We start from the raw sequence: 138,455 nt of genomic DNA, 5'->3' as shown, positions 1-138,455 counted from the left end.
CCGAGAGCCATCCCATTCCACCGGCTCCGGCCGCCTTGCTCGTCGGAGTTTGCTCGAACGCGATGCGAGAGAAATCAATTTAATTCTCTGTCGCCGTTCACCACCGCCTGCGCTTCACTTGGCTCCACTTTAGCCTCTTCTTTTTCCGTTCAGTTCATTTTTTTTCTCCCCTCTGCGATGTTTCAAATAACTCCCTGGCATCGCTCCCTAACTCGTTCTTTCCTTCGAAGCGAGCGAGGGAATGAGTGCACTTGCACTTAGACGACGCGAAAGGAGACACGCGTTTCAGGAAATATGGAGTCGGTCCCGTGATCACCTATGGAACGATTGAGCTCATCGGCGACGGTAATGACGGGGCTTACGCCGGCTTGCGGGACATACAAAACCTGATGACCTAGGGATGAAGCCGGGATGTAGAGAAAAGGAAACGACGGGTGGGGCTCACGAGTTTCTGAGTGATTGCATGGCCATGCGTCACAGAAGATTCCATTCTAGGGAGTACGAGCGTGAACATGTCTGTGCCCTTTCACTGTTACTCTTAATCCCACTCTTAAAGGGCAACTCCGGCGATTTTTCAGCCATTTTAAGTAAATGGCTGTTTTGTGTTCCTAAGATCCTCCTGTAACGTGCACGATACAAGGTTTTCAAAAGCAACTCTAAAATAATTTTTAAACAGCAAAAAACGCAAAACTCGAAACGAAACCGCAAAACCGAAACCGGAGAGGTGCCTTCGTGCGGTATTGACTGTGACGTCACTAGCGGGTTCGCCGCACTGCGAAGTTCGGAGCCGTGCTGTCGACATGGCTGAAGCGCGGAGAACAGCTTTTCCTAAACCAGCGAGTCTTTAGAAGACGACTCATTCGATGATTTCGGACTGGACGAGTCGCCTTTTAGGTATGATCCACCGCCGCGCGAGCTAGCCGAGTCACAACACAGGCCGCGTCACCTGCAGCACGGAGACGGTCTGAACTGAATACTTACTCGGAGAAGTAAGTATTTGAGTTATTTCTTGTGCATGCATTTGTGACACAGTCGTCAGAACAAAAGTTAATGTGATGCTCCCGCTGATAGCTGTTCGTGTGGCGAGTGCTGGCCGACCCAGCCTGATGAAAGAATCTGCTGCCGGAACGTTGCCGCGGTGCACAACGTCCTTACAGGGGAATGCATAACCAAAAGTCCTCGGTTTGCGAAGCTTTGTCTCGACGGCGAGCTTTTGGGAGTGAATTCACGCCAGCTACAGTTCTCAATCCAACATACTTTAAGCGCGCTCTCCGTGGTCCGCTTCCTCCTGACGGCCGCGCTTCGTTCAGCTGGCCACTGCGATGGGCGGTTGTACTCGAATAACATTGGCACAGAATCTGCCTTCAAGCCCGGGTTGAACGAAGCCTTAGCGAGTCCAAAGCTCCCTCTGAGGTACACGCTGTCTTCATAGCAATCTGGCGCGAAATGTTCCGAGCACAAGCGGGAATGCTTCCTCGGAGACCAGTTGACACGCCGGACAGCTCTCACCCAACTGTCGAGAAGGTTCTTATCGCTAGGAAACCTATGGTAGATCACGCCAGTTGTCACAGATGAATTTGTGCAGCCCACAGCACATAAGAAGTTGCCATGACCCATCACTCTGACGTACACATCACATCAGGCACGTTGAGATGGCTCGAAATTGCACAGGTGCTAGAAATAATTCTGGAGACCTGCACTACAGCACCTCTTTCTTCCTTTCTTCTTTCACTCCTCCCTTACGTCCCAGTTCGGGTGTCCTTTACTGCGTCGTTTACTTTCCTCAAAATCAATTTTCAGTTTTCCCCTGCACTGCCAACGCCAGCGCGCGCCCGACCAGCTTGACACGCCGCCCCGCCAGTGACGTCACAGTACAGGGTGGCCTGTAGAAGTTGCTCGATCAATGGGTGCCGCTCGCGTCGAGGAGCGCTGGTCTTGAAAATTCGCTTGCGAAAAAACTACGCCGCTTTCAGGTGCGAAATTTTACATGAGATATCAGACTACCATAAAGAACACAGTCTTAAAATTTCATTTCGATCGATGAACATCGAAAAATCGCCGGAGTTGCCCTTTAAAAGACTCAATGTTAGGTCCTTGTAGCCTTTATTAGTTCCACTAAGGTTCGGATAAAATTTCTCCTTCTCATATTTTGCCTCGAACGACACTAGTTTAGAGAAGAGTGAACTTGTTTTAGCTGGAACACGGACTTATGACGCGTACTTTTCGGCACGTTCAGTTAAACTTAGGCAGCATGCTTTAGCGCTAAGGGGAGCTACCGCCTCTTTGTTTTCTCTTGGTTCCACATGACACTGTCATTGTAACGCAGTTTCAGTTAATTGTTAGAAGCGCCCTAGAGTCCCACATTAAGGTATGCCTGCGCAAATTTCGTGTAGTGTATCTTACTCTACCTCCACGGCTGTGCGTTCAGAGCCTTTGATTACGAGGTCTTTTCGTAAGGTTTCTGAGTACGTCTATAATGCATAAACAGTTGGCGAAGCATGCGTGCGCTCGCGGGAATACTGACCTGAAAACTTGATAACTTATTGTGCCTCAGACTTCCTTGTGGTAACGTCGAGGAGTAAAATTTTGTGTTAAACTGAGCAAATTCGCCACAGGGACGTTAAACTTCCTTCGGCAGATAAGAGGCAATGAGTAGTATGCAATGTTACCACCGCTTATGGATACATTTTCTCTCAGTGGGTAGCCAATAACTTACGCTGTCTTTCGTTTCTTTTTTATCCACAAAAAAAAATTCTAGATAAATTGCCCATACTTGTTTAGTCCAATAATCTGACTGGCCAGCATTGATCGATGACCGACAATAACTCGGCTGGCAGTAACATCCGCACTGATAAAAACAGGCACTGGCATTGAAGGAATCTTGCAACACTTTGTGCAACACTTTGTGAACATAGTGTATGGACATACTCACTCGCTTGAATGTTCTGTCATGAGCATCTTAGTCGGATAATACAGTAGCACACGCTGCTAGAGTCCACAATCTCACTTGAATGTTGGTGAGCCCTTTTCGGCGACTTTCTTTCAAGTTAGAGGGCTCCTTCGTGTAACCCCACTGTGCATGTCAGTTAAGAGATGTCTCTTTGTTATTTTATTTCAGACATCACGCAGCCAGTAAGCAGCGTCAGGCCATTTGTCTAGAAGCTTCGTTCCCAGGGAATAGCCGCTCGCGTCGGCAGCCTGGTGGTGGGCAGAACGAATGGGGCCGGAGGACGAGGAGGAGGAGGAAAATTCGTTTAATATCCAAAAAAGGCGTTGACTGAGCTGTTGCTTGGAATCCTCAGTCCTGGACCCCAAAGGCCTTGGCCTACGAGCGCACCAGTTGGATGAGCTCTCGTTGGCTCTGCAAGGCGTCGCTGGTCAGTTGGGCCAACCACTGCTCGGGTGACGTGTACGGTGTCTGTAAATGTTGCGATTTAGCCTGGCACCCGCCAAGATATATGAAAGAGCTGCACCAACGGCAGGCGTTTTGGGATTGAGGGGAATATATTTCGTGGAATACTGAATTATTTTGAAAACTACTCGTTAGAATTCGACGCCAGGCCGAGGCTTCCTCTGAGGAGAGGCGCATGCGTGGTGGTGAATAACTGCGGAGGTCGAGCCGCTGGGTCCCAACGCGTTCTGAATACGTGTGCGGTAGGGAGACAAGTTTGGGTATAGGCACCTCCACTAGTTTAGTAAGATCCCGAGCTAAAGCGTCCACCCTCTCCTTCCCCTCGAGCCCCTCGTGGCCGTTAGTCCCCGTAATGCGATGACGACGTTCGGTGAGGAGGAGCCCAAAATGATCGCCACTCGAGTGGGTGTTCGGTCTGTCGTGTATTCGCGGCAGGCTTGATGAGAGTCAGTGACGATGTGGGAATGGGCGGAGGAGCGAAAACCTTCGAGCATGCAAAATGCGAAGAGGCGAGCCGGAAAGGAGCGAAGAAGATGAAATTCAAGTTTTGGTTTGCAAATTACTGAGCTTCTACGAAATGGCTTGCCGCGACTTCATTGAATAGTATTGCAAGAACCCTTTGAAAACGTCAGTGCTCCTAACCTACATAATATATTATTATTCCAATTTGTCTTCTTATACACTAAAAAAAAGCGTTTCATGGACGCGGAAAAATAACGTGCGGCTTTCAGGTCTGCCGGGATGCAATTTCAAAGAAGAGTGACGTAAAACTCTCTTATAGCAATCTTCGACCGTAAACATTTCTGGCACCCGATAAATTAAAGCATTTGTTAGTTACAGGCCTTGCACAGCGCGCTGGTAACCTAAACGAACTCAGTGACACAGGATCATCAAGTTTTGTGTTTGTATATATAATTAGGACGTTCTTGCGGGCTAGTTGGTTCATGATCGAGGAAGGTTAGGAACTGCGCAAAAGCACGAAGACAGGAGGCAAAGAAACGAACGTGGCACCACGGGTTCAGTATATATCTCAGTATATATCAGCTACGCTTATTGCATCCAGAGCCTAGCGCAAGTACACGAATCAGTGTACTCGGAATGAACTAGGGTTCCACTGTCTTATTATAATTCAGCCTCTTCATCTTAAATTAGGCCAGAATGTCGTGAACTACAGTTTTGTTCTTCGGTACGAAATCTCGAGATTATCCTTTTATTCTTCTGTCCATGCGCGTTGTGCTGTCTTCCATCTACATTCTTGAATGGCTTTCACACGGCTTGGCCTTCATTTCATTACACTTTCGAAGTCTCTAATCTGCCACTTATCACATCCTTGAAAACGGGGTACTATGCGACATTCATCTGACCCCATAACAAGCAAGAAAAAGCAGCAATGGCTGCATGGATGACGACTTCGGACAGCAGAACCTTGTCGGATGACCTTACATTGGGCACTGGGTTGGAGGCTAGGAAAGTTTGCCGGGCGTTTGGGCCGTTACTTTAGCTCGTAAGCAGCTCGTAGCCCGACTTCAAAGACCACTATTGCCAGGAATTCGGGACAGCTCCCAGTCATTGCACCTAAGCCTAGCGGCCTATAGCACTTCAGTGGCAGCCACTCGGAAGTTCTCTTTCATTATTACGCCGCGGTTGATGTCAACGCACTGTTTTTGAATGTTCAAACTGTAGTGTGCCAACTGTGACAGGTTCCGCTACCGCCATGCGCCGACACTGCGCTGCGCCTGACGACGACGAAGTTATGCGCCGACACTACGCTGCGCCTGACGACGACGAAGTTGCCCCGCTCTCTTGGTGCTGGCTACGCCCGTCTACGCTGCAGATCCTGCACGGCGGTTCGGTCTCTTGAGGACGCCTAATAAACGCACCCCTACAGTTGGTGGAGGTGCGGGGTACGTCCCCTACCAACCTGGAACTCCGGAGCCGTACGCTGCCGCCTGTGTCAACCATGCCAGATGAGACTGAATAAGCCACACGGTGGCAGATAAAGGTACTAGAAGCGCTTGTCGAGGCTTCCTTGTAATGGAGTAACTTGAGCCCAACAAGAGTGATGTGAGAAGCCGACGATAGGGCTCCGGCGCTAACAGCGAATTGCGGCGTCCGTCTAGCATGGGCGAAGGTTCAGTCAGATTAGTTTTGACAAATGTGTTCTCAAATCCCAACCATACCCTATTGCTTGAAAATCCGATCGTTTGCGGCCAGTGAACAGTTTGATCCCGAGTGCCGTCGGGTACACATGGGCTTGCAATTGGTGAGAGCTTTCCTGTGGCCTGGTACTCGGCAGTTACGGGGTAAAAAAAAAAAAATAGGACTTGGACCCAACACTATGTACAAAAAAACACCTTGTGTCATGGCGCTCCTTGAATAAATTACCCTTGTGCCGTTAAAATCCCTCCTCATCATAGTCATAATCAAAATCCCGTCTGACCTGACACACGTACGTTCAGAAAAAAATGATCTTGTAAACACGGTGCTAAAACGCGTTAACTCGGCATCCACTGGTATATTCTCTCGGAAGCAGGCCAAGAAATCGTGTTCATTTTATTACTGCACCCATTTCTTTTTAACACTTGCCGCGGCTGGCACCTCCAAAAAAGTAACTGTCTCTCAGCTGCATCGCAGTCCCAAGGTCAGAGCAGCTCCTTGCACACTGCCAAAAAACGACCTTGAAAATTCTCCGCCCAACAGAATACCCTGCTGCACTGATCTCACGCAAATTCGCATAAGTTCACGCTTTCGGGCGCTAGTCCTTCACTTTCAGTTGGTGGCTTTTGGGCGACAGCTACCCTGACAGCGCATAGTCTTTGCAAGCCTCCGATGCCGCGACGTAACCAAACGACTGCTTCGGCTACAATGTGGAGAACTCTGGTCACTGTCCAGTCAGATTTCGTTCTTGCTCATGGCGAACCGGGGGTGGTCCCCGCCTCGGCAATGTAGCTGAAGTGGCGTCTTAGGTACAGTCTGCGACTAATTCCAGATGACCTGGGAGCGGAAGTAGGAAGGGAACTGGAAGTGTAGGCAGTGCCTGGCCTCTTGTTCCATATAAGTTCATTTCCGTGTGAGCGCTTTTCTAGCTTTGTTGTTGTTGTTGTTGTTGTTGTCGTTGTCGTTGTCGTTATTGTTGTTGTTGTTGTTGTCGTCGTTTTCGTTGTCGTCGTCGTCGTTGTTGTTGTTGTTGTTGTTGTTGTTGTTGTTGTTGTTGTTGTTGTTGTTGTTGTTGTTGTTGTTGTTGTTGTTGTTGTTGTTGTTGTTGTTGTTGTTGTTGTTGTTGTTGTTGTTGTTGTTGTTGTTGTTGTTGTTGTTGTTGTTGTTGTTGTTGTTGTTGCTGTTGTTGTTGTTGTTGTTGTTGTTGTTGTCGTCGTCGTCGTCGTCGTTGTTGTTGTTGTTGCTGCTGCTGCTGCTGTTGTGAGACAACGCTAACAGTTGTTCTCTGAATGTAAAATCATTCAATGCCATCACCTAATGGCTGATTTTTACTTGTGTCTTGGTGCTTTAAACCCAAGACGAGAATGGAAAATAGATATGGTGGCGGAAATTGAAATAAATTCTACAAATAACTGGGAGTAGTTTCCGTTTGCAAGACAGCATCAGGAATGACTTCCAAATAAATCAGAACATCAGAATCCGTAAAAAAATGTCCGCGTTATGATGGTTACACGAGAGTCCTGAGTCCTAAGGTCTCTTCATTTACAAGCTGTTGGGCTCTAAACGAGCGGCGGATGATACCGCGCAGTTGTTTATCGCGTCGTAACAGCAATCTTGAACACTGGTCATAAACCTTAAGAGGGGCAGAAAGATGGAGTCATAACTAGGCGCAGAGGCTGGTCTTCAATCACCTTTTCTTAAAGAGCCTCGATTATTCGTTGACCATTCGATGACTTACTAATTACCGTCCTTAATCCCGATGCAAAGTCTGAAGGCAGCGTTAAGGCGTTGCAGATAGCGCATCCTTTCTCATGACATCGAGGAGGTCAACTTGTGCCAGATATTTCCATGGGTGTATCAAACAATAATTATGCAGGTTAGCTGTAGACGAAATTTAGTCTTTAATCGAAGAAGTTTCAAGACAAACCAATCAGAGGAAAACAATAAGCGGACACTTTTGACGATGGGCCGCACTTCCTACCATGACATTTGAGCCCAAACTTCCCAAGCTACCACTGCTCTTCCAGCAGCAGACGGTCGATCACACGCTTATTGCGCCGGATTCTTGACCTTCCAGCGGCTACTTTGCACTCGGCGAGCTTCAGCAACTCGGGCGAAGGGTCCTGCTTGGACTGGCGGAGAATCGCGACCAGTTCCTTGGCACTATGACTATCAGTGGGCGCAAGGAAAGTGTATGTTCTTCCGGTTCCGTCGGCGCGAAAAGCTAGCTTGACCCGGCGGATATAGTCCTCTGCGTAAAGGGGGTAATCGTAGTTAACCACGTAGCGCACGCCGCCCACTTCTATACGCCGCGCCACCTCATCGATCGCCACCAGGACGGGCACTTTATGGAATCGGAAAGCATTGAGTGCCCATATCTGCTCCTCTTGAGTCTTCCTGCCGTGGATACCAACGGCAGAAAAGCCTTCGTTCTTCATTCGAACCACAAGTTTGTCCACTGTTTGCCTCATTGCAACAAACACGATGGCCTTTTCACCTTCGTCCTGCAGTATCTCCTGGAAAAGGTCGATTACTGCCTTCTCTCTCTCGTCCTTTTCGCAGACCGACACGACCTGCTGGACTCGCTGGCTCTGGCAAGCTTGCGACGTTCCGATGCTTACCGTCACGTGGTCCGTGAGCATCTGTTCGGCCAAGTCCTCCACGTCCGCCAACCGGGACGCGGTCCACATGAGAGTCTGGCGGTCGGGCCGGATATTGTCAGCAATGGTGCGGAGTTGCTTACCGAAGCCCATAGCCAACATGCGGTCCACAGCGTCCATCACCAGGTAGGTGCAACGGCGAATGTTTACCTTACAGTCCTCCATTAATGACACAAGGCGGCCAGGTGACGCGACCCATATCTCTGCGCATTCCTCTAGCTGCTTCAGCTGTGGTCCTTTCGGGACGCCCGAAGTGAGACACATGACTCGAACCTTTGTGTACTTCTCCAGGTCACGGACCACCTTCTCAACCTCTCGCGCGCTCTCGCGGGAATCGATGAGCACAAGCACTATGGGTCCATCGCAGGGCTGGACAGGTTCCTGGTGCCGAATGTGCACAATGGCCGGAAGCAGGTAGCCGAGCATCTTTCCCTCAGCTTCGCCCTCGGCAACGGCGAGAAGGTCCCTGCCACTGAGCGCCACTGGCCAGCACTGGGCTTGGAGTCTGCTGAGCGAGTCACACCTTAGCACTTGGAGAGCTTCTATCAGGTCTCCAGGGAAGCCGGCCTCTTCAATATTGAGGAGAGGTTTGGGCACACAATGCCCTCGTACCGTTACCTTGTTGACCTCACGGTAGGCGTCCACTTCGGCAGGAGACCGCTGGGTCGTCGACAAATGTTCCCTGTAGAAGCACTTCTCGAACGCCGGCAAATGCACTGCGTTCCATTTGGGCGGACGTAAGTTCCGGCCTACCATGCTGTGTCGAGGCCCCCTTGGCGCCGTCTCTTGCCTGAACAGCGTAGAGGAGGAGTAATGTGTGTCGCCGAGCACTTGCGGATGAGCCCTTGCAGCATTCAGATTTTGAAACTCGTTGAAAATTTGATCCCACATTTCCAAAGCGTTCCACATCGCAGCGTTCAGGCCAGCAGGTTGCTGAAAAACTGGAAGTGAATCTAAGCCTATAGGAAGGTTCCTGCTCGAATGGAATTTCTGCCGCTTTGATTCTGTTGTTTGCATCGGCAGGCCCCGTACACAAGTTCCTGTCACCCTCTTCTTCGCCTGCATCGCATGCACACCTGCACGTGGCTGTGAACAATGCATTGGGCTTAACTAGCTTGAAATTGTGGGTTGTTACTATAACGGCGACAAAAAAATAGCCCGTGAAATGGCAATAAAATTATTCTTAGAGGGAAGCCTAGAACAATCAAGTAGTGCGAAAAATTCGGGGGGTGTTTAGGTAGAGTGGCGAAAACGAACAATCTGTGGGGATAATGCGCTCGTAAATGCGCAGGTGCCAAGAAAAGCATAAACGCTTCATCTTTGGGAAGGCTGCCTTCTTCCTTTATTAACTGTTTCCTCTTTTTCTTGTTCCCTTTTGAGGTCTGTACATTCAATGTCGTCGCCACTTTCGTTAAAGGCACCTTATTATTATTGATTTTGTGCAAAAAACAGAAAACGACAAGGTTATCTAACGAGTAGTTGAAGAAGAAGTCAGGCACCGGTGGAGCTTTTGCGACCCAGGTTGCTCTTGCCAGCAACCTCTTGCGACCAATCGTTAATTTATTTATTTATTTATTTATTTATTTATTTATTTATTTATTTATTTATTTATTTATTTATTTATTTATTTATTTATTTATTTATTTATTTATTTATTTATTTATTTATTTATTTATTTATTTAATACTGCGGAGTCACTTGACTCTAAGCAAGAGTGAGCACAGATACAAATAAAAAAAGATATGCACGCGCGTCATGCAAGAGCAAACAGATGATGCGAAAAAAGAAGCCAAAAAGACAAGGGTTTCACATACAAAAGGCTCTCAAATTATCAACAAACGTTTCTACATTCGTGCTGTTCACTACACACTTCGGCAATTCATTCCACTCTGTAATCGATTTGACAAAAAATTAGCGTTTAACTGTAATAGAGTATGCACGAAGTTCTTGCAGCATTTTTCCATGGTTATAACGCGTACTTGCTCGTGAAACAGGTGTAATATAATCATGGGTGTTTATTATAATCAGATTATTATATATTAGGTACAAAAATTTCAACCTTGCTTCAGTGCGCTGCCACGGTGCGCAATCTTTCTCACAGTCCGGTGGGCAGATTGCGATGATGCCACAAGGTTCTTGGCCTAGGTGACCCACCTGACCCCTATGTTGCTGCACTAGAGATTTTTCGTAGATTTTTCGCTCGCGGTCAACCACGCCGACGACATCCACGGTGGCGCCCTATTTTCTGCGACACGACCTTCTTAACACTGTCGCGTTAAAATGCAAAATTTCTAAATTGGGGGATGTTTTCACTTTACCCACTTTAACTTACTGTCCGCGGCAACAGATAGGAATGTACGGCACGAGCCGCAAAAGCATACGAACCCAAATTTATGGTAAATCGGCTATGAATACGCCACCCTTACAAAAAAAGTTTTAGACAGTCTATAGAGTGTCTATAGACTTCTGTCTATAGAGTCTATAGAGTGTCTATAGACTTCTGTCTGTAGAGTCTATAGACTGTCTATAGACACAAGTCTATAGGCAATACAAATGCCATAGACAGTCTACAGATAATCTATAGATTTATGGCCATACATTTGTAGTATATTTTGTCTTTAGACGGTCTATAGACTATGGATAGACAAAAAACAATATCCATAGGAAGTCAATAGAGTCAATAAGAAGTCTATAGACTGTCTATAGACCATTTTTATATGTACAGAATCCATCTAATGAGTTACATAAGGCGGAAAGCTGGTGGATTTTGCATTTACTAAACCCTCCAGCTTCAGCAGTTTCGGACGCCCCGTTGCGCGAGTAATAGGCCTGTCTTGAAGCTCGTGTCAGTCGGAGATTTCCCCTACGCAGCGCACTTATGCGGGCGCCGTCAGGACCACCGCATGCGCACTCTGCATACCGCACTCTATTGAGAAAGGAAGCTGTCATGTACCGGCAGTTATATACAGACCAAAAACCTTTCCGACTCCCAATAACCTATTTGCCAGTCAGCCCTCCTCCCCCAACCCTCTCCCACATGGTATGAGAATAGGCGAGACCCCCTCAACCTCCCATCCCCAACTAACAAGAGCCTCGTAGGAGCACTGGCTCTCACTAGCAGGTAAGAGCTTGCCAAACATATTTTATTAATTCAACTGTTCGACATCGCCTTTGTAACTCGCGTTATATATATCAAGCCCCTATAGTTCGAAAAACAGATATAGGAGCTAAAAGACATGGATAATCGTTTTTTCTGCAAAAGTTCTACTCTGCAGTCAGAGTATAACTTTTTGCCTGACGAAAAGACCACATTGCAGTGGAGATGTCTCCCAATGTGCGTTTTATCTTTTCTTGTGTGTCTAAGTAGCTCTTCGCCAATGAACGAGAGCCGAAATGAAGGCACTCAGAAAAAACTTTTTTAAAAATGCTTCGAGTGTGTATTTGAGATCGCGCTCTGTAGTTAAATATTCCTTCCGACATTGTAACGAACTGCTTTCTATCGGCAGAAATGGGCACTTATTCTCCATTCTAAAAGTGAAGACTTTTTCTCTGGGCAACGTCAGACAACCACATAGTCCTAAGCTGGGAGAATAGCGCGTTGAAAAATGCCGCATAAATTGAGATCACGCGATCGTGCCCAGCTTACTTTTGAAATGTACAAGTCCAGGGTTGTTGGATATCAATTTTAATTGTGGGAAAACGGTGAGATATTTTCAAGTACGGTTATGAAAATATGTAATGTGATGCTACATTCTTTTAAAGTTGTTCATCGCTGGCATCGAGTAGTTAGCTAAAAAATTGAATCTTGCCGAGGAGAGGTCGGCAGGTATATTCATTGTTAAAGGGAACTCTTACGATATATGAAAAAATTGTGTTAAAAAATTCTTTCTCCTTGAAAAAGTCTCTTGTCTGGAATTTCGGGGTATACTAGCAGTAGGGCAGGCAGCAGTACCGATTACTCAGGTCGAATAGAGGCAACATACTTCCGGGTAACAAAAAGCCAGCAGTAATTGCCAAGTAAAATTTATCAGCTACAATAACTCAATCAATCGTTTAATAATTCAATCAATGAAATTTGTAACGAGGATATGATACATCAAGAATACTCGTCGGGTTTAGGCTGCTACCAGTTCCTCAAAGAACTGTTGGTTCCCTGGGGCATTCGGTGGACAGTTCTAGCGCTGCTTACATAAGATTGATTGATTGATTGATTGATTGATTGATTGATTGATTGATTGATTGATTGATTGATTGGTTGATTGATTGATTGATTGATTGATTGATTGATTGATTGATTGATTGATTGATTGATTGATTGATTGATTGATTGATTGATTGATTGATTGATTGATTGATTGATTGATTGATTGATTGATTGATTGATTGATTGATTGATTGATTGATTGATTGATTGATTGATTGATTGATTGATTGATTGATTGATTGATTGATTGATTGATTGATTCTACAGGGCATGCAAGTAAATTCTACATCTCATTTAGTTCTATTGCTCCCAGTTCGTCTATTGGTTCCCCTCTTAAAGACCAGTGAATAGTAGGAAACGCATGATCCCACTTTGCATACCTGGAATGCACGCGAATTATCCGGTCCTTTTCATTTATATACAAATTGGGTCCTTTAATCGATGAATTTCTACTGAAGAAATTATCAACTTGAAAAAATAAAGAAGCATGTTATCAACTTCCTAATCTTTTCGTATTCTTTATGGCTGTTCATAAGTAGCTGGCAAGGCTTTTAGTATCTTTTTCTTTGCAGTAGCTGGACCGGGGTCTGTAGAGTCTATAGACTGAGGGAACCCTGGGAACCCTGAATGTACGCTTCGTTGTGGTGCACGGACGCACAGCAATGCAGGAATAGTGTTTCTTTTCGTTTCTTATTTCCCATTTAAAGTATAACGCTTTCCTTGTTTAAGGTACCAAATATGTCTTTTTTTCGGTACGCCGGGACCTGCGCAAGAACTGGGAAGCAGTTACAGCATCGACAACACATATCGCCAGAGAGGCGCCCATCTCTAATGAAGAAGGCGCTCCTTCACCCTGAAGGACAAGAGATGTCGCGCCCGCACGAAACGGGCAACAACGGCGCGACCGCAGACAGATATGTTTTCCTATCTCGCAAAGGAGACGGAGGAGACCCTTGAGCAACGCCCGTCCTTCATCTCCGCCGTGCGAGGACATCCGTCCCACTGCAGTAGACCGAAAAGCAGTGACATATGCTAGAAAAGAGAACGAAACTCTGTGCGGAGTAGCGTCAAGAACAGAAATTACCACGCGAAGCTGGATTTTTTGGATGGAGGAAGGCTTCTGAGATCGATAATTCTTGGCGTATTCGGCTTAATAATTCCAGTAATTGGATTTAAACGTCCTTACTGTCTCTTTAAAAGCTCGCAGCGTTATTGTTTTCCTTTTCCTTAAAAATTAAGCTGACAAAGCATTCCTACCTTTTACGTTTTCTTTTTTTTTTTTATGAGCTGAAATTACCACCGGTGTTGAAACATAGCATAAACAGGTCCTCCTTAGTGGGGCCGGAACGTCGTTTTTATAAAGAATGGTCGGCGCTTGAAGAATTTCCGCCAGTATACAATTCGTATCGAGTTGGCATGCATCCGTCTTCTTACCAGTGTACCAACGTATTGGTGCCTTCCGTCACTGGACGCAACTGGAAACTCTACCTTTATTTCGTCAATTACTCACATTTATTATTCACTTGTTGTTTAGTTGCCTGATGTGAATATATTCAAGTCGTCATCTGTTCAAACTAACCCATTTGTACATTCCCCTTTTGTTGAATTAAGCATCATAAGGTCAAGAACTGTTCTGCAAAAAATCTCCTGCGGCACCTGGCCGCTGCGGAATCTTGTCTGTTGACACTCGTGAACTTATAAAAAAGTGAAGTATAAAAAATGCCGTGCATTTTTTATACTTAGCCAGCTTTGTGCACTACATTTTTTTTTTTTTCATGATCCGGACACCTAAAGTTTTGTTTGCCTTTCGTTTCTGCCTATTGGGCAGCTGCGTTTTCTGCGTTTTCTGCAAATTCACTGCCTGTATTTTAAACATTCTGCGTATTCCACTGTATGCCTTGTAAGGGGCACGGACCTCGTCAAGCCACCTTTGGCTTTTTGTCCGTGCCCCTAAGCATCTCAGGGTGTTTGAATAAATTTGATTTGATTTGATTTGATTTGATTGAACTTAGCGCATTGGTGCACGCAAGCCGTCACATGCGGGCGGCTTTGCACAACGCATACCTCTCAAATCGAAGGCCCAAATAATCCCCCCCCCCCCCCCCTTTATTGTCTTCACTTGCTGTTCTAAGGCCACGCTAGCAGTTATTGCTGTGACAAAAGGATGCAGTAATCTCGCATGCCTTTAAATACGCAGAATATGCCTCTCCTCAATTCGATAAGTTCTCTGAAAGGGCCCCACGAAACAATCAGTCATCAACCGCCCACGTGGTGAAGTTGTTCGATTGTGTTGTCAGCTGACTGCTTCTTGCTCTATCTCGCTTCCACAATAGTCCATTCAGTGCAAAATGGGATATGAATCCAAAGTTGGCTACAGCTTGCCTCATAGTCCAAAGTGCTGTTTTCGCATGCAAATATCCATTCGCCATTAATCATTGACAGTACCTTTTCTTAGCATTTTGAAACAGAGCTGCAGTTTTCCTCGCGCAAAATGACCGGTCAGCACCTATATTCCAAAGATGTCAGATATGTTTAGGACCAAAGGCATGCGTGTTCTTGTGTGGATATATTCGTCATTGTAAACGTACCTTCACGCAAACATCATGCATGCGTTTCGGAAAGCGCAGCTAGGGCAACGTTTTTCCTTATCAAAATGCAATGCTTTTACAAGCACACAAAATGAAAGTTATTGCACTTATGCTTGCAACCACGCACTAAGAGTTGCTTTGTAACTTAAATGTTTAAGAACTCTAAGAATATCTCCAATGGCATCTAGCGTCCTTACGGCCCAAAGTTGCGGCAAAGACCTCAACATAGAAATTGCGAGCGCTTCTTTGTGTATGTCTTGGTAGATATCAAGTGCACCTTTATTAAAACGGTAATACTGCATTACACGAAGATCAAAATTATTTATGTAGGAAAAAGAAATGGTAATAGGCCAAGGCAACACATCTTTATTGTCTAGGAGTGCTTAATTCACAAGAATGCTGAATTACACTCTTTCTGAATTTCGCCATTTCTCTTATCTTTCTCTGCAGGATGGAAATGGTGTGCTTATCTAACCAAGGTCCCTTGTCCTAGACAGACGTTCATAATGAAACACCAGGATTGTTCTCCGTGCAAATAACTGGGCATATGTTACTCCATGAAGACAGCAGGTCGTAACAAAGGGTATCGAAGTAAAATCGAAGGGTGGTAAGGGAATAGTAAAAATAAAGAAAAGGCGACCGATGCATCAGCAGCGTTGGTCGTGTCCAGTACACGCCGAATCTGTGTAAACCAAGAGAAATGGCCTTTGATATTGTCAAGAAAAAAATGGCGGTTTAGCTTCGCTAAGCAGGAAATATTGTGCGAACCACAGTTTTTTTTTTTTTTTTTTTGCAGGTGGACAGAACCCCGCCATGTACCTGAAAGCGCGATTGAAGTGTCCACTGAGCCAGGGAGGCAGTTGCGCGTGTCTTGAACTTTTTCATCGCATTTCCAATTTACCTAATGTACGCCGGCGACCTATGATCCAGTGTCGCGTTTCTGCACCTATGTTTTCATCGGCAACTTGTATTGCTGTGGCGCCGTGCTTCTGCCACAACGTTGTCCACGCCAACGCGTGCAGCGAACATCTCTCAGTCGCTGCTGCCACAGAGCTCAAAGAGCGAATGTTAGTTTGACAGTGGTATTAATTGATGATGAAGATCATGTGCTGTGCACAGCGCTAGAATGCGTTAACATTTAGCACAAGGCGTGTTCGGCTGCGGCGATGTGCTCAGAATTGAATCTTTTCTTGTGCTTCGTTGCTTATGTGTGTTAATGTGCTACTGTCTTCTTAATATTGGTAGATAGCTCATGTACATAAAACATCACATCATTGTAATAAATGTCATGCTAGAAAAAAAAAGCGGCGATAGCCCTGTACTCCGCGCAGTGGCCAGCGAAGCTAATCTGTTCGTGCAGGCACGGGTTCGGATCCCAGTCAAGAATTTTTAATTGATTTCTTTTCATTGATTTATTTCACTTCTCGCGAACCTACAAACATCGCAATTTCTTGCTCGGGATTTACCCATCGCAATAATGCTTTCGCACCAATAGATGCCGAATATCGCGACACCACGCCAGGACGAGAAAGAACACACACGATCTCCTAACTAGAGGCAGTGGCCTGGTTGGAGAAATCTGGTTTAGTCCTACTCTGCGTATTGTGCGATGCGTCATCAGGCTACGTAAATGGTGTGTCGTTCTCCTATTACATCCTTGACATTCCAACAGCACACACACTTCTTGCTCCACAAAGATTCATTTATCGCGGCTTCAATGAGGTCTTGCAGTTTGTTGGAGATTCGCAGAGCAACGACCAACGCAGCTTGAACAATGGCTTTTGTGCAAGCTCCAAGTATCCGGTTCAGAAGAATTTTATCGATGTTGTATCGAAGAACGGCAAGCGTGTCCTTCCCTTTATCTTCTCTCTCGTCTGCATGCATGTTTTGCCAACAACTGAAGTCAAGGCCTGAAACCCCTCTCTACTCTGATTTCAGCCTCGCGCTTCTAAAATCTCCTAACCTCTGTGGAATGTGATCATGACTTGGGGATCTTGGCTTCACCTTCCATCGGCCCGGAGGATCACCAAAACACCGCTTCAGTGGTTGATCTGAGAGGTTTGAGTAGCTGTCTACATATATGTCCGACTTCAGCTTATTTGACCGTTTCACTGGACGCCCGTAAAGCCACTGTGCCTGTAGTTGCACCCTCTCCAAGTGTAAGGTAGACAATTGGGCGTTGTATCCGATTAATTTTCACGCCTTACATGTCTTTTATACACACATCTCTCCATCTTTAGTAATGCGACAAATCGTACACGCGAGGTGTGCAGCATGAATGGAGACGAGCTTTATAAACGCAGAGACACCTCGTTCGAGTATACAACTTACTCGCTTATGTCGGCAGGTAGTTAATTTACCTAGGTTGAAGAATTAAATATGCTACTAGTGGAGGTACGGAGAAGGTATCAATCAGCAAGCTGCATTGCGTCGTAGAACACTTCCGCTGCTGTAGTTTTTTTTTTTGTTTTTTTCAGAGGCTGCTCTTATATACGAATATCCATGCGCGTCGTTTGTAAAAAGAGCGCCAAATAAAATTACAGCGGCGAGACTATAAGTTCGGCGAGTCCTGCTACTAGCAGAAGACACCGGTACAATAAAAGCAGCTCATTTACTTTTCCTTCTCCTCTGCGTCACCAAGTGGCATATATTTGCAATGGGTTCAGGGTTCCTGGTATCAGCAGTGCTCGGTTGCCCTCAACCTCTACTGTGCACACTCGCTGCGGATGTTTCACCAGGTGCGCCCTTTTCATGTTGACATCTTGTTTCAAAAGCCCCTTGGAAAGTTTCCGTACGTTCTTGCGGTTGTCAGTGGCAGCAAAGTACGCTCGTGAGTTGTATGGGGACCTCGACTGAATTGGAAAAAAAAAAGTGTCTTTTCTCCCCCAAGCAGCAAAGTGCCGCATCTCCTTGCAGGTTCCCAGAATTCCGCGCTTTAAGCATTGTTTCATTATTTACGTATTTATATATTTACGTATTACGTAATACGTAATAACCGGCTTCTTGAAGTAGATTTTCGCTGGTATTTTGAATGCAGACAATACAAGGCGTTTCTCTGTTCCCAACTTACCTCTTCGCGAGTGCCTCTATCGAAGCAAGCCAGCTCGTATAATACTGCTTCTGTGCCACCTACAAGCACCTGTGTGGTAGATATGAAGGGTAAAACCATGTTATGTTTAACGTTTGAAGCACGGTTCCATAAAATTGTTTGTTGTCAGTGTCCCTGCAGTAGATAACCAGCCGTGCAAAAGGGCAGCACTTCTCGCGTTTTGCAAAATCTTACAGCTCTTCCAAACGACGTGCAGGGATCTTTAGGTCGAACGGCAAATAGCTGTTCAGGAAAGCACCGATCACTAAGGCACTTAAGCTAGCCGCGACTAAGAAATGCCAGCCTCTAACGCAAAGCTGTGGTTTTCGTGACAGAACAGACCTACTTTTTCGGGAGTTTTGTTCAATGCTGGAGAACATCTAAATTTTCAGAAATATCATTAGATAACGAGCCTTCAAACCAGGATAACGAGCCTTCAGAGGTATAGGAATGAAGTCAGCGGATGTTTTGCGACAAACATGCCACTTGAATTCATCGTGACGTGGAAAAAAAGAAGAAAAGGAAGGGCTACAAACACCTACACTTGGGGCTAAGTGTGCAGTGTTGACTAAGAGGTCAGCTGTCCGAGCTGTAGCAGTGCTCGATAGATAACGCACCGGAAGAGAAAAAAAAAAGAAGGAATGCCGGCGTACAAAACAGTACAGGCAGGCCCAAGTTCTGTTTGCGCTGATAGGACACGAGTCACCGACTGTCAGGATGTTTTCCCAATGCCTGTGCATTCATAACCATGAATGTTAAAGTACGTACCGAATCTGGTGAGCGCTGAAATCTACTCTGCCGCAAGCCTTCCATTGCGTAACGCTAATCAATGCAGTCGTTGTGTAATTCACAATACGACCGAAAAAAAAAACGATAAAGGGATTAGTCTTGTATTTCTGCAATCAAATAGAAGCACACTGCTCACTACTACCTTTTTAAATGATAAATTCGTTGGTTCTGCGAACATTAGCACCTGCAGCGCGTGGTTTCTTGGCTATTAAACGGCGGGCTAACAATGTAGTATTGAGCTCAGTGTACTACGGTTCATGTACGGAAGAAGCCAACAATCAGTTTCGATGGCTGCTGGCTTCGTCCGTATGTGTGTCGTAATGAGCCCCCTTATTTCCCTACCTTTGTCCAGAGCACAACAACACCATGAACAAAAAAATAGGCTTTATTTACGCCATTATGGATGCTGATGTAACATGAACTGCTTGTGAAATGTGAGATACTTGCTGGTTTGGTGGTTTGTGAGGGACACAATGAACACCGCAATCCAGTATACGTTGTAGGGCTGTATGAAAAGCGTATATCGCAGGCTTCCGGAAGACGCATATGTGAACTACATTGCATCACAAGATACTGAAGCTGCATCGAGTCAACATCCTCTAATAAATAACATACAGCGCAAATTAGCGCTGGCTGCATAAGTGCTTCGGCATGTCAGACTAAATAGAGCCTTACTCCTGAACACTCGAGGGTAGAGTAGTAACCAAACGCTGCTGTCAACTATTTACAATATTTTTTATGTCATAGCACACTGCAGTTCGCGTTAAGAGCATCACTCTCAACGCGAAATAAGGAGAGTAGGCAGGCTTATTAGCCGGTGAATTATCTGTACTGTCTTTCTAAGAGTGAGCCCCGTTGTTTCTAGCTCTGCTGGATGCAAGCAAGGACTTCTCTTCTTTTAGCGGATGTTACAAAAATTGAAATGTTTCAAATATATTTATCGTGTTATCTTTGCGGTGACATCACTACGTTTCTTAATCACTATACTATGCTACGACTTAGCCATGAAGCTGCCTTAGATCTTCTGCCTTCTAGACGGCGACGAATACCATTGTTAACATTGAGCCTGACGCTACTCATACAATTATGAGAGTACGCTCTGCAGAATCGTACTGTCCCTTGTAGTCGTCAAATAATTGTTGCAAGGCAGCCATGTATTTTTCGTGCAGAAGGTCCACTTCTTCTTCCGTGGGGTTTTCGTTCTTGTCGACGTGAATGGGTTTGCCCACTGCAAAAAAAAAAAAAATGAGACCTGGATTTTCATTTGGACCTGGTATACCACAAAAACCAAAGGAACGAAACCAGGACACGCCACGGAGCTGCTAGACAAGACTACCTTGGCCGATGCGCTACACTCACTTAACCCCTTAACCGGGTCAAGAAATGTGTGAGGACGCGGTTTTAAAGTGATCTTGTGAGCGTAAAACAAATATGTGAACAGGCTGTAGTGATTCACTTTCAGAAAAGCAGTTCCGATTCCAAGTATTGCGAATACAAGAGAACAGTAGCAGATAAGCCAAGGCAATTTAAGGGGAAAGGTTCATTTCGCAAAGGCAAATTGAAGAGAGCCTCTAGACCAGAAATTATAGAATAAATTTAAAGATAACAACATTGATAAGAGAGAAGGAACGTAGCCATACATGGACTGCGGTTCCGATTGTTCATTCATTACATATTATCCTTAACACGCGAAATCACTAATCGCCAACGAGTATAGCGCTTGTTAACCTCTCATGGCATTCCTATATATGCTGAGCACTAGTTCATGGGTACAGTTCCCATCCACAGTAGTCGCATTGCAGTGGAGGCGAAGTGAAAAAGCGTGCTTTTGCTGAGGACCAGTCAGTTATCTTATATGAGTGAAATTATAAACGCTGTACATGTAATTTCTAGTATGTACACAGTGCTGAATTGTCAAGTAGTGACTGAAAGATATTAAGGGCTGAAATGATGAATTTATTGCGAGGTAAACAAGAAAAGAAGCGTAAGCAGCCGAAATCAATCCTTACCCTTCGCAGTGGAATGCCTCTTAACTGTGGTTGGCGTTGTATGGCAAATAAACGGGACCTCTAATTACGGATGTTATTTATACTTCTTTGAGCTTCTGGCCCACAAAAAAAAAAGCACATGCAGAAAAGTCCTTTCATTTTCTCTTCTAAACCTACTGTAATTGTTCTGTAACAATTTCTGTGTTGGGAGATGGGAACAAGGTGGAAGGAAAGTGTGTTTAGGAAGGGGAGGAGTTCCGTTATCAGTTATAAAAAGGCTAGGCACCAGAGCACACGTAGGCACAAGAATGTACTACGCTGACGCACCAATGGTGACAATTTTCTCCCTGAACGGCATGTATCCCCAGGTGTACTGGAGAACTCCGCGCCCGTAGAAGATGGCCGGCGCGACGCCCGTGAAGCTCTTGAGCTTCTCTTGCAGCCAGCGCAGCCGCGAGCCCCGCGGGTTCTTAATCTGGCGGAAGATGTTGTTCTCTCCGAACGAGAAAACAGGAACCAAATCAGCGCTGGAAAAGCAACGAAAAAGAAAAGGACCAGCGATTGGTCAATGATCGACTGATTGAGGCCATCAAATGCACGCCTCAGTACCAGCAGCATTAATATAGTATACCGGCAGAAATATACATTCGTGTGCACCTTTGGCCCCTCTGCAGCTGCATAAAATGGGATATAAATGAGATGTTCTACTTCAATTTTCGTCATTTATGCGAGCCTTTCAGCAGTATCTAACCATATACACCACCAATGACTACAGCATCATGGCTCATCAAGCTTTCCTTGAGGATTTAACAAAGTAAAGGTTTATGCACACGTATATCTCTATACTCGTACATGGTGTTTCACCTAAGGTTTCAGCAATTTTTAAAAACAGACTCTGAGTTAGAGGAGCGCTTGTTTCGGCACACCATTGCCAACGGTCTAATACATCAGAATACATCTAAGATGTGCTAACTAGTAGGCTGGTTAACTAATATTGAATAGTTAATTTTTTAACCACAACTGTTAGGCTTCTTAATTATTAAGAGGCATGTAGCCCACCGTAAGTAATATCCATATCAGCTAATCAGCCTTTTAACTAGCACGTCTTAGTTCTACTTTGATGCATTACACCGCTGCCAACATTATGCCTAAAAAAGCTCTCTTTTAATTCAAAATCAAAAGCCCTAACTTTAAAAACTGCAGAAAGTTTTAAGGTAAACACCCTATATATCTCACACCTAGCTGCATCCCATATATGCGTGTATATATATATATATATATATACACGCATATGCCCATGCTCGCTCGAATGAGCGCCCATCCTCCTCTTCAGAGTGAATTTTCCTAAAAAAACGAGCAAGCGCCCATGCGATTACGTCCCGCACATGGAACACGCTCAAAAACACGGCAACGGCACATGAAGTGCTGTTTGTTCAGAGTCTCTGCGACGCTTATCGCGGAGATAGGGGAGCGATGTGAACGCGGCAATGAGATCATTCAGATAAGGCTCCGAAGCTCAAGGTCAAGCACTTTCCAACGAATACCAACAAAGGGATCCGACGGAAGCCGTCGCGGCAAGATGTCCTGAACTTTGTGTCCAGAGCGTGAGGAACAGTATCGGAAGGTGTGGTACGGGAATCATTCAAAAGCCGCGGCATTACCTCTTGCTTGGATGGCAGCGAGGACGGAGTGCTCCATCAATGCTTAGCGGAAATGGGATCGCCATCCGTGCCCGAGGGTGGCGGCGCCCTTACCGACGAGTGCTTGGAACTGATGTTTTGTTCGGAGTCGGAAGAGGTGTTGAATTCAGCGACGAAGATTAGCCGTGTTTTAATTGTCCGGTTTGTAATATCTCCTAATAAAATGTGCAAATTTTTTCTCTCAAATTTGCTGTGTACACGCAATACCAAGCCCCACTCCTCCCCTCCCCCCCCCCCCCCCCCCTCCACCGGTGGCCGCCATATCTTGAATTTAATCATCGGTCGTCGGACCAAGTAAGGGCCCATTCCACCATGTCCCCGTTCTGGATTTTCACGCCCGGACCTTGCAAACGTCCATCCCCTAATATTTCGCGATTTTCTTCAAATTTTCGGTGAGCGCTCGCTTGGTATTATGCTCGGTATTTTGCTCAGTATATATACATATCTATACATAGCTTCAGCCAAAAATGGTGTCATTTCGCTCACCCACTCTTGAGCGCGCATCGCACGAAACCCTTGCGGTTCTTGAGGGTAATTATGTAGGTGTCCTTGTGTGCGTCCAGCGACTCCTGGGCGCCTCCCACCGCGATCAGAGCTGCGTTTCCGGTGCCCCGCTTGGTAAGGATCCACTGGAGGCTCTCCCTGTCCACAGAGCACAGCCCTACGTAGAGGTGCAAAAAGTGTGTGCCACCGCGTCCAGCCATGAATTTCCAAACATCGTGCCTGCAGAGGGTGCGTCAGCCCTTTCAGGCGCTATGGGCATGATTATGCGAGGATAACTGCAAGATTAAAGGATAAGTGAATTTGCATACAGCTGTTGAATATATTTCCCGGGCATTTTCCATCCGCAGGTAAGCAGGACAGAAAAAAAGGGGAAAAAACGACGTTAACTCATAGTTACGGAGTGCTCATCGGCTTAATGAGCGTAATGTGCTTCCTTTCACAGTGGGGCTACTTGTACGTAGCGAACCCGTAGCTTTTTCTTGCAGTGTGCTACATATAGGGGTGATTTCTTTAAGTTCCGCATCCTTCATATCGCAAATAGGATGCCTTTTCACTCATTTTGGCAGAAAGTGCAACTATCTGCTAATAAAGGGCACTGGCACTTGTACAAATGTTAGTCAAATATGCAGCATCACTGCTGACAGCTATTAACCATGAATAACAGAGGGAGTTTAATGTAACAAGAGCATACATTGCCAAAGTCACCCCTAGCCAGACACTGATGGGCTACCTAAGGCATCAACAAAACTTCAACAATCCTAATAAAATGAGGACGACCGCTCTCCTGACCCTCCACTTATATGGAGCTTCACAGGTGCTGCAAGTGTCCTGCAGCAGGACCCGACAGGTAAACCCTACGTTCTGGAGACCTTCGTCACAGCACTTCACGCCCCCATAGAAAACGCACGTTCACGAGCTTACCGTGAGCTAGCAGCAGTTCCCTGTGAATGGGGAACATGAAGTTGACGTTGAGGGTGAGAATGCAGATTCGTATGCCCGGGAACAGTTCGGCGAAGTCGGTGCCCTCGGTGCCGAAGTTGCACATGGCACCCATACATATGATGCCATGCGGGTGGTATCCCATGATGTAGTTCCTGGACGGATCCAGTTCGGCCGTCTTGACCAGCTTCGCCGGGTAGTAGTCTCGGACGTACTTGTAGACGGGCAAGTTGCGAATCCAGTGGCATTGCCGGCCACCACGCTTGGGAGTGTCACGGTCGTACATATACCTGGGTACAATCGTTGGCCGACAGTCAATGCCGTGACTGTGCTGAAAGTCGTTGAAGTACAACTTACAATGCTTTTGCGAATTGAACGCGTCGTTTCAAAACACACAAAGTTATTCGACTCCATAGGTTTCCTTGTGGAAGCGTGTACGAAGCAATGGGTTGATTTAGATTGTCCGTGGCAATCCATACGATCCACAGGAAGTTATCTGACCATCGCTTCCGGTTCCATTGGCTCGAGATCAAAGCTAAAAAACGAACAAGCGCCAGCATTTCTTGCTCGCCTATTCCCTTTCCCGAACTTAGGCTTCAAGCGTGTTTCGATAGGGTTCGGCTAAATATCGTCAATTTTGAACAAATGGTATTAAACAACACGTACTGTCAAAACCTGCATAGTTTCCCAAGCATAATTTCAATCATCTAACAGTTACTGCAGATTATCTCTTACAAACGAATCTTTCAACCTTTCTTTTTTCGGCTCAATTATTTGTACATTAAGGAATTTGTAATTCTTGTTCGTTCTCAGGTTGACCTTTCGTGCGCCACAGTCCCCTGCCTCGTAGCTGAGTGTATCGCTATAATGACTCGAAGCAGTGACGTAAAGTAGAAGAAGAACCAAACGAAACCATCTGATGAGACGAACAGGCAAGTAAATCTGTGCACTTTGTATGGATGCGGGGCTGGTACATACCACACGAAAACCAATACAAAAACCCACAACCCCTAAAAGCATGAGGCCGTACCAGGCGGCGTAGATAAGGAGTATCCAGTAGAAATCACTGTAGAAGATGTAGACTGTCAGGGTGCTCCACAAGAAGCCTCCGCAGAAGAAGGACGCAGTGAGGTAGAACACGGCTGCCGTCTGCAAGCGACGCTTCAGTGGCACGTTGAGGGGAGCGAACTCCACACCCAGCACCTTCATGGCGCACCACCGTGACCTGCCCCGCTCTGTCTCTGCATAGAGCAGGCAGTGGAAAGCGTAGCTTTAACAACGGGATTCACGTACTATTTTTCTTGAGCTCCTGACAAATAGACGGGCGCTTCCTGGACCCAAGGCACAGAAAAGCTGGTCCGCAGCACGGCGGGTATGACGTTTCTTATCATGCAAAACACATTCCATGTTACACAACAGTGGATCGTAGAAAAAGCCGGCGCGATAAACATGGTTTACATTTCATTCAAACACTACTCTCTAACACAAAATATGCAAAGCAGAAGGAGGGCTCAGACCGCAAAGCTTACGGAGGACCTCCTGTCAGTGAACTCACAAGGAAGGATATACATTATCAGCATCGTCACCGTAAGGGAAAAATTAACTAAATGAAACAGTTACTTATCCATCCGATATGGTACACTGCGCTGCGCTCCAAAAGTTTAAGGCATCTCTTTTAGAGCCCTTCACGTCCCCTTCGTCAACATGTTTAACATGTCAACGGCATGTACTAGTGCGGCATTGTCTTTCCTGACGTAAGTCGAAAACAAGTTATTTTTTAATGAACCGACCGACCGACCGACCGACCGACCGACCGACCGACCGACCGACCGACTGACTGACGTGATACGCTTATGCATATCTCTTCTGGTCTATAGGCCTCCTTTGATCAAAGCATTTATTTTGAACGCTCAGATAGTTTCAGAGTCCAAGAGCATTACTGGAATTGCTTTCTTGTTTTTCCTTCTTTGTTTACCGAAGAGTTCTTGCATGTGATACATTGTTAAAGGTCGCCGTTATGTAACGCGGTCTTGGTACTTGTCAAATCCAAAATATGTAGCATCGGAAGCAATGCGGTGATTCATCGAATGCATAGCACTTGCTTATTGGGAATATAGGTGGGCAAGATGTAGCAATTTTTGAGATTTTGAGCACTGCCTGCTGGAGATCTTTACGCACAATGGCCGTGATATGTTAATTAGTTATTACAAATTATGAAAGGCAAAGTAATCCGCACATACTATCCTGGCACCCGGGATGTAGCAGGACGTTGTTTCGGCTTCGAGATTTTACACTTCTACAGACCAAGGTTTAGTAAAGTTTTCCCCTCTTCTGCAAGGCATTGCTGTAGTCGAATACAACTCAAGAACGAAGCAGTGAATGCCGCTCGAAGGAGGCCCTCCAGTAAATGGCGCAGACCGGTTATTGTGACTTTGTTGTTAATCCACTTAACTGTGATTAATCCCCTTGCACCTCTAAGAACCCGGGCTGTCACACTATAGAGGGTGCAAGGGGATTAAGCACGATGTCACGGCAACCGGTGGACGCAACTGGCTGGAGAGCTTCCTTTGCGCAACGTTCACCGCTTCGTTCTTGAGCCGTATCCGGCTACATACAGGATGATTTCTTTTAACCTTTGCAGATTTTTATTTAAAAGCTATAAGAGATATGTCGATGGGGTCTGCTAAGCTGGTTTGAACAGAAGGGTGGTCATTATGTACCAGATATGGATCAATAATTAAACGATAAATGAGCTTAAGTTGTGCAATAAACTTCTATTTTTTTATTTTTGTGGGCAAGGTTAAACTGCGAAATTGATGGCCGTCAACATCGAAGGTGAGCTGTGTTTACAAATTTTGTTAATCAGCAATGTGCGTTGAGATATCAAATGTCAAAAATACGCATTTGAAAGCTCGCTGAGCTGGCTTTCCTGCGCTTCATATTTATATATAATGGTGTCTCTCGCACTTTTTATGCATCAAATACAGGTGCAGTTGGTGTATTTGATGCTGTAGAAGAACTTAACGATTTCGGCGACGATACCACGCGCAGCTAAGTCAGTTTATAATTAGGTTATACGGAAAAGTAAACTTAGCAAGCTTGCAAATGCGTATTCTTGTAGCTCAATATTTCGAACCACATTGCCGATTAAAAAAATTAAAAACAAGGCTAACCTTTGATGTTGGTGGCCATCAATTTTGCAATATAACCTCGCCCCTAAAATCAAAGTTTAAAGTTTTATAAGCTAATTTTAATTATTTAAGGGTCTAATAATTGATCCATATGAGGCACATAATGTCCGCCTTGCTTTGCAATCCAGCTGAACAGACCGCACCGACATATCTCTCCGTTTTTAAAAAAAAAATGGCTGAGGCTTAACTTGGTTAAGCCTGGAGAATGCGAAGCATCATCGTGTCGCGTAATTTGGAGGCGCACAACCACAGCGACGGCGCGAGGTGGGCCCCCGTTTCTCCACTGCCGTGACGTCATCGTGTCACGTGGTGTGGCATCATCGTGTCACGTGATTTGGAGGCGCACAACCACAGCGACGGCGCGAGGTGGGCCCCCGTTTCTCCACTGTCGTGACGTCATCGTGTCACGTGGTGTGACGTCATGTATCACTTGATTTGGAGGCGCACAACCACAGCGACGGCGCGAGGTGGGCCCCCGTTTCTCTACTGTCGTGACGTCATCGTGTCACGTGGTGTGACGTCATGTATCACGTGATTTGGAGGCGCATAACCACGGTGAAGGGCTGAAGTGGTAGCTAAAGTAGTATGCCTCGCATAAAATTCTTGCGGTTTAGCATTGCGAAGCATGATACGTGCGAAAGCAGGGTGGACATCACCGCCACGAGCTCAAAGCGCGATTGAGGTGTACTCTGACCCATGGAGCCATTTATGCGCATTTCCTTTCTTTTCGTGACTTTTGCGCGCATATGGAAGTTATTGAAGACGACGTGTAATGCATGGCGTAATTGCATGGCAGTTTAATACACGGCGTGATCAGCTGCGGCAATCGCATAGTGCTCTTGTGCAGTGGCCAGCAAAGCAGATCTGTTCGCGCCCCCGGAGGGTTCGAAACCCAGCCGCGCCGATATTTATTTTATTTCGGCAGGAATCTGAAAGTCTTCGACACACCTCGCCTTTTTCAGGATTCCTGCTGAAATAGTGCTTTCGTACTAATAAAACTCTGTAAATTTTTCAAAAAAATCACCCTGTATAGCGTGCTTAGTTAGCTACGCAGTATCAAGTGCGCGGATGACGATTAGTACACACGCATGGTGCAACGGTCCCGGTTCAAGGTCGATTGTACGCCGCCATGATACGCCTTCTGTGCACTGTTTCTGAACTATGAACTCGGAAACGGGTTCCCCTCTCCACCCGCAAAGGGGAGCCAGCCAACGGTTTCCCTTTGCGCAACAAATACCGCAGCAACACCGCTGTTTTAGAATGGCGAGGATTTGAAAAACAAAACAGGAAAGTGGCGGCCAGCGATAATTTGCTGCTTTCTTTACCCTGTTTGTCTGGGTTCTGTGAAAACACGACTCGGCGAAACGTTCGCAGAAACACTACACTGGCTCTTCTACAAGTGGAAAGTGTGCACGCAACGCCGTTCACTGCGCGGAGGCAGCGTGATTTCAAGGAAAAGCTGATAAGCGCACCTCAGTCCCATAGAGGTCTCTGAACGATAAGCGTTTTCGCCTCAAACCTCGAAAGATACATAGCAGCTGCACAGCTGCGGGAGCTATGCAACTTTGCAAGATAAAGACTCGCGGAAAACAATGGTCATGGAGTCTTTTTGCCTACTTGAGAGGAAAACGCATTAAGCGCTACAGCACCGAGGGTCGTCATATACGGTGCATGCACTATGCTCGTATATTTTCTGCACAATGTGCTATTCACACCTATCTTGTGTATGTTGTATGGGTGTTGCTATAGCAATTGATATTGATATGTGTATTGATTGTGCATTCACAACTGTGCGATGTCAGTGCACGTTAAAGAACCCCAGGTGGTAAAAATTTCCGGAGCCCTTCACTACGGCGTCTCTCATAGCCTGAGTTGCTTTGGGACGTTAAACCCCAATAACCAATAAACCAAACACGGCTAATCAAAGTCAAGTTAATGGTAATTCTACACACGAGAAACTGGAAGAGCTATATAGTGGATGCCTTCCTAGTAGAATCAATAAACGAAAAAAGGGCCGCAAAAATTTTGCTCAACTCTAAATTCGACGTATTCAGCAGATGACGCTCCCCTCTAAGTCAATTCTTCTTCAAACCTCTCATTTACAGTCGCGCGCCGACCGTTGGCGCGGGCGCACAAATGTAACCCTGTCTGTGAGCAAACCATTACCTCCGTCGGCGACTACATGGGAGCAGCCGTCTTCAACGGCACTTCAAGGCTGCGTCGTCTACGTTTAAATTTTCAGTGAAGTGTTAAGTGTGGCGCGAGATACTGCAGCCGTATAAAGAAATAAGAAAAGAGACAAGCGGACGAAAAATATCACCCTTATCACATCCAGACTGCAGGCCGCACTCAAAGCACAATGAGCGCAGCTTATCGGCAAAATCCCGATTTGAGCCCTCTGTTCCGACTGTTTCGAGTGGTCACAAGCGAAGCCGCGCCTGCATTCGCTTTGTGTAACATACGTAGTTCTGAATCTGCATTTCATAGCGGTGTTGCGGGTTAGCATAGCTGAAATGCCCACCCATATAGTTCTAGTTAGATTGTACTGTTGTACACACCCACGCTGAAAATGACCCAGCTATACCAGCTGGTTTTGCATGCTGGTGAATGCTGCGTGCCAGTTCTGAGCTCACTTCCTTCAGAAAGGTAAATTGACGAAATTAGAGACAGAAAATCTATCTCTGCCTTAAGAACTGTGTCTGACTCTCGGGAAAACTTTATAATACAAGCTAATTTTATTGTGAAACATTTAAAACGAGCATAACAACTACGCCAAGACTAAAAGCTAGGGGAAATGACATAAAGAGATTTTCTTTTAGCGCTACAGTATGCAGTACAAAGCGAATGGACAGGACAGCCTTGTGTCCTAGAACAAATACCTGGGACATGGGGTCTCTCATAACGCCTCTAATAAATAACTTTTGTTATTGCTAACGACGCTGTTGACGTATGTCGCAAGAAAACTTTCTTCCTCTTGTTGCTCTTCTTCAATGCCAAGAGGCGAGTGTGCGCACTCTGGCTTGTGTATGCCTTTGTGTTCGTCAGTTAGTCTCTCCCTAGAGTCTTCTCCTTCCACAGCTGCAAATTTCTCACTGAATGCGGAGACATGCATGATAGCGGTTTTTTGAATCTGCATTTCGAGTATTGGAGTGTCTTGGAAGCTCTCTTCTGGCTGGCTGCATTAAAGCAGCACGTGGACACAACACGATCACCGTTTTTAATTTTCTCACAGCACTAAATCCATTTGCAGGAATACATTGTTATCAGCAAAATTACATCGAAAAAGGGCATATGCCGAAAAGTAGACTATTGGGCAAGTCCGCGTGGGATCATAATGAAAAAAAAAAGAACAACGTACAAGAAAAAATACAAAGGACCGCACACAGGACAACGATGTGCTCACGGCTAAAACAAAAACTTGTGCTTCGCCGTGCTGTAAATTCGCTCACTTCGTGCCTCCGTTTTAACAGGAAGAACAACAACAACGTGAACAGGATTTTTTTTCCAGCAGGAAGCTTATCTCCGCTGACTTCACTTCGGCGTATCTGCATAGATAACCTCGAGTGCGAGCTCGTTAGAAAGTGTGGACGCCAATTTGCGCTTGGAACGCAGCTGTACAAAATATGTATAAAGAATAGAGGCATTACTTTCGTTACACTAATTCCGGTGGCAGCACGCATCATACAAACTTGTGCAAGCGATAGTAAACACAGTCAACAATTTGTACAGATATACGCGCGAAATGTATTTTTACATAGGTGTGCGAATGCCATGGTCAATTTGAGTAAAGCCAGCACAGAGCAACCATAAAAAATCACTGGAACTAGCATCGCGATCTGAACCGGCCTGCGCAAAAGCTATGGCGACACACCACGAGTACAAAACAAAAAAAGCCACTATATCCTCGATGCGTTAACACGGCAGTCGGTGCGACCGTGATTCATTGCTTTTTACACAGTTGCTTGACGTCCAACAAGGGGCGAGGCAGTTTATTCACATTGAGCTGTTATTTACGCATGTGTGACACCACATAGTATAATGTGCAAAACGTCAAAATTTATCCCGCGAGGTTTAAAAGTCCGAAGCGAAACATGGGCTATGGAGGATGAAGTATATAGTGGAGGGCTCCTGGTTACCTAGACCACCTGAGGTTCTTTAACGTGCCCTGACAACACATAGCACACGAGTGTCTTTGTATTTTGCCTCCATAGAAATGCGCCCACCGCGGCCAGAATTTTATCCCACGACCTTGGAATCAGCAACCGAAGCCATTGGGACAGCGGTGCGCAATGCATCAAGAGTTCCGTGGTTGACTGCAAACAGCATAGCCGGGCGCTCACGAAGACATGAGGCGATAGTGAGACTCAGGTCGACCCTTTATTGGACAACGGGAGACATGTGTATTACTTACCTGAAGTTCCGGCAAACGGAAAAAGGTGCCCCTGCGTGACATATGTTTGCACTCTGAATGCTAACTGTCAAAAAAGCGTCCAGCGTGTTTTTGTTGTTTTTTTTTATCTTTCTCTAATGCTCCTATTTGGTGTTCTGTGTGTTTTCACAAGCACGGGTGTGCAGTTCGACGAGGCCCAGTTTGGAGGGCAAAAAAATAAATTTTGACAGCTTGTTCAGCTTTTAAACCTTTCAGTCAACTGCCTCATAATACTTCTTGAAGCAATTTTCGATTCCAAAGCAAGTTGTCTTGTACGTCCGAAATACTGAAGTGTGGATACATACCACAGTTGGCGCATATGGTTGGCCTCTTTTTTACGAGACATTGGTAGAACTATGTACCCCATTTTACTACAAAACAGCGGTCGAAACGGCTTGAAAAGTGTAGTCACTCAACTTGTAGAGTCATTCTGGGTGCTATTATACTATCTGTATGCATGTCAGACATGCATACAGCTCGCGTTTTCATCATCGTGGTCAACCTCACTACGCCCACCGCATGACAAAGGTCTCTCCTATATCTCTCGATTTAACCCTGTCCCGTGCCAGCCGCGGCTACCTAATTCTTAATCCAAAATTCTTAATTTCATCCACCCCACCTAACTTTCTGCCGCCCCCTACCACGCTTGCCATCTCTTGGAATTCAGTCCGTTCGGTTGTCTTGCATTCGCATTACAAGCCTTGCCCGTACCCATTTCTTGATCTTTCTTTCGAAAGGGCTAATGCACATTGACACGTGCAGACACACACGCACAAAACCATAAGAAATCGGAAGTTTTAACGTGGCGTTAATGACACTGCATTCTCGACATTTTCTCTCTCTCTCTCTTTTCACGTACAATATACATGCGCGCTTCGCTTTGCCTGGGCCACTGAAAGCCTGACGCAGTCAAGTGTTCTCTCGTGTAGAGCAGATTTAGTGGCCGGGGCTTTTGTGGTGAAGGCTGTGCACAGCCGTCAGCACACTGGCCCCAGCCGTGTGCAACGCCCCGTGTAATGCCACAGAATTGTGCGGGAACATTTACGGCAGTCGTGAAACTCTTTGCGATAGTCAGATAATGCGTGTCTTAAGTGTTGTCCGACTAAACAGGGCCCGAAAATTCTGCCCAAAATACGCTGCCCCTAGATCTTATTAAATCAAAACATGAAATGTATAACTCTTAAAATCATGATTTTTTTTTCTCCTACTTGTCGCCGCAATTTGTCATTATACGTTATCTGTTTCGCGCACCGTTTTCACGCAGAACCCTCGATTTCGTAGCTATCTCCGACATTTCATGGTCCAAGCTTTGAAAGAGGACGTGCCAGCAATTTGTGATTGAATATCATTTATGTGATAGAGTTCTTCTTTACAAAATTTCCAGCCCATTAGGTTTTAGCAGTTCCCACCGTTCACTTGACGTGCTTGAACAAGAGATCTTTCAGAAATGTTAACTGAATGTAAAAAAAAAAGTCTCAATTTCTGCTGCGGTGCTCCTCTCAGGATAGCCAATAGGAACATTTTGAAGAGTATTAGGTGTCCTTTCATCGGCACAATTATATAGGGTAACTTCTTTTTAACTTTTAGAGATCTTTATTTTCAAAATTTTGAGATACGTCGGTGCAGTCTGTTGAGCTGGATGGTAGAGCAAGGCGGATATTATGTGCCTCATATAGATCGATAATTCGACGATTAATAACTTAAGTTAACTAACAAGGTGTTTTATTTTTTATTTGAAGGGGCTATATTGTGAAATTGATCACCGTCAACAGCAAAGATGAGCCCTGTTTTTAAATTTTCTTAGTCGGCAATGTGGTTTGAAATATCGAACATCAAAAATACGCATTCGCAAGCTAGTTTAGTTTTTTTTCCAGATTACCTAATTATAAGATGGCGTCGCTGCGCGCGACATCGTCGCCGAAATCAAGTTGACTTCTGACATCGTTAAACACCCCATGCAACTGCTCCTGTAATTGATGCATAAGTAGTGCAACAGACGCCATTTTATCAACATGAAATGCACTTTCAATGCTGCCGTCCATCAATTTCGCAATGTAACCTTGCTCCGTAAAATCAAAAGCAAAAAATTATTAGTTAATTTAAGTTAATTAATAGTCTAATTATTGACTCGTATGAGATGCATAATGTCCGCCTTGCTGTACAGTCCCGTTCAACAGACCGCGCCGACGTATCTATCACAGTTTTTTTTTAAATCAGTAAAAGTAAAAAAAATCACCCTGTATACGTCTACATCGGTGTTTTTTGATCGTGCGCTTGATAGAAGATTTGGGTTGTTTATTGATTTTTATTACTCTTAAGCTGGTACGTCGTCATCGGCTCTGTTCGGTAGAAACACCGGAGGACTTCAAAGCCTCCTTTTGTTTTCTTCTGGAAGCTTTATTGTTAAATTTCTTATATTTCGGGCTTCATGTGATTTTTTATTAGACAGTGAATTATGAAGTACACTCCTGCCGACGGCGCAAATTTTACTGGCAAAAATGCCATGTTTCTGTTTTGACGCACAATTGACGTTTTAAATGACCCTAGAGAGTCTTTATGCCCACGGCAGAATTAGGAATTATGTGATTTTCAAAAACACATGCACAACATTTCGTACTGGTTATATATATGAAAGAAATAGCAATTACAACGGCGATTTCTTTAGACAAATGTGAAAAAACGTATTTGCTCGCGAATGTATCTCGAATAATGCAAAAAGCCTCTGTGCCATCGGCGCGCAAAAATAATTATACAATGCAAAAAAAAAATACTATTTCAGAATTAGTCGCCGGTCTTAGCATATACTAATTAAGCCGCGCGCTAAAGTTTCTGAATGAGCAGAGGCTGGGATGAAAGACTCACCGCCTTATGCGTGGAACTCAAAAAGACTCAAGGCATACAGCCCGGACGCACACAAGCCAGGCGTCGCGCTCGTTTGCGACTCATCTGGAGAGCTATGAAATGTGCGCCTCTGGCGACAGCAGAAGCAACAAATGCACAAAAAAGATGGAAAACTATATGTAATCCCAGTATTCGGACACGTACACGATAGTGGATATGCGTTGCCACTTTCGGCTACAGCGATAAAGGCTGCTTTGCAACCAGGATGTCCTTATCAGCCGCGCCACTTGAAGCGCCCAACCAACCCCTGCGATGCCTTCGAGGGACTGAGGGAGTCCAGTTGTGAGGGGCGTCTTTGTACCTAAATATTTTGTTCGTTCTTTGACTTGAATCTCGCTTGAATCTTGCAATAATATGTGTTATTCCATACATTTCGAAACGACGCTTGAGTAGTGTGAAATATTTTTTTTTATTGATACGCTTCCTTTACAGTGTAGCGAAAATGTAAATGAGTATCGAGAAAAGCCTCGAATATCGATTTCTGCACTGAAAAAAAAAGTAAAAACGTGCGGAATATGGCTTTTCTTAATTTCATGACTAAATTTACGCGCCGTGATACCTCAACATGCTCCAATCTTTATATTTGTCTTCTTCATGAAAGAATAGTCACGAATTAGGCGGCTTTTGCACTTTGAACAATGCACTTACTTTGTTATTCATTAATGAAATTATTTAGTTGCCTAAGAAAACGAAACTACATATTTGTTGCAATTGGTTAGCGAAAAAACAAGTAAGGCTGGCATCAATGATGGCGATGGTTGCTCAGAAAATCCAATCGCAGTAGACATCACGTATGTTGTTTTCGTCGTTGAGCAAGACCGTCGGCTGAACGGTAAAGTTGGATTTTTTGTTAAATGGGGCTTGCCCTGTTGATTATTTGTGGGCTGCGGACTTAGCTTAACAAATTACTATTGTGAGATGCCATCAATAACGCTACATAAGCCATTAGTTGCATTGTTTGCCAGTGTGAACGGCAGCGTCCAAGCTCGTGCGCTCATCTGCGTGTTGTCCTGAGTAAGCCACAGTCCTTACATTTGTTTTGGTGATTTTCTTGATTTTATAAGATGACCACCGCGGCAAGACCAACATTTGAGCCAGCTCGTGGTGGCGGTGGCCGAAACGAAAAGGACCTTGGGGCCTTGTCAAAACAGTACTCCAGCAGAGACCTTCCGGGACACACGAAGCTAAAATACAGGTGGGTATAAGCTATGACGTATGTCTACCTCCGTGCGAGTTACTGAACTTGTGCGCTCCTTTAACAGGCAAGCTGGCCAGGGCACCAGCGAGGAACTGAAGTCCAAGGACTTCCGCCGCGAGTTGGAAGAGCGTGAGCGTGCCGCGCTGTACGAGAGGGAAGGCAAGAAGCTGATTAGAGGTGAGCAGGCGAGGCCGACAGGCTTCCCAGCTGTGTTACTCTTGATGCGGCGTCCCTGTACCTACCCTATCACAGCTTAGAAAGCCTGCCTCTATCGTTTGTGGTTGGTGAGAAGGCTGCGATATCTCCACGAGGTGTAGTCATGTCCGAAAAGCTGAGTGCAGAGATATGCGGCGTTACTAAGTTATGAAGAAAGACTTTGCATACGGGACTGTAGGTTCTCACTGAACGCAAAAATTGTGCATTGAACTAGTGAAAGCAAAGACTTGTAAAACATGATAATAACATGGTAATAACTGAACTGCTTGCGCGGAGGTGGTTGTGCTAACTCTAACTTACACCGCCAAAAAAAAAATGACTGTGGTTTCACCAATGGCCATCCCGAGTAGAATTGCGGAAGGAACGGCGCGGCAATCGCGTTGTCAACGCCAACGCCAATAACATAATGAACGCCGACGGCCTATTGCTTCTGCGCCGCGTTTCTGAAGGCAAACAACGTTAATGCCTGCAGCCCACATCTCTCTCTCGCCGCCGCGGTGGCTCAGCGGTTATGGTGCTCGGCTGCTGACCCAAAAGACGCGGGTTCGATCCCGGCCGCGGCGGCTAGAATTTCTTTGGAGGAGAAATTCTAGAGGCCCGTGTACTGTGCGATGTCAGTGCACGTTAAAGAACCCCAGGTGGTCGAAATTTCCGGAGCCCTCCACTACGGCGTCTCTCATAGCCTTAGTCGCTTTGGGACGTTAAACCCCATAAAACCAAACCAAACATCTCTCTCTCATCGCCCCACGTACATATAAACGCGATTAGGTGGCTACTGGCCCAAAGCAAAGGAAAGGTGCACACGGGAATCGTGCCTTAAGTATGTGGTAGTGGTAGTGACACATGTGCTGCTTGTGTTGTATAGGCGGTTGGCGTTCATTGTGTTCATTGGCTTTTTGGCGTTGGCGTTGACAACGTTTTACACTCGGATCATTTTAAGGAAAGGAAGTGCGCATAATGGCACCCTGGGTCAGTGGACGCCTGAATCCTGCTTATAGGTATGTGGGGTGATGAGAGAGAGATGTAGTCTGCACTGCTCTCCAGATGTGCCCCATGTGACGAGTCTCGCGCATGCGCAGTTGGGGCTCTCCGGGGCTCCGCGAAATCGCTCACACCTAGGGTAGTGTTGCTTCTGCAACAAAAGTAATGTGGTCCAAATACACAGTTACTTGTAAAAAGTGGAAAAGTGGCCAAAGTGTGCAATTTGAATGAATTGTGCATACTACTTTTGGAAAAAGTAAAACTTGAAAGGAAGAACAATGTCATGGGAAGAGGTTGCCTGTGTGCCAGTAGAAACGGAGTCGCTAAGCCTATTGCAATCTCTTACATGTTTCCGTTACTTGAAAAATACAATACTGGTATATGGAAGTGTCAAAAAGATTTCTCTTTTAGTAAAACTGTGCAGTGCTGTTAAGTTCAGGTGGGCTTATGTGCGTACAGGTGGACTTGTAACGCCATCGTTTTAGCACGCACAAGGAAGAGGAAGCGGTGAGCACGCGCTAAAGAGAATGCTTGGACCTCAGCCGGACGCTGCCGCCGGCACTCTGCCACGATCTCCTCTCTGGCAGCCCTCAAATGAACGTGGCCGCGGTCGCCTCCTGGACAACCTCCACATCGACCTCTACATTGTCAGAGGTCTACATCATCATCATCGGCAGAGCGGCGGTGGCAGCGTCCGGCCGAGGCCGAGGTCCAAGCGTTCTCTCTAGCCCGTGCTCACCGCTTCCTCTTCCTTGCATGTGCTGGAACAGTGGCGCTACAGAGGCCCCCACCCAGCGCAAACGACGGGTTTGTGCGAAAAGTACAGAAAACACAAAAGGAGAGTGTTTAACCGAGAAGAAAAGTATAAACTGGTAAAGAAAGACCGGTAAGTTCAGGTCGCTAGTCCAGGAAGGCCGTTTGGCAGGAGAACCAAGCTCAGGCGGTCAAGCCTGGCTGCTTCGCATCAGCCGAGAGATGCAGAAAGGTGACGGTGAGGACAGAGGCAGAAGGCATGAAAAGTCAGCCAGGAAGTGTCGACGAGATGGTTGTGAACCAGTATTGAGGCCTACTGGTTGGGCTGACAGTGCACTCGAGGATGGCCTGAAGATAGAACAGCGTCCAGATTTGTGAGCATGTGAAGTGCGTCGCTCCAGCAGGTGTGATAGAAGGGGCGACCTGTGGCAGCAGCAGCGGTAGAAGTGGAGGCGATGGCACAGGCGCTCGAAGCGGCGAAGCACCGGCAAGGCAAATACAGGCGGAGCGAGCAATGGGCGGCTGCCATCTGATGGCAAAGCCGTGGTGGCCGCTTCGGTACTGGCAGCGGTGGTTGGAGAAGCAGGGCGCAAGTCCGGTACGTTAGCGTCAGAAGGAACAGGATTCACTCGTGCTCCGACCACAGGCGGTGCTGGATGGGGCCCACCCAAACACGTCCATGTCGCAAGCAATGCCCCACCTTCGGCGACTGTCTCATCTGTCATGGAGGGAAAGTCAGTTGTTGCGGGAATGGGCATGAGGTGGTGGCCGAGCTAGTGTTGTCAGGTTTCTTTGAAGATGCTAACACTGGTGGGGAGCAAGAAGGGCCCACAGCAGTGGCCTGGGTTGGCTTGGCAACAGGCACTAGCACCGGCTCAGGGTCATTTTCAGCCAATGTAGGGCGGGGGACAATCGCCATGCGTGGTAATGCTGGGACTGGTGTGGCCTTCTGATCCTGCTGTGTGGAACTTTCAGGATGGTGCCGACACTTGGAAGGGCTGGTGTTGTGGCCAGCAGGCTTGGTCTTGGCCGAGAGCCCTTGAGCAGGCCGCAGCGTTGACATTGCTGCAGAGGCCTGTGGAGCTGTTGGCTGCAGTGGGGAGGTAGATGGAGATGCCGGAAGCTGCAACATGGCTGCTGCCGCAGAGTCTTCCTTGGCTGCAGGAGGCTCTGGCGACAATGTCAGTGAAGCGCAAGGAGGCAGGACCAAAGACGCGGGTAGGACAGCAGTAGGAGCAGGACGTGAGGCAAAGCGCGTACTGATCCCACCTGGTGTATTGTCGAGAAGGATGGCCGGGCCGGAGACGCTGTTTAGGAGGGGCGGGGAGGCGGTCAGAGGCTACCGAGGCGGGCAGGATTTGCATGAAGGCGGCATGGGCGCAAGCGAGGCCGATGCAAGGCCAGAGGCTGGTGGCGGCAGAAGCGGGTCTGCTGCATTGTAGAGCAGCAGCAGGACATAGTAGGCGCCGAAGTCCACCAGGATGGCCGCACACTGCTCATCATAGGGCCGGCAGCCCAAGGCAGAGCAGGTGAGTCGACGCAGAAGGGTGGGCGGGAAAATATTGCTGAGGACTGCGTGTTTGAACGGCTGCTTAGTGACACCGTTCATGTACAGCGCAGTCTCGAACCACCCGCAAAACGCCCTGGGACCAAAACGCTGGAAGCGGTGGGTCGAAGCCTGGGTCCTGCCAGTACGCCATCCTGCAACACCGCTGGTGAAGAACGGGCAGTTCATCGGGTCACCACGATGTAGTGGTCGATGTGGATGTTGCCCAGGAGGCAACCGCGACCACGTTTATTTGAGGGCTGCCAGAGAGGAGATCGCAGCAGAGTCTGGCCGAGGCCGAGGTCCAAGCGTTCTCTCTAGCACATGCTCACCGTTTCCTCTTCCTTACGCGTGCTGGAATGGTGGCGCTACAGACTAATAGAATTCGGTGCCTCTTGACTGTTCATGGAAGAGCCTTATGACAGTTCTTGAAAGTGTCCGCCTTCAGATGGGGGCAAGCAGTGTGGCAATCTCGTTCCACTTCTTAAGGCCACAATACTGAGCCAGAATAACAGTAGGAGTCATGCTTTAGGTTGCTGTGCAAGCACAATACCCACTTTGTACAGTGTATGTATTTTCAGTAATTTGCCTTGCAAGGGACAGCATGTCTTGGGAATCAAGTTTTTCATTGTTCTTAGCCCTTGAAAGCTGTCATGCATCTCGATTCACCAAAGATGGTGGTATCAAACAAGACTAGTGCAGCTCACTGCAATTTCCGTCCCTGAGTTTTGAGGTACTATTATAGAATTCATGCCTGCTTCATGACATGTAGCAACATGTAGTAGCTCTCTCAGACTTTCATTCTGTTTTAACAGAATTGAGCTGGCAGTAGATTAGAGGGCCTTGCTGGCAAGTTTTCTAGTAGTTCCCTTTGGGCTTCAAACATACTAAATGCTGTCTCATTCTTGCTTCGACCTTTCTCTTTTGTTTGATCTCAGAGCCATCAAAAAGGCCAAGGCTGGAACAAGCTCCTGCATCAAACCTCGATGCTGATGATTCCATAGACGAGGTGAGCTATGTCGTTCTGTGTCATTTCCTGAATGGTCGAGTGAAAGAGCATGTATTTATATGTGTCTTTCGATCTGTAGTTGAGGTGAAGATCACTGTGTTGATATTGTTTATTTAAGCCATAAAAAAACAGCTACAGTCTTAGCCGAGGAGATGATGTGAAAGTTGTGAAGGGTTGACTTACACGACCACGTGGTGGATATGAAAATGAAAGGGAAAGGAGGAAAAAGTTCGCTGTTGCTGATGATGGCCATGCCCATTAACAGGTCACTGCTGCATGTACGACGCAGCAGAACCAGAAATTAAAGGTGGTTCCTAATAAAAACAAACCAAATGAACACACAAACTTTGTATAACTGTTGCTAGCATTGGGTCCTGAGCCAGCGGGCTTGCCTGCTGATGCAGTAGTCTTATGGCAGGGAAGAAAAGAAATGAACATGGCACTCATGGCCAGTCAGTCTTATGTGCATGAATCGTTTCCCCTTCCAGTCTAGAAGCCTGGCGTTGTTTTCAGCCATGAAGGGCTTTCAGTTCCCATTCTCAGCAAATTAAGGCAAAGGAACCGCAGTGAACCTGAAGCCAAGCTGGTCCGTAGTATTCATAAACTTTCCATCCACATCATATTTAGAGAAAAAAAAAAAGGCTCCAGTCTGGATTTTAACCAACGGTGGTGCAAACAAAGCAGCTATTGTTTGCCTTAGACCACTCGGTCATCACCGCAGCTTCTCGTGCTGTGTGTTGTAACTGATAGTTTCTCCTCCATTGTGGTCGATATTGTCGCCTTCATCGTCTTTCAGTTTTTTTACCCTGCGCTGGGAAAGTTTGCAGCAAGCACTGAAGCGCAGGCAAGTGCTACGGCACTTCAAGCTACAAAAGGTGTATGTGACTGCAACAAGAAGCATAGAGCACGCTGCCTAATAACGCCCACAAAAGAGGTAGCTAAGTACGCCAATTTTATTGGCCTCATTGATGTAAACGCTACTCAAGTTGATTGTAGTAGGTAGATGTATGCTTGGCTCTCATCAATCATGCGTGCGTGCTCCTTTTGTTGATTGCAATCAGTTTTGAATATGCTCATTTAACATTAGCGCTTAAGGCAGGCAACGCTGACAGACAAGGCGCACTCCTCACCAGCACCATTCATTTTCGTTTCGTTTCGTTTTATTACTTTAATAACACCTTTGAAAATACTGCTCTAAATCCAGTGTCATTCATTTCATATTAACATTTTGTAGTATTGCATTGTATATCCCCTCATGGAATACCCGTATTAGGGGCATTTGAGTTGTACAATAAATAAATAAATAAATGTCCAAAGATTCTGAAATAATCCAGTTGTATGCATGTAGCCTCCAAAACAACTGACTGTCAACAAATCCAGACACTTTAGTGGCGGTAACTTTGCATCTCTTACTTGAGCTCCATCAGACTTACCAAAAAAAAAAAGAAAAAAAATGCCTTTTCTATTTAGGCAGCTCATTCTAAAGCTTTTTAATTCGTCGCTGGCTAATAACACCTCTCACTTTATCTTGCTTTTGGTAGGTGATGGCTGGTTGTTAGTTGTACAGCCTTTGTCAAAAGTTTAGAGCCGAGGGGGTTTGGTTCTAAGCACTATTGTGGCGCTCCTGCAGCACTTGTGGAAGTCCTACGCATCGGAGGGAGCAGGACCAAAAATCTTCTTACTTTCAGCAGACTTGGGACGCTGAGGTCGCATTACGAGCAAACCAATGCAGCCCAGAAGCAAACCCCCTGGGTTCTAAACTTTTGACAAAGGCTGTACATGGCACATCTCTTTGGTCTTTCATTTCCTCTTTAATGAGTAGGGTACCCTAAACAGTGCTATTCTTTGCACGCATAGTATCTGAATTCTTTTACAGATGCAATTATAGCAGCATTCCATGAATAACCTGTGACTGGCTTAGTGACTCAAACCTTTTCATTGTGACTTGGTGCTGAGTACTGACATAAGCCCGTGTGTGCAGGATGAAGATAGTGATGACAGTGATGAGGATGACACTGCGGAACTGATGGCAGAGCTGAACAGGATCAAGAAGGAGCGTGCACAGGAAGAAGCTAAGAGGGTATGTTTCTACTGATAGAATTGAATTTTGCCTCTGGTAATTCTTTTCCTTGTAATTTCATAATTTTGTTAAAGTAAGCATTCATCACTTGTGCATATATACAGAAATTTACATGCTTTACCTTTGTGCTACAATAAAGCCTCATTAAGGCATACCTCGTCCAAAAACAAATGAACTACCGTATTTACTAGCATAATAGGCGCACCCCTAGTTTGGTCGCGAAAAATCAGATTTTTTTTATTTCCGCGCATAATAGGCGCACCCCGAACTTGGCACTGTGATCAATACTGTATTTACACGATTGCAAGCCGACGCCTCGCCGCCCCCAATCTTTATTTTAACAAAGTTTTTGCTGAACTGACTGCTAGTCCTCACTAGTGCTGCTGCCGTCGCAGCTGCTGCGGACCCACAGCACGTACAATGACATCGCGTAGAACAGCCACACACAGTTTCCAGGGATGCTCACTTTAAACGTCTGTTTGGAAAGCTTCATCTCCAGCCGGAAACGTCCCCGACTTAGGCCCGCGAAAACCTCGGCGCTTGGAGTCGCGTACGAAAATTTAGGCACGCCGCAGTCGCAATTGCCGCACTTCTCGGCCACGTCGAATTTCCGACCTGCCGCACGCTTGCCGTGTTCAAGAGCAAACTCCCAGCCATGTAGCTATTAAGGTGCTTGCCCGTCGAGCTAAAACAGCAACGCTCGGCGGCAAAGCCACAAACCACGATAAACTAACGTGCTACCGCAGATCCCAGCAACAAAAAAAAACTGGAGCTGGTGATGCTGATGGCGATATGGATAGCGAAAGCTCGCGGCAGAGGAAAACGTTGATGATGATGATGAGCTTGGTCTCGGGCGCCCTCCGTGGGTGGTGTCTGGAAGCTCCTGTGCGCGTCTGTGGCCTCCACAATCAAGCACTGTTGTGCGCAGCCGGAGCTGATCGCGGAGGCCTCGGCGCGTGCATTTCGAAGGCTATTCCCGCGTGGGTCGTGGAAAGTTTCGGTGCTGCCCTTACACTGTTTTTTTTATATTTTCTTTGGGAAAACGGGATGCGGCCCGTACACGAGTGCGTTTATGCAGTATGTTCAACTTTGCGAGTCTAAAAATTTCCGGAAATTTTACCCCGCGTAATAGGCGCAACCCGAACTTTGAGCCGGATTTTCTGGAAAAAAAGTGCGCCTATTATGCGAGTAAATACGGTATATGCGTTTAGCTGATAAAGTTTGATACTTGAGGTATTAAAAAGGGCACAGGGACATTGTTATTTTTGTAGGACCCCACAATGTTATTTTTGTTTGCTGCTGAACTGGCCTCACAGCTACTAGTGTGACCTCAAGGGCACTTAAACCACATTAGGCTCGTTTCTAGGGTTAACAGGCACAGCACGTCTAGCGTGCACATTGTTTCTCCACTGTTAGAGCTCATACAGTCTTCAGTTTTCTTTGCCAACATTGTCAGCATCACTTGTTGGCTCCCCCTGCGGCAAGAGGGGAGCATGCATTCTGCAAAATTGCTCTATTACCCTCTCTCCACTCATGTCCGCAGCTGCAAGCATGCTCAATGCACCACGCTGCACCATGTCACTGTTGACATATCACCGCATCCTGTGTGTTAGCAACAGCAATGAAGTTTCTGTGTCGTATGCGTCATTGTTTGTGGCTGCTTTACAGGGTGCCCCTTTCCAGCTTTGTACGCAATTATAGGCCTGCACTAACCAAGACGGTGGCAATAAGTGACTATGCTGAAGCAGGCACCAAATGCGTAAGGTTTAATGGAAGCCAAGTAAAGTATTTCTTACGACTACTTACTTCCTAAGTGGAACTACTCCTTGGGCGAGTGCATATTGAATGGCAACTTCGTAAAATTTTTCAACATATTGAGTTGACCGTTACGTTATTTCTTGGATATCCCTCTCTAATTAGCAGTTAAAAGGTTCTCAAAATAATGAAAAAAATATTGATAAAATGCCAAAACACCCAAAGCCAAAACTGACAAAACCAAAATTAAGTTTCAACCAACACGTGACATCACAAGAGACAAAAGGATGGCATCAGAGATACTGTGGTGAAAATCGCTTATATCCGCGTCAAACAGCTGAACTGATGACTGCAAATCATGACATCAGTCATTATTTGTCTGAAAGTACTAATAACAACCTCAAATTTTTTTTCTTCTAGCAAACACAAAGAGAATATCGACGATTGCGCAACTCGTGACGTCGCACATGCAAAGTTGCCTGTTCATATCGCTCCTATCGAGGTCAAGAAAGGAAATTTTAAAATTCATTTTCTGTGATGCAAAATGCTTCTGAGCTGTGAAATTTGACCGAAGGGATAAGAAGCCTGAGGACAACCTTCAGTAAAAGTTTCGTTAAAATGCGTCCTTCTTGAAAAATCCTTGGATTTGCTCTTTAACCAGCTTACACATTAAAATGATAAACATATATATAGAACTGAGTATTATTTTTCCTTAGTTATTGAGTTGTTATATAGCTTAAAGGAATATTTACTCATACTCGTGGCATCTCCACCGAGAACTACTCCGTGATATGAATGGATATGAATGGTGGGTATATACCTGCTCACAAAACAAAAAATGATGGACAATTTAGCATGGTAAGGCCAGACGCGAATTAGGGGCAGTAGCACTTCGGTTTTGACTCTGGTTTCGGTTCGACTCGATTTTTAAGATTCTGTGCTTTACATTCATGGATTGCTGGAAGTCCTCGTACCACTCGTGGTGCTGTAACGCAGCGGCTAAGCGATGAGCCACTTCCCTGCGATGGCAGGTGCTGCCATGACAACAGGGTCTTGTGAGACCCAGGTTGATCTTCCCAAGCAACCTTTCGTGACCAATCATGCAGTCACATGGCTTTTTGTATCAGCATAGATCAGTTTTGAAAGTTGGGCTGTTTTTGTGACGTCAGTTCTACCAGTTTCTACAGGTAGGCACTACCTGAGCATTGACATCTACATTCTGGTTGCTCAGCAAAAGTTGTCGGGTTTGTTATCATTCATTTCAGACATTTCATGAATGGGATACAGTAAAAGCTCGTTAATTCGACACTGACGGGACCACAAAAAATTGTCGAATTATCCGAATGTCAAAATATCGAATGAACAACAAAAAACAATGTTTGCCGCAACAGGACATACTTTTATTTGGCAAAGAAATCTGTTATCGTCGTATGCTTTTTCGAGCGAATTTGATTGACTACGATAGCTCTAACAGCTGCCAGGTGCTCCGCGGCACACGCACTGTCAGGGATTTATTCACAGAAGTCCTCCCGCACAAACAAGGCTTCTGCGGCTTCTTTCACCGTGCGCTTTGGCATTTGGGGCAACTGCTCACAATCGTCACCTTCAGATGAATCATCGTTGGCAGCGCCTGTCACTTCTTCAATTATTTCATCCTCGGTCAGCTGACAGGACACAAAGGCGAGGCGCGCAGGCACTGCGCGCTACCCACTCGAAATCAGCGCAGTAAACACGCTGGCAAAGCGCGCAATAGGCGCCGCCTTGCGGTTAAATAACCGCGATCATAGCGGCAAGAACATGTGGAAACGATGACACACGCCAAAACAAGACTTGCTGTCAATAAGGTTAAGCGGACGACACCAACACGACTGCTATGAGACAGCATAGCACAAAGAAAGATGCCGGCCACTTCGGCCGCCGCTATCCTCACTTCCCTCGCCCTCTCTCACGCTGCTGATGACGATGACCATATGGATGGCCTATCAGCCGTACAGTAGTGCCGCTCGTGGCAGTGTTTTTTTTTTTTTTTCTTTTTGCTCTCTGTGCACTGGCTTGGCAGGCTGCGGAGTAAAGTCGAATTAACCGATGCACGGCAAAATTTGTTCGAATTAACGAGAGTTTCGCCCCATAGGCTCCTATGTGTAATTGTAGGGACCTCGCGTGCGCGTCGAATTATCCGATTTTCCAAATTAACGGGGGTTGAATTAACGAGCTTTCACTGTATTACTTGCAGTCACTGGTTGAGCTGTTCAGTGCACATATAAGAGTTTTGGGACATTACCCCTGTGTCACATAAGCACCACCATCAGCAGTGCAGCCAAGTTTTGGTTCGCTGTTCTTGCCATTTGAAAGTAGCTTTACTCAATATTTCGAAAAATTGTATGGTAACATAGAGAACGGACTCTGTGGAGCATAATAGTGACCATCAATTCATGTTGTTCAAGAAACCGGTTAAATAGTCACCTCTCACATTTGCAAAGAATGTGCAGGCAGTCATACGATGTTATGCTACAAAGTTGAGTTAGCAGTATTGGTTGTACACCTCTTAAGAGCGGATCGGAGCTGGGAACGTGCTCCGATCTGATCCAATCACTAGCAGACCGCAGCTTTTTTTTCTGACACAGGACTCCACAGTGTTAATTAAGTAAAACATACTGAGCCCATGCTGATGTCTCATTGCTTCTGTTTTGTACTTCAGGAGGCTGAACGCAAGATTCAGGAAGAAAGAATTCGAATGGAAAACATCCTGAGTGGCAACCCACTGTTGAATTCCAGCAAGGCAGAGTTCAAAGTCAAGCGCAGATGGGACGACGATGTTGTGTTCAAGAACTGCGCAAAGGGGGACCTCGAGAGCAGCAAGGAGCGGCACTTCATCAACGACACTCTGCGGTCAGAGTTCCACAAGAAGTTCATGGAGAAATACATTAAGTAACCTCGCCACATGCTTGCTTTTCGCAGAGCTCCAACGGCACTACATTTTCTATTGCTTTTAGGCCCTTGACAAAACACTGTTTTTTATGGCACTTGCATTGGATAAGTGGAAACTTACGTGCATGGCACAAAATAATATTTGTCATCACATTAGGCTCAAAGCACTTTGTTGAAAAGGTTATTTTCTGCAGCTCCCCCTGTTCATCCTCTAGGTGTAGCTGTGCACTGCAATTCATCAATTTTCTACGTAAAACATTTATTTTTGTGTGTATGCTGAGCCAGTCAAATAACAGTTAAAAGTTGCACGAAAATTTATTGAGGCAAATAGAGGAAAGGTACTGGATGTGAATAAATTGTACGATTAACTGTTTCTTCCTCCATTTCATGTTTATAATAAAAACATTTTGCCATGCAATCAGTTGCCTTTGCAGGTAAGGCAGCTGTGTGGCAATTTTAGTGAGACTTTCGTTTGAGCTAGCTGGTTGCAGCGTGACATAATTTGGGCAAAAGTGTTCTGGCGTGAAAATACGGACACAAACAAACCCAGGACCACTGCGCCAGTCCTGTCTTGTGTGTTTGTCTCCTTCTATTCGCTCCAGTACGCTTTTGCTCAAATTACGTCAATTTTAGTACTTCTTAGACGATGACAAATACAAGTGAGTGACTACCAAATACGGAGTAATAGTTAAAAATGACCTTTGTTTTTAAAACCTGGCAGTGTGTTGCAAGAACAAGGCATACCTAATCGCATGCCTCATGCATACTTACTCACAATTCATCACTGCTCATATGAACACATTAAATTATATTCTTCTGGCAATGTTGGGATGCACATTACTCTGGTGTGTTCAACTGAACCACATTTTCATAGCAACAGCAGTTGATGGCTCAAACCAGAAGGTCTCGTATTCTATCTCACAAGTTGTCTGCAGCACTGTAAAGGCTGCGGTGATCTGAACCAGTCGGAACGTTGTGCGCTGCAAAGCGTGTTCCTCCATGCCTCTTATCCCACGACTGGTGGCTGCATCCCTGGGAAGGAAAGGGCACCAGTGTTCAGCTGCTGCGCGCAGAAAACTCGACCGACTCGACGGACGCTATGTCTACGAATGGCGGTGCGCCACTTCGCAGCAAGCCTTTGCAGTGCTGTGTTCGTGCAGACTTTCTCTGCTGATTTAACCACTGAATGAAACGCTTGGTATACTTTCAACACACCATCCCGAACTACCTTTTCAGTTACTGCTATAAAAGTTTGAAAAATAGTCACAGCGCTGCTCAAATATTAGAAAGGACTATTTGTTGTCTTCCATAGCCCAGAGTGTGGGAGCAAGCTCTGCCTTTCACAGTGCTGCAAACTACTCATGGGTTGAAGTATAGTTGGGGCAGTGTCAGCATCATGCACTGTTGCAAGAGGAGGTACGCATGTGATACAGCCTGCACGTGCCTGCCTTTCACAGAGGGATATATGCAGGCCTGTGTCTGTTGGACTTTCCAATTACTATAGAGTACAGTAATTGTTACACTGTAGAGTCTAGTTTCTGAATGAAAGGGAAGTGTTTAGCTGTCCAAGGAAAAGGTTGTCTTGACAACTCTGGCACTGCTGCGGGTGTGGGTTTCGTGGACCCAGTCAAGCCTTACAAGCAGCTTTTGTCCAGGAAGCCATCTATTTCTTGAAATGTTTTTGAAATACTTACCGTAAAATACAGTGAAGTACACATAGTGTACGAATGATGTAATGATAATGAACTAATATAATACTACAGAAGCCAACAGCGACAGAAACCAAGGGGCACAGGGGATTTTTTTTTATTTATTTATTTATTTTGTGGTCTTGATCAAGTTAGAATATTACTGAATGTGTTATCGCTTAAAGCTAATTGATTAGAAAGCAGAAGAAAAAACAACCATATGCCGCCGGTGGGATCCGAACCCACGACCTTTGAATTACACGTCCGGTGCTCTACCTCTGAGCTACGGCGAAGGCTGTCAAATCTTCTGCTTTCGGGGGTATTTATGTTTACAAGTAACCTAACCTTTGAGAGTGTTCATCAGCGCCACCCACGTTCATAAGCAGCGGACGTAGAACGTCCTGAGTTACCGCAGGTGTGACGTAGAACGTCATCGAACGGAGAGGGTGGAAGCTGCGTGAGAACCCTCTTATGCTTCCTATGGCGTCAAGGCTGCCAGAACCGAGACCCTCGCTAAGCAATTAAGCAAACAAGGGAAGGGGATTGAGGGGCTCGTTATTGTTGTGCTAGATTGTTGTGGGTTCTTGCTGATGAAATGTGTACAAAATAGGTGCCTTGCTACATTTGCAAATATATATTGAAAGGCGCAATACTTTATTTGTGCCTCGGCAGAGGTTGTGCTTGCTCGTTTTATTATTGTGTAGTGCTCAGCAAGGAGGGACGTCATGTAACTGTAATTGCTTGCTTGCAAAATGCACAGCCACCTTCCCGTGTAATGCTAATGCGCAGAACAAGTCTACATGTGTGGCAATGAACCATGCAGGTTTGGCAAGCAAGCGCAATGAACTGGGAATAGTGTGGCAATGTATGACTCAGCAATGTAAAACATTACGTTCTGTAACCGAATGTTACAGAAAGTACATTTACATTACATTCTGTATCAAAGCCACCGCGGTGGCTCAGTGGTTATGGCGCTCGGCAGCTGGCCCGAAAGACGCGGGTTCTATCCCAGCCGCGGCGGTCAAATTTCGATGGAGGCGAAATTCTAGAGGCCCGTGTACTGTGCGATGTCAGTGCACGTTAACGAACCCCAGGCGGTCGAAATTTCCGGAGCCCTTCCTCTACGCCGTCCCTCATAGCCTGAGTCGCTTTGGACGTTAAACCCCATAAACCGTACCAAACATTTTGTAACAATGTAAAGTTCAACATTCTTAACACTGTTTCTGCCGTTGACTCTTCAGCCTCGGAATCTATGCTGAATGGGCTGTATCATGAACAGGACCCAAGCTTGCTATGCCAAAATGTTTAACAGCACTACTGCACTGTTGATTTTGTGTGCTGTTTGCTGGTGGAAGAACTGATAGTACCTGCCATTTTTAAGCTAAGCCTCTGCCCTCTGAAAACTTTTGTGCTGTGGTCATAGTGGTGTAAAATTTCCGGAAATTTTGAATGTCAAAAAAAAAAATTGACTTATTGGCTTTGTCCAGAAATATTACAAACCCTAAAAAGCACTTGAAACAAGAATACATTGACAATTTATTGCTAGGTATGCCCAGAGCTTGACAATGAAGATCTTTTTTTCACGAATTCCTCATCACGTATGCTGTAGAATCCCTATGTAGTAGAGGTGTCCAAATCGGCAGAAACCTTTATTATATCGATGGCTGTACTCTATCACTCGTTGGTGAAGTCATGACTTTAAGGATGCTTTAAGGTTTGTCCCCTACCAGGGTCATGTGCAAGCATTACAAAGTGGAAGTGGAGCATCATGTTACGCCTGGTCTGCGGGCGAACAGTCCACCATGTGATTTGGCCTTTAGGGGTATGCAAATTTTGAGAGGAAGTACGGTGTATGTCTGTAGAGATGTCAAAGGTTATTGGAGAGTTCAGCACTGAAAAATTAGCTTTGGTTCAACCGGCTGAACCTAGCAAGACGAGTTAAAGCTCTGTTAAGCATGGTTATCCAATCTGACGCCTTTCCATATCGTAAAGATCATCACATTCTGCTTGACAGTGGCGATACATCGTTGAAGCACTAGTTCCAGCATGTTGCTCATCCATGTCTCTGTGTGAAGGTAAGCACACGCCACATGCCTTTATACAGCGAACGGTGCGTCACGCGATTTCCAGCGGTTGCAAGAGTGCCGTCGGCTCCGCATACGCAGCTTTGGAGAGGCACAGCAAGTCACGTGATTCAATAGTTGCCAGGCGAGCAAGCGCCGTTGGCTCAACACGTGCAGCTGTGGCGAGACGTGGCGAGTCATGTGGCGTGACGTCAGAGCCAAGCCTTCGTTCCTCTTGGTTTGAAGGTCAAATTCCATAGCCACATGACATTTAGCTTTGTACAGGATCAGTTAAGCTTTCACTCTAAAAATGTTTGTATAACATGAGCAACTTGAAATCTGCCTTTCGGCGATCATAAACAGCATTTTCCCAGTCACTACGCTGGGTTGGTGTGGCCACAGGCTTACCTATTTTCTGTTGCAAGATGGTTAAAGCTAATGGTGCTGTGCTTTTATTCAGTCAGAATGTGTGATCTAGTGTATAAAGAACTCTGCTCACTTGGCATTGCTAGAGAGTGACGTGATGGATTTGCACATCTTTTTTTTTTTCTGTAACATGCTTGGTGGCTAAGAATTATTCCAGAAATGAAAAACAAGAATGCAGTAATGTTTCCAATGCCAGACAGGCCTCTTTTTATAAAAGCAATCTTTTATGCACAGATAAGCGCTAGTGAAGAAATCGCAGCTAATTTAAGAACCCAGTAACTGTTACCACATTTAGCCTTGCTCTCAAATGAAAAACAGAACCACACTACAGTTCTGGTAGCGTCTTGACCCCTGTTTGGTTCAATTGAAAAGCAGGAGGCGCAACGCAAGAATACAGCAAAGCGGTAATTAGCACATCGGTCATTTAGGCCTTTATGATCCGATGAGTAGAGATGATGTCATGGCTAAACCTCATTATTCTGAAACATAGTACTAAATAAGATGCCACCTTCGCATTTCTTTTTCTTTTTATGCAGACATCCATCGCAATTTCAGTGTTCAGAAGAATGATTGTTATTTTTGTTCAGAACCACCAGACCAGGCACGGGTTTTCCCCACCTTGTATGCCTCGCGAAGAAAAAGACAGGAAAGAAAAAGATTTTTTCTTTTCCAAAGATTTTTTTTTTTCTGAGCTCTCCCATCTCTAGCTGCAGAACCCCAAATTAAATCTCTTCCTTGCACAGCGCATTCTGGCCACACAGTGCTGCTACACTTGGCAAACTCCACAAGGCACCTCTGTAGCTTTGACCTAGCTGTGTAACAGGCATTACAGCTTTGTTCTTGTTCTGTATTGTTGCGCTCTCAAGGAAATGGCAGCCACCAGGCGAGAGTAAGAGGGCAGTAAGGATCAAGCCTTTACTGCTCGGTGCACTCTATGGTGAATGACCACGTACTATATCCATTCTGTACATAACATTCATGATATTGAACACCACATCACTTGAGGTAGATGCTCGCTGTTCATCTAATACACTGATGTTCCAATAGGGACATCACTGTATGGCGTTGTAGAAATGTGCATGGTCCTTTTAACAGGTGAATGTGCCACCACGTCACTATAAACATTTTCATTTATGCCATAATGAGTACATAGCATTCATCCTTTTGTGTAAGTGTTATCTTTTTCCGTTGTCTCTTTGTTGTGCGATGAATGGCAGTGGTGTTATCTGTGTCCACTGGTTGCCATTTATCAGGAAAGGGACAAGAAATTGTAATGAGAAATGAGAAAAGGTGGAAATGGTACACATTTACATACAACGGTGTACACTGCAGTCATAGGTAGTTGCTCAGCCTCAATTTTGAAGCTAGCCTGGCAACCATCTGTATCACTGATGCAATTCCCACACCTCTGTTGCCTCATCTTAAGAAGAAAAGGAGCGACTCATGCCTACTTGGAGATAAGCATGCTCTCTCTCTGCATGTAAACTGGATGTGAAAGTGTCTGCATGCGTAAGTGCATGTGTGGATTGCAGGTGGCTATTATGAACTGCTGACAAGTGAACTGTTGTACAGCATAGGATAAGAAAAGGAGACATAACATGCAGTCATGAAGTAGGTGGCTATTATAAACTGCTGACAAGTAAACTGTTGTACAGCATAGGGTAAGAAAAGGAGACATAACATGTAGTCATGAAAAAAATGGGCATTTTGAAAATCGGCATGGCTGCACCTGATTTGCCGTACTTGCAGATATGCAAGACAACTTCTATGTGCAGTGTAGATTACTTATTGCATCACTCAGCAGTTTTTCGTAACTTTTGTATATGTGCGACAGGTGCGATGTAAAGTGGTGAATTGGAATGGAATTCCCCGTTGAATGCACATTGGATGGAATGTCACTTCTGTTCCAGCCCTGTCCACCCCGCCGCGGTGGCTCAGTGGTTACGGCGCTCGGCTGCTGACCCAAAAGACGCGGGTTCGATACCAGCCGCGGCGGCTCAATTTCGATGAAGGCAAAATTCTAGAGGCCCGTGTGCTGTGCGATGTCAGTGCATGTTAAAGAACCCCAGGTGGTCGAAATTTCCGGAGCCCTTCACTACGGCATCTCTCATAGCCTGAGTTGCTTTGGGACGTTAAACTCCATAAATGAAACCAAACCTGTTCCAGCCCTGTCCAAGAAGTGGCTGCTACAAGACGGTTCCCAGACACAAAGCATGAATGTTGGGGCATACTCCTATTTCGAGTGGTAGCGCTCTTAAATTTCATGATGGCGACCTTCTATGACCTGTGTTGCGCTGTGGTAGTACACGTTTTAATTCTGCGCCTTCAAAATGAGTTGTGTTCTTTGAGTTTAGCATAGCGGGAACGTGCCAGAGTGGACATACACAGAAGCAGTTTGATGCCTGCTGTGCATGTGCAGTGGTAAATGAGCGTCCCTACCTAGCCACCCAACTGGCCCGGTGTGGTATACCCACCGTTGTGGCTCAGTAGTTAGGGTGCTCGGCTACTGAGCCGGAGTACACAAGTTCAATCCCTGCACGGTGGCCTTGTTTCAATGGAGGCGGAACACTGAAGGCGGCCGCCGTGTGCTGTGTGATGCTGGTTCGACGCATGTTCGATCCGCGCCGCGGCAGTCGCATTTCAATAGAGGTGAAATGCTAGAGGCCCGTGTACTATGCGATGTCAGTGCACGTTAAATCGAGATTTCTGGAGTCCTTCATTACGGCATCCATCATAGCCTGGGTTGCTTAGCGACATTAAGCCCTGACAACTTGAAACATGATGAAAAATGTTTTGAGAACTTCTAACCTTGCTAGGTACACGAGCCAGTGTGGACGACAGAGGTTAGCGAACCAGAAGCAGCATTTTACTGTACTGTGTAGACCAATCAAGAGCAATCGAGAATGGCTGTTTCTGCATATATCTCCCTCAGACGACCTTTGTTAGAGTCTATTGTGTTATAACTTATCTAGATCCACTTTCCCTAAGCAACTGGCTCTGCTGGTGGATCGGTTTCTTTTTTTCTTTTTTCTTTTTTGTCGAGGCGGCAGATTTGAAACATTTTCCTGCTCTCAGTTTTGTAAGCACGGATGTGTGCGCTCTCCGCCTTTGTCAAACGTGCATATGGCTCAAACGAAGGCTCTTCCCGGAGGGCTGGCATAGCCGCGCTTAGATCTGCCTTGTCCTTCCTCACAGCCTGTCTCCCGTGGTCTGTTCGTCACCGGGCATGGGCTCCGAGCGTTCCTTCTGCTCATGTCCGACCTTGTCGGTCTTGTTCTGCGGCGGCACCGCGGCGTCGTTTGTCGGATCCTTGGGCGACGGCGAGACGTCCTTCTCCGTGTCGTCGCCGCCGTTCCAGGGCACGGCCTGGCTGGGTTCCGCCGCGTTCGTCGGTGGCGTGGCGGAGGTCATCTCGTCGGGCAAGAGCCCCTGCGACGAACGCAGGGTTCCTTCCTCGAGCTCGAGGCGGAGGTTCTCGGCCGTCGGCCGCGGCTCGTCGAACGCGTGGCGCTCGGGGCTGTACTCGGCGGGACTGCGAGCGTTCATGCGCCGGCGCACGTTGAGGATAGTGTTCTCGCGCACCGGATCGACATGGCGAGCGTTGCGCGCCGATGCCACGTTGCGGGTGGCAGGACGTATCGAAGGGTAGACGTCCACCTCTTCCATGTCGCGGTCCGCCTGCGCGCCCAGCAGCTTGGATGGCGGCCGCGACATGCGCTCGCCCGACGAGCTGCCGCCGGGGAACTTGCCCTGGCGCCGGTTCTTGGTCACCAGCATGCTCTTGTCGGTGCCCTTGGGCAGGGGCGAGCTTTGCGGCGTGGACGAACCGTTGATGCCCGTCGGCGGCCTCGGCAACGAGGACTGTGCTTCAAAGGGCGCGTTGTCCAGGCTGAGGCTCCTCATGGTCTTGCCTTGGTCGGGGCCCGGGGGGGCGCCCGGGTTGTTTGGCGCAGGACCCGTCGGCGGTGCCGGCACGGACGACAGTGTTGTTCGCAGTTCGCGGGCGATCATGGCGACTTCGTTGCTCCAGCTGTTGATGTCGTCCATTAGCAGGCGGAAGCTGCCCCGAAGCTTTTCTTCTATTTCGTTTACTTCGGCGCTGTACGACGCGAGGAACTCTGTAGCCTTGTCGTGGCAGTTGAGCACGCTGCGGGTCATCGTCACCTTGTCCTGCGTGGTGCATGGCGAGCGGTATCAGTGCAGTGAATGCGCTGTGTAAGCTTCTTTGCGAAACGCAGATTTAACTACGATTTTTGGCGCGGCCGGTGAGGTGTTTTCAGTGTACGTCTGCCACTAAGTTCTGTACAATATGGAGCCTCGACTACTGCCGGACAGGGAGCTCGATCAGCTGACAGGCAACCGGCCCACTTCTCCAGCTACGCCTACTAGTAGGCGTAGCTGGAGAAGTGGGCCGGTTGCCTGTGGCCGTTTCGAAGCTGTACATGAACTCGTTTGTTTTTAATCAACCCGGAGCACTGTTCACCGAGGTCAGGCGCTGCATTTCGGGACCAGTATTCACAGACAAGTCCCGGCGCATAGCAGCCTCTAAAAAATTGAACTTGTTCCTTATCTCACGCAAAGTTTTTGCATGCCATTTTACTCATCCATATTATATGTGACACAATTATGCCCACTTGCATGTTTGTATACATTGAAGGAGACAAAGGAAAATATGAGAAATCGTCTGTTCCGGCTGCATAAGTCCAGGACAAAAGCTCTCGAACACGGAAGACTCGTTCGACAAGAACTTGGCTGGTTAACATCGTGATGTAGTCCTGGCAAAAGTCGGTATGTTAAACATATATCATGGGAAGTAGCGGGGCCAGTTGGTTCATTTTTCTACTTAGAACAGTGCGCAGGACAGGACACAGTGCTGTGTCTGTGTGTTTCTCGACTGTGTCCTGTTCCTGCGCACTGTTTTAAGTAGTTAAACATATACTAGCATGCGTTTTAATTCGTGGTACTAGTACAACGGTACGCTGCAGCGAGAGCTCTGGCGTTGATGCTAAGAAGCGCGGCAGTAACATTGGGTAGCGTTTCCGTTAACGGTGGTTACTATGGTAACAAGGGATAAATCGCCCTTTGACTGCTTTTCCAGTCACGTGTGCGGTATGAACGACATTGTGGAGGAGGTATAACTTTTGTTTGTCTCACAAAGTAGCGAATAATAAATGTTCTAGGAAAGCTTTGAATAGGGGTTCAGACGCGTGAGAACGCCCTCATTTACGATCCATACCTGACAAGCTACGGGCATTTTATAAAACTAAATAGGGGCCGTAGAAGACAGTGATTAACGCAAGGATAGCTACAGGTACAGTCTTTGTCAAAAGTAACCAGGCTGCACGTTTTTCTTCTCAGTCGTATATTAAAGCTGTTGTACCAGCCCTCAAGCTCTAAATCTATGCATGGTAAGAAGTACCCCTGTCCTCACCCTAAAAGAACTTTTCTACCTTTAGAGAAGCCGTGATGGCTCTGTTATGCAAATGAGAAGCAAACCATGGAGCCTGGTTACTTTTGACAAAGACTGTACTTCAGGAAAGCATGCAGCGCCGCGGGCGTACACTTGCGAAGATTCCCATGCCGGCATCGTGAACGTTGTACGGGTTGAGACCCGTTTGGCCTGCGGCCAGGGCGTCGGCCATCTCGTCCAGGTAGAGGCGCAGCTGGCGGTACCCTATCCACATGATGGCCGCGCAGAACAGCGTGATAGAGACGTTGCGCCAGCTGAGCAGGATGTGGTCGTGCGCGCCGCCGCTGCTGCGCCTCCAGCCTGTGCGGGCTTCGTGTGTCTCGGGGGCCACGAAGAGCACGGCCACGGTCCACAGGGCCAGCGACGAGTAGAAGGCGGTCGTCTGCCATGACGACAGCATGGTGGAGCGGCGGACATCATTCCGCGCTCAGCCGCGCTCTCATTGTCACCGTGGCGCACAGCCGGCGGCCCGCCACCATTTCTCTTAGCCCCGTTTCACCTGGTGGCCCATTGGCTGCGCGCCACGAGCTTCCGTGTTTCGATGATGATGATCCGTGGTGAAGCGATTTCGAGGCATGTTGATGGGTATGTATACAGTGCAGTGGAAATGTAGCCATAGGGAAGTGGTAGGGCTCTTGCTTTTATAGCACAGTGTATTCACTTTCATGTCTTTGTTGGGTTGTCATAGATTAAAGTAAGCAAGGGGAATTAGTGATTGTCTGCCAAATTTAATGGCACACTAGCTTGACCGTCTGCCAGTTGCCGGCACCACGAGGCTCGGTGTTTAGAACCCAGACGAGGATGAACGCTGGCCGCCGCAGTGGCTCACTGGTTATGGCACTTGGCTGTTGACCCGAAAGACGCGGGTTCGATCCCGGCCGTGACAGACGAATTTCGATGGAGGCGAAATTATGGAGGCCCGTGTACTGTGCGATGTCAATGCACGTTAAGGAAAGGTGGTCGATGTTTCCGGAGCCCTTCACTACGGCGTCCCTCATAGCCTGGGTCGCTTTAGGACGTTAAATCCCATAAACCATAAGCATTCGCGCTCTCCCTCGCTTTCTCTTCAAGGAGTATAGACATCTAATTTTAGTGGCATTTTTATGCGTAGCATATTGCAATCACTCAGTTCAGCCCTTGGGGTCGGCCGGGCAGCCACCAAACCACGTGACGTGACGTCACGACAGCCGGAGGAAAAACCGTAGGTAAAGATGATGGCGATTCTTGGTGAGAATTGCAAACACAATATATATAAAAATAAAAAACAAGACAAAAAGAATAACAAAAAAAAGAAAAAACAAAAAAAGGGCTGAGCATGGTGGCGGTTGCCACCGCCCCGTTTCAAAGGGGGCGCTCCAATCCATCCATCCATACGTCACGGAGCATAGAGTTAATATAACCATCTGTCACGGAGGAAAAGCTGCTGAGAAAATCGAGTGCCGCCAAGCAATACCTCGCGCAAAAAGACCGTGCATTATGCAATGCATTCTTGGCTTAACCAAGCTAAGCCTGGGCATCTTTTTTTTCTTCTCCACAATGACACGGCAGGCATTACTATCTGCGAATCGCTATGTGGTACTCGCCTGCGACCACTAAATAATTTATAATCGAATGTTTCGGTCACGCTGTTTCGGGTTTAACAGCCGAACGATGGCTGTGACGTCGAAGTGTGTATATATCTTATACGTCACGTGAGGCATAAAAAGAGAGTGGTGTAATCGCTACTTCATCGTTTTAATTTACCAGAGTGCTGAAGCCGGCCTTCCTCAAGAGCCGAAATGACAATGTAGAAGCGGCGATTATACTGCAGTTTTGCTTGGCTCACGTGACCTATAACTACACTTTGACGTCACAGTCATCGTTCTGCTGTTGAAACGGAAACAGCACGAGAAAGAAATTCGATTATAAATTATTTAGCTGTCATAGAAGAATGCCACGTGTTATTACATGTATAATAATGCCTTGCGCACCATTACAAAGAAGAAAACGCACACCTCAGCCTTCTCGAGGCTCGTTGGGTGGCTGTGCGCGCCATCTATGGCAGGCGCAATCTTAAAGATCTTTACTGTATGAACAGTGGGAAAAGTTCTTAGACTGCTTGAAATATATTTGTAATGTTGTTTTACAGATATGATTGAAACAATATAACATTTTGACCACACTTTTTGTAATAGAATAATCTTATAATCTTTAACCCGGCCGCGGCGGTCCAATTTCGATGGTGGCGAAATTCTAGAGGCCCGTGTACAGTGCGACGTCAGTGCTCATTAAATAACCCCAAGTGGTCGAAATTTCCGGAGCTCTTCAGAATAATCTCCAGAACAATCTTTAATTTGATAAAGTATTGTTTACAACACAGCATATCACACTTTTTGGTATTTTTTAGCATTGTAATAAATTTAGGGCACAGCATTAGCACAATGTTTAGTTTGAATTTTAAACTATGTTTATGATGCAACATACAACGTTATTTGTTAATATTTAACCATAAAATAACGTTCCAACGCAACATGTAGCGTTACTGCAAATTATAGAACAATTTTATAACTTTATTTAATGATCGGTGGTATCAGGGATAGGATGATATGGGATGGACAATGTTTGAAGCGCATGAAGTAAAAAGTAAGGATCAGTATGAACGTTTGAGGCAAATGGAGGAGAATTAAGCGATGGGTGGCGAAAGTTTCCAGGTGCTTACACCGCTGGAATATCGATACTACATGGAGGAGAAGAACTCGATGTGTTGCTGATACAAACGCCGAGGTAAAGAGAGATGGTAAGATAACCTTGAAACAGAAAGTACGAAGCTAAAAAAATACAACAGAGAATACCGGACAAGCCGATGCTGGAAACTTATGGCATGACATTTGTTGCTGCATGCAACCCACGGGAACGGTAAACATATTCTTATCCAGTCTAACGCTCTCCAGTCCTCAGTGCGCGAGGCCACCACAGGGATCCGAGATGCAATGCGGTTCAGGAACAACCAGGCCGTGCTCAGCGTTCATAAAGCAGAAGCAACTAAAAGGCGATTAAAGGATCGCTGCAGTAGGGCAAGAATGCTTAGATAACAGAAGAAAAGCAAAATTTAATCCGAAGAAATATAGCACGCTCTAAAATCAATGACTAGGTGATAATTACCACCACCCCGATATAAAGGGGATGCTACTAATTATCTATCTATCTAGCTCCCTCCGTTAGAGCCAAGCTTTATTGATGAAAAGGGCGGAAAAGTCGGGAGGAGGAACGCGCCTGTGGCTAGCGAATAATGAATGCTCCCTTTTCCCCTGCCCCGTTGCAATTCAGTCCCTCATTATTCATCTCCCTCTATCCCGACGGGGTGGGCATGAGCTGGCCAACCTTGATGCAGCTGGCCGTGGTGACTCCGGCGTACGCTATCCTCTACTCCAGAGTGTCTGCAGTAGAAGAGAGGGTTATGATACACGAAAAGGAAGAGAATAAAAGATAAAAAGTGACTCCTGCAATACATGCGTAGTCCAAACAGCGGTACAGCACTGATTTTGTGCTGCACTTCACACGCACGAAAAAGCTCGCGACTGCGTTGCACACATGTTGCAGTAATGCAGCTCGCACGGGAGTCCAGGATATTTCTGCTCAGGAGCGTCTTTGCTGCGCGCCAGGCTTGCCCGAAATCGACCCAAATATATGAAAACCAGGCGCTGCGGCTGGGCCTGTGAATTGCAACTTAGCAAAAGATTAAAATGAACTTAAAATAGCAGGTTGGATTCTTTATTCGCGAACTTTTATTTCGGCTTCTTTTTTCGCCATTCCTGTTAGACCTCCTTTTAGCGGCATGTCCGGTGGTTGCACCGAAGGCTAACGGGCACTCTTCGTTATTCCCTTTTACTGCTCAAAAATATATACGACGTGGTAAAGTTTACGAGGGGTTATGTGTGGTTGCTAACTTCAAAGGAGGACCGCTTGGGCTTTGGACTCCCTGCAATGGTCCGTACTCGCGTTTACACATGCGTCCGGCCACATGTATAAGGCCGTATGTTATCTACTCCGTCGTGTTCTCATTGCGCACAGGGGCACAATACGCGCAACGCGGACTCTGTTCGTCCGAAGGTAGAGTGCTTAACACCGGCCGGCCGGATAACGCCATAAGACAGAAAGGGCACTTGCGAAACACACTCTCTGTCCGACATTTCTTGGTGAGGCGGAAGCCCGAAACGACAGCCTCTGAAGAGAAATGCTCTGATTTTTTCTCTGCTTCCCTGAGCTTGTTTTTTTTTCTCTTGGGTAAAACAAATTTCATAAGCCGGCGAAAAAAATTGCACCTGGTCCCTTAGTCGCTACTAATGCTAAGCTTCAAATGTACAGAAATAATAGTGGTGATCGAAATCCATTGTTGTAGGAGCCAAGCTACTGCGGTCGAGGCTCCGTTGGTTTGGTCATTTGATGAGGAATGAAGAATATATCGGTAGAATGGCGTTAGAGACGGACATCGAAGGGAAGAGGGACGACCAAAGAGGAGGTGGAGAGCTTGTGTATATACATCTTTGGGGAGATGATGATGGTGATGTCCTCAGGCTTAATGACACTTACTCACAGCGGAAGATTGGCCAGGGTGCGTATAGAGGATACAAACGCACTTATGTACAAGGAGTGGAGTATTTGGATAAGAGTGTAGTTCTCAGTTCCTCCACTTCTTCCTTTGGAGGACATTCATAAGATGATGTTAATGAAAACATTTTTTAATTGGACCTAAAATTGGTGGTCGGTTTCCATATTCCGGGAGTCCATTTGACCTTGCAGCCGCTCTTGTCCTTTCGCTCAGCTCCTGCTGAACTTTTGGGTCTAAGCTGGACCGCATTTCCTCCCAGCGCCCAATCGTCAGTTCTATCCTTGTCTTGGCAGGTCAATACCATATGACGTAGGTCCTCCCCTGTGCCACAGAATGCGCACTGTGGCTCACTGTCATCTGGGGAAATCTTTTCGGGCTTGAGTACGTGTTTGTTTGTATTCTTTTCAGTGTTATTTCTTGTTTCTTGTCTAGTTCTTCACACGGTGTCGCGTATTCCCTTCTGCTTAGCCTAGAGTGTTGTAGGATTTCTGAGCACGTGATTAGCACGTTTGAGTAGTTACCATCGTCAGTGCGTTCTTATGCCCGGTGTAGGAGTGCTCGGGAGCGGCATGTACACGCTGACGTCCTTATGAGCTTTTCTTGCCTTTCGGCTTCCTCGGTGTCTCAGGGGCTTAATGGCTGCCTGCCCTATTGGCTGCCTGCCCTATCCTGCCTATATGGTATAGTTCCTGCACGATTCTTGCGAATCCATTATTATATTCGTGCTTTCGTTTGGTTATCGTAATGACAGCCTCGTCCGTTTGGGCTGGGTCTGTGCACCTGATTGATGCGCTGTTGCTGAGGCTGCCATCCGAGTATGCGACACTTATTACAAACAGCGAAGCCGCATAAACAAGTAGGGTATGCTGGAAGACAACCAAAGACGAGGATCGACATCCACTGTGCATGCATTTCTTCATCCATCAAAGGCATACCGCCGGGAACAAGATTTTGCGGGCTGCGGGTGGTATACGTTCCCTTAGTTCCCCATCGAGATCCATGATTTGAGGTGAGTTCGGCCTGCATTTCACGTTGACACTTCCTAGAATTTTTCTGCTGTCTGCAGTTTTGGAGAGTCGTGTTATCTATTCTGTCAACTGCGCCTCAATGAGTTCTTCCGCGGTATTTATTACGCCTAGACCCATGAGCCTAGCTGTTGGGGTGTTGGATGGTAGTCTCAAAGCCGTTTTGTATGCCCTGCGTATTAGAGCGTCTATCCTATTTCTTTCCTTTTGCGTGAGTCTGAGATATGGGAGTGCGTAGCACATGCGGCTGAGCACAACGGTCCCAAAAAACATGCGTTCCTCTCACACCATCAGCAGAAGGAAAGCCCGCGCGGCAAATATGCACAATAAACATAAGACGACAGGTCAGCGCTGTATGTCGACGCTGCCGAGTACAGGCACAAAGGGACATATGTCATGGCTATAGCTGACCACAAAGGAGAATGCATAGCAGCTGCGACCATACCAGCGAAAAGTCCGGAAGAAGCAGAAGAAGCAGCAATGTACATAGAAGTTTCGCAGGAAAAGACCATAATAAGCGACTCAAAAACTGCGATAAATAACTTCATAAAAGGCAGAGTACATCCCCCGGCCGCAAAACTAATTAAAAAATACCGCCCAGAAACTCGAATCAAAATAATATGGACCCCCGCACACTCAGGCCTCCCAGGAAACGAAAGGTCAACTACATATCCCGAGAACTAACTCTCCGGGCAGGACCACACGCGTTCCCAAACCACGGGGCCAGCTCAGCGAGGGACCATCTACTCACTTTTAGTGAAATTACGACTTTCTATAAAAGAAGCAGATTGGAATACCCCCGCCCAATCCCACGCTCACGCAAGAGCAAGCAACCACCACTCTCAGGCAGCTCCAAACTCACACATTCCCATGCCCCGCCATACTAGCCAAAATTCATCCAGGGTGTCCCAGCTAACTTGGACCAAGATTTAAAAAAGAACTCAAGCGTTCTTCAGAACTTAAATCGTTTGGATGTTGTTAGGGTTTATCTCAAGTTACAGTACCATTTTTTTCGCTCGTCCTATTTCAATAATTAGTCCAGATAAATAAATTAACTTTTTAAATATCGCTTCAAACGTTCAGGCGTCAATAGGAAAGTTGTGCAGCTCCACAAATATTGTCCAACCCATGCACTTCCAACGAGATAGACTTAGCGTGGCCGTTTTTATTCGGGAAAAACGATAACCCACGGAGTTTAAAAAATGCCACGTGACAGCACTCTCAGTGCGCCCGAATGCGCCGCGATTACAGCGCTCTCATCCGTGCTTTGTAAAAATATCAGTCGCTTCGCGTCTTTCGTGCTGCCCAAGACAGAGATCAAGGCCACCAAGCGACAGTAGCCCGCCTGCGCCAGAAGAGAGCCTTCCTCTTCAAAGACTCTATAAATAAAGTTTATTCTCTCTCTCTCTCTTGCGGACTGCGGTTGCAAAGATTTCTGTGCGAACAGGTAAAACAGTTTTATATATAAAGAAATACCCATAACATGAGGGAACATACATGCCCCATCCGCTGTTACGAATTCCAGCTGAGTGGGTGGCGAACAATGCACCAACAATAATTTTTAGAGCGTAAGCTCTACTACGCCTATCTCCCAAGGTTATTCATCTCCGTCGCCGTGACCTTGAGCTCGCTCAGAGCGCAAAGTCTGGCAGGTGTGAGTGACGCCATGCCGCGATATCACGTGACTTGCTCTAAGCAGGATACCAGCTGCTTCGCGGCGCTCGCTCCTCAGTCTCGCCATGGATGGTGCGCCGGATGGGCCGTCTGTGCGTTCGTTTCAGCGCAAGCGCTGAATCTACATCCGTCCAACGGATGTAGCTCCGCGGCAAGCCACTCTCGCTAAAGGCAGAGAACGCAGCCATGCCAGACCGGCTGCCGAGACCCCCGAACAACGAGAAGCCAGACTAACCTGTAGCCGATAAGCTTACCAAGCGAGGAAGCGTGCCAAGACCGAAGCGGTAGCAGCGACCGCGGCTGCGAGTCACTTGTAAAACCAGCCATAACCGCGCTTACGGTCATGAAACTTGGTTGAAACTCTACATTATTATTTTTTCTTAATTGTGCAGTGGTATTCCGCAAAATGGTGCCCTCGACTGCGAGCAGCGTATGCAGGCACCGATGTGCGCCTGTCTCAGTTGGCATAGAGTTTAGATTCCCGGTTCGATCAGGGTTACGGGATACCTATAAGCCTTCTTGCGGGGTAGCATGGTGCCCAACAGTTTTCACGTGAGACTCGGCGAGTGCTAGGCTGAAAACGGGTTCGTGCACCAAGTGGAATTCCACACTTTTACGGCAATTATTCGGTTCAGAAGTTTGTTTTATCACGTTGGCGTTACGGGTCCCGTGTCTCAGAAAAGCCGGTGCTGTCATCGTCGGCCGTGAGCAAAAAATCCCGATGAAACAAGAAACTAATACAATTGAGCTGAAAAGAAAATTTTGTTAAATTGGGTTTGGATGGGAACCAAACCCATTATCTTCGTATTAGGCACCCATAGACCACGAAGGCTCATTACAGAGGGCACTTAGGTGCTGCGAATGCGAACGCAAGCGTGCACGCGGGTGTTCGGCTGCGGCGATGGCGTACTGGTCTAACGCAGTGGCTAGCTAAGCCATTGCGCCGCTTTCAAAGCCTACAGCGCAACACACGCGGAGGAGATTGCCATTGCTCTGGCTCTCACTACTCCCAAGTCGAAACACATCATCACCGACTCGCGAGGGGCCTGTCGGAACTATGAGTTGGGCTGGGCTCCCCCGCTTGCCTGGCGCATACAAGAATATAGCTGCCGATGCGAAGATCCAACTCCACGTAACCTGATTTGGGCCCCCGGTCACCAGGGACTCCAAGGAAACGATCAGGCCGATCAGGCCGCCCGCGCACTCTCTCCCCGGGCTATCTCCCTGTCCTTGGAAGCCTACTCCCAATCAGACAATCTGGCCCTTACATTCAAACACATCACCGATTACTACAAGGAGGAGCACCGGCGCTACCCGGCCCCTTGTAAGGGACTGGATCGCACTGACGAGCGCCTCCTCATCAAAATTCTTACTAACAGTGTACTGTGCCCGGCGGTACTTAAACATTTCAACACATCCTTTGATGACATGTGCCAGTTCTGTGGGGAGGTGGCTGACACCTTCCACATGGTTTGGGCGTGTCAATCAAACCCATCTATCCCCCCCAACCCCACCAGAGAAGACTGGGAGGCGGCCCTGCTCGGCTGTCAGGACCTAAAGACCCAAAAGGCCTTGGTTCACCGGACGCGGGCGGCGTTGCTTGCCAATGGGGCCCCGGAATAGGGGCTCCACCTAGTATTGTTAGGAGAAAGGGCCAATAGGGCCTACCCGAATCACCTCTCTGTAAAAATTTATTGCACGATAAATGTTTTTCGCCACCACCACCCGAATGGAAGTTGATGAAGACGACGATACCCAAACCCAGTGCGAGAGACTGGCTGTTTAGCGCGCGAGGTCTTGTGCTGCAGCGCGGGCGCAGTGGTGTATTGAAGCGGCCAGCGAAGCTGATCTGTACGCGTCGGCCTAGGTTCGAAATCCACTTCGGGAGAAATTTTATTTCCTTCCTTTCCTCATGACGTAGGCACTGCTGATGACGTCACGTGGGTTTTCGGACCGTCTGGCGTGGGCAAAGCCGGATTATCTGCCTTATGAACTACATAATGCTTTCGCAGTAAAATAGCGAATGCGTCATAGTCTTTGACTCTTATATAGAGACATGTACCGATGCGCACCTGAGTAATTATGATTGGTTTGGTTTATTGGGGTTTAACGTCCCAAAGAAACTCAGGCTATGAGGGACGCCATAGTGAAGGGCTCCGGAAATTTCGACCACCTGGGGTTCTTTAACGTGCACTGACATCGCACAGCATACGAGCCTGTAGAATTTCGCCTTCATCGAAATTCAAACGCCGCGGCCGGGATCGAACCCGCGTCCTTCGGGCCAGCAGCCGAGCGCCGTAACCACTGAGCCACCGCGGCAGGGCTGAGTAATTATGAGTATGCTAACTGAGTAATTGAGTAGACGATGTGGACGGGACCCGGTAATTCGACATAGTGGCTAGCGCACAAGGGAGACGCACACGGAAGGAATACAGACAGGACAAACGCTAGACACCTACTCAGAGCAATCAAGTTGACATGAGGTGTAAAGGTTGTGACACACAGAAGAGGGGATAAAAGCGCCAAATGGGCAAGAAATGGTAACTGCCAATGCTATCACTTTCTGCTCTTAAAGGCGAAGGTTAAGCGTCCCCACTTTTCTCGTTATTGTCAGATGTAGCAAACAGACAGATGTACAACCAGATGACAGCACAGTATACACATTAAGTGCTGCCTAAATGACAAATGGTAAGAGCTATGATCATGAATATGTGCATAGTGAAACTAGTAGACAGTGTTTAAGGCCACACTTGTGGCGATGAGTGCAATGTGTGCTTACAGCCGCCGATGCTATGCAGGCTTACTTAGCATTTATTTCTGCTACATTGTCCGCGCTTCGTGGTCATGATTGAAGCAATTTTTTTATTCATTTATTTAGCACAATGAAGCCTTTTTACAACGATTGCAAGCACATTTCACAGCACCACACAATAACAACAACAACAAGGCGGTTTTAATAACAAGGCGGTTTTGAGGCAATCGTGCTGCCCAAGCACTACTCGGCATGGGCACAACAGACCACATTTCACGTCCGCGATCTCAAATCGCGACAAGTGCGATCGAGTGTCTCATCTAGAGAAACTCTGACCCATACCGATATAGCTTCAAGGAAAACACGTATACTCCATTCGACTCCATTCGCGCACAACAGTTTTGCGCCGACTGAAGAAAGCAGTGGCGTAAGCAACTTGATCTCCACTTCAACGCTCTTGTGTGGCTCCACTCAGAACATTCCAAAGCAGTCGTTTTCTTCGTTGGCCTGCTTCTCAAAGAACATGAAGTCCTGCAACGAAAGAACCCCAATGTCATGACATCACCCTATCCCGAACAACCGGCCAAATGAATAAAATACGCATGGAGAGGAACCCTTCTCAGAGTAATCGATGCATACTAGTTGTACGACATTACAGCCTTATAATAATAGCACGCAGCAGGGACCACAACAAGGCATTATCGATAACAGTCGAAACGCTGGAAGCACATAAAATAACGTGACAAAATTTTTCTTATAGCTTAGTATGACGCATGTGAACGCGGCACTACATTGCATACTCGAACTAGTTCATATTTCTGTGAGCTGCCGAAGCACTAATAGATGAGAGTTAACAGAATGGCCAGAATCTGGTTAAAAGTTTTGGTGAAGTAGCCTTCGCCCCTGTTGAGGAAAAGAATAAGCAGGGAAAAGGTGAGGTGCGAAAATAACATTATTTGCATCCCGTTCTGTTTTTTTTTTCTTAAACTGCCAGCACTGTTTTATGGACTCAAAGCCCAAAGTGTAGTTTTTGTTCTTTTCTTTACTCTCTACGCGTTTCTTTTGTGCATTTCCGTCCCTTCCAGCGGTGATTGGCAACCTGCTCTAGCCCGTTTTCTTCCTTTCCGTTTTTCGTTTGTGATCGCAAACCATCTATTACAGGGGAAGCTCGTTAATTCGAACTCGCTAAATTCGAGGTTCCGGTTTATTCGAACTGGTGCGTTTCCTTCCCTTTCGAATCACGTATTAGTTCAATGACAGAACACGCCTCTCAAGTTGCAGGCATCTTCATATGCAATCGTTATTTCGAACAGGCCACGAAGGCAAGTTGCCGACTTGTGCCGGCCGGCAAAGCACGACTACGCAGCGGTGTACTTCTCCGGACCAGCTGAGAGCGGCTGCACGCCAGCAGCCATGGCAACCGATCACGTGACTGCCTTGAATGCAGCACAATTACCGCGGCTTGCTATCATCGCCCATCGCCATCTGCCGTCAGCGCCCGCTGCCTATCGCCAGCTGTGTTCTGCCTGTCCAGTGTGCCCTACACGCGTTTCCCAGACAGTATAACAACATAAAAAGAATATAAAAGTGCAAGAAAAAAAAGAGAGGGAGGAGGGGAAGGAACACGTACAATGAGAAAGGCAGCCCCGATGAGCACTCCCTTGATGCTCGTGTCCATGTCCATGGGGAACGAGATGCCGAAATTCTCCGCGTCCGTGAAGGCCTCTTTCAAGAGACCGGACCACTGTTTGGAAATGCGGCCAACCTGCGTCTGGCCGTCTTTGGAAAGGACCTGCGAATCAGAGCATGTTTTTCTCACATTAGTATGACGACCATGGTGACAATAATAATCTGCGACCTAAGCCGCTATCGAATACACGTATGCCATCAAGCGGGTTAGTACAAATAAAGATACAGGTTTCATACGCGCGCGTGGATCCGGTTTAGCACTTACATTAGGAGCAACCGCATACATGCGGTGGCGCCACCTATGCCAGCGACGTGCAGTGATGGGACAGCACATCGCGACTCCTAATACGTTCGCTATGCTGTCATTTTCAATTCCAGCATCAGGCGATCGCCTTTTCCACACATTTGCAGTAAGTGGTTCGGTGCTAAAATTTGCTAATGCAAGCAAGGTGAGAGTTTAGAGCTGTCTACATGTGTTGTTTTGTCGCGCTGCAGCATCCGCAACAAATTCGTTCGTCCCTGCGGAATCGACCACCGCGCGCTGCTGCCGTCAAAGGTGAACGATCTCTCAGAAAGGCTTTCATATTTAGCAGCCTGCGCAACGCACACCGCTGCCGTTGCAATGCGCCGGCAACGGAGACTCGCAGCTGTCGGATGTCAAATTCGGCGCACACGAAGCGTCTGCATGGCACGCCGCAAAGTCGAGCGCGCAGTGTGAGCCAGCGAGAACTCCCGTGAGCATGAGCAAATTCCTTTTGTTTCTGACAGAAGAGCATACCCGGTAGCATTGTGTACGTTGCATCACGAGGTAGGCCTGGCACTAACTTTCTTGAAGCGTCTTCATCACAATAAGCATCCTCATCATCAGCCTGACTACGCCCACTGCAGGGCAAAGGCCTCTACCATGTCTCTCCAATTCCCATGTCTGTCCAACTGTATTTTGCTAATTGCGGCCACCGTATCCCCGCAAACTTCTTAATCTCATCCGCCCACCTAACTTTCTGCCGCCCCTGCTAGGCTTGTCTTCTCTTGGAGTCCCCTCCGTTACCCTTAAAGACCAGCGTTTATCTTGCCTTCGCATTACATGCCCTGCCCTAAAACCCACTTCTTCCTCTTCATTTCGACTATTACTAGAACTTTATACTCGACCAGGAAGAATTTTTTTTTTCAACTACGAAGTTGTTATGAAAGCTGTACAGCTTTCCTGTGCAGCCATATGGCGCTTGGGTGGATGCTAATGAGTAATTATTACCTTATTACAAATTTACTCCGCCTTGGGGACAGTGTCCCACCAACTGTGGACACCCGAACCACCCCATGAACGAAATGATCGAGGAGGCCGCGAAAGGAAAGAGAGGAACAGCTTTTTGTCCAATGTTTAGGCGAATGCCCCAAGGTGTAATAGATCTGTAATAATGGGGCAGTACTCCCTTATTAGGGAAATAGTTACTCTCTTATTACAGAAAATGTTTTCATAGTAAAGCGCTGCGGATTTATTTTGCCAACGTTGGGTTCTCTAAATGGACACTGAGGACAACTCCATCCAATTATTGTTTTCAGGAATAAATTATTATTTGCCATTTTCTTGGTATGTTCACGTTTGTCCGGCGGCAAGAGACGCATTTATGCGTGAGAAAACTTAATTAAAAGTTTTCCCACCATTCGATTAAAACTCGTTACGTCTACACATGAACCCCCGCGAGTAAACCATTTGAGCGCATGAATATAACAGATGCTCGACCCTGTGCTTGCTTGGCGCAGTTACTTCCGCAGCTGAAAGTTTGTGCACGCGCTTATGCGTGTGTGCAGGGCAGGGGGACCTTAATTAATTGCGCACATACGCTTGTTGTGTTTAGAAATTTAGCGTGCTATACCCCGGCACGATGAAGCAGTTCACCCTCCCCCTGCTACATGAAGCGACATTCGTTAGGATGGGCTGTAAAATAAATTTAAAAAAGCAGTATCCAGCCCGCAGCGCCTAAGAGGGAGGAAATAACGAAGAATAGATTGGGGCTAATAAAAACTAAAAACAACTGTGCCCGGCCCGCACCGCCAGAGGCACAACGGGCTGGGAGGAAGTGGTGGTGGTGGAAACTATTACTGGGAGGAAGTGACAGTCGGAAGGGGACAGTGCCGGTCGGAGCTGCATCCTGTAGCGATTTGATGCTTGCTTCTATACATCCGGTAGCGGGATAAATTATGCATTTCACTATGGCAGGCCTTCTGCCAACCGCATCGCCTTTTGCTGGCCCTGACCCAGTCAGCAGAAAGTTGAGCTAGTTGGTTGATATGTATACTGAAAAAAAAAAATGCGCAGAAACACGAGGACCCATGCTTAGACAAATTTTTTCAGTATGCTGACCCAGTGACTGACTCGGAGCCGCGACGGGTGTAGACGTCTGTGGCATTTGTCAAACCGCTCGCTTCCAGAGGCTTTAGCGAGAGACTCGAACCGTACCATGGATCTCATTGCCTTAGTACCTGAATTAACTAACTAGCAACTAGTGCTTACGTGGAAGACGACGTCGTTGCAGCAGCAACTCCATCTGCAGGCGGGTCCTTCGATGCGCAGCACCGTCTCGTGCATTGCGTTCTCGATGCGGAACCTGGGATAGATGATGCTCCACTCCTGGACCACGTAACCGATGGGCGTGCCCGGAGGAGCCATCACTTCCAGGGTCTGCACGGGACGGACAAAGAATAATTCAACGCAAAGAACACCGGTGGGAGAACACCGCAGGAAAATTTTTGGCGAGTGCTCTGCACGCGCGGCCGCATACGCCACGAACCGAACTCAGAACTGACGAAGAAATCGACATCATCAGCCTGACTACGCCCACTACAGGGCAAGGGCCTCTCCCATGTCTCTCCAATTAACCCTGTACTTCGTCAGCTGCGGCCACCGTATCCCCGCAAACTTCCTAATCTCATTCGCCCACCTAAGTTTCTGCCGCTCCTGCTACGTTTTTCTTCTCTTGGAATCCACTCCGATACCCTTAAATACCACCGGTTATCTTGGCTTCGCATTACGTGCACTGCCCAAGCGATTTCTTCCGCTTGATTACGACTATGATGTCATTAACCCGGGTTTGTTCCCTCACCCACTCTGCCCGCTTACGGTCTCTTAGCATCACACCTGTCAGCTGAATTTAGCTGTCTTAATTAGTCCTCAAAGCTATTCTAAAGTGTTAGCGGTTCCCCGGAAGCTGTATTTGGACCCTTCTGTTCCGGGCAAAGCGGAATCGAGCCTGACATATCGATTTCGACAGCAGCGAAACTCAGAAACAAGCATTAGCGAGTTTTAGTAAAGCGTACAGGTTGTTGCAGAAGTTTTCGGAGCACGAAAACCTCGAAAAGTGTTGGTTTTCCTGCAGTTCACGCATGCAGCCTCGAACTGAAAGGCGTGTTGTGCACTTCTCTGCTCGAGCTGCCGAGCGTACAACTCAATTTCAGAACGCATGTCGCGGACCTCTCATCCTTCAGCAAGCAGCTGTTCACAGTTGACGTTAACGGCAACATTTTCTTTATAAACTGTGTTTGTTCACTGGTGGTGTTCCCTGCTATTTATTCTGTAACCTAGGTTCTAGTTTCTAGGTTTATGGTTAAGCTTTTATTGTCGTAGATCTAATGGATGCGTTATAACTTCCATTCACGGGCACATCCTTCTTAGCCCTTTGCAAAACGAAATGTTTTTCTCACCGTGCAGTCACTTATTTTTCTATTAAAGGAAATAAACTGTTTGGGCAATAACAAACGTACAGCGTTCCGACCAGTCAGAGTGCGCCAAAGTGACTTGAGGAGCATAAGGAACAAACTTTATTGAAAGGACGACGTTTGAAACTCTTGTAGACAAACCGGAAGGGCCCTTAGCGTTCCGGAGCCCCCTGGCACTGGCTCCTCACTTGGCCCGGTCGATCAGCCCCACCTGGTCGGTAGTGTTAGAGCGTCCGCCCAATAGGAGCGGGAAGGAGAAGGGATAGGGGTCACTGTGCGCAGTTGCTGGTAGGCCCACAGGTAGTGGTATTATAGGTCGACCGCGGGCTTTGTCAAGTGATGCAGTAGAATGGGTCTAAGGCGGGATATATTCGGTGAATTGACCTGAAGCAGTCTCCGGATCGCGTTTTCTCTTGTGTCTAGCGAACGATGGCATGGCGGGTAGCGGTGTCTGTGTTCTCAGTAGTATGTAGTGACGACGTGGTAGTCGCGGAGCCGCCATCGCTCGTAGGAGAAGTTTCCATGTGCGCCAGTACGGAGATTCCTCTGGCGCACACATGAACGCGCTCATTGCCGGGGATATCCTCGTACCAAGATCCCCACATGATAGTTATGAGGTGTTCAGGTGTGGCGCGATGGCGGGTATGCGGGAGACCCTTTTCGGTATCAAGCCTGGAATTAACTTTCTGAATGCCATCTGAAAGTGCGTGCGCATGGCTATAATTGTGGTGGTGGTGTCGGTGCGCTTGTTGATTTTCTCAAGTGCGGTGAGCCCAGCAGTGCGCAGCCAGCGCGGCACTGGAAGAATTTTCGCCCAATTCCTCGTTATGAAAATGGATGTGCGCCGATCTACCACAACCAGAATGGCTTGCGCACAAACAAACCTGCAAACAAACCTACGTGCCGATGGCGCGACGTACAGTCAAGAGCAACATGAGAGGAAACAATTTTTTGCACAAAATTGCGAATATTTTTATTTTTCCACCGAATTTGAGAGTAATTTCGGATATTATATGCCAAGAATAAAACTAGTCAGAAAGAAAAAACTGTGCTTGTCACATGGAGTAATCAATAAATCGCTCACGCCTGTACATTGTGCGTTTTAGCTCCACGGTCGTAGATCGGTCACGTGGCTCTCAGTTACAGCATCGCAGGCGATTGGGACGCCGCGCAGCGGATGGAGGAGAAGAAAGTGAGCGCTGACCTGTAAGCAGCAGGGAAACCAGCAGCTGTCGCACCTCAGGGGTCGGTCGAGGTACATGACCTCGCGCTTGAAGTTGTCCAACACCTTAATGCCGAAGGGCCGGATGGGACCGCAGCAGTTCCTCGTGCAGCAGTCGGTGTCTGCGCAGATGTATAACGCAATGTGCGTTTCAATATACGACTGCGCAGCCTCGCTACTTTACTTTCAAAAAGGGCTTTCTCGTTGTCGACCGTAATTTCATTTTTTTTTTTTGCACAGCTGCCTTCTCGATCCTTTCTTAGAAGAAACAAGAGGACAACCTCAGCTATTTCTTTTTACCACTGTTAAGCGATTGTTATGTGATGTCACAATGTACGCTGTTTATTTACTTACTGCCAGATTTGTGAAACGGTGAACGTTTTTTCGCTCACATGTATCGCCAGAGTAATTGAAAATGTATTACTATTAGCATGCATAATGGTTTCGCCAGAAGCAGCAATGGAATTGAATTTTCTGTCACAGATATAAAATGAAAATTCATGACGACTAGGAGTGTATACAACGTTAATTTGCGGCACTGCAAAGGGAAGGTATACAGCACGCGTCAGCGAATCAGGAGCTGAATTTTGGAATATTTTAATCATGTTATAACGGTGTCTGACACGTCGGCACTTTTGCTGTTGTATACGACGGGCTGTCACGACTGACGAAGCAATGAATTACGAGTCAGGCACTAGCCATTTATAAATGTGTGGTTGCTTTGAAAATTGATCCGGTGCACGATTTTCTGGCGCTGGTTTTCTTCAACACCATCAACGTCATCGTCGCCATGATGATTATCATCACCATAATAAGCCAGATTACGCCGACTGCAGGACAAAGGCCATCTTCCGCTGTAGTGTAAACAAACTACTTAGAGCGTAGATCGCGGTGTTACATTAATACTTTAGCCATCAGACAACGTTCGAGAAGTCTCGCGATCGCATTGTTCGAGGAAAACGATTCGCAAACGATTTTCTGTTTCACTGCGCATGCGTGTCACGGGTACTGCTGTCGATGGCACTTACCTTCAACGGCGTAAAACACGTCCTGGCCCATGTTATTTTTAATGGCGTACTTGTTCGCTGTTTCAAAGCCGGTGAACACTGAAAAAAAAAAATAGAACAATAAAGATTGCTATGAGCAGCGACACCTTCAAGTGTTCATGCCCTGCGTAACAATAATAAGAGTAAATGGTTATGAGAGAAGGAAAGGTGACATAATTGCCATCCACGAGGTAAGCAACCGAACCACGCCGTGAAGGAAGGAATAAAAGGGAAAGAGAGAAAGAGGAAGAGGCGCCGTAGTGGAGGGTTCTGTATTAATTTCGTCAACTTCTCGTTCTTCGGTGTGCACTGACATCGCACATCACAAGAACGTCTTACGCGTACTTCGCCTCCATCGAAACGCAGCCGCCGAGGCAGGAGACCACATACTAGCTATATTGTCGTTCTGTCTTCTATACTAGCTTAAGAAAAAATAGTTAAAGTACTCTTGCGAATCTATTCAACAAGTCGTGAAGGTCGATTCTTCGCTAGCGCCGCATTTACTACCAACAAGGCCGCCCAGCCTTCGAGACTAATTACTTCCGTGAGTGTAAAAAAAAAAAAAACACGAAGTGAAAAGCGCGCGTGCGCGACCGTGGGAACTAATGACGCGGAGCTAGTTCTCGGTCTGTAAAAGGAACGTAATGTAAATAACAAAGAAGTCAAGAAAAACATTCTCATTTTGTTATGTTTATGTAATAGAGCGATTTCACGGCGTCCGTTCGCAAAACGTCACAGCTGCGCCTCTGTGGCCTTCCGTTCGGTCGACGCTACAGCGCCTCTACGGTTGAGACGAAACATGTGTCAGGATGTTCCTGACACGCGCATTGGCAGCGGAAATATAGTTCCGCTTACGATTTCCGTCTCAGTGGCCTGCGCTCCCTCCCCTTCCGGTGGGTCCCTTCGGTGACGAATAGATGCCGCAATTTTCGCTAGGCAGGCACCGCAACACGCCAGCGTGCTGACTGCACTTCTTTGATAGTGGTAGATATGTGTTCTTGATAGTTCTCTGTAGAGCCTTCAACGTCCCAAACAATAATTGTAGTTGTAGCTGTATCGCCTTGCGCGTTTCAATTCTGCCTAGTACGGAAATAATGTCCGTCGCCGCTTGATTATGTTCTTTCTGTTATTCGTTTTTTGTCTTTAACACAGATTCTCTTGATTAGCGACTCAGATAGCTATTTCCATCCTGATGGTTCTGGCGTAATACTTTCTCGCGAAAGCGGCTGTAAGTTGCCCTTTTGAGCATAGTTCGATTTTTTGTTTCGCTGTAAAGCAGGAGATCTACTGGAAAAATACTTCGCGCCCGCTCATGCGTCATTAGGTATACCTGGTGGTCTATGATGGGGAACTGCGTGAAGGTTACATGCGAAGCGCAGCAAAGCCAGGAAACAGCTGCTTTTCATTTTATTACAACCTTAGATATAGTCCTTTTTGAGGAAGGTAAGAAACTGCGCAGAAGGACGAGGACAGGAGGTAAAGCAACAAATAGGACAGGCGAAAATGCTAGGCTAGATGAAGACGTTCGCACTTTTTCGCGTAATAGTTTTTGTTCCGTTTTTCAGTAAACGGCTGAATAAGTGCTGAAGCGCTTAAAATGCTGCTCATGCGCAGCAAGACTGCTTTTAGAAAGAGTTTTTTTCCTTAGTTCTCGGACATTACTAAGGTCGCGCACGACTGCTGAACGTACAGTCGGAGTCAAAAGTATCTGACCTCCCCCTACTCGCCCTCCAACTATCGAACCCTACCGCGCTACATCGTCAAGTGGCATCCGCATGCAGCGCAGCACGGTGCGGAACTCGGAGGCGCGGGGTCAGAGACTTTTGACCCCGACTGTACGTTTCGGCATAGAAACACGCGCTCGCACGCACACACGCACTCTAACCATCACAATAATGCGTGATTCGAATTGTTCGGGTGAGGTCATGAGTTCGCAAGGGCATCTCGAACCCCTTCATCCCTTCCCAACGTTACCTTCCAGTAGCTGCACTTTCTGCTTGATGATGATCTGGTCGATCATGCCCAGGTACTCGAGACCGGGCGGGATGTGCGCTGGGTTCATCATGGTGACGGCGGTAGTATTGCCGAGCAGGCGCTGCCGGTGCCTTCGAAGAAACCGTCCAAGTCAAGGCTCTGGATGCGTGCACAGGAAAGAGACAAGGAAAAGATAAGAACTCGTATGATGCCGATTGCGAGAGCTAGAAGTCTGCAATTAACGGTAGACGTGATGCCATATGCGCTTTTTTAATACCGCCTGTGTTTGTCGTCTGTGTTCCTTGTTCTCCTGTTCTGTCTCATTCGCGCAGCTCTAATCTTTTCTGCAATGAACTAACTTCCCCGCAAGAACGTTGTACTTTAATACCGGTCCCGCGGCTGCTAGCCACCCGGCTTTCGTTTATGTACTACATCGACCATTAGAAGCTCGGTTGAGTCCTTTACAGAGCAGCGGTCTCGCCCGCTATCTACAATAACACATTTTGCTTGATAGTTGTGCTCACTTTATTCCCGCGAATTTCTTGACCTTTCCCGCTCGCCATACTAGATCTTTGTCCCCCCCCCCCCCCCCAACGCTTTCTTTTGCTTCTAATCCACTCGCTCACCTAATCTACCGTACGCTATCTCATCTCCGCTTCACGTGTCCCGCCCATTCCAATCCATTTTCGATTCTCGATTTCAGCTGGAATTTGTTCTGTAGTACACTGTGCTTTTTTTTTGTCTGCATTGAATGCGTAGCAGTGTGGGGGCGCAAGTGCTCTTGGGACGATTGCAAACCAGCCGCAAAAAGCTCTCGGTGCTTTTCGGTTCATGGTAATACTGACGCAGGCTGGCAACAGCAGAACTTCCAACATGTTGACATGCTGTGAGGTATCTGTGGAAAGGCCCGAGTCTTATTGTATGCGAGCCGCTGAACGGGTACTTGTTTCCCTTGCAAGCTCGTGGGCTGTCGCGACACCGTTAGCGAAGCTCTTTCGAGCGTACACGAGATGATAAAGGAGACAATGCAATCGGTCTCCCTTTATCTGCTTGCGAAGTGGCAGCTGCGGAGCCTGCAAGCATTGCACTCCCCTGAGCAATGATTAACTTCTTTGAAGCAAGACAGCTCAGTGTTAGCCATGGAGTATACTTCCGTTTTCCTTTCGCGCCGTTTTGGAAGGTTGTTTCGGGCAAACGAAAAAAATGGTGACTGTTATTTGCACGAGACTTAGGGGTTCAATAACATATATTCTGTACAGACAGCTAAAGAGACTCGCCAAGTGAAGTAGACATGCACAATCACGCTAGATCATTGATGAAAGTTTGTAATGGAGCTTGTAATAAAAGCTAGTGATTGTAGCTTAACCTACACATGCTTGTATGCTTGCGAAGGCAAAGGAGTAAAATCGACTTGAGATGACTATCAAGTCACGCCTTACAATACATGGCACACTGTTCGCTTGCATGCAGGAGGTGTACATAACACTTTGAGCCCATCGAGCGAAAGGAGGGGGTGAACCATGAGTAGCATCATGCATTGTCGAATTAAATAGCCCTCTTTTCAAATGGTGTATCTCATGACGTACAATACATCGTACGTACTTATCTGCTTCTTAGTAACATAACAAATTCTTGCGTTACCGAGCGTCAAGCTGGCAGCTCTGTGGCTCAGAAAGACCAGCATGTGTCGTTTATATAGATACCAAAATGCAAGTGCATCACTGGCAGTGCACAATGATATAAGAAAGCGTATTGCTATAGCCTTCAAGATATTAACCCAGTCGTAAGTCTCTAGGTCTGAAAGTATTTACATAGTAATTCTCAAACCGTCTTGTTTCTGACAGGTCATTCCGCGTAAAGTTTATATACCGTCGAGCACATTTTGCTACTGCATGGATTATCTCTGTCCTCTGGTGACCTTAACCAGCATTGCTGGTCGATTACTGTAGTATATCACATGAAAGTAAGTGTACTTCTGAGCGTTCGTAAGCCGAACATGTGCCCACAGTGCTAATGACAGAAATAGCATGCCTAGATCAGCTTGACGGCCACTTGTAGGAGATGACAGGCGATTTGAATTAGCCATATAATGACTGCATCTGCAGCTTGAAGAGAAAGTAAATAAATCTTTTTTTTTTTTACTTATATACGCGCGGACCTGTGAGATATGAAGGTTTTTGTAAACGGTCGTTGCAGTCATATGCATCATTGACATCAAATAAAACGCGAACACGAGGACTGAAACGTCAACACAAAACCATAAAAAAAATATTAGCCGCTGGAGAGGAACTGGGCTGCTTTTGTTAACACTTTCAAAGACCAGTCTTAACACCTTCGAAGAGAAAGCCCGAAGTAGATTTGCTACCTTCGTCCGCGTAAGCATATCCTGTGTGGTATTCAGTCTCCCTCAACAAAGATCTTTGTCTTGTGCTCTTTTCGATTGACGCTGATAGTCTATGTTTGTCTAGCGAGTTCATAATAATTTGTTAGCCCTGTTTTATTTATATCTTTGTATGGAGGGGGGACGAAGAGCGAATGGGACGACTCAACGCCGAGACGGGCGGTATAGATTCACAGGCTTCGAGAGCGCGAAGGATAGACACGTGCCTCACTGTCCGGCTGCATGCATCATCAGCGCGAGTCTAAACGCGTCGTAGGTTAAGCGATCTGAGACTGTATAAACAGAACACCCTTTCCGGTATCGAGGCTACTATGTCCCAAGCTAAGACGAATCTGTCGAACGCTACTACGTGAAGGACCTTTATCAATAAGGCAACACACGCAAAGCACTGTCTTCCCTCTCGTGTCTGGTACCTCGGGTTGCCGTCCTGTCACTTTCAGCGCGCCACAGAGCCCAACCAGCCGACCAGCGAGCGTTAACGCTGTCCACCGAAATGCGCCAAGGTGTCTCACCTCTGCAACTGTCACCGGCGGCCGTGACAGATCAGAAGAGGGCCACTCGCTGAGGCAGCGCAACCCGGCGCGCGACCGCGTGACGACCGCTTGAATGGTTGGATGCGCACAGACACGCGATGTGCGCCGCGCTCCGTCGTGGGTCGCTAACTGGCTCGGATGTCAGCGCCGCGGCGCGCCATGCCAAGCGTAGAGCCTGTTTTCCTGAGCATCGCTGCTTGGGCAGTATCGAGTTGCGCATTTCTGTTCATGCGTGGTTCTTGGGGACAGTTAGTGACAACCTTTAACTTCCTGATAAGGTAATTTCCGCGCTGCACTTACTCGATGCCGTTTAAGAAAAGGATGAAGGAATACAAGATCAACGAGATATGAATTGAAAATATATATTTTGCGGAGACGACCATTTGGCAAAACAGTGCATGCGTTAAACTCCCGGCAATGAACGTTCTATATATGTTTCTGAGAGCACGAAAAACTTTATCATGCCAAGGTATATATTAGGGATTGGAAGCTCTCAGTAGTATAGCGTACTCTTTTCAAATTTATCTTTTAACATAGCTTGTTTGCAAGCACTCGAACATTATTTCTTTGTTTATATTTTTTCTTTGAACAAACCGGCTATGGTCATGTGCCTCGTATTGTGATGATGATTTTATGTTGTGTTTCCCTCCATCGCCCTTGAATTCTTTATTTGCGTCATATTCGAGAATAGGAAGTGCCTTCTTCTCAACGTAAAGAGTTTTTTTACGTACAGAGAGCCATTTGGAGACGACCTGACACACGGATGATATCTTCGCCCGAACCATTGGGCGCATATATACTTATACCGATTAATAATTAAACGAGCACGCACAGAAAAAGACTACACGTTCTTAACGACATAACTGTCGGACACCTTCTTTAGCTTTCTCAAGTGAACTACTCTGAAAAGCGGCTGGCGGTGGTTCTTCCTCTGTTATATTTCGTGCGGGGAGGACTCGGGTCCTCTGTCCGCTTTTACGCTTTTCGTCTGCTTCCTGTGGTAAAGTTTGCCCGGGTGAAGAACGACCTGTGAACTAAAGCCTTCTTGTAAGCCTTGTGAAGCTGATGTTGTACACAGCTTGTATATGCATGTTCTAAGTAGAGATACACGATATATTGTGACGAATTTTCTCCAGACAAACTCCTAAAAGGCTCGTTCAGGCACAGGATGCAACCGTTCGGTAATTGGCAACAAGTGAGCGGCAATAACTTGTTTTCGGCCTCACTGGTATTTCACAGGTGCCTCGAAGTGCTGCAAACTTCGATTCTTTTACACACTGTAGTGTTTTATGTCATTTTTTTTTTTTAACTTCCAACGCCAATTGCGTATTTTTGTTGTGATGACAACGTCGTGCACTAGTGCCAAGCCTCCGCGGTGTTTTTGGGCACACAATCAAGACTTGAACGAACGACTGAATGAGAATATTCAGATATGTTCGTTCGTGGTATTTGTCATGGAATCCCGCTAAGTGTGTCAACAGCAGAATTAATTTTGCCGTCGCATAACGTGCATTGACAGCGCACATTAATGCTGGAACCAAACGTGAATGTGCTCGTTAATGTGCACGTACGAAATTAGTGCTCGCGCCAGATGCCTTGGCAGAGTATTCTCAGCGCGTCACCATGTCTTCCCGCCCAATACCACGCATAGCCTTTTGTGCCACTATATTTCTTGTCTTGCACCCCATCTTTCGGGCTCCACATGGTGGTGTGCTCAGTTCCGCTCTTACGCCTTGCTATTGCAGGAACTCAAATGAAGCCTAACTATTAGGGCACGAAGAAAGGGTTCGTTTTGAGGAAAAAGGCGCAGTATATTGTCTCGTTCTCGGTGGAAACCTCAACCGCGAAGTGAGGGGGAGAAAAGGAGGGAGCAAAAGAAAGAAAATTGTGCCGTAGTGTAGGGCTCCCGATTAATTTCGGCCACCTGGGGATCTTTAACGTGTACCGACATCGCACAGCACACAGGTGCCTTTCGCATATCACCGCCATCGAAATGCGCCCATCACGACCTAGATTCGATTCCGCGCCTATCGCCTACTGCCGCCAGCCTTCTTTGCCTATCTTGTAAGAGTGGTTAGGCGACATATGCACATTTGCACCGAAGGCTTGGTTATCCGTTCTCCATGAGCAACAATAATACAACAGTGGGACACATGTGTCGGGCTCACCCGCTTCAAGTGCCGGCAAAAGGAAAACGATGCACCTATAGGTACACTATTTTTACATATTGAATATACTACCGAACAATCAAACAACAATTCACTGTGTTTTTAGCCGCCGCGGTGGCTCAGTGGCTATGGTGCTCGGCTGCTGGCCCGAAAGACGCGGGTTCGATCCCGGCCGCGGCGGTTGAATTTCTTTGGAGGAGAAATTCTAGAGGCCCGTGTACTGTGCGATGTCAGTGCACGTTAAAGAACCCCAGGTGGTCGAAATTTCCGGAGCCCTTCACTGCGGCGTCTCTCATAGCCTTAGTCGCTTTGGGACGTTAAACCCCATAAACCAACCAACCAACTGTGTTTTTAACTTTTGCTTATTGGCCTCTTTGGTGTTTTGTATGCTTTTTTACAAGCACAGGTGCATAGTTCGACGAGACCCATTTTGGCGGGAAAAAAAGTAGTTTGAGAAATTGTTGAACTTTGAGCCTTTTACATCAGTCAACTGCCTCATATTACTTCTTGAAACAATTTTCAAATCTAATTCAAGTTGTTTTATATGTCCAGAAGACTGAGGTACAGATACGTTCCAAATTTGGGGCATTTTTACCCAGTCGTTGGTGAAAATGTGTACCTCATTTTTCTGCGAAACTACAGTCGTAACGGCTTGAAAGTGATGTCATTGAATTCCTAGAGCCATCCTGAGTGCAATATTACCGTTTGTATACATGTGATACTTGCACAGAGCTTGTGCCTTATAAAGGGTTAACATGACCTCCAGTGACGGCGCTATGGTTGTTTCAGCGAGCGCCAGCCGTACGATGTGTTCAATCAGCGCGCTACAGATATACTTGCCATTACGATATGGTTACAGGGGACAAATATGGAGACCACAAAGACAACAGATCGTGCACTCAAATTTTCTCTTTAGTCTTACCGCAAAGTGGTTTTATACGATTCAGGCGCATTCCGTGTTTATTCCCCTGCGACCGGCCTATGTTGTGTCATAGTTGAAGCGCACGAATTGAACAGAATGCACAACCAACTGGCCCCAACTGCTGTTTTGCTATAAGGGCACCAAGCAAGATCCTGCATACCACTACGTGTCCAGCTGCGGAACTTGCAGCTATCCGTAGTGCTCTATAAATGAATGCTACGGAACACGCTTACAAAATGGCTAACTTTGTGGCTCAGGGGCTTTGTCTGCACTCACCCCTACTGCACATATGTACGGCAATTGGCTCTTGAAATCAGAATTCGCCACCAAGTGCGTGAGAGAGGAAATGCACTCAGCCATGTTTCAGTGGTTACAAGGTCACTGTGATGTACGTTACTGGCAATGAATCCAGTGATTACGTTTGACGAAACTGCTTGGCTTCTCCATGAGCATGATTAGTGACAGGTATGTTCAAACAGGGTCATTGACACCCCTGCTATTGACAGGGTTGGACACGTCACAGCTGACGCAAATCCGCCCGCTGCACACTGTCCTAACCGTCACTGCATGCTTATGTTTCCATCCTGTCTGTCCCAATACGAAGCAACTCTCCTGTGTCAAGTGTGGCTCGCTATAGTTTCCTCGACAGCTCATTCTTTCTACACGTCGGAATGGCTGATAGTGTTGCTTGCTACGTCAGTGGCTTTGAAGAGTTTTTTTTTTTTCTTTTTTGCCAAAGTAATGGAGAGATACGGTCTCTTTCTAGCGCGTTGGGACGCGCTGCAGATACAAGAGCGCCGACTTATTGCTCCTCGTTTCGCAAACCACTGAAGACGCTTCTGCGTTTAGAACGAGGAAATTGCAGAAACGCCTCCTCTCCGGACTATCGAGTTCCGCTGCCGCTTCCACCGTGCTAGCGCAAGGTTCACATGACAGTCCGGGGAGCAATATGGTGGCTCCCAGGGAATCCTTATTGCAAAGGTCTGTACACCCAGAGTCACAGACAGAAATGGGACCCCGGATTAGTTGTTGCAAAGTGAAACGGAACATCTAAACAAAGCAGCAATAAACAGAGCTCTATATTGCAAGGGACAAAAAGAAGAAAAGAACAACGTATTATTAGACATCTAAAGGAATACATCAAATACCGAAGAAAACACGTTAAAATGAAACTACATAAGAATATTATAGAAAAATAAATGAACAGCAATCGTAAATCGAAGCATTGACACTGAATGCCCCCTCTGTAATGCGAAAGCCCTGAGGGTAAAATAAATGAAATGAAATAGCAAAAAATAAAAATCATAAAAAAGAATACAACAAATCCGAGTGCGATTCGTTAATGATGAAACTGCATAAAAATGGTGCAAGAAAAATGAGTACCTGTCATATATCAAAGCATTCACAGACCATAGCAAGGAACAGAAATCATGAAAAAGGGTCCTCATTTGTCGGATAATAAAGTGATAATAAAAACATTTGAGATCGCGTTTTTATGAGTGTAATAATTATATTATCTACAATAAAAAGGGTCTTTTCATAATTTTATTGCACAAAACGAACAATTCACTCCTCCATAATTAGTTTGGCATTTAGGAAGTAATTCATATTAGCAGTTAGTGGAGTTGAGATTTGTTAGTAGATGGCAGTAGTATTTGCTGCCCCATGCCACTATGCCATAACTGATATGACTAGGACTGAAAGCGAAATATAAGGATAACAATGCATGAATTTTAGTGCAAAGACGTTTCGGTTCTCGCACATTCTGGTGCCATATTTGTGAAAACCGCCGTCTTTGAACCTTTGGCGACTGCTCGACTGGAGAAGCCATCACTTTTTTTAAATATTCAAAGCTACTTCTATCACTTGCACGTGCTCCGGACCGCGCACTCTCGGTTCGTGAATAGCAGCTTATCAATATTCCTCAAGAGGAAAGTATGTAGGATTAGCATCTTGCCAATACTCCTTTAAGGAGCAGAAACTTGGACACTAAAAAGAATTGCTTGGAATTTAATTGCGGATACTGCGGTGAGCTACTGATAAAAAAAACTATATGGGTAAATTATGGGACAGGAAGAGAGCACTGTGGGTTTGGGAACAAACGCCAGTCAAATAGTGATATGCTGGCTGAAATCGAGAAGAGAATATGAACATAATCAAGGTATGCAACGCAGAGAAAACATTTTGTGGTCCCTTAGGCTAACTTAGTAGATTCGAAGAGATAGTAAACATAGTAGGAGGCGGCAGAAAGTCGGGTGGGCGGATGATATTAGGAAGTTAGCGTTATTAAGGCGGCCACTGATGGCGGAGGACAGGGTTATAATTGGAAAGATATGGAAGAGGCATTTATCCTTCAGTGGGCGTAGTAAGATTGGTGGTGATGATGATTCACGTAGGGATACACCCGGCCCATCGAACAATATTTGAAGCGGACAACACTGCTACCGATCTTCCCACCTCAGCTATCAAGTAATCGACCAAGTCTCGATCTCCTGTATCCTTGGCTTCTAGGTTGGCGCATGTTTGGTACGTGGGCAGGGTGGGGCGTTGAGCAAACAGCGTTTCAGTACCGAAGCGATCAAATCGTGTCTTGTGGGTGTCTACCGAACTCCCTCCGCGCAAGGCATCACTATTCAACCCAAGAGTGGCCTGCACTACCTGTCCTGGCCCGTGTGAAGAGAGAGCCTCTGTATACGGAGTTCGAGCACCGGGCCGAAGGAGGTCCGGTCTGCTTTTGCCGCTTGCGTGCACTTTGACTGCGAGAAAATTGACGACATTAACAGTATACGCATTTATTGCTCAGACAGCTACGGTACAAAATACAAGCACTGTTTTGCACTCCATCAGCTAAGACGCACCTGACGTCCACTGCAACACGGGAGCGAGCCCTAGCAGATGCACGGTGGAGAAGGGTTCGAGCGCGCAGGCCGATGCGGCAGGAAAAGCTCCGGCGCGAACCGACACCGACTCGGGTCAGTGGCGGATGGTAATCGGCGAGTGTGGTCAGGCGCTCTCAGTTTCCGCAAAGGCAAGCTGCGCTACGCTATCGGCACGCGTGGGTAGGGCAATCGAGACAAAGCACGCGAATGTCAGTCTGCAAAGGCCTCGAGGACAGAGAAAAACGGTCGCTCCCCTACCTTGCCGCTGCCGTCCGGCGCCGCGCCCCGCATCCGTGGCTGGCTATCCTCAGACTCTCCCACGCACTCGCGGCCAGACCCCGAGAAAGGGAAACTTTCGCGCCTATAAATACGTCACGGCCCGCGGCCCAATGGGAGGACTGCGTAGCATGATTCCTCGGAACGAGGCCGCGACGGCCGGAGAACCCAGCAGGACGGAAGCGACGTCCGCGAAGCAGATGTCTGATCTGGACGACGACGCGCCCCTCGCTTAGCTACGGCCGCTAAAGCGCTTCGCGGGAGTTGAAGGGAGCAGCAAAGGCTGCGCCCAGGAGACGCCGCGAATTATTCCCACACTATTTAGCTGCTCGCCTCAGCACTCACCCGCGCTAAGAAGCATATGTCTCTTTCAATCCGCACCCTCTTCCCGCTATGTAAAGGTCTGGGTCCACCCGTGCTTGGTCTTGGCACCATAACCAAAAATTCTGGCTTCCTCGGCGATAGCAAAGCCGCGCCTCCGAACGAAAATGGCGACCTTCTAATGATAGAGCGCAGAATTCATTAGGTGAAGATAGAAATGTGATCCCTCAATTTATGCACTGATAATTTTCTGATAAGAAAGATTATAATTTCAGGCGACCGTGCATACAAAGGTCAGAATAGGGAAATGTCCACGCAGCACACTGTGCGGACCCAGACGCCCAGACCCCAACTATTTAATTGGAAACCTGATGAGCATTCGTAAACTTACATGCATTCCATCGCATTGTTCTCTCTCTATTCTTGGGAGCTAATGAATTTTTGACGACTAATGAATTTTTTTTTCGATACTCAAGAAATAGCGTTATACGCAAAAAAAAAAAAAAAACATTGCGCCGACTGCAAAGCCAGGTACATTGGCGTTACCAAAAACCTGAAGGAAAGAATCAGACAACATACTATGACGTCCGCAACTCAGCTAGAGAATGCAGTGCGGTCACAGAGAATTCAGAGGATAAATACCACAAAATCAACTTCCAACACATTATCATTCTGGAAACCGAAAGCAAACCGAAAGCAAAAAAGGGTCCTACTTCAGTCGTGGCACATTCAAAACACAGCAAACAATTTAAATCGTTTACGATGTAACCTTCCTTCAGGGTACGCGCACGGACTTCGTTCCACATCCCGAAGACACGCAATAAGAAGAGAGAAAAATTGCGGGGCTCTTAATTAGCATTGTGCGATGACAGTGCGTTACCATTCGGTTCATCTTCTCCTTGTCTTTAATTGCTTCTGTTCTGCATGCTTCTTCTCTTCATATGTTCATGCTGATATACTTTGCCACGTATTTCTTGGATCATTACAAGTTCCTTGTGCATATTTGCTCAGCTCTTTCCTGGGACATTCACAGTCGTTTTCATTTTTGTTGAATCATTCGTGGCCATTATTACTCATTATCAGTTTTACAAAGTCTTTTTTTTTTTTGTTCTTCCCGGGACAGCCACCTTAGGGCCTCTCCCTCCTGCCCTCTGCAAGTGGAGAGGGCGATTTCCCTCATTCCACTTTTCCACTTTTAATTCCTGGCAGGTGGCGGGTGGAAGGCGGCAAGTGTGCACAGCACTACGTCGCCGCATTCCAGGCACTTTTCTTCACCGTGGGGTTTCTAATGTTAACGCATAAAAAGTCATAACAGAGGACACCAGCAAGGCAACCCCCTCTCAGCCCTAGCACTCATGCACCGTGAACTACCAGCCTAGGCCTCACGTCCATCTCCTCCTCTCTCCTTTTTTCGGCACCCATAACAAGCTGGAGGTTGGTGACCTTGTTTTGGTTGGAGACCATATGTTCTTCCTTTCAGACGGGCAATTCTGTTATGGGCTTTAACGTCCCAAAGCGACTCAGGCTATGAGGGACGCGTCAAGATGTTTAGTTTGCATTTTTCAAATACCCTTACGACTCACCAATCTAACATTTTCGCCTCTATATCAATTACAAACCACGGGACAGCATTCGAAAGTGAATACATTTGAACTGGAATTTTTTTAATGTTTCAGACTAATGAAACTAATCAATAACTTTAGTAAGCCTTGGTTCGACCAATCGATTAGCTCTTTTTTTTTTCATTGAAGTATTGTTTAAGACAGTTCACTTGTCGGAGCCGGCTACTCCTCTCGTAATATAAAGAATTCATAGTGAAAACTGAGCATAGACAAAAAGAAACGTTACCACGACCTTGAAGAAAAGAAATCGGGCTCCATCGGCCCTCCATACCTTATGAATATCGATATACAGAAATCTAAAATTATTTTCTTCTTTCAAGGTTTTAGCCTCTTACTCTTTCCGCGCTTAGTGTTATAATTTCGAGGGGTTCCTTTCTACTGTACCTGGACTTCTTGTCGTATTCCAAGAGGGGACAGAATGTTACACCATATGATAATTTCAACATTTTTGTTGGGGCCATAAAGAAAAGGGCTTATTTAACTCAAGGGGATGGCCAATCCGTCCGGCGCCTGCGCCACATTTGCTACGGAGCCGCCCCTTTTCGCGTGCAAATTCACGCTTAGATAAGACGAACATAGGAATGCTCAGGTACTTACTGGAAAACATTAGGCAAATAAAAGATATTGAAGATAAGCGCAGAAAAATAGGCTTTCATCTCTAGATCTGTAATAAAAGTTACTCATGACACATGTTCTAGACACTTAGAGATGTCGAAAGGCAACATGTGCGGTGCATTCATCACTGCTGTGATATGGGGTGGCACTACGTGGGGCGTTCTCTCACCTATGTATATGTCTGAGGGAAACGTGTGCAGTACTTTTATCGGCGCCATGTTAAGTGGGGCGGGACAAAGGGCGTCCTCTATAGCTCCCGTATATATACCTAACATCAATTTATCTGTGAGCAATCATTTCCTATCGGTCGACGGCGGAAACAGGCTATCTCGCGTCGGGCATGCGGCCAAAGTGCACGTTGATGTCGTCCATTTATGGACGAATGCAAGGAGGCTGGGTATTTTCACAGAGACCTTTCATATATCTTACTATATAGGACGGAACTTCACTGGCCGGGTGCGATGCAGTATATGTGGCGTGGCGCCAATCAGCGCTCTGACAGATGACCAATGTACTGTAGATCCGTTTGCTGAGTGCACCGTAATGATTTCATTTCTAAACGATATGCACAATGTGAATGGGGCGAAAAGCCTTTGCAGAATTTGTTTCTTTATGATTCAGCGATATGCGCTGCTTTTCTCCTAGAGCACATGCGCAGTTTTGATTCGTCTTTTCAAAGCTGTACCTTCTTGCATCTGAGTCCACTTTGAATGCTTAATTTTTGTAATAAGTATACTGAGGCTGCCGAAATGCCTGCCGGAAATATTGTGTCCCGGTTAAAAAAAAAAAAAAAACGCGCTGTCGCGGCATCACTGCTTATTTTTCGTATATGTGAAAAATAAATAGCAAATAGGTGTAACAAACCAACGCCTACGCTAGGTTTCGTAACTCGTCAAACTCAGCGAGAGCTGTGATATGTGCGCACGAATCTGCAGCTTTTTGCGCCTTCGAGTGAAAATCGAGAACGCCACCTCTGCCAGAATTAAGGCTGCACGAACCTAGCAGTCCCCTCCCAGCTTCCATCGTGCTTTCTCTCACCCGCTGCCTGCTGCGAGAGGAGGAAGAAATAGCTTTTATTATCTAACAAATGCATCCCCCCCCCCTCCCATCGGCACTATAGGCCGGGGAGGCAGGAGGCACCGCTTTAAATGCTAGCCGGGATTTTTTGTATCCTGGCGGCCTTTTTAGCCAGTCGGACGAAGCGGAGCTGGAGCTCAGGGTCCGAACTACACAGCAGGGTCTCCAAGAATTCTTTAGAGTCGATATTTAGCGTTCTCCCAGGAGAATTAAGGCATTCCCAGATTATATGGCCGAGAGACCCTCTTAACCCGCACTCGTCTGATCTTATCTCCGGGAACATACGGTTCGCCAGGATCGGGTGTGGGAACGTGTATGTCGTGGAGTCGTCTCCACTCGACTGCCTGAATATTATTTAACGATGGGTCTGGTGGGGGTACCAGCCCACGTTCCAATCTGTAATGTTGAGTAATTACCCCATATTCTGCCATGCATTCACCGCTCCCTTGCCCCAAAGGATCCTCACTAGCCTGAGCTGAGCGCAGCGCCGCTGCCAATTCTCCTCCACCCTCACGATCACTCACTTTCCCTCACCCGAGCACGGCCGATGCGTGTGTGTCCTCTAAAATGAAAGGAAACTACAAAAGAGGGAGCAGATAGAACTTGAGGAAGTTGTCATTGTCTCCAAACATAGGAGAATAAAGAAATAAAAAAAAAGAAAGGAAACAAAGAAAGGTAGTCAGCGAGCAAAGTGACTCATTATACGCTTGCACGCTTATAGTCCACAGTCCATATTTCACGATTTGCACCCGGTGAACTTTTGTGCTGTTGGCTGCCACTTGAAACATAGCTTAAGTGACAACTGCGCCGCGGCTTGCAGTGGAGAACCGTTATCAGCATCTTCCAAAATCGTAGAACGATATAAGCTAATTGCCGAACTTTGATGCATAAAACGCTTGTTCTGAAGCCTAAAACGCGCTTTATGACGTGTATCTTTATGAACAACGGGGCTGTGAGCTACTTATTGTCGACGAACGAGCCTGCAATTCGGCCTTGGCTTCATAATAGTAAGGTGGAGATAATATGGTGCATATATATTAAGTCACTGATGCTGTCAATATAGTCTGTATAGAAGGTGGGTAGAGATGGGCTTATTAAAGTCCCACTCGTTTTAGCATATTACGATTATATATCGTTTGTAGAAACAACTGACGGAGAGCGGTAAACATTCGTCCACATCATTTCCTGTTTCTCCTGTAGCTGAATCTGTAAGGTCACGACAAAATTATATAAACAAACGAGTCACGCGAAGAATACCCATATTACGCCTGACACGACGCTGAAAATAAACTCCGTTATCGTTCTCAAAACCCCGTATTTCAAAGGCATACACACACAAAAAAGAAGAAACAATTAAAGGTTAGCGGAAAGTGTACTGTGAAGCAGGATGCATGCGTAATCAACAGATGACGGCGCTTTCGCGCTTAGTACTAGTTCGATACAGGACGTCTGTGAGCACATGCTGCGTATATACAAGCATATATGGGGTACGATTCGGGCTATTGTCTATTCACATGTCTCAGTATATCGATGGCATTCGGAGAGCGAAATGTCAGTCTACGCGTTTTCGTGTACGCAGTTTTTCTGTCCATTAAAATAACCACTCGAGAACCTCACTGACGTGTGATGATGGCACACAACAGTTATGTCGATATAACGAGAAAGAAAATAAAATAACAGTTTGCGACCATCTTTCATTTTGTTTTTCAGTGCGCCAAAATAATATGGTCTCAACCATATAACGCTCTGATTTTCTGGCCTATTGCCAAGCGCACATGCGGATCAATCGGCAATAGTGCATTGCGCTGCAAAGGATATTATTTTGTTCCTCATAAACGCTTATCAACAAAGTGGCAATCAGTGAACTGCTGATGGCAATTTTTATATGATTTACACTAACTCTGTGGCCATATATTCGTCGAATGCTAAAACAGCAAAGGGCCGCTAGAAATAAAATTTTTGGTCTGTACTCACCGCTGGCTTCTCCGTCTTTCGTGTCGGGTAGCAAGGTGCACACGGTCGAGATAACGGCGCTTATTTGAGTGCGCAGCGTATGGACACTGATAAGCACCGTCACGTCCATAGGGGGCGGCCGCTGTTCCACATTGCACCGACTGATGAGATGGCTGATGCTGTGCATGCCAGAATATTTACGTCTAATGTACTCGCCTGCACATATGCAGCCCAATAACCACGCGAAACTTTTTCAAGCAGCTCAACGAAGCTTATACTGTATTTCTCCTTTGCAATGCGATGTTGTGATTGTTGGTGTTCGTTGACAACCAATGCACACCTATTTGCTTTTCTTTTTCAAATCAGGCTTTGTAGAGTTAAAACTACTACCGTCATTCAATGTAACCTAGAATTCACGTGACAGCTATAGTTTCAGAGTGAGAACTCAATTTCCGGTTACAAAGCGAATTAATCGTTGAGTGTTGGCTTCCGTCATAATATGGTACAAGCTTCAGATTTGCCTCCAGTTGTGGGGAATACATTTGGGGAAAGTTCTTTTTCCCTTCATAGACAATGTTCACTTGATTTTCACATCAACTAGTAGCATTATATATACATAAGTGAAAAGCTCATTGTTCATAGTATTAGAGGCAGCATGTACTTATTGTTTCAAATTTCGCGGAACGCGAAAACGAAACCGAAACTGCCGGCTCTTGTTACTTTGTAACCTTTGAGCTAATCGACCGATATGCAAAGACGTCACGACGAAGACAGGCATAAACAGTGGACAGCAAAAAATCGCGCAACGCAAGCCAAGTTTGAACCTTGTGTCTGTCTGTGTGCGCTGTGAGTTTGTCTATTTCTCTTCGAAAACCCGTGTTGACTACACGCTCGCTGGCCTGCAGTTTTTCGCCTGGCACCACAGCCAGACCCTCGCCACCTCGCCAGCTCTCTGCCTCCGTGACCGTCGCGCGACATATGTGCGTGTCTGGATTGGGTTGTTTACAGCGCGAGACCGGTCTCTAGTGGGCGTCTCACGAGTCTTGAGTTACACCAACGTGAAGCAAGTCATCAGTGTAAGTCATTTTACCGCCTTTGTAGCTTGCTGCAGCATGATTTATGCACGAAAAACCAAATTTGCTGGCCTAGATTTTCTGTTTTCCTTCACGGTTCCTTCCTCAGTATCGTTTATTGCATTTCTATTGCATTCCGGCCTCGAAGACATCAGAAATACTGAAAGCTTTCCCGAGCAACTGGAGCACTTCACAAATCTGCTTCGCATTTTAATCCTGCATGCGTGTAGGATTTGGTGTTTTTAAGTCGTCGGCCTCGTTCGCGAGGTTAGTGAACGAGGAAGGTCACTTCGACCCAGCGCACGTAGACAGTGCGGCGAAATTGATGATGACAGTCGTTGCAAGCGCACACGGCGATCGTTATTAAATGCTCTGGGTTGCGTTTTGTTGGGACACTGTGACAATCAAGCTACTGCAGAACTTGCTGACGGGCGAACTGTCAAGCTTGTAGCACGTATGGCACAGGTTTTGCGTCTGTAGAAGTGACCTGTGTACCTACAGGTGTTTTTTTTTGTTGTTGTTGTTGTCAGGTGAGCTCTGCCGGCGTGCTGCAGATTTATGGGTTGCGTGAATAGCCTTCGCAATGGTTTACGATGTCTCTTGTTGAACGTGTAGTGAATCTCAAAAATTTTTAACGAGCGCACGAGAATGAAACGAGGACTGAAAGAAGACACACACCACAAAGCGCCGTGGTGTGTGTCTTTCAGTCCTCGTTTCATTCTCGTGCGCTCGTTAAAATTTTTGAGATGTATAACCAACTAGCCCGCCAGTTCGGCCTGTGTAGTGAATGCTTGGATTGAATCAAAGCTTACCATAAACAACTTTTACGATGGTCTACAGCCGCTAGAATACGTTATTTCATTACGCCGAAGAAGGCTGTGCGTTTATATACGTATTCTTTACTCTTGTTATATGTCTATATGTATCGTTTACTTCCGCGGTTGATGCTTCCCAACAGCGTAACTGCTGAGTTGAAGCTATGTCGTAAAATTCACCGTTTACTCTCATGTGCCGCATTTTACGGGTTCATCTGATCTGCATAGCATTTGTACATTGATAAACAGGTGATCGCACCAAGCTCCTGCTGTGCCCACCATGAGCTACTCTCCATATCCTCCTGCTGACGGAGGAGGCTATCCTCCAGCTCAGGGCTACGCACCGCCGGGTGTGGGCTTTGCACCACCTGGACCGGGATATGGGGCCCCACCACCTCAGGGGTATCCAGTTGACCAGGGTTATCCACCGCCTGCCCAAGGGTACCCACCACCTGCCCAAGGGTACCCCCCGTCAATGCAGGGAGCTTACCCATCAGCAATGGGTTATCCAAATCCACAGGCTGATGGGCATTTCATGCCGCCGTCTCCGGGAGCCCCAATCACACAGCCTCCGGGTACGGGAGCTGGAGGGTACCCTACACCTGGTGGAGAGATTGGTAAGATGTGCTTTATTTTGGTATCTGTCATACTTGTTTTTTTTTAAATCAGAATTGGGGGGGCTTTTGAAATGTGACATTTAGCTTATAATGAATACTGCTAAGGCTCTCCTACCCTTTTTATGTCTCGTAAAAAGACCAGTCTGTGTCGCTGTTGAAAGTGAACTGTTGAATGTTACACAGATATCAATATATTTGCTGAAGTCGGCTTTGAGTAGGAGAGCTATCATGAAGCTGCATTTGGGTGCTTAGAATTAGAGAGCGAGAGAGCAACACCTTGTAGCTTTTATACCTTTATATGATGTAAATGTGAGGTTGCGTGTGGTTCATGAATTGCATGTATGCAGACCTGAGGGCTAGTATGAGTGAGGATGTAGGGGCTTTTAAATATTTATTAAGAACTTCAGTGCTGAGTTTAGTAACATGTTTTAAATTGAAGTAAATGATCAGTCTGCACAATAGAGCTGTAAGTAGTATTCAGTATTCAGTTTACAGCAAATGATAACTGGGAGATATGTGTTGCCAAAAGAAGTAATGCTGCATGGTTTGCGTGATTTGCATGGTTTGCATTATGGTTGTGTTGTATATTCAGTTTTGTAGTACGCATTCGTTGCATTTGGATGTGATCTGCATACCACAGTCTGTGGGCTCGTATGGTGCCATGCGCTGGTAAAATGTTGGTGAAAACAGAAGCAGTGTCTACTGTAGTAATGTTAGAAGCACAACTATAGACCTGTTCGGAATCATCCAGTGAATTAAGAGCTGTGCAGAAAGAAGGTTCCAGAACTCATATCAGCTTGCCAGGCTTGGTGTAATGCTCCTGCCTGCCATTTTTAAAAAATGGCGGCTTCTTGTTATGCAGCTGGAACAGATTATAGCAAGAAGATCTATGTTTTGAGTAACTGCTGTGTCAAGGCTCTACAGGCCGTGAAATTGCATACGCCTGAAGCACTCGTGTCACAATGCTCGGGCAGCAGCTGTTCGATGGCAGCACATCTGTCCGGCATGAGCCTCTGTAAAGCTGTCACGGGAGGCTGCAAAATGTCCATGCAGTGTACAGAATTTAAAAGGTGCTTCCTCTCTGTTGTCATCACTTTAGCATTGCTTCTTAATTTTTGTTTTCTTCATTAATGCATGTGTCATTGAAGATATATGGTTTAAATTGTTAATTGCCTGACGGCTGTCCTCTCCTGTCCTTAAACAGAACACAGAATTGACTAGCTGGACTCTTTGTGAGTCAGAAATGACAGTCTGCTTATGACGAGCCTGGCTCGTGCATGTCCGTTAGGGGGTTAATGCTCTGTGATCACTTTGATGTTCCCTCTGAATTATTATTATTTTTTTTTGTAATCATAAAATTTCAAATTTGAACAAAAGAGGTTTGGACTAAATGTCTGATTGCCGTGAAAAGTCAGAGAAGCAAGCTTTGTCCAGATGAAAATGCTCGTTCAACTGCTTCTGTTTCAAAAACATTGGAAGTCGCGGTATAAACATGCTAGTAAACCAAACCTGAATGCAGGTTTCTTAATATTAATTGTCAAAACTTAACATTAGACTTTTTAATCATCATTTCATTTTCATTGTTGGCAGTCTGTTTAATATGTTTTTAAATTTTAGAAAGCACAAAGATGACGACAAGCAGAGAAGCACTTAAAACAGACACGGTGTTGAAGTCACCTCTAGGTGCAACGAATGTGTACTACAAAACCTGAATATATAACGCAAGCACACATGTATTGCAAACTATGCACTATTTCAAACAGTGCTGTGTCAGTTCAAAAATGTCTTTCTGCCGCCACGGTGGCTCAGTGGTTATAGTGCTCAGCTGCTGATCCAAAAGGCGCACGCTCGATCCCGGCCGCGGTGGTTAAATTTCGATAGAGGCAAAATTCTAGAGGCCCATTTACTGTGTGATGTCAGTGCACATAAAAGAACCCCAGGTGGTCGAAATTTCCAAAGCCCTTCACTACGGCGTCCCTTTGGGATGTTAAACACCCATAAACAATAAAAATGTCTTTCTGTTCACTGCTGCCTGCATGCTGTTTCAAATTTAAAAATGCATACTCACCAACTAGCTCAGCTTTCCGTCCATTTTAATGTCCTGCATTGCAGTTGATGTGCATTTATTCATACTTTATTTAACCAGTGGACATGTAGGATTTTGAAGCTTTGAGTACATGGCAAGTGACCTTCAGGTTTTTAAAGGGCAAGTTTACCATTTTTGGTGCGAGTGCAGAACGTTTCATTCTTTTGTCAACATCACTCGAGCACTGACTTGCCATCGCCTTGCGACAGGGCACAGCACAGAAACGGGCAACATACGTGCATGTGCATTGAACCCACCACAATGGTTCATCCATCATCTGCCTGTTTGCTTATTCAAGCACATTCCAATGTCTTCGACTTGTTTTATTATGTTGGAATGTTGTTGGAAAGAAAGTAGAGTTGAAGAGAGTGTACTTGTTACAGATCACAGCTAGCAAAGACTGTGCTGCACTGACTGCTCATGGCTTCCTTCCATGGTTCTTTTTGTTCCTTGCAGTTAGTGCTTTTAGTTGTTCACTTCTTCAAGCCATAAGTAGTAGGGATTGTGGTGTGCTCAGCGTACCTTGGCAAAATCTCGAGTGCTCGCTTAGGCACACTCATAAAAGTTTGGTCTACCTATGGGCTCAGACTCAGACTAACACAGGCCCAGGCTCACTCGAACTCATGAACATGTAGGCTTACAACTCATTTAGACTCGCTCCAACTCACGACTAATTTGGGGTCAGCCATTCGTTATGACGCACTTTGACTCATGATCCATCTGGGCTCACTCACTCATTTCAATTCATGACTCATCTGGACTCACTCATTTCGACTCAAGGTACGCGTGGTCTCACTGAATCGCCCATGTGGCCAGCCCTGAGCCGACCAAGATCTGCAACAAAGGAACCCTGCCCCTCGCGCAGCCTTCCGACGCATCCCCATGCAGATCATAAATAGCAAAGGTCCTTCCCCCGTTTGCTGGTAAACTAGCAAAGGGGGAGGGACAAAATGCCATCTTCCTTGCTTCCGCGGAATTACGTGTCATTACAGCTGCTTGATTCATTTCCAAAAATTATAGCAGTGATTGAAGCACAAGTAATACTGCAGTGAAGTACATTCATGCTTCAGACTACTACAGTCTACGTCACCCTCGAGCAGAGCGCTTGAGCGGTGCCCTCCCCTGCATAAAAGCCGACACTTCATTATAGCGTCTAACTTTTAAAGCTATGCTTGCGCAGAAGTAGAACAACATGAACCTGCAAGCAAGGTTGGCGCAAGCAGCTTGCCTGCAAACCAAGGACTGCTTTCTAATTTCACTTTTGACTGCATGGTGCAGACTACTCGAGCTCTCTACACAAGGGTGATAGAGACTGTAGAATCTGTCCTCTTGTATTTTAACCGTACTTTCTGTAACTGGTGGATTTATTATGTTATTATGGCATCTAAGGTACTGGTAAATTTTATATGCAATTTTCTTCCTGCTAACTATCTACACCTCTCACATTTTTTTTTGAGCCTGAAGTGCCTTTGCACCATAAAAATTCATCATCATCATCATCATCTTTTTTTTTTTATTATGGTCATAGAGGCAGTGTTGAGGTTTCAATCGCTTAATTTATTTTAGATTTGCCACTCATTGTTTGTTATTTCTGGCTGCTGGATTGCTTCTGTTCTTCATAACAAAATGAGAGTTGTGTGCATTTCAAGCCAAGTTTACTTGTCGAAAGGCATGAACAGAATATTGTGCGCTTTGAAGCAATCCGAAGTTGAGAGCATGCGTAAGTGCCTTGATGGTGCCACACTTGCATGGCCACTGGCCATTTTTCACAATGTTTGCGCGATCACTGAGGTCCTGCTGCTTATGATGGAAAAACAGCTTTTAGCTCATTAGAAAGATCCGCATATTTGTATTTCACCTGTGCGTATTCTTAATAGCAGTAGTTGTTGGTACAAGTGTAGTGAGCAAAAAATGTAGTACATAAAACAGTACTTTTGTCGGACTTGCCTGCTTGCAGAATGTGTTGGCAAAAACTAATGCACCAAAAAAAAAAAGGGGGCTGTTTCTGCAGCATTTAAGTGAAATGTTCATTTCGAACATTGGGAGTGATTTTTCACTCCAGTGGATAGTTATTTAGAGCCTGCTCTTTAGAGAAGACTGAAAATGACAAAAATGACTCTTATTGTTGCTCAGTAGCTTCCCATCTAATTGACAAAACACACATATTTGGTACATTTATGGTATGTGGATATTTCACTAACTGTGCATAATTTATTTGAGCTTCCATTTTGTAGCTTCAATTTTAATTGCTCAAAGTTAACTGCCTTCATGAAAGTGCTACCCTTGGGAGGTTTGGAGATTTAGTATCAGACTGCCATGGGTCGCGTTTTGGCAATTACGGTAATGAGGAAAACTAAAGGACTGAGAAGTGTAGCTTCAAGAAATTTTGTACACTTAACGAAATATCCATGTGTCAAAAATGTGCCAAATATGCGTGTGTTTTGACAGTTAGATGGGAAGCTACTGAGCCGCCAATATGCGTCATTTTTGTCATGCTTGGTCTTTTGTAGGGCATGGGTTCTCAATAGCTGTCGACTATGGCCAAAAACCTTCTCACTGTTACAAGATTATCATTTCATTTCAATGTGACAGAAGCAGCCCTTTTTTTTTTGGTGCAGTAGTTTTTCGCAAATTCTAGCAGGCAAGTCGAACATAAGTACTGCTCTAAGCATTAAGTTTTTTGCTCACTGCACTTGTACCAAGAATTGTTGCTATCAACAAAGTTTACCATTTAATGCAGATACATTTATTTTTGTAATGACCTAAAACTTGCTTTTCTATCATAAGTGGCACGACCACAGCGATCACGCAAACATTGTGAAAAATGGCCAGTGGCTGCGAAAGTGTGGGACCTCTGTCTTAGAACCTTGTACATTGAATGTGCACGGGCTTTGGTGTGAGGTGAAAACAAGAGGTATGCACTGATTTTGTGATTTTGTGCAACTTCTTTAAAGGGAGAACCACTAGTTGACTCCCGTTCATAAATTTGCCCTTTAAATGCGTGACAGTATACTCTCATTTCACATCTTCTGCAGCACCAATGCCAGTGTCAGCAGGTATTCCAAGCTGCCCGCCCGGTTTAGAATACCTCACAGCAATCGACCAACTGTTGGTGCACCAGAAAGTGGAGATACTCGAAGGTAAGGAGGTTTGACTTTTGTACAGTCATTATATTAGAGGAGACATTAGCTTAGCATTGCTGATTGTGCCAGTTGCTTGTATGATAAAGCACCATGTGGAGAAAATTAAGCAAACAAGGGAAGGGGAATGAGGGGCTCGTTATAAATATGACAGAAGCCAACAGCCACAAAAACCAAGGGGCACAGGGGATTTTTTTTTATAATTAATATATTTATTTCGTGGCGTTGATCAATTTAGAATATTACTGAATATATTATCGCTTAAAGCTAATTGATAGAAAAGCAGAAGAAAAAACCTTCCCTTGTTTGCTTAATTGCTTAGCGAGGGCCTCGGTTCTGGCAGCCTTGACGCCATAGGAAGCATAAGAGGGTTCTCACGCAGCTTCCACTCTCTCAGTTCGATGACGTTCTACGTCACACCTGCGGTAACTCAGGACGTTCTACGTCCGCCGCTTATGCACATGGGTGGCGTTGGTGAACACTCTCAAGGTTAGGTTACTTGTAAACATAAATACCCACGTTCCACGTCCGCCGCTTATGAACGTGGGTGGCGCTGATGAACACTCTCAAGGTTAGGTTACTTGTAAACATAAATACCCCCGAAAGCAGAAGGTTTGACAGCCGTCGCCGTAGCTCAGAGGTAGAGCACCGGACGCGTAATTCGGAGGTCGTGGGTTCGGATCCCACCGGCGGCATGTGGTTGTTTTTTCTTCTGCTTTCGTAATCAATTAGCTTTAAGCGATGACATATTAAGTAATATTCTAAATTGATCAAAACCACAAACTAAATAAATTAATTAAAAAAAAAAAATCCCCTGTGCCCCTTGGTTTCTGTGGCTGTTGGCTTCTGTTATATTTACAACGAGCCCCTCATTCCCCTTCCTTGTTTGCTTAATTGCTTAGCGAGGGCCTCGATTCTGGCAGCCTTGATGCCATAGGAAGCATAAGAGGGTTCTCACACAGCTTCCATCCTCTCCGTTCGATGACGTTCTACGTCACACCTGCGGTAAATGAGGACGTTCCACGTCCGCCGCTTATGAACGTGGGTGGCGCTGATGAACACTCTCAAGGTTAGGTTACTTGTAAACATAAATACCCCCGAAAGCAGAAGGTTTGACAGCCGTCGCCGTAGCTCAGAGGTAGAGCACCGGACGCGTAATTCGGAGGTCGTGGGTTCGGATCCCACCGGCGGCATGTGGTTGTTTTTTCTTCTGCTTTCCTAATCAATTAGCTTTAAGCGATGACATATTAAGTAATATTCTAAATTGATCAACACCACAAACTAAATAAATTAATTAAAAAAAAAAAATCCCCTGTGCCCCTTGGTTTCTGTGGCTGTTGGCTTCTGTTATATTTACAACGAGCCCCTCATTCCCCTTCCTTGTTTGCTTAATTGCTTAGCGAGGGCCTCGATTCTGGCAGCCTTGATGCCATAGGAAGCATAAGAGGGTTCTCACACAGCTTCCATCCTCTCCGTTCGATGACGTTCTACGTCACACCTGCTGTAAATGAGGACGTTCCACGTCCGCCGCTTATGAACGTGGGTGGCGCTGATGAACACTCTCAAGGTTAGGTTACTTGTAAACATAAATACCCCCGAAAGCAGAAGGTTTGACAGCCGTCGCCGTAGCTCAGAGGTAGAGCACCGGACGCGTAATTCGGAGGTCGTGGGTTCGGATCCCACCGGCGGCATGTGGTTGTTTTTTCTTCTGCTTTCCTAATCAATTAGCTTTAAGCGATGACATATTAAGTAATATTCTAAATTGATCAACACCACAAACTAAATAAATTAATTAAAAAAAAAAAATCCCCTGTGCCCCTTGGTTTCTGTGGCTGTTGGCTTCTGTTATATTTACAACGAGCCCCTCATTCCCCTTCCTTGTTTGCTTAATTGCTTAGCGAGGGCCTCGATTCTGGCAGCCTTGATGCCATAGGAAGCATAAGAGGGTTCTCACACAGCTTCCATCCTCTCCGTTCGATGACGTTCTACGTCACACCTGCGGTAAATGAGGACGTTCCACGTCCGCCGCTTATGAACGTGGGTGGCGCTGATGAACACTCTCAAGGTTAGGTTACTTGTAAACATAAATACCCCCGAAAGCAGAAGGTTTGACAGCCGTCGCCGTAGCTCAGAGGTAGAGCACCGGACGCGTAATTCGGAGGTCGTGGGTTCGGATCCCACCGGCGGCATGTGGTTGTTTTTTCTTCTGCTTTCCTAATCAATTAGCTTTAAGCGATGACATATTAAGTAATATTCTAAATTGATCAACACCACAAACTAAATAAATTAATTAAAAAAAAAAATCCCCTGTGCCCCTTGGTTTCTGTGGCTGTTGGCTTCTGTTATATTTACAACGAGCCCCTCATTCCCCTTCCTTGTTTGCTTGAAAGCAGAAGGTTTGACAGCCGTCGCCGTAGCTCAGAGGTAGAGCACCGGACGCGTAATTCGGAGGTCGTGGGTTCGGATCCCACCGGCGGCATGTGGTTGTTTTTTCTTCTGCTTTTCTATCAATTAGCTTTAAGCGATAACATATTCAGTAATATTCTAAATTGATCAACGCCACGAAATAAATATATTAATTATAAAAAAAATCCCCTGTGCCCCTTGGTTTCTGTGGCTGTTGGCTTCTGTCACATGTGGAGAAAAAGTATTTTTGTGTTCTTGCTTCACATTCACTCTTCCTCAGGCAGAGTGGCATAGATCATTGTGGAATACTTCAAGCGCTAACAAACAATTACACAGAAGGGCACAGAGTGCTGTGTCTTTGTTTGTTAGCACTTGAAGTATTCCGCAATGTACATTTACCAACTAGATCAATTGTCTGCCTTGTGGCATAGCTCAGTTTATGTATGGAAAGTAGCTGGCTGCCACATTCACTCTTCCGCAAACAGAGTGGCATAGATCATTGTGGAATACTTCAAGCGCTAACAAACATTTACACAGAAGGGCACAGAGTGCTGTGTCTTTGTTTGTTAGCACTTGAAGTATTCCACAGTGTACATTTACCAACTAGATCAATTGTCTGCCTTGTGGCATAGCTCAGTTTATGTATGGAAAGTAGCTGGCTGCCACATTCACTCTTCCGCAAACAGAGTGGCATAGATCATTGTGGAATACTTCAAGCGCTAACAAACATTTACACAGAAGGGCACAGAGTGCTGTGTCTTTGTTTGTTAGCACTTGAAGTATTCCACAGTGTACATTTACCAACTAGATCAATTGTCTGCCTTGTGGCATAGCTCAGTTTATGTATGGAAAGTAGCTGGCTGCCACATTCACTCTTCCGCAAACAGAGTGGCATAGATCATTGTGGAATACTTCAAGCGCTAACAAACATTTACACAGAAGGGCACAGAGTGCTGTGTCCTTGTTTGTTAGCACTTGGAGTATTCCACAGTGTACATTTACCAACTAGATCAATTGTCTGCCTTGTGGCATAGCTCAGTTTATGTATGGAAAGTAGCTGGCTGCCACATTCACTCTTCCGCAAACAGAGTGGCATAGATCATTGTGGAATACTTCAAGCGCTAACAAACATTTACACAGAAGGGCACAGAGTGCTGTGTCCTTGTTTGTTAGCACTTGAAGTATTCCACAATGTACATTTACCAACTAGATCAATTGTCTGCCTTGTGGCATAGCTCAGTTTATGTATGGAAAGTAGCTGGCTGCACATATGCATTTATAGTTTTCTACTACAGTACACATGGCCAGCACGAATAATGTGATTTAACTATATGCATCTCCTGTTCATAAAATTACAGTTGTCACTGAGTGAGAACACTTGTAAGTGAAGGATAGTGATTTGTTCTAATGTCTAATTTTTGGGCAGATCGTGCATATTTTTTTTTAGCTTTCAGGCCTGCTGTAGTGCTCTCCTTTTGCAGCTGGGGTTGGGTATATCCTGCTCAACCCTGTGTTGTCCTGTAGTCTTACTTCATGAGATTAATGTGCCAGTAAATTTTTTTTGTGTGCTTTCTTTGCACAATGAAAAAGAGTTGAATTTTAATTTTGACGTTTTCATGTGTCGCTCTTTTTCTCAGCACCTTTAATGTTTTTTTCTTTCTTCTCCCTCAGCATTTCTTGGATTTGAGACCCAAAACAAGTACACCATTAAGAACTCCATGGGCCAGAAGGTCTACAAGGCTGTTGAAGGTACGTCGCTAAGTGTCCGTTGCTAAGCATCTTTTATTCTGCAATTAGGCATGCAGCTTTGCATCTCTGTGGAAGAAAGGTCACATATATATGGTGCATCCATTTCTGACAGAAATGATTGGTACCAGATGGCTAAGCTCTGATGATTACTTCCAAGTTAGTGCAGCGGTTCCTGATTTTCGGTTCTACATAGGGGGTAGACTGTTTGCACCTTACCTCATATATTAGGTAGCCCTACACACAAATAAAAAAAGACATATACCGTATTTTTACTCTCAGTTATCTAGTTCCAAACAGGGGGTGCGACCCATACACAGGTGCAGCCCATACACGGGTGCGGCCCATACATGGGTGTGGCCCTTGCACATGATTACATGTTAATTGGTAGTAGGTATGCACAGGCAGCACCTACCCGAGAAGCTGCCCCATTCTTCATGACTATCACCTAGAGTTAGACTAATGCTGAGCTCCTTTCTTGCTTTGCAGGCATTGGTTTACCCGATAAATAGTTTGTTTCAAATATATTTTACCCTGATTTCAAAACTAACAACATCTCTACATAAAAATATGTTCTTTGTAGAGCAGTCTTCTTGTGCAAGGCTTTCATACAGAGGTTGTTTGTGACTGTCTGTTTCATTTGTTTAGACACTGACTGCTGCTCCCGGAACTGCTGCGGGCCCAACCGTCCCTTTGACATCAAACTGACTGATAATGCTGGAAATGAAGTCATTCATTTGCAACGAGACCTGCGCTGCAGCTCTTGCTGCTTCCCATGCTGTCTTCAGGTAGGAGATGGTCACTCTTGAAAACGTTTTGTCACATCGTGGATGTGACAGGCAGCATAGAGCCGTAAGATGTTGTCTGGGCCATAACTAATGAAATTCCTAACTGTGTGTTTGGTGCATGATAGCTTTAGTAGCTTATGCGCTGCAAAGCCAAACTAACATACAAACAAACTTGTCTTTTTCAATAACAAATGTATATCTAAAAGCAGAAATGCTTCCATCGTATGCCATCTGTAGCCTCTGCAAATTGAGGGCTGTGTAGCGAAATGCTTTGCCTTAATGAGCTGCCACTGATAATAGCGATTTGCTGAGAAGGGGACTGGTGACAATGTACTGGCACTGCTGTTATTGCTACACAATGCCAACCTGTGCAGATCTCAACTTCTGCCCCCTTTTGGTTCGTTGAAGCGGTAAATTATTTTTGGCAACGGCTTCTTTGCAAAGATAAGAGAGATTGTTTCAGTACAGCTAGATTAGTCTATTGAGTACTCAGCATAATATGGCTTTTTTGCTTAGTGGGTCATAGAAAAAAGTTGTGTCGACACTTACTTGATGCTCTGAAAGGTGTTTCAACCTCAGCATGCACAGGGCTTGAAGGAGAGTGCCAACAGTGAGAGATTAAAGTGCACCATGTCTGATTGCAGTTTATCTGAAAGGGTGTATTATGAATGTGCTAGCGGGAATGGCTTGAAGTTTAATAACTAAGTCTCTGTTAGCCCAAAGATTATAGTCACATTTTAGCTGTTTCTTAAGTAACTCTTGTGGGTCTTTCATGTTTTCTTTTAAATATAGGGGGCTTAAAATTTTATTCAAAAGTGTAAATTTTTCGGAACAAACATAATGCCGCCTTTGGTGATCATCCATTTGGGGCCAGTATGCAAAATTACTCAGGATTGTCCGTTGGTTTGTGGAGGGTTGCAAGACGCGGTAAAGTTTTATGATGCATAAAGTTTGTTACTGAAATATTGGAGCATCATGAAGATTTGCCATTGCTTGTAGTATAGCAGTATACCGTATAAATGCTTGTAAGGGCCGCACTGGTGTACGAGCTGCACCCTGTTTTCCAGAAGGAAATATTAAAAAAAAAAAGAATTCGTGTAGGGGCTGCACCTAAACTTTCGGGACCCACCAGGGAATAGCCCTCGAAATGCATGCACCATGGCTTCCTCAATCAGCTCTGGCTGTGAGCAACGGTGCTCTTGATCACGTAGGCCACACACGCACTCAGGAGCTTCCAGGTGCCGCCCACGGATGGCACCTGAGGCCGCTGGTCATCATCATCATCATCAACTTTTTTCTTCGCCTCGAGTTCCCGCTAGTATTCATATTGGCATCTGTATCGCCATCTCGAGCTTTTTGTGACCGTCAAAGTCATGGGAGTTGTGGTACCATTTTAAAGTTTTAGTTCACCGCAGTTGTGGCTTTCATGGGCTGCCGCCGAGCGTTGCAGTTTTAGCACGATGGGCAAGCACCTTAGTAGCTACACGGCCGGTAGTTTGCTCTCGAACATGGTTAGCGTGCACGAGACAGGAAATTCGATGTAGTCAAGAAGTGCGTCCAACGATGCTGCAACCAAAAGGACGCATTGAGGAACACAAGCTGCAAAAAGCATGCTTTCCGAAGCAAGCCATGCAAGTTTCCCGAACTAGAAGAAGAGCTGCGCTGCTATCTGATGGAAGTGTGGAACAAAGGTTGCGCGTTGACAACGGACATGCTGTGCGTCTTCTTGTGGGACGAGCATGCACCAGAGCACAGCAACAACTCGGAGTCTGAAGACTCCGCAAGTGATGATTGAACGTAAAATAAATGCCGCTTATTCCCTGTTTGGTGTGGCTTTACTTTAGGAAAAAAAAAATTTCTTTGCACATTGCGTATATGATCCGCACCCCGAAAATTGGCCCTCGAATCTGGAAAAAATAATATGGCCCTTTCTCACATTTATACGGTATGTGTTTCCAAAGTAAGCAATCATTTCTTTTTGGTATGTACGCATGTAAAACATCATAAAAATTGAAACATTTGCGAAATGATGATGCACTTCTCTTAGAGCTGCTGTATCAGATATGCACACAGTCAAATCAATGTTAAAGTGTCACTTTTGTATAGAATTGTGTCACAGGCCTCGCATGTGATCTCGTAAAAGTTGCACATGTCTGCAGGATATGTGCATAGCTGTAGGATATGTCTGTCAGACATGTTCATTTGACCTGGCTCATTTCACAAAAGCTGGTGTTAATGCCACTTGTAAGTTTGGCTTATGCGATGTTCATGTTTCTTGAGTTTGTCGTAACATTATTATTTTTTTTTTTAGAAATAAATGTGCAGCCATGAGAAAATAAAGATTCAACAAACTCTGCACAAAATTAGGAATTTTACAGTAGTTATTTCTTTGTTAAATTTAAGAATGACATTTGGATATTTTATACCAAAAGGAAAACTAGTTGGAAAAAGAAAAAATTGTGCTTCTCACATGTAATTATGGAGTAATCAAATGATTGCTCAAACTTTGCTGCGTCTCATATTGCTGAAGACTACTATATATATCCTTTGTCAGAAGTTTAGAGCCCAAGGGAGTTTTCTTTCTGGGTCACACTTTATAAGGCTCCTTATGCATTCTCAGCATTCCAAATCTCTGTTAGGTAAGAGAACACATCCGTTAGTTAAACTGCCACGGATGCTAAATGGACCCTGCTACACGACTTCGAAGCAAACTCCCCTGGGCTCTAAACTTTTGACAGAGGCTGTACATAGTAACTTCTTATCAGTTATAGAAGTCTTTTTTTTTTTTTCTTTTATTCACGCTTCACTGCAGCCTTACTTAAATGCTTCCAAGTGTCGGGTAACCGTTTGTCATTTGCTAATAGACTAGGCCCTCACACAGTGTTGAAGGTGTTTTTCAGTGCGAGAGCTTATCAAGTATGGCTTCTTTATCTACTCTTGTATATTGAGATGGTTTTTTATCTTGCTTTTCTTTAGAGATAAAATAGGTTCTATTTTTGTGGCTTAAGGGAAAGCTGTGCGTTTCATGTTTTCGCAATACAATAGAACTGCTTCCGTCTCTGCATTAATGCAGTCAAATTCCATACCAACCCTTCAGTCCCGGCGCAGGTTTCTTCGGTTGAAATTCTTATTTTTGTTATTTAACCATAAACTTGGAATTAATTCTTCGCCGTATCTTAATCTACAGAACACCAGACAAACCCGACACTCCCACCCCTTTTCTCTGACCCCGTACTTTGCAAAGACTAACTTATTTTAGCACTCTTTCTTTCCACAAACGATCAGTGACTGGAACAGCTTACCAGCTTCATGTGTACGGTCTCCTGACCTGATAAGTGACCATTGTTAGTTTGTTTTTAGTTTGTTTTGTTAGTTTCTTTTTCTCTTCCACGTCATTTCGCGCTGCTCGTTTTCTGCTTGCACTTTGGTATTATTGCTCAATTTGTGTTCTGTTCTGTATCCACTCCTGCTTGGGTCTCACGGCCTGCAGTATGCCATAAATAAATAAATAAATAAAATGCATATGCTTTGTCTTGTCCTAGGCTACTATTGTTAATGCCTAAGGCAGTGGTGCTTTATGGTACTGATAATATCTTCCACGATCAGCTTTTGAGCAATGGCTTGTGAGCAATGCTTTGTTTGACCTACGTGCATCGAGTGAGTTATGGGCTACTTACCGCTCTCTTCTCATCCCTTTTTCAGAGGCTCGAAGTGTCGTCACCTCCGTACACGCCAATCGGCTACGTAGTGCAGGAGTGGAGCATCCTCACTCCCAAGTTCCGAGTGGAAAACTCTGATGGGGAGTGTGTGCTGAAGATTGAGGGCCCCATTTGCACATGGAGCATTTGCGGGGATGTCGAATTTAAGGTGGGTGCATTCGTTTTGCTGTTGTGCTTGTGCTGAGGCTTTCTCTCATGCAGCATTGAGTTTGGGCATTCACATACACTTGGTAGAATGGAAGGTTTAGTGAAATTGTGAAGTTTGGATTACTCGGTGCTCGCATGCAGCAGCTGGGCAGTTTTTCTGTTGAGAACAAGGCCATGGGCTTGATCCCAGGGCTTTAAGCGCTGGTAGCATGATGCAAAATGCAAATTGGAATCAGTAGGTTGTGAATTTTGGAAAGCATGAATGATAACAATATCGCACTGCTTAGGAAGAGAAAACCGCAGTTCATTATTTTTGAAGCTTCATTTATTGTCAAATGCAGGTAAAATTTTCCCTTTTAGAATTATAAGTTCAATCTCAGCATTCCAGGCTTAGGCCCAAGAAGACCTAACAGTGTAAAGTGTAATGCAACTCATCAAGCATAGTGACTAGTGCTGATTGCCTGGTGCCCACGGAAGCTCAAGTTGAGCAGCAGTGAAGGGACCCTTGTACAGGTCCATTTCTATTTTGCATCTGTGCTTTTAGGAACACACATAGAATAGCGCCCAACATAGCAAGTTGTATGCTGTACCATAGCTTTGCAGTAGGAGGTTGCTGGGTGTGGCCTTGCTTCAGGGGCATTGTTGGTTCAGTCAGTGAAATACCACTATGTATTCTGTTCTCAGTGCAGAAGTGAAGTGTGCTGGTAGTGTCACTCATTATATGTGTACTCTTGCATAACCAGACAATGTAAGTGAAGTCTCACTCTCTGAAGGGCGCACTCTCGGAGTGCGCTCAATGAGCAGACTTCACTGGCCGAGTGAGCAGCCTGACCAGATCAATTTCAAAGGCACAGAGTGTAAGGTATAAAAAAGGGCATACAGGTTTGCTTTACATGTTGTAACAGTGTTTGGGCCAAATGCGAATTAGGTACGCTAGCACTTCAGTTTTCACTTAGGTTTCAGTTTGAGGCTCTGTTTTCAAGGTCAAGCAGGCTTCAGACAAAGGTTGGTGAAATCAGACAACCTCCAGGGCATGACACAATAGCACTAATGGATTGATGCCCATATATGCGGAATTGGTCATTCTTTACTTCACATTCATAGATCGCTGGGAGTCCTCATACCACTCCTGGCGCAGTGGAGCAGCAGTTAAGCGATGCGCTACTGTCCTGTGATGGCACGTGCTGCCACTGGTGGAGCCTGTGAGACCTGAGTTGGCCTACCCGAGCAACCTCGAGGTCTTGCAAAGAGGCTTCAGACAGACAAACTTTGTGAAATCTGAGATTGGGAATCTTAATGCTAGCGTACTAAAATTTTGTTGTTATAGCAGTCACAGCAAAGAAACGAGATGAGATGCAACTTCTCTGCTCACCACCATGTTGTTTGTTGTCAGAATTCTGGATAGGCTAGGAACCCATCTTGGGCAGTCTTGGCTTGCAGTATGTACCTTAGTAATATAAAAACTTGTTTCCCATCTAGCTTGTTCACTTTCCTATTTAGCTTTTTCAAAGAACTTGCTCATCGTCTGTCGCCATTTTGTTTCTAGGAGCGACACTCTGCTTTCTCGTTTAGCACCGTGTAGCTTAAAGTGTCACTTGAGAGGGTGAAGTGCACTCCCTGTAAGTGCACTTAACTCGCACACTTGACAGGAGTATTGCGTCCACCATGAACCATGTGCAAGTCTCAGCAAAACAAATTCCCACATGCTGGCTTGACTGCAAGAAATCCAGTTTCTTTTATCTGAGAGCACCCATGAACAGCTGTCTATGGAACCAGTGCAGCCTTAGCTCTTTTTATAAAAAAAGCCTATGCTCCTTGCATAGGAAAGTTGTAAAAGATATGGGGTGTGAAAGCTGTTTCTAATATTTCATCAAATGACATCTCACTGAGACAGCTTGTACCATTGCTCGATGCTGTCGCGGTATATGTATCAGTGATATTAGTGATGTAATGAGTTTTCCTCATTTCTGTCCATGTTAAATACAGTCCTGACTCGCATCATGCTGTCGTTAGCTAAAACATATATGCCGTTGTTCTAAAATTGCTTTCCTTCTAGAAAACCTGATGTGAAGCTCTGCCTGGCATTAGGCTTAAAACTAGCAGGTTCACTGTGACGTACTATGTTTGCAGGGGACAGCAGTTGTCTCGCTTGCCTGCAGTGTTGTAATGTGCCACAGAAGCGTGCAAATGTTGCTAGGTATGCAAATCTCGTAGTTGGCATTGCACTGCTGTTGATAACATTCATTTTTAGGTTTGAAAACCCAAAAACCATGTTGCTGAATGAACCTGATTACTGCTTGACAGTACGGTCTGTGTAGTGACTAATGATTAATGCTCTCGTGCATTCCGTGGAGAAAAAAACATTGCCAAGATTATATTGTTTTTGCTCCTTTCGCACTTGTTCTAAACTTGGACAAAAGCAAGTACATACATGGGACTGGTACTGGTGGGTGATCAACACAACACATGCAGCAGTTGCGTGCAATGGTCCTGCATGTTTGTTTTTTTTCTCTCACCCTTGAAGGTGCTCTCGAAAGATGGAGCCGTGGAAGTGGGACGGATCAGCAAGCAGTGGTCGGGCTTGCTCAAGGAGTCATTCACTGACACAGACAACTTTGGCGTCAGCTTTCCCATGGACCTGGATGTTAAGATGAAGGCTGTCCTTCTGGGAGCCCTTTTCCTGATTGTAAGCAGAGTTGTCCTCGTTAGATTGTTGTGTTGTTCCGTCTTGCAAATAGCTGTGTCTGCTGCACTGCTGGTGGCACGTAAATGTTCAGAACATGCCTGTTACCTTCAGAGAGGCCCTGAAAGCAGTGAATCACCTTGGCAGTGGCGAAAATAAAAGCCGTGGACAGGCACCTGTAGGTAGTCCTAGCTGGTAGGAGCAGTAATGTGGCCCCGATTTCTCAGAATGGGACATTTTGCACAGTCATTCAAATTGAACGATTGGAATAAAGGCAATAAGAAAGATTTGAACTTCTGGCTGATGTTGCATTTTGTGGGATCGAGGAAAATTGCTGCAGCTGCTTTAATATGTTTGGTTATCAACTGCTCATGTGGTTCACACAAATTTTTATTATCAGGCCTTAATGCATAAATGTCGCAGCTTCTATAAGCTGTAGTATGTCTTGCCTTTGCATATAGTTCTGATTATTATCATAGTAGTGAAGGTAGCTGTAATTGCTTCTGCTGTCTGAACTGGTGGTTTGCTAACCCTAAAATTTGTCTCTGGCATTTGGTTGTAAGTTTTGTGTAATATGTGCCATATATTCAGATTGTAACGGCCTTTATTGGCAAGAGATGACTGATTGTGAAGGCCGGTTAGAGCGGGCAAGGACAGGTCCGGTCGCAGAACAGTTGATGCTCCCACCACGCGCCGCGCGTCGGTTCTGCTGCCTCAGCTGCCGATCGTCGTCTTCTCGCCTCGCCCCGCGCATCGGTTCTGTTGCTCCGTCTGCTAAGCGTCTTCCTCTTTACATTTGGCCCCGGGGGAAAAAGAGCCATCCTGGCGATTTAGGGGGTCAACAGGACGCAGGGGTCGTAGTATGGCTTCAAACGCGAAATGTGGACGGTCTCACGCCCACATCGTCGGAGATCGGATGATGGCGTCACGGGCTCAACGACGTAATTGACGGGAGAAGTGCGCTCAAGGACACGGTAGGGTCCGTGGTAGTTGGGCAGCAATTTGGTAGAGAGACCTGGTGCAGCAGAAGGCACACGGAGCCAAACAAGAGATTGCGGCTGAAAAGTGTCTGTGCCATGGGAGTGGTCGAAGCGGTATTTTTGGCGCCCTTGGTTGTCGGACGTGAATGACCGGGCGAGCTGGCGGCACTCTTCAGCGTGTCTGGAGGCTTCAGATACGGTTGTGGTTTCCGACAAATCAGGATGGTACGGAAGAATAGTGTCGAGCGGCGAGGATGGTTCACGGCCATATAGAAGGAAGAATGGTGAGAAACCAGTAGTGCTCTGCGTAGCGGTGTTGTAGGCATATGTGACGAAGGGGAGGATGACGTCCCAGTTAGAATGGTCTGCCGCCACGTACATTGACAACATGTCACCTAATGTTCGATTGAAACGTTCTGTCAAGCCGTTCGTCTGGGGATGATAGGCAGTAGTGGTGCGGCGAGTAATGTTGCATTGCTGCAGAAGAGATGAAACGACGTCTGACAGAAACACCCGCCCACGGTCGCTCAACAGTTCACGCGGGGCTCCGTGCCGAAGGATGAAATGGTGCAAAAGGAAGGCTGCAACATCCCGCGCCGTAGCAGCTGGGAGGGCGGCTGTTTCGGCGTACCGGGTCAGGTGGTCTACAGCGACGATGACCCAGCGGTTTCCTGCAGCAGTGTAGGGAAGTGGGCCATACAGGTCAATGCCAACTCTTTCAAATGGCCTGGATGGGCAAGGCAAAGGCTGCATAGCGCCGGTCGAATGGTGATGACCCGGCTTGCGGCGCTGGCAATCGGGGCAGGACCGGACGAATTTTCGAACGTAGTTATACATGCCGCGCCAGTAATACCGGAGGCGAAGCCGGTTGTAGGTCTTGATGCACCGCCGTGACCAGCTTGCGGGTCGCTATGAAAGGCTGCGCATATTTCTGAGCGTAAATGTCCACGGATCACTAGGAGCCACTTGCGGCCATCAGAGAGATAATTTCGGCGGTACAAAATCCCATCATGAATAGTGAAGTGGGCAGCCTGACGGCGGATTGCGCGCGGTACCGACACGGCAGAACGGTCTGAAAGATAGCGTACAAGAGAAGTGATCCAAGGGTCCTTAGACTGCTCGTTGGGCATATCGTCCAATGACAAGGAGGCGCAGTCGATGGCGGGAGGAGAGGCACTTTCATTGGCTAGAGGTGAACGAGACAAAGCGTCGGCGTCGTTATGCTTCCTGCCAGAGCGATAGATGACACGAATATCGTACTCTTGAAGGCGTAAGGCCCATCGGGCGAGGCGGCCATTTGGGTCTTTTAGGGAGGACAGCCAACATAGGGCATGGTGGTCCGTGACGACCTCGAAAGGCCGGCCGTATACGTAAGGCCGAAATTTCCCGATCGCCCAAACGATCGCCAAGCACTCTTTTTCGGTGACTGAGTAGTTTTGCTCTGCCTTCGTCAGGGTGCGGCTCGCGTATGCAACAACATACTCCGCATACAACGGTTTGCGTTGAGCAAGAACAGCACCGATACCAACGCCACTGGCATCTGTGTGGATTTCAGTTGGAGAAGCAGGGTCAAAGTGGCGCAGTATGGGCGGAGAGGTAAGTAGACGGCGCAACGTGATGAACGCTTCGTCACAGGCAGGACTCCAGCTTGATAGGTCGCTACTGCCACGAAGAAGGGCAGTCAGAGGCGCGATGATAGAAGCGAAATTTCGGATAAAGCGTCGGAAGTAAGAACATAAGCCGATAAAACTGCGAAGTTCCTTCATTGTAGAGGGCTTTGGGAACTCAGAGACAGCACGAAGTTTTTCTGGGTCAGGAAGGACACCCTGTTTCGACACGACGTGGCCCAAAATAGTCAGCTGGCGAGCGGCGAAGCGACATTTCTTTAAATTGAGTTGAAGCCCGGCAGTCGCGAGGCATTCCAAAACTTGCTCGAGGCGAACGAGGGGGGTCTGGAAATCGGGGGAGAAAAGAACGATATCGTCCAAGTAACATAAGCATGTTTTCCATTTCAGGCCGCGCAGTATTGTGTCCGTCATCCGCTCAAAAGTGGCAGGGGCATTGCAGAGTCCGAAGGGCATGACGTTGAATTCATACAGCCCGTCAGGCGTCACAAAGGCTGTCTTAGAGCGGTCAGCGTCGGCCATCGGGACTTGCCAATAACCCGAACGTAGATCTAAAGAAGAAAAGAATTCAGCTCCCTGCAAGCAGTCAAGTGCGTCATCAATGCGAGGCAGCGGATAGACGTCTTTGCGGGTGATTTTGTTCAGGCGCCGGTAGTCAACGCAAAAGCGTATAGAGCCATCTTTCTTGGTGACAAGGACGACGGGGGAAGCCCAAGGACTGTGCGATGGCTGTATGACGCCACGCTGCAGCATGTCATTTAACTGGGCGTCGATAACCTGGCGTTCGGTGGACGAGACGCGATATGGGCGTTGGCGCAACGGCGAGTGGGCACCAGTGTCGATCCGATGGGTAACAGCTGAGGTGCGGCCCAAACGGTGGTGAGAGAAGTCAAACGATGACCGAAACTTATCGAGCAGGGCCGCAAGCTGGGTCTTCTCCGGTGGCGAAAGATTCGAGTCGATTGAGCGCGCAAAGACGGCTTCGGGAGCGGAATCAGGAGACGGTGGGGAAGAAGTAAGTGAAGACACTTGCATGCGGCAGGAGGCATCCTCATAAGGGTCCCAGGCGACGACGGAGGCGAAAGGCTGGACACGTCCCAGGCATTCACCGCGAAGAAGAGTAGAGGGGCACATGAATGGATTCGTCAGGGGCATGGCGCTGCAGCCGGCTGAGACGGTAAGCACGGCGAATGGCAGGGGTAGACAGTGACGAGAAGCGAAGGAGTCGGACGGGATGAAGATGACAGGGCCGTTGGATGCAGCGTCGCAATGAACAGACACGAGGACAGCAGAGCACGGCGGGATCACGACGTCATCAGCCACAGTCAACTTGGAGCACGGAATAATGGAAGCGTTCACAGAGGCGTCGCCGAAGGGAAGAAGGGTGACTTCGGAACGAGTGCAGTCGATGACAGCTTCATGTTGGGAGAGAAAGTCCCAGCCTAAGATGACGTCGTGAGACGGCGATGCGAAGACGATGAATTCAACAATGTACACAACGTCCTGAATAGCAACTCGGGCTGTACAGGCCCCCAAAGGCGCGATAATTTGCGAATTAGCGGCGCGAAGCATAAAACCAGATAGCGGAGTCATCACTTTTCGTAACTGGCGGCATAATTTTGCACTGAGTACAGATACAGCAGCACCGGTGTCAACAAGCGCAAAAGCATCGGTGCCCTCCACAGAAACGGTGATCAAATTGGCCGGAGAAAGTCGAGGTCTTGAGCTTGGCGACGAGCACGCAGTTCTTGCCTCCGGAACTGCGGGCACTAGTTTTCCGAAGGGGAAGAGGGACGACGGCGCATCGGGGAAACCGAGCGGCGACGCGGAGATGGAGAGCGGCGGCGAATAGAGGGGCCGTGATCGGAGGAACCAGTGGTCTCAGAAGGCGAAGTGCGATGAAAATGCTGGGGAGGGGCGTAGGCGTAACCGCGAGGGTCGGTATCGGCAGCAGGGGACAAAACATGGCGGCGGCAGTGACGCATCACGTGGCCAGGAATGCCGCAGGCATAACAGATGGGTAGGTTGTCCGGCGTCCGCCATGGACGGAAACGTTGCGGTGGTGGCCGGGCAGGACGAAATGGTGTCGACTGCGGTGGATGCTGGTACGAAACTAACGCGTCTCGGCGGGGACGCCTGACTGCTTCGGCGTAGGTAAGTGGCGCAGCGACAGGAGGCTGGGAGGAAACCGGTGGCAGGGCTTCGGACACTTGCTCCCGGATCACGTGCTGAAGTGTCGGAGTCAGGGTAGATGAACCCGAAACAGTAGGAAGAAGCGACAGCTGCCGCGCAACCTCCTCACGGACAAACTGCTTGATCTGGAGCAGTAGCGAGCTGTCCTCTGTCGTCATGCTGAGGCTAGTTACTGTGTCTGTCTGTGCAGAGGGCTGCCGAGTGAAAACGCGCTGTCGGCGGAGCTCATCGTAGCTTTGGCAGTGGTCGAAGATTTCGGTGACAGATGTAACGTTCTTTCCCACAAGCATATTGAAAGCGTCATCTTCGATTCCTTTCAGAATGTGTTTTACTTTATCGGCCTCCGCCATGGACGCATTGACGCGCTTGCAGAGATTGACGACATCTTCTATGTAGCTGGTGTATGATTCACCACTCTGCTGTGCGCGAACGCGAAGACGCTGCTCGGCGCGAAGTTTGCGTACTGCAGGACGGCCGAAGATGTCGGAGAAGCTGGTTTTAAATGCGGTCCAGGTGGTAAAGTCCGATTCGTGGTTCTGGTACCAAAGGTGGGCAACGCCGGTTAGGTAGAAGATTACATTGGTGAGTTTCATAGTGTCGTCCCATCGGTTATATGCGCTCACCCTGTCGTAAGAGGACAACCAGTCTTCCACGTCGTGATCGTCCGTGCCGCTGAAGACGGCAGGGTCGCGCTGGCGGAGCGCACCATGGCAAGCGACGGGTGCCGGTGAGGAGCTGGCTGGCTGCTGGGCGTTGGCAGGCATAGGGGTAGTGATAGTCCGGTTACGTAGCTCCAGGACGGGATTCCGCAACCTCCACCAAGATGTAACGGCCTTTATTGGCAAGAGATGACTGATTGTGAAGGCCGGTTAGAGCGGGCAAGGACAGGTCCGGTCGCAGAACAGTTGATGCTCCCACCACGCGCCGCGCGTCGGTTCTGCTGCCTCAGCTGCCGATCGTCGTCTTCTCGCCTCGCCCCGCGCATCGGTTCTGTTGCTCCGTCTGCTAAGCGTCTTCCTCTTTACAAGATGAATATTGGTACCTGCTTTCTCGAAGTTGAATTAAATACACCGTTTTTCATGGTGAAGACTGGCAAAATTGGTAAATCTAGCAGCCCATTGAAAGAATCTATACCTGCCATGAAAAAGGCGGAATACCAACCAGCTTGCCAGGTTTTTCTGGCGAATTTTACATTGCCTAAATCGCAGATTGCTATACCACTATTTAATCTGTGAAAGTACTACAGTGTCTGCCTACATGTGGTGGGGTGCTTTGATCTGTTTTGTATGAGGAGGCAGTAATGATTTCTAAGCTTTATAGTCAACAACACCTACCGTCAGGTGTTGCCATTGTGTGAAATTTGGACATAAATGAGCTACTAGTTATTTGGACAGGAGATTTCTTTTTACCCTCCTTCACTGGTAACCATCATAGCGTTGTGCAGATTTAGGAGACGAATCTTAAAGAGCCATGCCGTATCATACCTTTCTTCCACTGCTTCTTTTTTTTTTAGGATTACATGTTCTTTGAGAAGTCCGGGAACAAGGAACGCGACGGCCCCGGCATGCTGTAGTTAAGTCTCGAGGTGGGAGAAAGGCACCTGCACATCTTCTGCCACTCTGCCACGTGTCAAGCACGGTTTTGTGCCAGTGTTCTGGGTCATTTGCTACTGTTGTTCCTGTTTTTTCACATACACTATAATTTTCCTATTTCCAGTCTATACTTCAGACGTTTCCTTGTCGTATATCTGTTGTCTAGTCTAAACACTACCCGAGCCTTGCATTTTTCACATTTTTGTTTCCTGGGTTTTGGGCTCTGTCCACAGAATCTTCAGTGCGAAACATTCACAAGATGCTGAAGTTCTGTACTTGATCATCTTACTTTAGTGAGTGCATTTTGAAAAAACTTAAATTCTCTAGTTTTTTTTCTAGTACCAGATGTTTTGTCGTGTAGTACCAGTGTGCTTGTGGTACAGGCAAGTGTTCAGACGCACAAACTAGTCCGATTGCTGCAGCTAGCAGTTTTGCTTTGTGGTTGCGTGAATTTCGTGCCAGCACAAAACATTGGCAGCCTTTTTGGCTGTTGCTCTTGTGTGTGTTGAAGCTGAGCTGCTCATATTCTCCGCCTTATCCTCATGTATTGATGCATTGTTGCATCAATATTAAGCCTGCGTTGTAGTGCTTAATGGGCTTGCAGAGTTTTATGACAGATTGACGTTGGCTTGTTTGGTGCAAGTTCGGTTATTGGACTCAGCACTATGATTAGAAACTTAACAGACAGAAGTGATCATGTTGGCTGCCTGCTTTTCATCCCCTGTCTTGGTGCTCCTCCCAAAATGATGCAGAATTGTGACCTCATTGTTAAAAGAGCTCATTGTTAAGACTGAGCATAACATTGGATTATGAAGGGGCTTATCTCACCAGGAGGGGAACAAAGGAGTGGCGAATCTCGGAACTGAATTCGAAATGGCAATAAAGCTAAATATTCTTGCTCTAGTTTGCTTGGCAATTCATAAAAACAGTTGTAACAAATTAAAACACTTTGTTAATGTGGAAAAGGTCAGTGGCATGAGAAGTGGCTTGTTGAAAATGAGTCATGCCTCTGCTGCGCTTTGTTTAAGCTTGAAAGCTTGTTAGTGAAAATTTCTTTCCACTCTTACACTTGCAGGATGTCCTAACTAGAAAATTTTAGTGCATTAATCCTTGCATATGAACTAACTGCTATGAACTAACTTTGCACATGAACTAATATGAAATATAGCAACAAGCAGCTTGAAATGAAAGTGGAGAATATGGCAACTCTTTAAAATGATGTGGAGTGATATAGACACTCTTGTTGAGCAAGCCTGCTCTCATACCAATTTTTTAAGCTGTGTTCTATTGAGGGGAACTGGTAGTGCATTAGCGCAAACCTTTATTGCTGTAAGTGCCATCACAAGGGTGCAACGAAGTCAGAATTAGGGCTCTAGAGTTGTGTTTTGTGCCGAAGTTAGTGTCCACAGAGTCATAGTTTGGTGTATTGCTGTATAAAATGCAGTCCATGGTTTTGAAGAAAGACTTTTGCTAAACTTTCTTGTGCCAGCAGTTTAGCTACATATGCTGGTTTTGCGACGGTTGTAATAGCATGTATACCACAACAGTACTGAATGCACTAATGGTAATTCTACCCAGAATGAGAGCTTCGTAGCTAATGTGGCATGAATTAGTTTTCAGGTTGAGAACGGCCGATGTATGAAAAAAAAAAATAGCATGTTTTCTGTATTCTGCTTCGACACTGACAGAGCTCTTCAAATTTTTGAGCTGCCAAATCTCACTGCAGCACAAAATGCTTATCAAATGCATAATGTTGTGTTCATTTTAGTCATTTGACTTGAAAGAATATGGATCGTTTATGGTGTTATCAGTTGTTGCACATCAGTCTACAAAGTAGGTAGGTGGGCGAATCTCAGCGAGATAGCTTTCCTAATTTTTTACCTTTGTCGTAATCTTTATTTCCTGTGTCTCACTTGTCATAGCTTTGTTTTGTCTGAGGAATATTGATAATGTGCTTTGGCAATGTAATAAACGTGAAGCACCCACCTGAAAGGCAATAAATTTTAGCTTGTTGTCTTGTACTCAGAACAGTGCTATTGGCCCTCAGAATTGCTACAAAACTCGTTTTTTCTGACATTTCTCTTGTTCTGTTTTTTTTTTTGTGCAAAATGTGTTAATCTCTTGCTGTATTTTGTATGCATTTCTTCTCCAGCTTCCTTTTGTCACATTGATTCAAATGTTTTATTACAGTGTGTACAACCTTATCGACTTGTTACAGCACTTGAGGCATGTCAGCCTACTTAATACCCTTTTGTTTCAGTAAAAAGATGCTATCTCGGGAATACTGTGAGGAGCAGTTTACTTTAGTTACTGCTTGCTTTTAAATGATGTTTTCGTTTTTTCAAGCTTGCATTACAGAACTCTGAATTTCTTTCGGGTGATTGGACCTTAGAGTTGCAGTGAAGCTGCATATGCATGGTGTTCGAACTTCACTTGTTCAGGTGCTTTTAATGCAAGACTCTACTTGGCTCATTGTATGAAAACCTCGCCGTCATCAGAAAGCCGTGGCTGAAATGCAGCAGGCGAGTGACACCATCACCCCTCCTGGAGGGGCAGAATGTCACCACCACCACCCAGGCAAGAGAGGGAAACACTCCTCCTCACACTGCAGAATGTGGCTCTCCCTCCAAGGAGGGCAAGGCGACTTTTGTGATGATTGGGAACAGGTTTGGGGATGCCCCTCGTCCTCCCTTGGGTGGCTATACAATACCTCCTCAGTCAGGTAACAAAGCAGACCATGCTCAAGATGAGAGCAGCTGACCCCCTCTACTGTATGCACTGTGCAAGAGGTCGCCATTCCGCCTAACTTGATGTGGTACATGTAAACAGTGGTGTGTCGCCTCTGTGAGATACGATAGGAAATACGCTGCACCGCTGTTCTGTTCATGTAAATGCAGCGAGAGATTACACAAAAAGGAAAGTCCCCGCTGCGATCGTCATTTGGCCTTCAGCTTTCGGAGACTGAGGTTGCAGCGTTATGGAGTCTTCATCATCCAAAGTTGAATCGCTTGCGTCTACATCATAAGGCAAGGCAGCAAAGCATGGCCAGAGGCGGAATTTCACTGAGACCATCACAGTGCACCGAAACATGCGAAGCAGGCCACTGCAGGGAAACAATGTTCACACCCAGGCCCCTGACAATAACTCAGTGACACACTCAGTGACAAGTAATGCTCTCGCATTTACGCATAATTGCTTAGGCGCCCCCTATAATTTTACGACTTTACCTTCATGGGTACTTGGGTATTTAGGAACAACTCATGGGGGTAAGTCTTGGATGTTGAAAACGTACTGGAAGTGTATATTCTTTATGTACCTGCAGCAAGAAAAAGCTCACGTGCAGTAAGGCAAGCGAGTACTGGAGCAGTGTGTGGTGAGGAGCAGGGAGCACTGCAGTGCGGGTAGGGCAGAGGATGTCGCGGGGTACTATCGCGCTCAATATGAGTTGCAACGCGCGGTCATCGACCGGGGCTCGTTCCGTGGTGTGCCTCCTCCAAACAGTCGCTCGGAATTCTGGGAGAAACTGCTGTTCCAGGAAACAACAGCACCCCCGCTCTGGAAAAAATTTCTCCCAGAATTCCGAGCGACTGTTTGGAGGAGGCACACCACGGAACGAGCCCCGGTCGATGACCGCGCGTTGCAACTCATATTGAGCACGATAGTACATGCTGCACGAGATGCGATTTGACCGATGTCGCTCTGCGCTCCCTGCAGGAGTGCGGTTTTCAAATGGCGCGAGAATAGGAACAAAGTTGTTAAGCCACAGCGGCAAAGGTAATCACGTTTTCAAAATGCTAAAAACTGATAGGGGTATTACCAACAGCCAGCTACAAATCTCTAATTGCAATCAGGCCTCTGTCGATAATAGTTAAAAAGTTACGTATTAGAATTTAGTTAATCACTTCACTAGTTCACATGATTTGCCTGTTTTTTGCAGTCTGTGAACGCAGGTATAACTATGCCACAAAAAGCCTCTCTTTATCTGAAAAAACCTATTTTCAAAAATTAGTGGCGGGCTTCTCTCAAACTCCTGCTATATACAACTCTGGGTTGATCTGTTTCATTGTAGTTCTAGCTTGGCAGCTATCCCATACCTGCAGTTGCTTTTTCTTTCTGCCATAATCAGTTTCTTGACAGCTTTGCAGGGGTTTATGATTGTGATGGTGGTGTAGTTTATTCATTTATTTAAGAGAAACAATCAATAACATGAAAAAAAAAGAAGTAAGTAAACGATGCAGTGAATTGCAGTGAATATTTTTTTTTATGACTGCATTGACACCCCTGTTCTTTTTCTTAATGTTGTGATTCAGATACAATAGTTCATTGTTTAGTTCCTTTCTCATTGGTAGTATTACTGTAGAATAACTTGATGCATAATATTTATGAAAACTTTCAACATGATGTATAATACTGTAATACTTGAAACCAGCAGGTTCTAAAAGATACCATACCTTCTAGGTTAGCTTGTATCAACCTGTACAAGTAGTCCTGCAGGGTGACAGGTTCCAGCAAGAGTGTCTAAGATCCAGGTTTGCTGCTGTTGCATGAGAAGTGCTTCAAGTTGTTGCATACACTGTAGTTAATTTGGTGATAATGATGAAAGGTGATAAGCTGTATGTGATAAATGTCTGGGAAGCACAATTCTCGCCTGGTTGTACTGTGGTAAATTTACTGTAGAAAACTGACACTCCATGTCATTTTTGCTATTTCCTTTGCATAAAGCCATTCATTTCGTTAGAGAAGATGTGCGAACACTACTGTAAGATGTGCTTGTTTCTAACAGTTATATGGTTATTTCTTCATAAGGTGCATGTCGGTCAAAAGCCTATGCCTTGTGCTCGGTACAGACTCTAACTTAGCCTAGCTGCTCACAACCCAAGCAGATTTCAGGGCCTAGTTAAAATGGTGTCAAGTTACTCATATTGAAAAGTAAAGCGCCACAGTCTATCATGGTTTGTAAGGAACTGTTGTTTCCTGGTGCCTTTGTCATATGTTGTTGGGAGATGCATGGCTACCTGTTAAACTCTCTGCAAAACTCTTCGGCCGCCCATTGTACTCCACATTGCCCAGCTGTCTCAGCGTGATACCATACCTGATGCATGAACAAAGTGTTCTGTCTTGTGGCACCCTCATTTTTTTCAGCCCTACTCTACAAGAGAGCACAGTCGAGCCAGTGCACATTTCTGAATCTCAATGTGCTGAAGCTCTCGCACTGTTTGAACTCTTCATGTTGACTTGCAAGTGGCCAAGCTTTGCATTGCTGTTCTTCTAACCCCATGACCAGCACATTGTAACGTGTACTCGCGGCGCGCTACAGTCTGCGTGTTAAGTTGCGCGAACGATGTACGTAGTTGTAGCTAGCACCTTTCCAGGTGTATCTATTTCAAGTATTTTTGCATCGCGTGTGTGCGCAGCAGAGTTACTCTATACAGCATTTTATGCGATGTTTCACTACTGCAGGAGCTTAACTGTATCTGCTGTCTCTTTCTCAAGACTTTTCATATGTAATCTCAGTGCCCTTGTAACCATCTTGGCATGTTTTGAAATAAAGCCAAGCTGCTGTCTCGTGGAAAACACTTTGTGTCCCCGTTTTGACATGCACACAACTTGGTGGGAGACGTACCTGAGCCTTTGGTGCCTTTATGGAGTTTCTCTGCATCTTGTCTATCTGAGATGATACTATTGAAGTGATGCAGCGTTGATACTTGTCCCAGTAAACTAACTCCTTGATGAGCTTTATTACACCACCACCACTGCTGCTGAGTGTTAATAGTAGTAGGCCTTAGCAGACACTGCCGAATGGCAAATGTGGCTGCTAGTGCAGACATGTAGGAGGTGCAATTTGTCTTAGAACTGACATCCCTTTAATTCTGTGCAGAAGTGCATTATCGATTAAACCAAAAGATAAAGCAAAGGGGCAGCGGGTAATGGCCTATTTTTCATAATTGCACTCAATTGCAATACCTAAAATACATATTGCATGTACATCAACAGCAGCCTACAAAACATGCAGTGTGCTACAAAATGAGAGCACTGCCCTTCCATGCGCATGCCTAAGCTGGGCGATGAAGTGGCGATGACTGCAGGCATATCATGGTGCCCGCAGAAATAGTGATATGTGCAGTTATTGAGCATGGCTGCGTCGATCTAGAGTCTCGTTTGGCAGGTGGTGAAGTGGAGAGAGAGGAGGCGACGATTTGCAGGTTGCAAATTGGAGAGAAGGAAATAATCTCCACTTTCAGGGCAGAATACTGAAAGAAAAGTCTAACAGAAGGTGGGGGTGAGTGCAGATGCAATATGGCGCGTCACACCGGTCACACTGATTGCTACAGATTGGATCGGGCGAATGGAGCACGGATACACCTTGTCGCACGTGGATTGACGGTCTGGGTTTGTGTTCACAACGTTGTGCAGGAAGCAATAAAAGCGCGCTTGCGTTTCATATTTGCGCGATTTGCCAGAAGGGAATTTCTACTCATACCGAGACACGCGTTTTTACGTAGGCCAAACATTCTCTGCATTTTTCGTCAATTTGTTTGCCTTACTATAACTTCGCAATCAGTCTATTCAGTCATTATAATCCCCGTCACACGTCACACAACGTTCGCGACGTCTAATCTTCAATAACATTTACAGGATTGCACTTGTCTGCGTAAGAGTGGAAATGCGAAACCTTTCCCTTTCCTCTCTTTCTCCCTCCCTTTTTCATTTCCCACGAACTTCACGGGACTGGAACCCACGAAAATTTGCGGGACTCGAAGCGACGACCTTTTTTGCTATTGCTATCGCCATCATCACCATTTTCATGATCATCGCTATCAGAATTGGTGAACGAGGACCCCGGTGATATGGCACAAGGGACCAACCTCCGGTGACACATTTTGCGGACACTTCCGACGTCAGCGTAGCCGTCTAATGCTTTCGACCACTCACTTTCAACCAAGTCACTCGGTTTTACTATTCTTTACTTTTTATGGCTAGGGTTCAAGGCTGTCGCCGTACGCTCCCTCCGCACTTTTTTTTTTTTGTTGTTCCTTCATGCGGGTTGGTAGGCATGTGCCAAAACAGAAGGCGCTGCGGAAAGCGTTGGGCAGACGACGCGACGCCAAGGCTACGCCCAACCTTCTCCCGTCAGTCAGAACGATGCACCAATAAAATGCCTTTAGTGAAAGTAACTCCCATGACGTCAAAGGGGTTCAGAGTAGTGGGGCGGGGACATTTTTGTTGAAGGAAAGAACGAGCGGGCTTTGATTTGAATTTTCGCAGCTTTTCGGGGCGCGCATGGCTCTAGTATTTTGCAGAGGTTATCTTCGATGCCTCATCTATGCAGTGGGCTTGTTTTTCAAAAATGTACGGACCCTGGTCAGTGGCCCATACTCGTTTTGAAGCCGATGGTATGCCGGCATTCCGACCAGGGAGATACGAGGGGCGTTCAATAAAGATTTCCCCTGACTCACTTCTACTTACTGCAGGATGCTGAAACTGCGCATGTGCAATGACTTAAATCCCTATAGGTCACATGCCAATGTGCAACTCTCAACTAATAACGGTCTTCCTTTCACAGGTGCTGAAGTGGTGTGAGGTGTGATAATGGATGCAGGAAAATACAGAGCAGTCATCAAGTTCCTGTACTTAAAAATCCGCACTCCAAGGGAGACGTTCGATGAGATGAAAGAGGTTTATGAGATGATTCCCCATCATATGATGTAGTAAAGGACTCGCATCGTCAATTCAAATGTGGTCGGACTTTGGTGGAAACGGCTCCGATTGCAGGGCGACCTCACTCCGCTATCGATGAACAAGCCATCCAGCAAGTGGAGGCCGCCATTTTAAAAAATCACCGCATAACCGCTCGAGACCTAGCCCAAAATAACAAGATTAGTGTGGGGTCCGTGGAAAAAATCATTCAGAACCATCTTCACATGCGTAAGGTATGCGCTCACTGGGTTCCCCGGCTGCTCACACCTTTCCGAAAGCAGGAACGAGTCGAATGCTCCCAGGCTCTTTTGACCATGTGCCATGGAAACCAGGAGGACTTTTTCAACACACTGATTGCACAGTATGCAAGCTGAGTCCATCAATATGATCCGGAGACTAAATTCCAGTCGATGCGATCGAAGCACTTGGACTCACCGCCTCCAAAGAAGGCACGCGTCCAGCCCTAGGCGGGCAAGGTCATGCTCACAGTCTTTTGAGACCAGCACAGAGTAGTCTTGATGGATTTCCTAGCAAAAGGTGCCACGATTACTGGGGCATACTATGCGTCACTGCGGCGGAAATTGCGCTAGGCCATCAAAAGCAAGAGACGTGGCATGCTCACCAAAGGTGTCTGCCTTCTGCAAGAAAATGCCTCAGTTCGCAACTCACGTGTTGCCTAGATCGAAGCACGCTACTGCGGCTTTGAAATTCTACCGCATCCCCCTTATTCACCCGACCTCGCACTATCAGACTGCCACCTCTTTCCAACAATGAAGTCATATTTGAAGGGCAAGCATTTTCCAGATGATGAGACTGATTTCTGAAGTCACAGCATGGCTTTTGGAGCAACCTGTTGACTTCTACAAGCGAGGTGTTTACAGTTGCATAAAACAATAGAAGAAGTGTGTGTCCCTGGGTGGCACCTATGTAGAGAAGGACTAATAAATCTGCAAAGTGTCGTTGCTCTCCGCCCAAAGGAAGTGGGTCAGGGGAAATCTTTATTGAACGCCCCTCGTATATCAGGCAAGCACGGACGCCGATCTCAGTGCTGGGAGCGTTTCGGCTCCCAGCCGAAACGTCTTTTTAAGTCAGCTTGTGGGTGTCCGTGGTTTTTCTAGCCATAGTTTCTTTTTAAAGCTAAGCGCCTGTTCTGCTTCTTCCTGCAAGAATAAATCTTAAAATATTCTTGTCACGCAATTTTATCTATCGATCACAGCTGCCGTTATCTGCAGTTATCTGTAGATGTCACGGACCGTCAAAATTTTAACGCACCTGTCGCACCTGATGGTTTATTTCATTGTAATGTCACTTCGTTTGAATTGGTTCTCCGGCCACTTTCGAGCGGATGATGGGCTCTTTCCTTCCGTGCTCCAAGTTAGGCACTTGTCAGTGCTACGCCGACGATGTTGTGGTCTTTTCGCATGCATTTTCTACACGCGTCAAGCAACTTACTTCTACTGTTGACATTTTGCGTCACTTTCAGATTCGCTAATTGTAAATTCTGCCTCACCAAGTCGTAGGGAAACTCTACGACGCCGCTGGATTACGACCGGAACACGGTAACATCTGCGCCGCCATCGACTTCCCATTTCCTAAGCAACGAAGGGCACTCGGAGTTTTGCCGATTTTTTTTTTTCACATTTCTTCCGCTTCGTTCAACGATGCGCCACCACACCTCGTACAGTTAAAGAACTCTTCGAATTCTTAGCAGGAACATGCCTTTCGTCACTCGTCTCACTGTTGACCCGGCCACAAATTGTTGCCCATTTTGACTCATCTGCCCCTTCAGAGGCTCCTACCGACGCCAGCGGACATGAGATCAGTGCTGTTCCGTGAAACGGAATCGATGGACCGTTTTTTGCTGCTTTGCCGTCGCCTATCATCTTCGTGAAGAAAGTTGTTGGAGGGGCTGTTGCCGCAGCTTGGCCTAATTAGCTTGAGCAGTCCTCTCGTGCTACCATTTGGCGCAACCATACTTGGTCGCTGTTCTTGCCGCCGTTCGAAATTTCTTATTGGAATCATCGACTGACCTGCTAATTGCAATACTACCCTTTCTGTCTTTACTGATTTGAGTCCACTCCCTGCCTGCGATAGGACCCCCGGTTGTTGCTATCCCCGGGGTCGTTTTTTTATCTGACTTCTTTGTTTTTCTGTGTTTCTCCTTTAATTTTTTTCCCACAGAAATGTCGAACTGTTTGGCCTTCTATGCCTCCCAATTCTTGGCCGAATCCCCCCTGTGGATATGTGTCATTTGTTTTTAGGTCCACAACAGCAGTAGCAACAACAACAATGAAGACTCAATGCAGGGCACGAACCATTGTTGGTACAGTGGATGTAATATGCGTCAAAAGCTGAGATATATCCCGGCGGCTTATTTCAGAGATCACAAAATCATTGCGCCTTCAAAAGCAAAGCATGGAGCTTTTCGTCGGTTACTCAGCATGGTGGTTTACGATATTCCACGCCCGTTCCGATGGAAGAAGCTCACAAAGAATTCCTGGCGAGAAACGTCGAAGGCGAAGAAGACGAGGCGACCACAGGCTCGAGGCGAAAGCCTGAGGACATCATCATCATCAGCAGCATGATCCTGGACTGGCCGCTGAAGCTGAGCTGGCTAAGAGACCACCAAAACACGCCGGGTGACGCGGGCGTGGCCCGGCCACGCTAAGAAGATTACCGTCGACATGTCGGTGGTCATCAGTGAGTACCCAAGCCAGTATTGATTGGATCTCATTTCGCAGGCTCGTGGAATATTCAAAACAAGTTCGTACCTCCTGTTGCGGTGTACAGACGCTGCCTATTGGCGTTCTTTTTTTCCGCTGCAGCTGAACAACCTCTGACACCATCGGCTCCTTCGATATGTCCACCCGGCCTCGAATACTTAACGACCGTTGACCAGCTGGTAGTCCAACAGCAAAGCGACATTTTCCAGAGTTGGTCACCTTCATTGCTGGTCACTTTCCTTGCCACTTTTTTCGCTTGGCAAAACAAGACACTCCCTTTAAAATAACTGTGATGTCATCTTTTCAGGCTTCGTCGGCTACGAAAAATGCAACAAGTACGTGGCCAAGAACGTATTAGGACAATTCGTGTACTTGTTCGCCGAAGGTGAGACAGTACGATTCGAAGTATTGATGCAGTTCCGCAAGTTTAACGTGCGGGATGATAATGCGATCACCGGTTTCGCTTCTGTTGCCACTGAAGATAGATTCTTTGAATTTAGGAAAAAAAATATACTGTCTGATGCGATGTGAACGCGATTGCTCGCCGCGTGTTTGTCAAGCAAAGCTAGTATAGTTACTTGTTGCATATGAAGGTCATATGCTTTCTCCGCGACATTGGCGGTTGAAGACAGGGGGGCTAAACGGGGAGCTATAGGGAGATATTTTATTCCCCTCACAAATATAAGCTTGGATGGACCATTTGTATTCGCTTTGACTGCTGGAAATGCGGGATCCTTGGAACAGTATTCAAGCACACAGGAAATGATCAAAATATTTAAAGGTGTAACGCAGCTGCAGACTTATGTGAGGTATATATTGTTAATTAAAATCAAAGCGCTGTGTAGTTCACGAGCGCACATTTCGCGCATTTCGTCGCCTCATCGTCCGCATATATGCGGGGCCGTACGCCACCGATGACACTTGTTTAGCGTTGTTGTCGAGCTGTTCCATTTCGGATGCACGCAGTATGGTAGGCGTGCAGACACAGAGTGAGCACTGATGCGAAAGTGCAGGACCCATTTCCACGCTGTCGCAAGTAATATTAGTCAGTTCCGGCTGGACAGGAAACACTGGCAGTAAAACTGTGTACATTCAAGCGTACACTTAGCATACACTCAAGCGTAACCTACACCCAATCTTGTTTTCCGCTTGGTGAACATCGGTGCACAAAATATCCGTGCACCGACTACATGACAATATCATGCACATTCGATGAAAAATTTTGAGGTTCCATACATAGCTTGCTTTTAAGCGGGGAAATCGCGAATATGAGGACCCCCGCTCTCACCCTTTAATACTTTTTAATGCGCAACTCTAAAACCCCCAATCTCAGATGTCGCCGTTGTTTGTCCGTACGAAGCCTTTCCGTGACCTTGAGGTTACTCGTGGAGAGCAATCTGGGTCTCACATGCCTACACCTGTGGCACCACCTGCAATCGCTGGGCAGTGGTGTATGACTTAAAGCTGCACGACTGTTTCAGGAGTGGTATGAGAACTCCCAGCGATCTATGAATGTAGAGAATAGAGATTGACTAGCTCTGCATATATGGATGGGCATTAACCCATTATCTCTGTCGCGTCATATCCTTAAGACGGAGCTTGAGTCCGATTTATCCAACATCTTTGTCGGAAGCGTGCTTGTCCTTGAACACCGAGCCTCAAACGAAAACAGAAGGAAAACCTAAGTACTAGCGTACCTGATTCGCATTTGGCCTAACGACGCTAAATCGCCCGCCATTTTTTTTTGCCTGCTGTGCGCTACATGGCTCAGAAATGAGATAAAAATGGGGACGCAAATGAATCTAGAAGAAAGAAAAAGGAGACCATTGAAACAAAAAGAAACACAGGTAGGCACGGAACGGATACGCAAATGCACACACACAGAGAGTAAGCATTGCCCACAAGCCACAACCTAAAGCGGAGCACTGCAGAACCTCAAGGAGAACCCGGGCACGCACCGCTGAAGTTAAGTTGCAGGGCATGTCCGCAATAGATGCCGCACACCAATCTTGTCAAGCATGTGCTGCACAGTGGCGGCACAGGTCAAGATTATATGTCTGGCTGAACCACCGGTGACATAACCTCCGGGAAGGAGCCACTGTGACCCTCGGCCTCCTCAAAGAGCTTTTCAGACATTTTAATCTCAGTTGTGCCGTAAGATTCCCATTATGAGACCACAGCAAACCACGTGGCCCGATGAATTTTGACCAAGGCTGTACATTCACCGTGGCGTAACCGCTTCTCCAAGCCCTGTGTGCAACTACTGCTTGCAAAAATCAGGTGCACAGAATGTTTCGGAGAAAGATTAGAGCACAGGAGGAGAAGTAGGCTTGGGCAGGGCATGTAATGCGAAGGCAAGATAACCGCTGGTCCTTAAGGGTAACGGAGGGGATTCCAAGAGAACGCAAGCGTAGCAGGGGGCAGCAGAAAGTTAGGTGGGCGGATGAGATTAAGAAGTTTGTGGGGCGCAGTGGCCGCAGCTGGCGAAGGACAGGGTTAATTGGAGGGACATGGGAGAGGCTTTTTCCCTGCAATGTGCGTAGTTAGGCTGATGATGATGATGAATTCCGCGCCACATTTCCTTAGCGTGCGCCTTTGTCCCGTCGTTGGTGTTCCTTTTATTCCTTTGTCTTCGTCTATTAAGCACAGACTCATTTCAAAATGCTTGAAATCCTTATTTTTGTACACAGTGTATACAAATGGCGGCGTGCCGCCGAACAGCCTGTCTGATTTTTTTTTTTTTTTCAGACAGCGGGTGCTGCAAGCGATGGTTGTGCTGCACGCGCCGCTGCTTTGAAATGAAAGTGATGGACTATCGCAACGTTGAGGTGATGCGTTTTATTCGGCCGCTGAGGAGCGACTTCTGCTGTTGTTTCTGCTGCCTACAGGTGAGTAACGCCTACAATACGCCGCGAAGGAGAGGTGCACAACATTATGTGCAGTTTGATTAGGTTAGCTAAATGCTAGCTGAAAGGGAGAGACCTAACATGATTATAAAAAGAGGCAGCTGTTAAAATTACGGTGCTTCAAAGCGTACGGTGTGTGTGTAAGTGCGTGCGTGTAAGAGGCTGCACGAAGGAAGGAAACAAAAGCTGCCTGTTCTGTAGATTGACACTAAACGGTCCGCTATCATTGCCTGGTATGTAAAGGAGAGAGTTTAAAGAATCAAGAAGGGAGATGACAAACAGATGTGCGCTGAGCCATATGCGTCGAAGCAAAGACGATGACTACTACAGCGGCTAGGTAATCCCGTGTCTCCTGTATTCACTCTATCCCCTGTCTAACGCATTCTTTTAATTTGGTTTTGAGGAAATGAAAGACGTAGTAACTGCATCCTCAATATCAGTGGACAACTCAGCCGCACCATTGAGGGGGGGGTATCAGAAAAGAAAAAGCTCGGGAACTGCCTCCTTCTGGATGCACATCTGAACCATACCGTGAAAGAAGGGATGATGGAGACGGAAAGGGAAGATGCTGAAAGAGGTGTGGGTGTATTCCCTTTGCGACCAGCTTAGGGCGTGTGCTGGTGGGTGCAATTCTTAGATCTTAAAGAAGATGACAAACGAAAGGCCCACTTCCACCTGTCCTTCGTCCAGCCTCTGCTTGCGCTTTGCTTCGAGATATAAGAACGTGAAAGAACTACCCCGAGCCGTAACTGATTGGGTCCTACCGACCGCAAGTTGGTAGGGCACTAGTCTATACAACAGGAGCTGTACGTATGCTATGGCGGGCACATGTTAAGGCGGTCATCTAGCTGATGCTGTTGGCTGCCGGTCGTGGGAGTACGACTTCGTTTTGCGAAAAACTAATTTTCGCACGCGCGTGGTATCTGCGTCGAGGCACCTGACGACAGTGCATTGCAACTTGTTGATTCGCAGTACATCGAGGTGCAGGCGCCACCCTCGGTGACCATAGCGTACCTCTACCAAGACTGGTCGCCCTTCTTCCCTTCGTACACGGTCTACGATCGCCAGTGTAATCCGATGATCTCCGTCGCCGGGCCGTTCTGCACGCAGACCTTTTTCTACTGCCTGGAGACCAAATTCGAGGCAAGAGATGCTTTCCTGTCTGGTTGTGGAGTCCGGAGGGGCGCCTCCATCTGAATGCAAGGGTGCGCAGTTGACCGCTAGATTGGGACTACAAGAAAGGCATAGGCTATGACAGGCAGGGGTTGTCTTTCTTCGCGATTCCTTTTCAGAATCGTTCTCTTTATCTTTATCATCGGCAGCTGCCACTTTTGACGTAACGGCTGACATCCAGTCAAGAAATGTCGTTTTCTGGTACTGGTATCAAATGCAAAGCAAACCAGCTATGAAGAGGCAAAAGATTGGAACGAGAAAATTATGCGTACTGAATACGGACTCAGTGTGTGCAAGCGAATACCGAGGAAAAGAAAATAAAAACACCAGAACACTCAGGCTCTATGCCCTATCTCAAGATTAGCTGGCCCCAAAAAGAAAAACTCAGCGCACAACCCAGCGAGCTCTGGAAAAGATGAGGGGGCAACGCTGAGACAGGAAGAGTGGGTTAAGAACAAAGGCCAGTTAATCATATCTTAGCTGAAATTGAGAACAGGAAATGACCATGACCAGGACATGTAGGGCTGAAAGGAGATGGTTACTTAAAGTAACAACATGGATTTCAAGAGAAGGCACGCGTTGCAGGGACTGGAAAGGATTGAGATTGGAGGATTAGATTAGGAAATTTTCGGGCATAGATTGGACCTAGCTGGCGCAGGGTAGGTTTAACGGAGGTCAGTGAGAGAGAAATTGTCCTGCATTGGATAAAATTGGGCTGTTGCTACACACAAAACAGACGATGAACATAGCCATTTGTGCTCGTGGTCCCCAATTTTGTGAATTTAACTTCTCGATTGGCACCTGAAAAGGTGAGTGAGGGATAGAACGGAGCAGGGAGGGAAAGAAGAAAGAGCGGCCGTAGTGGTGGGCTCCGGATAAATTTCGACCACCTGGGGTTCTTTAAAGTGCATTCGGGCTCACTCCGTCCTTGGGCTCACACCCTCCTCCATTCCGTCCAGGCGTGATTATATCGTCGACCGAAAGTGAATGAGTTATCGCGTCTTTCCTCTCCTTTACGTTCCTTTCCTTTCCTTTCCTTTCCTTTCCTTTCCTTTCCTTTCCTTTCCTTTCCTTTCCTTTCCTTTCCTTTCCTTTCCTTTCCTTTCCTTTCCTTTCCTTTCCTTTCCTTTCCTTTCCTTTCCTTTCCTTTCCTTTCCTTTCCTTTCCTATCCTTTCCTCTCCTTTCCTTTCCTTTCCTATCCTATCCTATAACCAACCTTTTTTCTTCGTATTTATCTTCTGTACATACATGTTAATTTTTTTTTCTGTGGCTGGCGAAATTGCAGTTGTGTTGGTGGAAATCTCGGCCGCGGTGGTCGTATTTCGACAGAGGCGGAGAGTCTTTTTCCAACATTCCGGTCCTCTTGTGTGTCATGCGCCCGATCATTCGACTCGATCTCCTAAGGTCTTTAACTACACCAGGATTGTTACGTTGTTCCCTCGGCTACTGATATGAAGCCTCAGGATTCTCATGTTTTCAATCTCATATTTTTGGTCAGGCGGTCGTGCACCATCCTTTCCATCAGTTTTCCCGCGCATGACATGAGCGAGATTAGCCGTAGATTGTTGGCGTTTACTTCCCTGTCAGATTTTCCTGGCTTAAGGAATTCCGCCGCTCCGCTAACACTTGTTGAAGCATTCTGTGAGCTTTTCCAGGGCTCTGACGTCCTGGTTGATTAACATATTGGTGATAACATTGTCATGGTCTGCGGCTGTGCCTTGTTCCATACCGATGGGTGCAGTCAATACTTGTTCGACCGTGAAACATCGATCCATGTCAGCATTTTCTGCTCCTGTGTAGCCGAGGAGTGAGGTGTTGGTATGGCCCGTGCAGAGATATCGGTTCTTTAGGGCATCTATGATATCTTTGGTCAAGTCACTGTGCAAACCGTGCAAGGTTTGTGGTCACATTTCTGCTCTCCTTTGCTTTTAGTAGGTTCCAACAAGCATCGGAGTAAGCCGAGGTCCGACGTAAGCCGAGGTTGCCCTGCAGCCGAGCCACACATCTTGAACTAGTTGGTTCTCGCGAGGTGCCGGGCGTAGTCTTCGGCTTGTTTGCTAATTTATGTGATCCTCTTCATGAGGTGGAAGTTGAATTTTTGCCTACGCTGTCTTCATACCATCACCAATTGCAGGATGCCCGGTGACGGAAGAGGTGAACAGCAGTGGCAGGGACTGATTCGGACTGTTCTAGTGCCTTTCTTATTGAGGCCAATGAGGTGTTTAGTCCACTGTTCGAAATCTCCAATCGCTGAAGCGGCGAGTTTCTCATATTACCTTCGAAAAGTTTCTCAATCGGGAAGCGTAGCTTTGCCTCGATGCTTGCTGAATCGATTGGTTTTTGGCGTGGTGGCCAGGATGTAGTGGTTACTCCAGAGATTTTCCTTTGTGTTGAATAGTGGTAGGTCTGGGCTGGTGTCCTTGCCGGCACTATGCTTATGCCTGTTGTGTGCTTCGGGGTAGTGAGAAGGGTGATCGCTGCGTTGTTGATAGCTTCGGCCGATTTCCTGCCTTTCTTCGTCTTCTCTAGTATATCCCTGGGCGTAACTGCAGGCGTTGAAGTGGTCACTATGACTAAAGGCGCCTTATCTACATATTTATTGGCTTTCATAAAGATTCCCTCGAATGTGTCTTTCCGCATCTAGGGTCTGCTGTAGACGTTTTGCACGTAAGCGCCTTGGCTGGCGCGATGTTGAGGGTATATACTGACAAAAGGGTATTCTATCTTCGTGCGGAGTTTAAGTCTGTGACAGTTGCCGTGCATTCCTTTTTTACGAGAGCACACACCTCTTGTCCTTCTGGATGCGTAGTGTACCCCTGCAGTTTTGCCGCATGCTCCGCGCGGCAAGTGAAGGGTCTTATCTTTTGCGGTAATAGTTTTGAAAGACAGAGTGCCGTAATGTAACAGGACGTACAGCTAACGGTTTTATAAGAATAATTGCTACAGCAGCAATCCCATCAGAGTGGGCAAAGTACATCATGTGTTCGTCTTTTCTGTTCTGAATATACGCTTGCGAACATATTCTTTCCTCCTTTTGTGCAAAGAAGCCAGTTACGGGATGCATTTTATTTTCACTGACGCACCATAAGAAACACAGAAAGTGGACAAGGACAGGTGCGCTTCAAAGACCATATCAGGAAATTTGGGTCTTTTCGCTGCTGTTGCTGCGGAACTTAAAACGGTTATATCGTCCACGAAAGCATTTATTAAGGCCCACTTTCCGCTTTATTCATCTTAATCCAGGTGCGGACGCTGGGAGGCATCCTGATCGGCATGATCACGAGGCAGGTGTCTGGTAATGGACGGAACCTCTACCTGGACGCCGACACTTTCAACCTCACCTTTCCCATCGACTTGGACGTGCACGTGAAGGCGGCGCTGCTGGCATGCACCATGCTCATCGTGCGTACCGTGCAGCGTGCTCATCGTGCTCACGCGCTGTCGTAGCCACAGGGCACCAGTAGCACAGTTAACTTGCCCACGACTGCCGCTCCTAAGATAAGGGCATGCACTCAGGGACATACATAAAGTTTGTAAGCTGAAAAGCAAAAGACGTGTACCTAAGAGCGCATTGCACTAGCTTGTTTGTAGATCCGAAAGCATTTCTTCAGATAACTAGTTGCGTGCAGTTTTGTAGCATGTGTTCATAACGTGTTCATGCTGCTTCGAGTACTTGACAGGGCACGTCTCCACGTTTCGATGCACGTGCAATGCCATCTTTCGGCGCACGAAGTAGATACTCATCGTAAGCGTCCATTGTTAATAAGGACGCCGGAAGTTTTTCTTAAATGCTTTGCTTATTTTCTGCGCAAGGAGATTATTCCGGCGCGAATAATCTGTTGATAGCAATAAATCAACTAGCTCAGACCAAAATCCTGATTCGATGCAATCGTTAGAAGTTATTTTATAAAATAGATAACACGGTGGCTCAGTGGTTATGGTGCTCGGCTGCTGACCCTAAAAACGCGGGTTCGATCCCGGCCGCGGCGGTTGAATTTCTTTGGAGGAGAAATTTAGAGGCCCGTGTACTGTGCGATGTCAGTGCACGTTAAAGAACCCCAGGCGGTCGAAATTTCCGGAGCCCTCCATTACGGCGTCTCTCATAGCCTTAGTCGCTTTGGGACGTTGAACCCCATAAAACCAAACCAAACCAAAATAAGATAAAATAAATCAGTGATTATGCTAGATAATGTATTGAAGGTGGCCACTGGTTAAGAAATTAACTTCTGATGCACTAGGCTTACATTTTTATTCTTATCTCTTTCAGGACTTCATGTTCTTCGAGACAACGTGTTAGAGGGAAATGCGAGGTTCCAGACTAGGAGCAGTCAGTCGTTCTTCGAACGGGACGGCGCATTCACGACGGGTCTTATTTTATTGTAGTTACTTATGTCTTTAGAGAGCAGAAGCATTTAATGTAATAGCTATCTGCTGACCATGGCTGTTCATTCATTTTAATATCCCCTCCAGCCGCGCACATAAGCCTTGAAAGGCACGCTGCTTACCAACGCTTTCAGCTGGGGAAAGCAGCGCGGGAACATTATCCTCACGACTTGCTGCGAACGGCAGTTGGCGTGTGTTCAAGTAAGCACGACGCCTGTGATGTGTGTGTGCGTGTGATGCTGATTTTACGTGTCTTGAAGGTTCTTAGTTGTGCATTCGGTGAACTGTTAATCAGCGCATTAGAGACAACGACAGCGGCGATGAGCCTACTTTGCATAACTGTGTTCAAGTGTGCTCACGTTGCACTCAGTCTTTACGAAAATGGCATGAACGCAAATATCACGAAATAGGTTGTCGAATTCTACGTAATAAAATAATTTTCACATGTTTCAACCGACTGGTGAAGTTGCGCACAAATTTTTGTGTGTGAAGCCAACAGATCTGACTGCCTAACTTTCTTGTCATTGCGTTTTCGCTATTTTTGTTCAATGTGAAGAGAATTAGCGTTTATTAGGGCCTATGCTAACTGGTGAATGGACGGCTCCACTTTTTGAAATATTTGCTCCCGTTATAAACCTGTTGTAGACTCGATGAAGACTCCATCGGGTGTGTAATTGTTAACTGCGTAGCGTATGAAGACATCTTTGCGAGTTGAAAAATGGAGTCATCACACAACGAAGAAGCAACTCATATAAGAACAACGATGACATATTTTCTGTCTTTCCTTCCTTTACGATATCTATTGCACAAAAGATCTGAAGAAATTCGAGTGAAACTGCATATATCAAAAGAGTCTGCTTACTGGGTCGCGCTGAGCTATTTTGAACTGTATAGCTTTAGCGGATGCACTGTTGGCAAGTGGAAAGGGGACACACTTAATGGCCGTATCGTGACATCGCGGAATATGGTGCAGTAGAACTAGTTACGGTGGGCACTTAAGGTCCTTACGTGCTAACGGCATTGGGCCTAAAGGCCTTTACCATGAAGGCTTTTGGCCTAAAGGCCTTCTACCTAAGGGCCTTTACTCGGAAGGCGTTTATCATGAGTGCCTTCACCATAAAGGCCTTTGGGTAAAGACCTGGGTAAAGACGTTTACCCAAAGGCCTGTCAGGTGTACACACCTAGCAGGTTGTCCACAAATCGGTGGGCAGGTGGGCCACTTGCCATAAAGCAGTCTTCAGCCACGTACGTTGGATGGTGCGATGGAATGTTCCGGTCCCGTCATAGGCCAGAATTGCATGTTTAGCAATCGGCGTGGCGCGTTGCGACGGCGTCATAGCTCCCATTAGCATATGTTTACCAATTAGCGTGGTGCGTTGGCATCAAATGATCCTTTAACGTCTCCGGGTTAATCAGAGATATATGAGAGAGGTCTTTGCCTTGAAGTGGGCGTAGTTAGGCTGGCAATGCTGATTATCTCGGCGGCGCATTCATGGGCTTGGCGGAAAGCTTGTTTCTTCGTCTTCGAATCTGGCGCCTCAACGCAATTCCACGCGCCTAAACAACGCACAAAAAGTAAATGTCTCAAGGTCTCGCGTAGGAAGACAGGCCATGCAATTGGCGGCTTGCGCTACGTCATCCTGGCTCGCGTAGTTTCTTATTACAAAAGGAAATTTGCTGTAGGCATGCGCCCGCGCCACCACCACTTATGGACCACCTGTCGCTCGGCTAACCGGGCTTCCTCGGCTCGCCTTCCTTACACTGGTTTGAGCTCCTACTTCGGCAATCATGAACCGATGCATCTTCAAAAGGAAGTACAAAAAAGGGACGCAGCCGCAAGTGAAAATCGCGAACGGTTTAGAAGGGCAACTACGGCCGCGTTTCGATGGAGGAGAAACGCAAAATGCGTTCATGGGCTGTGCGATGTCAGCGCACGTTAAAGAACCCCATGTGGTCTAAATTATTCCGGAGCCTTCCACTATGGCGCTCCTCATAGCCCATGTGTCACTTCGGGACTTTTAAATCCTACAATAATTCAGGCCTATCGGTGAGCTGCTGCGAGTGAATGCATCACGGAGGGCGTATAATGGACGCGTATCCGAGCATTTGACACCTCGCTGGAAGCGCTTGTGCGGAAAGTGGCTTGATCGGTAATGAAAACCTTGCGGTGGGCGTCGTCGATGCACTACTGAGCTCTTCGGGAGCTGTTGCTACCGCACAAAAATCAACTGCAAGCAGCCCAAAAGTGTGCCATGCGAAGGGAGGAGCCATCAAGAGCGTCCCAGTCCAAAGGCCAGGTAGCCAAGCAAGCTGCATTCAAGACAACACCAAAGGCTTATGCCCAACAATTCTCGACAAAAACATTTTTGAACGGCAAAAAATTTATGAACGCAATTTTTTTCTGAATTGTAAGGTTTAATTATGACAATTAGTATATCCGCAAGTCTCCCGTCGGCAGGCTTTCATTTGTTTGTTATTAATGTTTTTGCTACCGTCAAAAGTTCCTCATTGGTTTTCTGTGGCAGTCTTAACTGCTCGATGCGAACGATGAAAAAACATTAAAAAAAAGATTTTGCTACGCATCGGAAGACTGGACCGTTACCTTCAATATTACCATAACAGTATCTTGCAATTTTCTAATATTCAAAATTTTTATCCAAAAATTTTGGACATGAATCTTGGTGCCCTCTGAGAAGTAAACACGGCGCTCAAATTTGAATGCCTTTTTCACAGTACTGAATTTCTGGATGTTGCTTACCTTGTGGAAGTGATTTCTTCTCGACAGTTTTTTTTCTATTTTGACCCGATTTGTTTTGTTGCACTTACTCCCAGAATCTTACGAAATCC

The 138,455-nt window shown here is 46.4% G+C and overlaps 6 protein-coding genes and 1 pseudogene across 10 annotated transcripts; 3 read left to right on the top strand and 4 right to left on the bottom strand.

The window, feature by feature from the left end:
• Window positions 1–7,578: 7,578 nt before the first annotated feature.
• Window positions 7,579–8,985, bottom strand: LOC149342294 (putative ATP-dependent RNA helicase DDX5 pseudogene; annotated as a pseudogene).
• Window positions 8,986–19,294: 10,309 nt separating this feature from the next.
• LOC149342293 (2-acylglycerol O-acyltransferase 2-like) lies at window positions 19,295–34,796 on the bottom strand. 2 transcript variants are annotated; one of them, XM_089542142.1, is made up of 6 exons: window positions 34,695–34,796; window positions 25,060–25,270; window positions 24,012–24,319; window positions 23,073–23,247; window positions 21,214–21,413; window positions 19,295–20,126 (listed from the first exon to the last, which is right to left on the bottom strand). In XM_089542142.1, exons 2-6 carry the CDS (start codon window positions 25,236–25,238, stop codon window positions 19,975–19,977), a joined length of 1,014 nt encoding a protein of 337 aa, XP_089398268.1. In that variant the 5' UTR covers window positions 25,239–25,270; window positions 34,695–34,796; the 3' UTR covers window positions 19,295–19,974. The 2 variants fall into 2 exon arrangements, with proteins under 2 accessions (XP_089398268.1, XP_089398266.1); XM_089542140.1 differs by lacking the exon at window positions 34,695–34,796 and adding an exon at window positions 34,512–34,676.
• Window positions 34,797–35,318: 522 nt separating this feature from the next.
• c12.1 (spliceosome-associated protein CWC15) lies at window positions 35,319–47,389 on the top strand. The gene is made up of 6 exons (XM_089544594.1): window positions 35,319–35,382; window positions 35,615–35,745; window positions 35,813–35,925; window positions 40,183–40,253; window positions 42,235–42,333; window positions 46,787–47,389. Exons 2-6 carry the CDS (start codon window positions 35,615–35,617, stop codon window positions 47,018–47,020), a joined length of 648 nt encoding a protein of 215 aa, XP_089400720.1. The 5' UTR covers window positions 35,319–35,382; the 3' UTR covers window positions 47,021–47,389.
• A 6,130-nt stretch (window positions 47,390–53,519) lies between these two features.
• On the bottom strand, window positions 53,520–57,303 carry LOC149342291 (uncharacterized). The gene is made up of 2 exons (XM_089542139.1): window positions 56,755–57,303; window positions 53,520–55,363 (listed from the first exon to the last, which is right to left on the bottom strand). The coding sequence occupies exons 1-2, from the start codon at window positions 57,061–57,063 to the stop codon at window positions 54,383–54,385; spliced, it is 1,290 nt and encodes a 429-aa protein (XP_089398265.1). The 5' UTR covers window positions 57,064–57,303; the 3' UTR covers window positions 53,520–54,382.
• A 9,489-nt stretch (window positions 57,304–66,792) lies between these two features.
• LOC149342290 (phospholipid scramblase 1-like) lies at window positions 66,793–91,160 on the bottom strand. 4 transcript variants are annotated; one of them, XM_089544592.1, is made up of 8 exons: window positions 85,230–85,414; window positions 85,030–85,127; window positions 76,348–76,506; window positions 74,356–74,433; window positions 73,310–73,449; window positions 70,904–71,071; window positions 68,333–68,494; window positions 66,793–67,233 (listed from the first exon to the last, which is right to left on the bottom strand). In XM_089544592.1, the coding sequence occupies exons 3-8, from the start codon at window positions 76,436–76,438 to the stop codon at window positions 67,174–67,176; spliced, it is 699 nt and encodes a 232-aa protein (XP_089400718.1). In that variant the 5' UTR covers window positions 76,439–76,506; window positions 85,030–85,127; window positions 85,230–85,414; the 3' UTR covers window positions 66,793–67,173. The 4 variants fall into 4 exon arrangements, with proteins under 4 accessions (XP_089400718.1, XP_089400719.1, XP_089400716.1 ...); XM_089544593.1 differs by lacking the exons at window positions 85,030–85,127; window positions 85,230–85,414 and adding an exon at window positions 91,136–91,160 and having other exon boundaries at window positions 76,348–76,504; XM_089544590.1 differs by lacking the exons at window positions 85,030–85,127; window positions 85,230–85,414 and adding an exon at window positions 85,509–85,651.
• Window positions 91,161–91,884: 724 nt separating this feature from the next.
• Window positions 91,885–119,192, top strand: LOC149342289 (phospholipid scramblase 2-like). The gene is made up of 8 exons (XM_089544589.1): window positions 91,885–92,190; window positions 93,252–93,619; window positions 98,741–98,845; window positions 102,923–103,000; window positions 103,646–103,785; window positions 107,488–107,652; window positions 110,176–110,337; window positions 116,646–119,192. The coding sequence occupies exons 2-8, from the start codon at window positions 93,283–93,285 to the stop codon at window positions 116,703–116,705; spliced, it is 1,047 nt and encodes a 348-aa protein (XP_089400715.1). The 5' UTR covers window positions 91,885–92,190; window positions 93,252–93,282; the 3' UTR covers window positions 116,706–119,192.
• A 7,914-nt stretch (window positions 119,193–127,106) lies between these two features.
• LOC149342288 (phospholipid scramblase 2-like) lies at window positions 127,107–135,595 on the top strand. Its single transcript, XM_089542138.1, has 7 exons — window positions 127,107–127,122; window positions 127,248–127,355; window positions 127,453–127,530; window positions 129,894–130,033; window positions 131,024–131,194; window positions 134,469–134,627; window positions 135,493–135,595. Exons 1-7 carry the CDS (start codon window positions 127,107–127,109, stop codon window positions 135,520–135,522), a joined length of 702 nt encoding a protein of 233 aa, XP_089398264.1. The 3' UTR covers window positions 135,523–135,595.
• Window positions 135,596–138,455: the final 2,860 nt, after the last annotated feature.

Source organism: Amblyomma mixtum, chromosome 5 (assembly GCF_055824585.1).
Source record: "Amblyomma mixtum isolate Tamu chromosome 5, ASM5582458v1, whole genome shotgun sequence".
NCBI lineage: Eukaryota > Metazoa > Arthropoda > Arachnida > Ixodida > Ixodidae > Amblyomma > Amblyomma mixtum.
Note: the sequence above shows the minus strand (reverse complement) of the source record. Positions and strands in the feature narration are given on the sequence as shown.

Coding starts and splice junctions, on each gene's coding strand:
- LOC149342293 (XM_089542142.1), bottom strand. CDS start 25,238: ATGAAGGTGCTGGGTGTGGAGTTCGCTCCCCTCAACGTGCCACTGAAG. Junction 24,320..25,059: donor CTCCTTATCTACGCCGCCTG/GTACGGCCTCAT, acceptor GATTGTACCCAG/GTATATGTACGACCGTGACA. Junction 20,127..21,213: donor GGAGAAAATTGTCACCATTG/GTGCGTCAGCGT, acceptor TTTTTTTTGCAG/TGGGCAAACCCATTCACGTC.
- c12.1 (XM_089544594.1), top strand. CDS start 35,615: ATGACCACCGCGGCAAGACCAACATTTGAGCCAGCTCGTGGTGGCGGT. Junction 40,254..42,234: donor CTGATGATTCCATAGACGAG/GTGAGCTATGTC, acceptor CCGTGTGTGCAG/GATGAAGATAGTGATGACAG. Junction 42,334..46,786: donor CACAGGAAGAAGCTAAGAGG/GTATGTTTCTAC, acceptor TTTGTACTTCAG/GAGGCTGAACGCAAGATTCA.
- LOC149342291 (XM_089542139.1), bottom strand. CDS start 57,063: ATGCTGTCGTCATGGCAGACGACCGCCTTCTACTCGTCGCTGGCCCTG. Junction 55,364..56,754: donor GCATGGGAATCTTCGCAAGT/GTACGCCCGCGG, acceptor TGCACCACGCAG/GACAAGGTGACGATGACCCG.
- LOC149342290 (XM_089544593.1), bottom strand. CDS start 76,438: ATGATGAACCCAGCGCACATCCCGCCCGGTCTCGAGTACCTGGGCATG. Junction 71,072..73,309: donor GGTTTCCCTGCTGCTTACAG/GTCAGCGCTCAC, acceptor CGTCCCGTGCAG/ACCCTGGAAGTGATGGCTCC. Junction 68,495..70,903: donor GCAACGACGTCGTCTTCCAC/GTAAGCACTAGT, acceptor TCTGATTCGCAG/GTCCTTTCCAAAGACGGCCA.
- LOC149342289 (XM_089544589.1), top strand. CDS start 93,283: ATGAGCTACTCTCCATATCCTCCTGCTGACGGAGGAGGCTATCCTCCA. Junction 98,846..102,922: donor GAAAGTGGAGATACTCGAAG/GTAAGGAGGTTT, acceptor CTTCTCCCTCAG/CATTTCTTGGATTTGAGACC. Junction 110,338..116,645: donor TGGGAGCCCTTTTCCTGATT/GTAAGCAGAGTT, acceptor TTTTTTTTTTAG/GATTACATGTTCTTTGAGAA.
- LOC149342288 (XM_089542138.1), top strand. Junction 127,356..127,452: donor GCAAAGCGACATTTTCCAGA/GTTGGTCACCTT, acceptor TCATCTTTTCAG/GCTTCGTCGGCTACGAAAAA. Junction 127,531..129,893: donor CGTGTACTTGTTCGCCGAAG/GTGAGACAGTAC, acceptor TTTTTTTTTCAG/ACAGCGGGTGCTGCAAGCGA.